Source organism: Thalassophryne amazonica, unplaced genomic scaffold, assembly GCF_902500255.1.
Source record: "Thalassophryne amazonica unplaced genomic scaffold, fThaAma1.1, whole genome shotgun sequence".
NCBI lineage: Eukaryota > Metazoa > Chordata > Actinopteri > Batrachoidiformes > Batrachoididae > Thalassophryne > Thalassophryne amazonica.
Genome location: NW_022986236.1, coordinates 258,216 through 402,394, shown reverse-complemented (window position 1 = coordinate 402,394; position 144,179 = coordinate 258,216). Strand labels below are relative to the sequence as shown.

General features: G+C 42.2%; 1 protein-coding gene, 3 long non-coding RNA genes and 1 pseudogene across 4 annotated transcripts; 3 read left to right on the top strand and 2 right to left on the bottom strand.

Annotated features, from left to right (window-relative positions):
• Positions 1 to 17,729: 17,729 nt before the first annotated feature.
• On the top strand, positions 17,730 to 22,514 carry LOC117505664. The gene is made up of 3 exons (XR_004559202.1): positions 17,730 to 17,921; positions 22,046 to 22,056; positions 22,153 to 22,514. It is a non-coding gene; the product is annotated as an uncharacterized LOC117505664 (long non-coding RNA).
• Positions 22,515 to 57,791: 35,277 nt separating this feature from the next.
• On the bottom strand, positions 57,792 to 72,788 carry LOC117505686. The gene is made up of 3 exons (XR_004559226.1): positions 72,712 to 72,788; positions 60,535 to 60,545; positions 57,792 to 57,802 (listed from the first exon to the last, which is right to left on the bottom strand). It is a non-coding gene; the product is annotated as an uncharacterized LOC117505686 (long non-coding RNA).
• Positions 72,789 to 73,222: 434 nt separating this feature from the next.
• On the top strand, positions 73,223 to 76,168 carry LOC117505653 (annotated as a pseudogene).
• Positions 76,169 to 89,853: 13,685 nt separating this feature from the next.
• On the bottom strand, positions 89,854 to 104,824 carry LOC117505685. The gene is made up of 3 exons (XR_004559225.1): positions 104,748 to 104,824; positions 92,600 to 92,610; positions 89,854 to 89,864 (listed from the first exon to the last, which is right to left on the bottom strand). It is a non-coding gene; the product is annotated as an uncharacterized LOC117505685 (long non-coding RNA).
• A 442-nt stretch (positions 104,825 to 105,266) lies between these two features.
• On the top strand, positions 105,267 to 108,255 carry LOC117505652 (E3 ubiquitin-protein ligase RBBP6-like). The gene is made up of 5 exons (XM_034165226.1): positions 105,267 to 105,286; positions 106,229 to 106,322; positions 106,572 to 106,711; positions 107,320 to 107,492; positions 108,015 to 108,255. Exons 1-5 carry the CDS (start codon positions 105,267 to 105,269, stop codon positions 108,170 to 108,172), a joined length of 585 nt encoding a protein of 194 aa, XP_034021117.1. The 3' UTR covers positions 108,173 to 108,255.
• Positions 108,256 to 144,179: the final 35,924 nt, after the last annotated feature.

The window sequence follows — 144,179 nt, the reverse complement described above, 5'->3', positions numbered from 1 at the left end:
GGTTCAGTGGAGCGAGACCTGCCATCAGGTATGTTTAGGTTCCTCGGTTCCTCCCGGTTCCCAGGCTAAGGAGGAGGTCAGAGTCCCGCCCAATCTTGGGACGGTGCCGGTGGAGTACCATGACCTTGTGGATGTGTTCAGTAAGGATCTGGCGCTAACCCTTCCCCCCCACCGTCCGTACGATTGTGCCATTGATTTGGTTCCAGGCGTTGAGTTCCCGTCCAGCAGGCTGTACAACCTCTCACGACCTGAGCGCGAATCAATGGAGACCTACATCTGGGACTCTTTAGCCGCCGGGTTGATCCGGAATTCCACATCCCCGATGGGTGCAGGTTTCTTTTTTGTGGGTAAAAAAGACGGCGGACTTCGTCCATGCATTGATTATAGGGGGCTGAACGAAATCACGGTTCGTAATCGATACCCGTTGCCCTTGTTGGATTCAGTGTTCACGCCCCTGCATGGAGCCCAGATATTCACTAAGCTGGATCTTAGAAATGCGTATCACCCGGTTCGGATCCGGAAGGGAGACGAGTGGAAGACGGCATTTAACACCCCCTTAGGTCACTTTGAGTACCTGGTCATGCCGTTCGGCCTCACAAACGCCCCCGCGACGTTCCAAGCATTAGTTAATGATGTCTTGCGGGATTTCCTGCACCGATTCGTCTTCGTATATCTAGACGATATACTCATCATTTCTCCGGATCCTGAGACTCATGTCCGGCATGTACGTCAGGTCCTGCAGCGGTTGTTGGAGAACCGGCTGTTTGTGAAGGGCGAGAAGTGTGAGTTTCACCGCACCTCTTTGTCCTTCCTGGGGTTTATCATCTCCCCCAACTCCGTCGCTCCTGATCCGGCCAAGGTTGCGGCGGTGAGAGACTGGCCCCAACCCACCAGCCGTAGGAAGCTGCAACAGTTCCTCGGCTTTGCAAATTTCTACAGGAGGTTTATTAAGGGCTACAGTCAGGTAGTTAGCCCCCTGACAGCCCTGACCTCTCCAAAAGTCCCCTTCACCTGGTCGGATCGGTGCGAAGCCGCGTTCAAGGAGTTGAAACGGCGCTTCTCGTCTGCACCTGTTCTGGTGCAGCCCGATCCTAGTTGCCAGTTTGTGGTTGAAGTGGACGCCCCGGACTCAGGGATAGGAGCCGTGCTATCCCAGAGCGGAAAGGCCAATAAGGTCCTTCACCCGTGTGCCTATTTTCTCGCAGGTTGACCCCGGCCGAACGGAACTATGACGTCGGCAATCGAGAACTCCTTGCGGTGAAAGAGGCTCTTGAAGAGTGGAGACATCTGTTGGAGGGAACGTCCGTGCCATTCACGGTTTTCACTGACCACCGGAACCTGGAGTATATCAGGACCGCCAAGCGGCTGAACCCCAGGCAAGCCCGCTGGTCACTGTTCTTCGGCCGTTTTGACTTCCGGATCACCTACCGTCCCGGGACCAAAAACCAGAGATCGGATGCCTTGTCCCGGGTGCATGAAGACGAAGTCAAAACGGAGTTGTCGGATCCACCGGAACCTATCATCCCGGAGTCCGCTATCGTGGCCACCCTCACCTGGGACGTAGAGAAAACCGTCTGGGAGGCCCTGGCACGGAGCCCAGATCCCGGAACTGGGCCGAAGAACAAACTTTACGTCCCACCAGAGGCCAGGGCTGCAGTCCTGGACTTCTGTCACGGCTCCAAGTTCTCCTGTCATCCAGGGGTGCATAGGACCGTGGCAGTTGTCCGGCAGCGCTTCTGGTGGGCGTCCCTGGAGGCCGACGTCGGGGATTATATCCAGGCCTGCACCACCTGCGCCAGGGGCAAGGCTGACCACCGCAGGGCATCGGGCCTGCTCCAGCCGCTGCCTGTGCCTCATCGCCCCTGGTCCCACATCAGCCTGGATTTTGTCACGGGCCTCCCGCCGTCCCAGGGCAACACCATCATCCTCACGATAGTGGACCGATTCTCCAAGGCGGCCCACTTCGTGGCCCTCCCGAAGCTCCCGACTGCCCAGGAGACAGCGGACCTCCTGGTCCACCACGTCGTCCGGCTGCATGGGATTCCAACAGACATCGTCTCCGATCACGGTCCCCAGTTCTCCTCGCAAGTCTGGAGGAGCTTCTGCCGGGAACTGGGGGCCACGGTGAGTCTCTCGTCCGGGTATCATCCTCAGACCAACGGGCAAGCAGAACGGGTCAATCAGGAGGTGGAACAGGCCCTGCGCTGCGTGACGGCCGCGCACCCGGCGGCCTGGAGTACCCATTTGGCCTGGATCGAGTATGCCCATAACAGCCAGGTGTCTTCAGCCACCGGCCTCTCCCCTTTGAGGTGTGTCTGGGGTATCAGCCCCCGTTGTTTCCGGTGGTTGAGGGAGAGGTCGGTGTGCCCTCGGTCCAGGCCCACCTGCGGAAGTGCCGTCGGGTGTGGCGTGCCGCCCATTCTGCTTTGCTAAAGGCCCGGACGAGGGCAAAAGCCCATGCAGACCGTCGGCGGACCCCGGCCCCTGCGTATCGGCCAGGGCAGGAGGTGTGGTTGTCCACAAAGGACATTCCCCTGAAAGTGGGCTCCCCTAAACTACAGGACCGTTACATCGGTCCCTTCAGAATCCTTAAGGTCATCAGTCCAGCCGCAGTGAGGCTTCAGCTTCCGGCCTCACTGCGGATCCATTCTGTTTTCCATGTGTCCCGGATAAAGCCGCATCACACCTCACCCCTCTGTGCTCCGGGTCCGGTGCCGCCTCCTGCCCGGATCATCGATGGCGAGCCGGCTTGGACTGTGCGCCGGCTCTTGGATATCTGTAGGATGGGCCGGGGCTACCAGTATTTGGTGGACTGGGAGGGGTACGGACCCGAAGAACGCTCCTGGGTGAAGAGGAGCTTCATCCTGGACCCGGCCCTCCTGGCCGATTTCTACCGCCGCCACCCGGACAAGCCTGGTCGGGCGCCAGGAGGCGCCCGTTGAGGGGGGGGTCCTGTTGTGTGGGCCGCTGAAGAGGGGGTACTGCTGGCCCACCACCACCAGAGGGCGCCCTGTCTGGAGTGCGGGCTCCAGGCACCAGAGGGCGCTGCCGCCTCACAGGAGCAGCCGGGGTGACAGCTGTCACTTATCGCCTACGACAGCTGTCACCAATCATCTGATCAGCAGTGGTATATCAGCAAGACGACATCTCCACCTCTTTGCCGAGATATCGCTCTACCTAGGAGGTACCGTACTCAGCCGACTGTGTTGTCTTTTTTGACATTAACACTTTGTTACTTTTGTGCGTTAAATAGCAGACATTCTTCCGACGAGAGGTGGAGGTGGTTTTCCCGTTATACGGGTTGCTGGGTGCAAATGCACCCACATTTAACTGTTTTTGTTCCTCGCCAGCAGTACCAGATCCGACACGCGGAGGCAGTGGCCACCTGGGAGTTCGGGACTTGGCGGCTCCAGTATTCCCGGGGTTCGGTGGCGGAGGAAATCGTGTGGTTCCGGTTCTGCTTTGGACAGACGTCTCTTATCTTCGAGCCTGCCCACGTGACACATTTTGTGAATTGACTTCTTTGTCTATTGTTGTAATCTGTTGTGTTTGTTGTGCTTATTCACAACAGTAAAGTGTTGTTATTTGACTTCCTCCATTGTCAGTTCATTTGCGCCCCCTGTTGTGGGTCCGTGTTCCTACACTTTCACAACATATATTCCAGTTTGCTTTCTGTCTCGACGGTTTCTCGTTGTTTGTGAAGTTCCCGTACTGTCAGCAGCACTCCGTTTGATTCTCATCCAACCTACAGCCTCTATTGTACGTATTCTCAGAGCAAACAATAATACAATAACATGCTTTTGGAGGGTGGTATGTATTTTCAGTGGCCCGACGTCTATGCCCAGTTGCCCAAAATGACAGATATTCGCTCGAATTAGACAAGGGCGAATATCTGTCATTGTGGGCGACAGCATGGACAGAGGGACTCAGAAAATGCATACTGCACGACAACAGCATGTTATTTGCATTATTACCACTTACTGAGATACACAACACGTGGAATCACATTAACAATATTTATTTAAAGTAATTTCAAAATGCACAACACCCAGCAAACGTGTACATAAAAAGTTGGCTCACTTTAACTTTTGCTGTGTTTTCTGGCGCGTGCTGCTCTCCAAATTCGCCAGTGCGTCCTTTATCAAGGTGGCTGCTTTGGCTGCTGTTCATTGTCGTACTATCCATGATAAAAATCATCCAGAACATCCATATTGGGACTAACACACACTTCTCGCCTTTTCATCTTTTCCTCTGCGGACAGTTCTTGAGCTGCGCGCTATGACGTCATCAGTTTATGCACATTGGTATACCCGCCCGCAGTATAGACAGGTAGCGTAAATGTAAATCTATGCTACTGGCCCAGCAACGCCTCAGTAAGTGATAATAATAAACAATATCAGTAGTGGCAGGGCTCTCCCTAAGCAATGGCACAATGTGGCTGTGCCATCATGCAGATTTTTAAGTTTTTAGGATGTTCCCTCTTTCTAATTATTTAATTATTTATTTTTTCACATTATTAAGAGTTTTGGAGCTTTGTCAAACCATAAACCCAGGCAGTCTGTGAAATCTTTAGTCTGCGGACAGGACATTTTTTCTCTCTCTGTCATTGCACATTTCAATTGCACTTTTTGTTACTGCGATTTACTCAGTGTTTAGTGTATATTTCAGTGCTGAAAGTTTTCCAAAAATGGCCTGAAATCAGGCTTTTTTCTCATGTGGTGAACGTTTCCGGGTTATTTTTGATAACATACATCAGAATCCATTCATTCTGTCCCATTCAGCTCCACTCCCAAACAGATGGTGGCGGTAATGCTTCATGTTGGTTTGCAAGCGGCCATTAAACTCAGAAGAAGAATGATTATTTCATGTGGTCTGTTTTCACAAAGTTTGTGTTCGTAAAATCATTTTGAAACGTCTCTGAGACGCCAGAGTGGATATTCACTTTAACAATCTCACGTCATAATCTGAGACTGAAAGATTATTTTTACATGCCGCTCCATGCCCGCAAAGCAGCGAATGAGAGACGATGTTCTGATTTTACTGCGCGCCGTGCTGAAACTCCAAAACTGTGTGAGATGATTTTAAAGTTCTAACTGGAGCTGGTTTGAGCCAAACGAGTGACCCACTTTTTTTTAAATCATTGTTAACACTTCAGTACGTCTTTGATCTTATGTTTCATCCATCCATCCATTTTCTTCCGTTTATCCGAGGTTGGGTCGTGGGTCAGCAGCTCAAGCAAAGCCGCCCAGACCCCCCAATCTGCACACACCTCCCCCAGCTCCTCTGGGGGAACCCCGAGGCATTACCAAGCCAGCTGAGAGACGTAGTCCCTCCAGCGTGTCCTGGGTCTTCCCCGGGGTCTCCTCCTGATGGGACGTACTCGCGATCTTGTTCTTCTGGTCATGAGCCAAATCTCATGACCATAGGTGAGGGTCGGAACGTAGATCGATCGGTAAATCGAGAGCTTTGCCCCCCTGTTCAGCTCTCTCTTCACCACGACGATCCGATACAGCGACCACATCACTGCAGACGCTGCACCGATCCGTCTGTCGATCTCACGCTCCATCTGTCCCTCACTCGTGAACAAGACCCCGAGATACTTAAACTCCTCCACTTGAGGCAAGGACACCCCACTGACCTGAAGGCACCTTTTTCTGGTTGAGCATGGCCTCGGATTTGGAGGTGCTGATCCACATCCCGGATGCCTCACACTCGGCTGCAAACCGTCCCACTGCACGCTGAAGGTCCTGGTCTGATGACGCCAACAGGACCACATCATCTGCAAACAGCAGAAATGAGATTCTGTGGTTCTCACACCGGACCCCCTCTACACCCTGGCTGCGCCTAGAAATTCTTTCCATAAAGGTGAGGAACAGAACTGGTGACAAAGGGCAGCCCTGGCGGAGGCCAACATGCACTGGAAACAGGTTTGACTTACTCTTGGCAATGTGAACCAAGCTCCTGCTGCGGTCGTACAGGGACTGGATAGCCCTTAGAAAAGGACCCCGTACTCCCGGAACACCCCCACAGGGCGCATCGAGGGACACGGTCAAACGCCTTCTCCAGATCCACAAAGCACATGTGGACTGGTTGGGCGAACTCCCATGAACCCTCGAGCACCCGATGGAGGTTGTAGAGCTGGTCCAGTGTGCCGCGACCAGGACGAAAACCACACTGCTTCTCCTGAATCCGAGGTTCAACTTTCGTTTGAATTCTCCTCTCCAGTACTCTGAAATAGACCTTACCGGGGAGGCTGAGGAGTGTGATCTCCCTATAGCTGGAACACACCCTCCGGTCCCCCTTCTTAAATAGAGGGACCACCACCCCGGTCTGCCAGTCCAGACTCACTGTCCCCGACCGCCATGCGATGTTGCAGAGACGTGTCAACCAGGACAGTCCCACAACATCCAGAGACTTAAGGTACTCAAGACGGATTTCGTCCACCCCAGGAGCCTTGCCACCAAGGAGCTTTCTGACCACCTCGGTGACTTCGGCCTGGGTGATGGACGAGTCCACCTCTGAGTCCGCAGTCTCTGCTTCCTCTTTGGAAGACATGACGATGGGGTTGAGGAGATCCTCGAAGTATTCCTTCCACCACCCGACAACATCCCCAGTCAGGGTCAACAGCTCCCCACCCGCACTATAGACAGTGTTGGCGGAGAACTGCTTCCGTGTCCTGAGGCGTCGGATGGTTTGCCAGAATTTCTTCGAAGCTGACCAATAGTCCTTCTCCATGGCCTCCCCGAACTCCGCCCAGACCCGAGTTTTTGCTTCTGCAACTGCACAGGCTGCAGCACGCTTGGTCTGCTGGTACCAGCTGCCTCCGGGGTCCCACTTACCAACAAAGACAAATAGGACTCCTTCAGCTAAAGAAGGAGTCTTATGTTTCAAAAAACTTTAAATTGTCTCCATGCAAACTCGAGCCTGCTAAATCTATGTTTTACGGTACTTCTGGACACAGGCTTTCTGAAGTTTTTTTGGGTGAAAAAAAATCAGAAATATAATGTCAGATTTCCCACTTTTGGAAAGAGGGGACGTCCTGTCTTGTGATGACAGCGTTGTTGTGTGGGCCGCTGAAGAGGAGGTACTGCTGGCCCACCACCACCAGAGGGCACCCTGCCTGGAGTGCGGGCTCCAGGCACCAGAGGGCGCTGCCACCTCACAGGAGCAGCCGGGGTGACAGCTGTCACCTACGACAGCTGTCACCAATCATCTGATCCGCATCGGTATATCAGCAAGACGTCATCTCCACCTCTTTGCCGAGATATCGCTCTACCGAGGAGGTAACGTACTCAGCCAATTGTGTTGTCTTCTTGACAGTAATACTTTGTTGCTTGTGTGCAGATAGTGAGTAGTACAGCTGGAGACTGTATTGGACTTTTTGGATAAGTACTCACATTCCTGCACTTACCAGTATTTTCCTGACGAGAGGTGGAGGTGGTTTTTCCACCATACGTGTTGCTGGGTGCAGGCGCACCCACATCTGACTGTTTTTGTTCCTCGCCAGCAGTACCAGATCCGACAAGCGAAGGCAGTGGCCACCTGGGAGTTCGGGACTTGGCGGCTCCAGTATTCCCGGGGTTCGGTGGCGGAGGAAATCGTGTGGTTCCGGTTCTGCTTTGGACAGACGTCTTCTATCTTCGAGCCTGCCCACATGACACCTTTGTGATTTGACTTCATTGTCTACTATTGTAATCTGTCGTGTTTGTTGTGCTTATTTCACAACAGTAAAAGTGCTATTTGACTTCCTCCATTGTCCGTTCATTTGCGCCCCCTGTTGTGGGTCCGTGTTCCTACACTTTCACAACAAGCGTGAAGAACAAGTTTAGATGGTAGTAGTTAGAGAAAAAGGACAAGAATGGTGATTTTGTCTTTCTATGTCAGGAAAACAAACCAGGGAGGTAAGATATTTTTATCTGATGATTACTTGCATTACGCACAAGACAACAAATGTTGGTGTTAATGTACTTTTTATTATATTTAACCCTCGTATTATGTTGAAAAAAATTACATTGATTATGTTGTAGGTTATTTTGACCTGTACTGTGTAAATTCACTCAAAACAGTCAAAAAACAGGTTAAACCAATAACATCTTTATTTTAGATGATATAAACATTTAGAAAAGAGATATACATTTTTAATTCCAGCACTACATGTAAGAACAATTTAAAGTTACACTTTTTTCCCCGTTTAACTTGCCCCATTCTCTCAGATTTTCAATGTTCAATATTATAAGTGTTCTCCAGGCAGAATGTAACCAGACCAGAATGTATTTTGTGGCTTTTCCTCATCTAAGGGCATGAACTGGTGTGTAAAATCTAGACACTTTGATGTGCACAGTTTATATACAAAGATGATGATGTGGGACATTTTGACCCAGACACTTTAATCTGAGCAATTCAGATCCAAAACAAACATGTCTGTTTGATGTGCTGCTCAGAGATGCATCTGTGTGCATTATAAGTTGCACAATACAAATTGTGTGAAAAGACAGTCCCCCCCCCCCCCCCCCCCCCCCAATGGCCTACTTTCATCACTGATATTATCAGTTATCAAGTTGTTCACCAATGAATATGGCTTTGTACACCCTGAAGAAAACCAGAGTGTATGGTTCATTGGTAAAACAAATTGATAATGATTTTATCATATACCTAGAAATGATAAATGTTGAATGGTTTTCTGAAGGGTATAAAAAGCCATAGTCATTGGTGAACAACTTGATAACGATTTTATCATATACAGTGGTCCCTCGTTTATCGCGGAGTTACATTCTAAAAATAACCCGCAATAGGCGAAATCCACAAAGTAGTCAGCGTTATTTTTTGCAATTATTATAGATGTTTTAAGGCTGTAAAACCTCTCACTACACACTTTATACACTTTTCTCAAACAGGCATTAACATTTTCTCACTTTTCTCTCCTGTGTAAACACTCAAAGTTCAAACCTTAGTAGAAAAAAATAGAAACTTTTATGTTTTAAGTTTTAAGTTTTTTAATTATGATGGCTTTTACAACTAACGAATTCAATTTTAACGATCAACCTACGAGGTTGGACACGTAAGAAATTATTAATAGTGACTCACGAGTATTTCACAGTTCCTCTGACTGCGCCTCTTCGTGGTGGCGCCGCTCCGCTGTCCGGATTGGCTGGTTACTCGGGTGGTATGAAAAATATTACCAGTCCGCAAAAAAGGTGTATTGCTATTTATTCTTTAGTGTTTTATCTAATCATATTGGCATATCATTTATAGGTATATGATATTTATTCATGCCGTACAGACTGCAGCTCAGACCGAAGTCATATTCCCTGTTTTCTGCGGATACTTGCCAAATAACACAGCCTTTGAAAAAATGGCTGTGGAGTTCAGCGTTTCCACAAAAGCTGCACTGATAAATTAACTCTACAGCCTGTTAATAAAAACTCTTATCAAATCTTAAGCTTTTCTTTTGTCTTTCTTTTTTTTTTTTGTTTTTTTTTTTTTGTTTTGTTTTTTTGGAGTCGTTAAACATGATTCATTTAAAGTGCACGTCCTTTCATTTCATCTGCAGAAGTGGAGCCAGTGGAGCAAACCATGTTTTGTAAAAAATATGCAAAAACACTGCTTCACTTTAAATGCATAATAAGACTGTTTCAGGCGATCAGCATGGACCCTTTTTCTTAAAAGGCTTTATTTTACTCAGCGTCACCTGCTACATTGATTAGCACTTACATTAGTTATGGGCATGCTCTACAGTCTTCTTCTCTTTTTTGTGGTAGAGTCACAGCGCCACCTACATTACTGGCGTATGTACTACAGCTTTAAACAAAGCCTTTTTTGTAATCTAATTATTCGAATTACTCGATTCATTGTTTCAGCCCTATTCTGCACATCACCCTTGTTCTTAAAAATAGGAACCAGCACACTTCCTCTCCACTCCTCAGGTGTCAGGCACGGCAGGTGCCAGGCCCCCAAAGTGTTAGGACCCATAATGCAAACTCCCGGACTAGGCTTGGATGTAGAAGAAATCATTGTCTTTAATCCAGGCTCAGGTTCGGTACACAGGTGATCAGTCAGCGAGACAGAAGCACAAACAGGGTCAGGCAATAACGCAGTCATGGATAAGCAGGGTTCAAAGGCACGAGCAGACACAGACATCATGGGCGAGGCAAAAGGCAAAGTCAAAATACAAAGCAGGATCAGGATTCATGGCAAAGCAAAAACAGGACTGGAAACAGAGCTGGTAAGTGTACAAAGACAACAAACAAGCAAGGGTGTGGTGGCTGGGTGGAGATTAAATAAGACAGGAGTTAACAAGGTGTACCTGAGGAACAATCAAGAAGGGGGCGTGGCTAGTGAACAAAGATACTACATTGTGCAAGACAGTGAGGGAGGACAACACAAGGTGGAGTGAAGAAAAGACAAAGATATGTGAACAGGTGCGCAGAGCATGAGTGAAAGGAAACACAAAGCAAACAGAGTTAAAGTGAGAGACGAAGACATGATGGGAGGTGCAGGGCAAGGGTGCGGTGATCAGAGGGAGACTGTGATAACAATGAAGCTTGGTGTGAGAACTGAAATGAGTGCAGACAGACAGGTTGAGACAGACAGGTGTAAATTAGCAATGACAAGAATTACTAACATGAACACTTATGATCAAATAAACATGAACTGGTAATACAGACTTTAACAGGACAGAAAAGCAAACCAGAGATAAACTCGATAAAAACTGCTCAGAGAATTATAAGAAATTTAACACAATGACAAAACTAAACTGGAACAGGCAGACATAAACTCTAAGTAGAACAGAAAGAAAACCTGACAAAGTGCAAACAGAAATGAGAACAGCAAAAACAGGCAAACGATAACTAAATGATAAACCATGAAAACACAGACTGATAGAACAAAACAAGAACGGAAGCAAAAATTAGGACGTAGAATAAACACATGATGAAAATAACTAATAAAACCAAGCTGGGGCAGATGAAGATGTACTAATAAAGCTGAGATCAGGGCGGGGCATGATATCAGGCATCCTTTGACTTTCCAAGATTTTATTACACAATCTGGTATGAAACTCTGCTGCAATCTCTTCACAACATTTCCATGCCTCCACCGGAATGTCATCTGGACCAGCTGCCTTTCAACTGTTGAGGCAAAAACCTTCAACTTTGGACCAAGCGGTCTCTTGGTCATCTGTGGAAGGAAGAGTCAGGAGATTGATTACTTGTCAATATTAACAGATTTATTTATATAAAGCGCTTTGGACACACCAAACGAACAGCATACAGCAAGTGTGTGTGTGTGTGTGTGTGTCAGCACTTTGAGTGCACCCTTATGTACATATGTCAGGGCGGTGTTCGTGCGCAAGTTCTCATGAGCTCATCTACCTAAACTGATACTGGTAGCTATCTGAAAATGACTTCATCGTGAAACCTTGCTGTCGAGAGACGAATGTTTTGTCTCAAGGCTGGAGTTAGGCGTGATCAGAACAGACTCTGTGTCACTCTGGGCCAGACAGAAACATGTGGCTGTCAGTCGTTCTGCACAAAAATGCATGAACAGTCTCTGGATTAAGCAAGGACATTTCATAGTGCATTCCCACAGTGATGAACACAATATCAAATAAACATGGCGTCGCATGAAGACAGTTATTTTGTTTTAACACTACTCTTCATCCTCTTCATAGTTGCCCTCACTTCATCCTCACTAATTCCTTGCACTTCCTGATTTACTATGTCCGAATCATCCAGCCTTTTCTCTCTCATTTTCTTCATTCATCAGCTCCTCAAAATATTCCAGCCACCTTCTCAACACACTCTCCTCACTTGTCAGCACATTAACATTTGCATCTTTTACCACCCTAACCTACTGCAAATCCTAATCAGTACAGTCCTTTCTCCGTCCTTATGATTCAACTTCTTGTACAGCTCGTGACATGCCTTTCAGCGAGTGAGCTTTCCCACTTCTCTTTTCACCTTACACCACATTTCCTTGTACTTTCTTCATTTCTCTGACTATCCCAATTCTTTTTTGCCAACCTGTTTCTCCTTATGCTTTCCTGACCTCTTCATTCTACCACCAGTCTCCTTGTCTTCTTCTGCTGTCCAGATGTCACACCCAGTACCTTCCTAGCTGTCTCCCTCAGCACAGTACTCTTTGTTGGTCTAAAATTGCTTCCCCTCCATCCAGTGCCTCTCTCACCGAGACATTCTTTCCCAGCCTCACATGCTGACTCCGGTCCGTCAGGAAGTCTGTGATCCACCTGCAGGTGGAGTCAGGCACGTGGAGCAGAGAAAGTTTGTCCTGGAGCAAAGCCGGAAGGGATGGTGTTGAATGCAGAGCTGAAGTCCACAAACAGGATCCTAGCGTAGGTTCCTGGGGATCCAGGTGCTGCAGGATGGAGTGCAGGGTCAGGTTTATGGCGTCGTCTACAGACCTGTGGCTCTGTAGGCAAACTGCAGGGGGTCCAGGAGGGGGTCGGTGATGGACTTCAGGTGGGATAAAACCAGGCGTTCGAAGGTCTTCATGACTACAGAGGTGAGAGCCACAGGACGGTAGTCATTAAGTCCAGTGACGCGTGGTTTCTTGGGGACGGAACTATGACTGAGGACTTGAAACAGACTGGAACATGGCATGACTCCAGGGAGGTGTTGAAGATCCCTGTGAAGACTGGGGCCAGCTAATCAGCGCAGTGTCTCAGGGTGGCAGGAGAGACACAGTCTGGGCCCGGGGCCTTACGTGGATTCAGCCTTTTGAAATGTCTCCTCACGTCCTCCTCTTGGACCGAGAGGGCAACAGGGGGAGTGGGGAGGGCAGCAGTGAGAGGGGGGAGGTCCAGAGTGTTTGAATATCCAGTTGTGTGGGGGGTGGGGAGGTGTGAGTCCTTGTCTTCAAAGCGTGAATAGAAGACGTTCAGGTCGTTGGCCAGCTTCAGGTCGTCAATAGAACGAGGTGCTTTGGGCTTGTAGTTGGTGATCTCTTTCAACCCCCTCCACACAGAGGCCGAGTCGTTGGCAGAGAACCTTTGCTGCAGACGTGAACTGTACATGGATTTAGCCTTTGCCACCTCCTTGCTAAATCTGTACTTTGCACCTCTATAGCTGTCTCTGTCTCCTTCTCTGAAAGCCACCTCTTTCTGCTGACGGAGCTGCTGGAGTTTAGGTGTGAACCAGGGCTTGTCAATGTTATATCTCACCCTGGTACGCTGTGGGATGATGCTGTCTTCACAGAAATGAATATATGACGTCACAGTGTCCGTGTAGTCATCTAGACTGTCTGTTGAAGCCTCAAACATATCCCAATCCGTGGTGGCCAAGCACGCGCGTAGCTCCTCTACAGCTTCATTGCACCACACTTTAGACGTCCTCACAACAGGTTTAGAGAGTTTAAGTCTCTGTCTGTACATGGGGATCAAGTGGACCATCACGTGATCTAAGAGTCCCAAAGCTGCACGGGCCACCGCGCGGTAGGCACCGCTCACTGTCGTGTAACAATGATCTAACGTGCTCCCTTCTCTGGTCGGGCATTTAACAAACTGTTTGTATTTTGGAAATTCCTGAGTGAGATTCCCTTTGTTAAAATCACTGAGAATTATAACAAGAGAGTCCGGAAAGTCTCTCTCCACACTCATAATCTGATCCGCGAGCGCGCGCTCGGCCTCGTGCACATCCGCGCTCGGTTGAATATACACAGAGCAAAGTATGAAAGAGAGAAGAAACAAGCGAAATTACACCACAGTTAATTGGACCATTGAAGAGAAAAAAAGATCTTTCACTGCTTCACTTACTCAAGGCATGAGAAGTGGGGCAGAAAGAAAAAGGCAGTATTTGAGGAACGCATAAAAGAAGCGGATTTACCTACACAAAAGAAAGAAGCCACCACAACCGCAAAACTGGAATCGATCGCCTCACAGATCGCAAAATATCTGACGACTGAGGAAATAAAAAAAATAAAGGAAGAAGCCCAAAAGGAAGCGATAAAAGACTATCAGTTCCTGGATAAAGGGAAGCAACTCCAGTTTAAAAGGAGTCAGTGGAAGAGGGAGGAAGAATGGATACTGTTGTGGGCAAAAGAATATGCCAAAATAAAATACCCCAAAAATCAGACAAAGACATCCAAAGAATGGCAAAAAATATTCCACCACCACTGCCCAAGTAAGAAAGACATCACATGTAAGAATCTCACAACCCAAAAATCAAACTTTATCAAACAAAAACATTTCTCAGATAATGAAATAAAAAGGATGCAACAGGAGGTTGAGAAAATGATAAGAGAAGGCATCTGCCCTCTGATGCAACCCATTACACCACCAAAAAATTATTGCCCTCAAAAAAAGTACATCCCCGAAAAAACAAACCATCCACTGCCCCCGAAAAAACAAACCATTCACTGCCTCCCGAAAAACCGAACCATTTACTGCCTCCCGAAAAAAAGAACTCACTGCCCCCCGAAAAAACGAGCAAGTTACTACCCCCCGAAAAAACGAGCAACTCACTGCCCTCCGAAAAAATGAACAACTCACTGCCCCCTGAAAAAACGAGCAACTCATTGCCCCCCGAAAAAACGAGCAACTCACCAGCTCATCTACAAAATAATATACAGGTGCACACAGACCCAGAACAGCAGGAACTAGAAGAGGAATTGGCAAATAAGATTGAAGAAACAAGAAAAATGGACATGAAAGAGCGACCAAAGCTGACTAAACTAAAGGAGAATAAAAAATTCAAAAATATCCTTCAAAAAGTTAACATAGGACTGACCAAATTGGTCCCAAAAGGAGCCACATTGACAGAGTTAAACTCTGTAAATTATGGAGCGGCATGGTACATACAAAGTAAATTAGCCCCACAAGATTTGGAGAGAAACAGAACCACAAATAAGAAAAAGAATACCATGCCACGATGGAAAAAGAAATTGCAACAAAAAATCAGCTGCCTAAGAGCAGAGATCTCCCAAATGGCCACATTTTTGGAAACAAGAACCATAAAAGAATCTTCTTAAAAAAATAAATCGCATTAAAAGAAAATACAATGTTGAAGACAAACTGCTAGGTGGAAGGCTGGCTAAACATCAAGCCTTAGTAAAAGCTTTCGCAGCACAAATTAGGAACAAAGACAAGAAAATACAAGCAAAACAGATAAACAAACTATTTGCAACAAACCCCAGACTAGTGTACAGAAAGCTGGCAAATGACATAATAGAAGTACAACAGCCACCTGAGAGAGAGGAAATTGAAAAAATCTGGAGACCACTCTTTGAAGACCCAAAACAACACCAAGAGGCTGAGTGGATTGAAAAAATACAACAGAAAAACAAAGACAAACAACAAATGCCAGCAATTGTAATCAATGAAGAAGAGATCAGAAAGAAAATGAGTGAATACAGTAACTTCAAGGCACCTGGCATTGACAAAATTCCAAATTTTTGGCTGAAAAGACTGACAGCATTACACCAACATTATGCTGTGGCTTTCACAAAAATATTGAACGGAGAAGAGGACACACCAGACTGGCTAACGACAGGGAACACAAGCCTAATTCCAAAGACCAAGGATACACAGCTTCCCAACAAGTACAGACCCATCTGCTGCCTAACAACAACATACAAATGGCTGACAGGAATCATAACTGATGCCATTTATGAACATCTTGACACTGGTGGCTACCTGGAAAATGAACAGAAAGGATGTTCCAAAAGAAGATTAGGAGCTAAAGACCAGTTACTGACAGACAAAGTTATCCTGGAGGACTGCAAAACAAGGCAGAGGAACCTCAGCATGGCTTGGATTGATTACAAAAAGGCATTTGACAGTGTACCACACTCCTGGATCATGAGGTGCTTAGAACTCTACAACATCAATGAGGAAATAAGATCTTTCCTGAGAGCACAAATGAATAAGTGGAACACCACCATCACCCTCAATCACACAGAGGGACAATAACAATCCCAGACGTACGAGTTCAGAGAGGGATACTTCAGGGAGACAGCCTTTCGCCTCTCTTATTCTGCTTAATCATGGACCCGCTCAGCAAGATCCTGAAGGAGCAAGACATTGGATATGACTTAAGTAAAGACAAAGGAAAGGAAAACCAAAAACTTATGAACCATCTGTTGTTCATGGACGATTTGAAAATCTACGCCAACACAAAAAACGGACTCACTCAGCTCGTGGAAACTGCCCATAAGTTCTCAAAAGACATTGCATGGAATTGGACTGGATAAATGCTCAAAATGCACAATGACAAAAGGAAAAAAGACAAAAACCGAAAACATACAATTGGATGAAGGGAGCTACATTGAAGATCTGGCTGCAGACTCCACATACAAATACTTGGGAATTGAACAAAGTAATTCAATTGAGCACAAGAAAATGAGAACAAGAACAACAAAAGAATACCTAAACCGCTTAAAAAAGATCTGCAAAACACAGCTGACACCAAAAAATAAGATCACAGCCATAAACCAGTTTGCAATACCAGTGGTGACCTATGGGTTTGGAATAGTGAACTGGCCACAATGTGAGCTTAATAAATTGGACACAAAAACCAGGAAAATGCTCACCCTCCACAAAATCACATACAGAAATCAGTGCATGGACAGAATATATCTTCCTCGCAGAGAAGGCGGTATGGGTCTCACTGAAATCAACCAGGCCTACAGAGCATCGATAATAAGTATTGGACAGTACTTAAAGAGCTCTGAAGAAGAAATCGTAAAAACGGTCACACAACACCATGAGGCCATAACTGAACGGACCTCAATCACTAAACTGGCAAAAAACTTTGACAGAGAACTTCTACAAGAGAGAAAAAAGCAACAGTCTCATGCCTGCAACAAAACTTGCAAGACAAACCAGAAAACAATACAGCAAAAGAGAAGGAAAACATCGAGTGGAAAGATGGAAACAGCACAAAAGAGCCAAGAAGAACTCGAAAAGGAATACATCGACAAAGTTGGATCAATGCAGTGGCTAAAAAATGGAAAACGTGGTTTTGATGGAGAAAGAATTCTGATTGGAGCACAAGATCAGGGACTTCTAACAAATGGCTTCAAAAAATGGCAGGGATCTCACAGAATGATAAATGCCGATTCTGTCATACAGCTGTTGAGAGTGTAAACCATCTAACTTCAGCATGCCAGATCCTCATGGCAGATGGGCATTATACATCCAGACAAAAAAAGATCTGTCAATATCTCCACTGGAAGATCTGCAAGGAACTGGAGATGGAAGTCAAAGAACATGTCTGGGAGCACGAGCCAACACCAGTCTCATCCAACGGAAAAGTAACGATCTTCTACGACAAAGAGATCCCAGCAGGAAGACACATTGAAGGAGGTGCAATCAAACCTGATATTGTCATCTGGAACAAGCAAGAGAAAACAGCCAAAATCATTGATGTGACAGTCCCCAATGATTACGGCCTGAATCGAGCTGAAAGGGGAAAGATCTCGAAATACCAAGACCTGAAAAATGACCTAAGAACAACATGGTCATTGAAAGACATCGATATCATCCCAGTTGTGGTGGGAGCAACAGGCCTGATGAAGAAGAACCTGAAGAAATACCTTGAGGCAATCCCTGGTCACCCAAGTGCACATGAGGTGCAGTTGTCTGCGATTAAGGGAATGATCACCATCTTGAAGAGAGCCCTCGGATACAATGCCAGATCTGGTTAAGATAACTATAGAGCCTAGGGTGCAACTTTAGACCCCAGGTTGGGGCCCATTGCATTCTACTAAAAGACATCAAAGATAAATGAAAAACCAAAAGGCAAAAAGTATTTGTCTGTTCTGAGTGTGGTCAAAGATTTGGACAAAAGAGCACTCTCAAAAGACACATGATCATTCATACAGGACAGAAAGCATTTGTCTGTTCTGTTTGTGATCAAAGATTTCGACGAAAGAGCCACCTGAACAGACACATGGTAATTCATACAGGGGTTGGAGTTCCTACTGGACACAAGCCTCGAGTGTCCTCGGTCCCACTGTGAAGGGGTTTGCCAGGAGAGATCTTGGTATGAGGATGTTTCAAAAGAAACAAACCCCAGCTAAAACCTCCACAAAGCGCCTAGGCACCAGGGCGTATGAAGAAAATGGTGCAGCTTCTCCCAGTGCTGTGGGGAGACATCTCCTCTGTAGCAGTACTCAGCTGGGTCATCCACCAGATCAGCAGTGTCATCCACCAGATAGTTCTGATCCTGGACCCCAGCAACAACACCATCAAAGGGCTAAAAGAATCCAGTGAAACTGCATCATTGTAAATTGGTCCATTGGGGAGAAGAAAAAGATCTCTCACTGCTTCCCCTACTCAAACTTAAGAAGTGGGGCAGGAGATCAAAGGCAGTATTTGAGGAGATTGGTCACCATCTTGAAGAGAGCCCTCGGATACAAAGCCAGTAATGTTAAGGGTGCAGCTTTAGACCCCGGGTCTGGGGCCCACTGCAGTCTTGTAGAAAGAAATTCAAGGCAAATGAAAAAAAAAGGCAAAAAGCATTTGTCTGTTCTGAGTGTGGCCAAAGATTTGGCCAGAAGAGCTACCTGAAAAAACACATGACAATTCATACAGGGAACGATCACCATCTTGAAGAGAGCCTTCGGATACAATGCCAGATCTGGTTAGGATAACTATAGCGCCTAGGGTGCAACTTTAGACCCCAGGTTTGGGGCCAATTGCATTCTACTAAAAAGACATCAAAGATAAATGAAAAACCAAAAGGCAAAAAGTATTTGTCTGTTCTCAGTGCGGTCAAAGATTTGGACAAAAGTCCACTCTCAAAAGACACATGATCATTCATACAGGACAGAAAGCATTTGTCTGTTCTGTTTGTGATCAAAGATTTTGACGAAAGAGCCACCTGAACAGACACATGGTAATTCATACAGGGGTTGGAGTTCCTACTGGACACAAGCCTCGAGTGTCCTCGGTCCCACTGTGAAGGGGTTTGCCAGGAGAGATCTTGGTATGAGGATGTTTCAAAAGAAACAAACCCCAGCTAAAACCTCCACAAAGCGCCTAGGCACCAGGGCGTATGAAGAAAATTGTGCAGCTTCTCCCAGTGCTGTGGGGAGACATCTCCTCTGTAGCAGTACTCAGCTGGGTCATCCACCAGATCATCAGTGTCATCCACCAGATAGTTTTGATCCTGGACCCCAGCAACAACACCATCAAAGGGCTAAAAGAATCCAGTGAAACTGCATCATTGTAAATTGGTCCATTGGGGAGAAGAAAAAGATCTCTCACTGCTTCCCCTACTCAAACTTGAGAAGCGGGGCAGGAGATCAAAGGCAGTATTTGAGGAGATTGGTCACCATCTTGAAGAGAGCCCTCGGATACAAAGCCAGTAATGTTAAGGGTGCAGATTTAGACCCCGGGTCTGGGGCCCACTGCACTCTTGTAGAAAGAAATTCAAGGCAAATGAAAAAAAAAGGCAAAAAGCATTTGTCTGTTCTGAGTGTGGCCAAAGATTTGGCCAGAAGAGCTACCTGAAAAAACACATGACAATTCATACAGGGAACGATCACCATCTTGAAGAGAGCCCTCGGATACAATGCCAGATCTGGTTAGGATAACTATAGCGCCCAGGGTGCAACTTTAGACCCCAGGTTTGGGGCCCATTGCATTGTACTAAAAAGACATCAAAGATAAATGAAAAACCAAAAGGCAAAAAGTATTTGTCTGTTCTCAGTGCGGTCAAAGATTTGGACAAAAGAGCACTCTGAACAGACACATGATAATTCATACATGACAGAAAGCATTTGTCTGTTCTGTTTGTGGTCAAAGATTTCAACGAAAGAGCTACCTGAACACACACATGATAATGAACAGTTCACCAGCTCATCTACAAAATAATATACAGGTGCACACAGACCCAGAACAGCAGGAACTAGAAGAGGAATTGGCAAATAAGATTGAAGAAACAAGAAAAATGGACATGAAAGAGCGCCCAAAGCTGACTAAACTAAAGGAGAATAAAAAATTAAAAAAATATCCTTCAAAAAGTTAACATAGGACTGACCAAACTGGTCGCAAAATGAGCCACATTGACAGAGTTAAACGCTGTAAATTATGGAGCGGCATGGCACATACAAAGTAAATTAGCCCCACAGGATTTGGAGAGTAACGGCACCACAAATAAGAAAAAGAATACCATGCCACGATGGAAAAAGACATTACAACAAAAAATCAGCCACCTAAGAGCAGAGATCTCCCAAATGGCCACATTTTTGGGAAACAAGAACCACAAAAAGAATCTTCTTAAAAAAGTAAATCGCATTAAAAGAAAATACAATGTTGAAGACAAACAGCTAGGTGGAAGGTTGGCTGAACATCGCGCCTTAGTAAAAGCTTTCGCAGCACAAATTAGGAACAAAGACAAGAAAATACAAGCAAAACAGATAAACTATTTGCAAAAAATCCCAGACTAGTGTACAGAAAGCTGGCAAACGACACAATAGAAGTACAACAGCCACCTGAGAGAGAGGAAATTGAAAAATTCTGGAGACCACTCTTTGAAGACCCAAAACAACACCAAGCGGCTGAGTGGATTGAAAAAATACAACAGAAAAACAAAGACAAATAACAAATGCCAGCAACTGTAATCAATGAAGAGGAAATCAGAAAGAAAATGAGTGAATACAGTAACTTCAAGGCACCTGGCATCGACAAAATCCCAAATTTTTGGCTGAAAAGACTGACAGCATTACACCAACATTATGCTGTGGCATTCACAAAAATATTGAACGGAGAAGAGAACACACCAGACTGGCTAACGACAGGGAACACAAGCCTAATTCCAAAGATCAAGGAAACACAGCTTCCCAACAAGTACAGACCCATCTGCTGCCTAACAACAACGTACAAATGGCTGACAGGAATCATAGCTGATGCTATTTATGAACATCTGGACACTGGTAGCTACCTGGAAAATGAACAGAAAGGCTGTTCCAGAAGAAGATTAGGAACTAAAGACCAGTTACTGGCAGACAAAGTTATCCTGGAGGACTGCAAAACAAGGCAGAGGAACCTCAGCATGGCTTGGATTGACGACAAAAAGGCATTTGACAGTGTATCACACTCCTGGATCTTGAGGTGCTTAGAACTCTACAACATCAATGAGGAAATAAGATCTTTCCTGAGAGCACAAATGAACAAGTGGAACACCACCATCACCCTCAATAACACAGAGGGACAAATAACAATCCCAGATGTACGAGTTCAGAGAGGGATACTTCAGGGAGACAGCCTTTCGCCTCTCTTATTCTGCTTAATCATGGACCCACTCAGCAAAACCCTGAAGGAGCATGACATCGGATATGACTTAAGTAAAGACAAAGGAAAGGAAAACCAAAAACTTGTGAACCATCTGCTGTTCATGGACGATTTGAAAATCTATGCCAACACAAAAAAGAGACTCACTCAGCTCGTGAAAACTGTCCATAAGTTCTCAAAAGACATTAGCATGGAATTTGGACTGGATAAATGCTCAAAATGCACAATGACAAAAGGACAAAAGACAAAAACCGAAAACATACAATTGGATGAAGGGAGCTACATTGAAGATCTGGCTGCAGACTCCACATACAAATACTTGGGAATTGAACAAAGTAATACAGTTGAACACAAGAAAATGAGAACAAAAACAACAAAAGAATACCTAAACCGCTTAAAAAAGATCTGCAAAACACAGCTGACACCAAAAAACAAGATCACAGCCATAAACCAGTTTGCAATACCAGTGGTGACCTATGGGTTTGGCATAGTGAACTGGCCACAATGTGAGCTTAACAAGTTGGACACAAAAACCAGGAAGATGCTCACCCTCCACAAAGTCACATACAGAAATCAGTGCACGGACAGAATATATCTTCCTCACAGAGAAGGCGGTATGGGTCTCACTGAAATCAACCAGGCCTACAGAGCATCGATAATAAGTATTGGACAGTACTTAAAGAGCTCTGAAGAAGAAATCGTAAAAACGGTCACACAACACCATGAGGCCATAACTGAACGGACCTCAATCACTAAACTGGCAAAAAACGTTGGCGGAGAACTTCTACAGGAGAGAAAAAGCAACAGTCTCATGCCTGCAATAAAACTTGCAAGACAGACCAGAGAACAATACAGCAAAAGAGAAGGAAAACATCGAGTGGAAAGATGGAAAAGGCAAAAAGTATTTGTTCTCAGTGCGGTCGAAGATTTGCACAAAAGAGCAACCTGCACACACACATGGTAATTCATACAGGCCAAAAAGCATTTGTCTGTTCTGAGTGTGGTAAAAGATTTGGAGTACAGAGCAACCTGAACACACACATGATAATTCATGCAGGAGAAAAAGCATTTGTCTGTTCTGACTGTGGCCAAGGTTTTGGACTAAAGAGCACGCTGAACACACACATGACTCATACAGGGAAAAAACCATTTGGGTGTTCTGAGTGTGGTCAAAGATTTGGACAAAAGAGCAACCTGAAAAAACACATAATTCATACAGGGGAAAAACCATTTGGCTGTTCTGAATGTGGTAAAAGATTTGGACTAAAGAGCACTCTGAACACACATATGATGATTCATACAGGGAAAGGTGGGTTGGAGTTCCTACTGGACATTTGCCTCAAATGTCCTCGGTCCCACTGTGAAGAGGGTTTGCGGGGAGAGATCTCTGTATGAGGACGTTCAGTGAAAACGAACCCTAGCTAAAAACTCCACAAAGCAAATATGGAAAAGTCGAAAAATGGCAAATTGTACTGGCCGGATGTCTCCCAGGATAAAAAGGTCCCCAAATCACGCCTAGGCACCAGGGTGTGTGAGGAAAGTAATGGTGCAACTTCTCTTAGTGCTGCAGGGAATGATCTCCCCTGCGAGAGCACTCAACTGGATAACCCATCAGATCAGCATAGCTCTGATCCTGGACTCCAGCAGTAACAGCCTCAAAGGCCAAAAAGAAATCTACGAAAATACACCACTGTTACTTGGACCATTGAAGAGAAGAAAACAATCTTCTACTGCTTCGCTTACTCAAGACATGAGAAGTGGGGCAGGAGAAAAAAGGCAGTATTTGAGGAGAAGATAAAAGAAGCGGATTTACCAATGGAAAAAGAGAACAAAAACATCAACTGGACAGATGGAAACAGTAAAAAAAGGGCTGGACGATTCCAAGAAGAACTCGAAAAGTAATACATTGACAAAGTTGGTTCAGTGCAGTGGCTGAAAAAATGGAGAACTTGGTTTTGATGGAGAAAGAATTCTGATTGGAGCACAAGATCAGGGACTTCTAACAAATGGCTTAAAAAAATGGCAGTGATCTCACAAAATGACAAATGCCAATTCTGTCATACAGCTGTTGAAAGTGTAAACCATCTAACATTAGCAAGCTAAATTCTTATGGCAAATGGACATTATACATCCCGACACAACAAGATCCGTCAATATCTTCACTGGAAAGTATGCAAGGAACTGGAGATGGAAGCAAAGAAAATCGTTTGGGAGCATGAGCCAGCACCAGTCTCGTCCAACAGAAAAGTAACTGTCTTCTACGACAGAGATCCCAGCAGGAAGACATATTGAAGGAGGTGCAATCAAACCCGATATTGTCATCTGGAACAAGCAAGAGAAAACAGCCAAAATCATCGATGTGACAGTCCCCAGTGACTATGGCCTGAATCGAGTTGAAAAGGGAAAGATCACGAAATACCAAGACCTGTAAAATGACCTACTAACAACATAGTCATTGAATGATATTGATATCATCCCAGGTGTGGTGGGACAACAGGACTGATGAAGAAGAACCTGAAGAAATACCTTGAGGCTGTCCCCAGTCACCCAAGTGCACATGAGGTGCAGTTGTCTGCAATTAAGGGAAGGATCACCATCTTGAAGAGAGCCCTCGCATGCAATACCAGCTCTGGTTAGGGTAACTATAGAGCCTAGGGTGCAACTTTAGACCCCTGGTCTGAGGCCCACTGCATTCTAGTAAAAAGAAATCAAAGATAAATGAAAAAACAAAGGCAAAAACCATTTGTATGTTTTGAATGTGATTACAGATGTGGACAAAATAATTATTCATTGGACTTCCTACTGGACACAAGCCTCGAGTGTCCTCGGTCCCACTGTGAAGGGGTTTGCCAGGACAGATCTTGGTATGAGGATGTTTCAAAAGAAACAAACCCCAGCTAAAACCTCCACAAAGCGCCTAGGCACCAGGGCGTATGAAGAAAATGGTGCAACTTCTCCCAGTGCTGCGGGGAGACATCTCTTCTGTAGCAGCACTCAGCTGGGTCATCCACCAGATCAGCGGTGTCATCCACCAGATAGTTCTGATCCTGGACCCCAGCAACAACACCATCAAAGGGCTAAAAGAATCCAGTGAAACTGCATCATTGTAAATTGGTCCATTGGGGAGAAGAAAAAGATCTCTCACTGCTTCCCCTACTCAAACTTGAGAAGTGGGGCAGGAGATCAAAGGCAATATTTGAGGAGAGGAAAGGTCACCATCTTGAAGAGAGCCCTCGGATACAAAGTCAGTAATGTTAAGGGTGCAGCTTTAGACCCCGTGTCTGGGGCCCACTGCAGTCTAGTAGAAGGAAATTCAAGGCAAATGAAAAAAAAAAAGACAAAAATAGAAATACAGAAATATTTTGTGATTTGAGAGGCAATCGATGGGTAGTTTTGCAGTTGTGGTAGGTTTTTTCGTTTCCGTTGGTAACTCTGCTTCTTTTATCTGCTGCCTTTTTCTTTCTTCCTGCCCCACTTCTCATGCCTTGAGTAAGTGAAGCAAGATCTTTTTCTTCTCCTCATTGATCCAATTTACATTGACGTAGTTTTGTTGATTTCATTTGGCCCTTTGATGCTGTTGTTGCTGGAGTCCAGGATCAGACCTATGCTGATCTGGTAGATTGTGCAGCTGAGTGCTGCCACAGGAGAGATTATTCCCCACAGCACTGGGAGAAGTTGAACCATTGCTCCTTTTTTTTTCATAATTAAAGACAGGGGACCGATCAGAGTGCAGCAGCAGCACTTCTAAGTCTGACATGCTGCTGTGTGTACGTCATTTTGTTTGACAATAATAATAATATTATTGTCATTATTACTAACTATTATGGTGGGAATTATTATTATTATTATAGATATTCATCACTAATATATGACATCAATTACATAATAATAAAAAAGGAATGTTGGTCACACTCGGTAGTGGTAATAATGTATGGGTGTTTGGGGGTGGGATTAAATAAGCTCGTCTTCTTCCCACCCCTTTTCGGGCTAAATGCGCGTGTATGTATGTTTGTACGTATGTATTTCCTGTTCCTTTCAACCCAATGTGGGTAAATGTAAATGTGAAAGAAATGCTTATTTTGTAAAGCTCGAAATATATAATCAATCAATCAATGTATGTGTATATATATGTATATATGTATATATATGTATGTGTGTATGTGTATATGTGTGTACGTATATGTATGTGTATATATGTACGTGTGTGTATATGTGGGTGTATGTATATATATGTGTACTATATATATATATATACACTCAACAAAAATATAAACGCAACACTTTTGGTTTTGCTCCCATTTTGTATGAGATGAACTCAAAGATCTAAAACGTTTTCCACATACACAATATCAACATTTCCCTCAAATATTGTTCACAAACCAGTCTAAATCTGTGATAGTGAGCACTTCTCCTTTGCTGAGATAATCCATCCCACCTCACAGGTGTGCCATATCAAGATGCTGATTAGACACCATGATTAGTGCACAGGTGTGCCTTAGACTGCCCACAATAAAAGGCCACTTTGAAAGGTGCAGTTTTGTTTTATTGGGGGGATACCAGTCAGTATCTGGTGTGACCACCATTTGCCTCATGCAGTGCAACACATCTCCTTCACATAGAGTTGATAAGGTTGTCAGTTGTGGAATGTTGGTCCACTCCTCTTCAATGGCTGTGCGAAGTTGCTGGATATTGACAGGAACTGGTACACGCTGTCATATACGCAGGTCCAGAGCATCCCAAACATGCTCAATGGGTGACATGTCCAGTGAGTATGCCGGCCATGCAAGAACTGGGACATTTTCAGCTTCCAAGAATTGTGTACAGATCCTTGCAACATGGGGCCGTGCATTATCCTGCTGCAACATGAGGTGATGTTATTGGATGTATGGCACAACAATGGGCCTCAGGATCTCGTCACGGTATCTCTGTGCATTAAAATGCCATCAATAAAATGCACCTGTGTTCTTCGTCCATAACAGACGCCTGCCCATACCATAACCCCACCGCCACCATGGGCCACTCGATCCACAACATTGACATCAGAAAACCGCTCACTCACACGACGCCACACACGCTGTCTGCCATCTGCCCTGGACAGTGTGAACCGGGATTCATCTGTGAAGCGAACACCTCTCCAACGTGCCAAACGCCAGCGAATGTGAGCATTTGCCCACTCAAGTCGGTTACGAAGACGAACTGGAGTCAGGTCGAGACCCCGATGAGGACGACGAGCATGCAGATGAGCTTCCCTGAGACGGTTTCTGACAGTTTGCGCAGAAATTCTTTGGTTATGCAAACAGATTGTTTCAGCAGCTGTCCGAGTGGCTGGTCTCAGACGATCTTGGAGGTGAACATGCTGGATGTGGAGGTCCTGGGCTGGTGTGGTTACACGTGGTCTGCGGTTGTGAGGCTGGTTGGATGTACTGCCAACTTCTCTGAAACGCCTTTGGAGACGGCTTATGGTAGAGAAATGAACATTCAATACACGAGCAACAGCTCTGGTTGACATTCCTGCTGTCAGCATGCCAATTGCACGCTCCCTCAAATCTTGCAACATCTGTGGCATTGTGCTGTGTGATAAAACTGCACCTTTCAGAGTGGCCTTTTATTGTGGACAGTCTAAGGCACACCTGTGCACTAATCATGGTGTCTAATCAGCATCTTGATATGGCACACCTGTGAGGTGGGATGGATTATCTCAGCAAAGGAGAAGTGCTCACTATCACAGATTTAGACTGGTTTGTGAACAATATTTGAGGGAAATGGTGATATTGTGTATGTGGAAAAAGTTTTAGATCTTTGAGTTCATCTCATACAAAATGGGAGCAAAACCAAAAGTGTTGCGTTTATATTTTTGTTGAGTGTATATATATATATATATATGTGTGTGTGTGTGTGTGTGTGTGTGTGTGTGTAGTTATATGTATATATTTATTTATGTGTTAGTAGGTATGTATATAGGTATATATGTGAGTGTGTATATGTGTGTGTATAAATGTGTGTGTATATATATATATATGTGTGTGTTAATGTATATATGTACGTATATAGGTATATATGGCACGGCCCAAGCAGAGGGTCACCCCCTAAGAGCCTGGTCTGCTTGAGGTTTCTTCCTAAGAGGGAGTTTTTCCTCACCACAGTTGCCTAGTCCTTGCTCTGGGGGTCAGCAAGGTTGGTCCTTATTTGAGTGGAGTGACTTGGGCCAAGTTTGTTGTGATTTGGCGCTTTATATATATACATAATATACTTATACGTGAATTGAAGTGTAATTGAATATTGAAGTGTATGTCTGTGTGTTGATATGTAGTGTGTTGTGAATTTGTTTATGATGTTATGACTGTTTATAATTGTTGGACTTGTGCTAGCAGGGGTGGGCGTTGATAAGCTTTGCTTCTGCCCACACCCTTTCGGACTCACAGGCTTTTATATAACATTCATGTTATTTGTATGTTTCTGTTCTTTCAGATTTGTGTGTGTGTGCCGAATAAATCCATTCATTCATTCATTCATAATGTAGCACTGAAGCTGATCCAAATCTAGTCCACCTTAACTGTCTACCTGTCTGCCTTATAACAACAGCACGGGGGTCCATCATGACGATGTGAAGCTCAGCTATGAATTATGACGTCAAGTGAAATGTCTGAGTAGGATTTCCCAGTCATGAGTCATTTTCAACCACTTATCCGGGATCAGGTTGCAGCAGCAACAGCTCCACTAGGGGACCCCAAATATCCCTTTTACCGAGCCACATTAACCACCTCTGACTGGGGAATCCCGAGGCGTCCCCAGGCCAGTGTGAAGATATAATCTCTCTACCTAATTCTGGGTCTTCCACTGGGTCTCCTCCCAGCTGGATGTGTCTGGAACACCTCCTTAGGGAGGCACCCAGGAGGCACTCTACTTAAGTTATTTACTTCTATTTATCTACTTAAAATCTATTTAAGCATAAAAATTCAAAAAGAAAAAATAATATAGCACCTTCAATTGCACCACAGACTAAAACAGTTAAATGTGGTCTATTAAACATTAGGTCTCTCTCTTCTAAGTCCCTGTTGGTAAATGATATAATAATTGATCAACGTATTGATTTATTCTGCCTAACAGAAACCTGGTTACAGCAGGATGAATATGTTAGTTTAAATGAGTCAACACCCCCGAGTCACACTAACTGCCAGAATGCTCGTAGCACGGGCCGGGGCGGAGGATTAGCAGCAATCTTCCATTCCAGCTTATTAATTAATCAAAAACCCAGACAGAGCTTTAATTCATTTGAAAGCTTGTCTCTTAGTCTTGTCCATCCAAATTGGAAGTCCCAAAAACCAGTTTTATTTGTTATTATCTATCGTCCACCTGGTCGTTACTGTGAGTTTCTCTGTGAATTTTCAGACCTTTTGTCTGACTTAGTGCTTAGCTCAGATAAGATAATTATAGTGGGCGATTTTAATATCCACACAGATGCTGAGAATGACAGCCTCAGCACTGCATTTGGTCTATTATTGGACTCTATCGGCTTTGCTCAAAAAGTAAATGAGTCCACCCACCACTTTAATCATATCTTAGATCTTGTTCTGACTTATGGTATGGAAATAGAAGATTTAACAGTATTCCCTGAAAACTCCCTTCTGTCTGATCATTTTTTAATAACATTTACATTTACCCTGATGTACTACCCTGCAGTGGGGAATAAGTTTCATTACACTAGAAGTCTTTCAGAAAGCGCTGTAACTAGGTTTAAGGATATGATTCCTTCGTTATGTTCTCTAATGTCATATACCAACACAGAGCAGAGTAGCTACCTAAACTCTGTAAGGGAGTTAGAGTATCTCGTCAATAGTTTTACATCCTCTTTGAAGACAACTTTGGATGCTGTAGCTCCTCTGAAAAAGAGAGCTTTAAATCAGAAGTGTCTGACTCCGTGGTATAACTCACAACTCGTAGCTTAAAGCAGATAACCCGTAAGTTGGAGAGGAAATGGCGTCTCACTAACTTAGAAGATCTTCACTTAGCCTGGAAAAAGAGTTTGTTGCTCTATAAAAAAAGCCCTCCGTAAAGCTAGGACATCTTTCTACTCATCACTAATTGAAGAAAATAAGAATAACCTCAGGTTTCTTTTCAGCACTGTAGCTAGGCTGACAAGAGTCAGAGCTCTATTGAGCTGAGTATTCCATTAACTTTAACTAGTAATGACTTCATGACTTTCTTTGCTAACAAAATTTTGACTATTAGAGAAAAAATTACTCATAACCATCCCAAAGAGTATCGTTATCTTTGGCTGCTTTCAGTGATGCCGGTATTTGGTTAGACTCTTTCTCTCCGGTTGTTCTGTCTGAGTTATTTTCATTGGTTGCTTCGTCCAAACCATCGGCATGTTTATTGGACCCCATTCCTGCCAGGCTGCTCAAGGAAGTCCTACCATTATTTAATGCTTCAATCTTAAATATGATCAATCTATCTTTGTTAGTTGGTTATGTACCACAGGCCTTTAAGGTGGCAGTAATTAAACCATTACTTAAAAAGCCATCACTTGATCCAGCTATCTTAGCTAATTATAGGCCAATTTCCAACCTTCCTTTTCTCTCAAAGATTCTTGAGAGGGTAGTTGTAAAACAGCTAACTGATCACCTGCAGAGGAATGGTCTATTTGAAGAGTTTCAGTCAGGTTTTAGAATTCATCATAGTACAGAAACAGCATTAGTGAAGGTTACAAATGATCTTCTTATGGCTTCGGACAGTGGACTCATCTCTGTGCTTGTTCTGTTGGACCTCAGTGCTGCTTTTGATACTGTTGACCATAAAATTTTATTACAGAGATTAGAGCATGTCATAGGTATTAAAGGCACTGCGCTGCGGTGGTTTGAATCATATTTGTCTAATAGATTACAGTTTGTTCATGTAAATGGGGAATCTTCTTCACAGACTAAAGTTAATTATGGAGTTCCACAAGGTTCTGTGCTAGGACCAATTTTATTCACTTTATACATGCTTCCCTTAGGCAGTATTATTAGACGGTATTGCTTAAATTTTCATTGTTACGCAGATGATACCCAGCTTTATCTATCCATGAAGCCAGAGGATACACACCAATTAGCTAAACTGCAGGATTGTCTTACAGACATAAAGACATGGATGACCTCTAATTTCCTGCTTTTAAACTCAGATAAAACTGAAGTTATTGTACTTGGCCCCACAAATCTTAGAAGCATGGTGTCTAACCAGATCGTTACTCTGGATGGCATTTCCCTGATCTCTAGTAATACTGTGAGAAATCTTGGAGTCATTTTTGATCAGGATATGTCATTCAAAGCACATATTAAACAAATATGTAGGACTGCCTTTTTGCATTTACGCAATATCTCTAAAATCAGAAAGGTCTTGTCTCAGAGTGATGCTGAAAAACTAATTCATGCATTTATTTCCTCTAGGCTGGACTATTGTAATTCATTATTATCAGGTTGTCCTAAAAGTTCCCTAAAAAGCCTTCAGTTGGTTCAGAATGCTGCAGCTAGAGTACTGACGGGGACTAGCAGGAGAGAGCATATCTCACCCGTGTTGGCCTCTCTTCATTGGCTTCCTGTTAATTCTAGAATAGAATTTAAAATTCTTCTTCTTACTTATAAGGTTTTGAATAATCAGGTCCCATCTTATCTTAGGGACCTCGTAGTACCATATTACCCCATTAGAGCGCTTCGCTCTCAGACTGTGGGCTTACTTGTAGTTCCTAGGGTTTGTAAGAGTAGAATGGGAGGCAGAGCCTTCAGCTTTCAGGCTCCTCTCCTGTGGAACCAGCTCCCAATTCAGATCAGGGAGACAGATACCCTCTCTACTTTTAAGATTAGGCTTAAAACTTTCCTTTTCGCTAAGGCTTATAGTTAGGGCTGGATCAGGTGACCCTGAACCATCCCTTAGTTATGCTGCTTTAGACGTAGATTGTGGGGGGTTCCCATGATGCACTGTTTCTTTCTCTTGTTGCTCCGTATGCATCACTCTGCATTTAATCATTAGTGATCGATCTCTGCTCCCCTCCACAGCATGTCTTTTTCCTGTTTTTTTCCCTCAGCCCCAACCAGTCTCAGCAGAAGACTGCCCCTCCCTGAGCCTGGTTCTGCTGGAGGTTTCTTCCTGTTAAAAGGGAGTTTTTCCTTCCCACTGTTGCCAAGTGCTTGCTCATAGGGGGTCTTTTTGACCGTTGGGGTTTTTGATAATTATTGTATGGCCTTGCCTTACAATATAAAGCGCCTTGGGGCAACTGTTTGTTGTGATTTGGCGCTATATAAGAAAAAAGTTGATTGATTGAGTTGAAGTTCAGTAACAAAGTATTTCTATTTCATTACGACACTGCATTTAACTTTTCTTAAAAACCATAAACCTTTAAAGTCAACACAAACTGAACCACGTTTGTGTTAAATGACTGCTTGTTTAAGAAGAAAACACTCTTATGAATTTACACGTTGCTCGAGTAGTCAATAAATAATAAACGTGCTGCAGAGTAAATTCATCTGATATGAATGACAAACTGTTAATGAAAAGAGTTTGCATTTACACTCTGGGTCACGGTGTTAAAGTGTCTGATGCAGCTCTGCTGTGAAGATTAAAGCTACTGTGTGTAGAGTTGTGAAAACTGCAGCAAATAGTCTTGTAAAAAGTTTATTTTATTGAGCCTAATAGATTTTAATTGGTGTGAATGAAGTAAAAGTTGTAGAAAATCTGTCCCCTTAAAATGTGTTTATCCTGAAGTATTTAAATAATGTGGAGGTTAAAATCTTTCTATAATATGATGCTGCATTAGAAAAGAGCAACAATGGTTAGTGAGTGAAATATAATCTTGTTCAGCAGTAACCATCTCTCAGAGAGCCCTCGGCCCGTTGCATTCTATTAAAAAGAAATTCAAGAGAAATTTAACAACAAAAAGTGTCCGTCAGTGTGTCAGAAGATTTGGACTAAAATGTGATGTGAAGGTGTGATGTGTTTGGATGTTCATGGTGTTTAACCTGTCAACAAGTTGTTGTAGTAGTCGAGGTGTGAGATGGCATCTGTGTTAGGAGTCCTGCTGCATGCTGGGATACTTTCTGATTCTTTGAATGTTGTAATGTCTTCATGTTGAAATTGTAAATTTTGGATATCAAATTTTTTTTTTTTTTTTGGTGTTGGGGGGGTGAAAACCGAAATACATCCAAAACGTTTTGTTTTTTCCTTATTCACTTATTCATGGATTTTTTTTTCTTTTGCTCTGTTCACAATTCTTCCTCACAGAATTTTGAAACTTTAAATTGTTAAAATGATGAAATTCATTGGAACACATTTTCTCCTTCAGTTTCTGATTTTAATTCTAATGCTTTTGTTTGATTCATTTAAACTGTTCACAATTCTTTTGTGATTGTTGTGGTGAACACACTAGTTTGAAAAATAATAAAATTTACCCACAATGCTTCTTTTCCTCCAGTTTCTTATTAATTTTCGTTCTGATGTTTATTTGATTCATCAAAGCTCTGTTCTTAAATGCAGAATTTTGAAATTTGAATTTGGTGAAAAATATCAACTCTTGGTCTTGAAAACTATGAAATTCACCCAAAATTAAGCATGTTCCTGAATTTCATGTTTTGCGATAAGACAAAAAAAAAAAAGACAGCATTCAAGAAAATGTACAGATTGTTATTAATTTTTTGGAAAAGAACCTCAACTTCTTGCAAATATATTTCCAGCAAATTTCTGTCCTCTGATACAGTTGACACACTGCTGTCAACATTTCAGCTGCTACTTCAGGTTTCATTCAAAAGTCGACTTACACAATAGTATAAACACTAAAATGACTCTTACAAAATTTACAGCCGTTGGTAAAGAATTTTATTTTGGGGTATGTCATCATTTGACTGAAACTCTGGAGATGTAAACTCTGTACTGTTATCTGATCTGATGGACTTGATTTTCCATAAGTTGCTCCATCAGCAATGAACTTCTGTTGCTTTAATTGTGTCACTCTGAGCTTTCAAAAAATACACAAAAGTAGCTCCTGAATAGTGATCAGTTAATGTGGACCTGAAACCATCCTTTGCTGTTGGCTCGGTAGGTCCTGACAAATCTGTATGTCCAAATGAGACATTTGCTCTTTCATCTGGTTCTCTGTTCCTGCTCTGGACTCACACTTCACACTGAAGATCAGCCTCATCAGTTTGACCTTTAATTTTCATCCCCTCTGTGACACTTTCCAACTTTAACACGTCCTCATAGTTACAGTGACCTAATATTTGGTGCCATGTTTGAAGATGGTAACATCCATGACATTGATCAGCATCACTTTCATCTGGAGGCTGAACGGTGTTTAAATAGTTCAGTCAATCAGACACCTGAATGTCAAATGTCAGACCGTCCTTATGGACGAGCTCCTTCTGTCCCTCCTTGAAAATGACAACTTCGCTGCCTTGATGGAGAAGATGTCTTGGTGGAACGATGGGACGTACAACACCTCCATCAGTGTCGTGTCCACCACACGACCTCTGCTGTCAATCAAGTGAACTTTGGCTGCACCCCTCTTCAACACAAACTCGCTGGTCCTCTGTCCATCAGCAGCTCCAATATGTGCTTTTGCAGCTTGAAACTTGAGTCAAAACTCTTAAATAAACATCACTCAGTCTCTTCTTCCTTCCTCAGTGTGGTGATAACAGTCTCTGCATGAATAATATAATCTGTGACGCTCTCTCATGAACAGCTTTTTGAAAGGATGTCAGCTCCGTATACAGGCTGATCACACGTGGCTTCACCTTACCACCATCATGGTCTCTGAGGATCTGAAGCACCTTCCTGCCGTCGTCCGCTGCATCTCTCATCACAAGTGACAGACTTTTATCATCCAACACTTGAATCAGTTCAACAAACACCTCTTCATTTCTTTCAGTGACTTCATCTGCAGCCTCATCACTTCTTTTGACCGAGCAGATGCAGGTGAACAAGAAACTTAAGTTGCCCATAACTCTTGTTTTTTCTCATCTCCATTGAAACACAATTAGTTCCATCAGCTTCCAAACTCCTTCTTGGGTCTATAACCTGTTGTGTTGCATCATAAAAACACTGGAATACTGTGTCTTAACATAATGGAGGAACAAACTCACACACAGCCTTCAGTTTGTTTGACTGGCAGGAAAACTGCTAACAGGAGCAAAGTCACAGTCATTTATTGATTATCTGCTGCACTCTGACAATGACAGCAGTGTGAAGAGCACATTCAAGAACCCAACAGTTCAACATATTTAAACTGCAGCAATGATGGAGAGAAGACAGCTTTCCCCCCCCCCCCTTCTTTTTCTCGTCGCTGCTGGTCACTGTCCATACTCCAGTCCAGTAGGTGGCGATAATGCAACAATAGTTTGTCACTGTCATTACAATCCAACGAAGAAGACTTGTTTCCTGTCGTCCGAGGCTAAAGCTTGTTAGCTGGAGACGCTGGAAACTTATCTGAACAAATCAAACTTCACTCTGTGATAACTTGAATATGTTTTTGAAGAGCTCCAGAAGCACAAAAGTCGACAGTAAACCGGAGGAAGAAGAAGAAATGGTGAAATTAGCGCGAAAAGGTGGAACAGCGGCTAACTGCTGCTAATGTCGAGTCTGGACACAGGTGGTAAAGTTTTATCTTTTGGGCGGTCGTCTGCGTCTTTTTTTTGTCTCTGCTGTTGGCCGCCGGTGATCAGGTAAATGTTTTTTTTTAAAAAAAGCTGTGGATGTTGTTAATGTGTTAAAATGGTTTGTTTGTTTCCTCGGGGTGTTAAGTATTTGAACACCCTGCGGTTTTGCAAGTTCTCCCACTTAGAAATCATGGAGGGGTCTGAAATTTTCATCTTAGGTGTATGTCCACTGTGAGAGACATAATGTAAAAAAAAACCCCGGAAATCACAATGTATGATTTTTTTTTTTTTTATAATTTATTTGTATGTTACTGCTGCAAATAAGGATTTGAACCCCTACCAACCAGCAAGAATTCTGGCTCACACAGACCTGTTAATTTTTCTTTAAGAAGCCCTCTTATTCTGCACTCTTTGCCTGTATTAATTGCACCTATTTGAACGTGTTACCTGTATAAAAGACACCTGTTCACACACTCAATTAATCACACTCCAACCTGTCCACCATAGCCAAGACCAAAGAGCTGTTAAGGACACCAGGGACAAAACTGTAGACCTGCACAAGGCTGTGATGGACTACAGGACAACAGGCAAGCAGCTTGGTAGAAGACAACTGTTGTTTATTTATTAGAAAGTGGAAGAAACACAAGATAACTGTCAATCTCCCTCGGTCTGGGATTCCATGCAGGATCTCACTTTGTGGGGTAAGGATGATTCTGAGAAAGTTCAGAACTACACAGGAGGACCTGGTCAATGACCTGAAGAGAGCTGGGACCACAGTCACAAAGATTACATTAGTAACACATGATGCTGTCATGGTTTAAAATCCTGTAGGGCAGCAAGGTCCCCCTGCTCAAGCCAGCATTTATCCAGGCCCGTTTGAAGTTCACCAGTGACGATCTGGATGATCCAGAGGAGGCATGGGAGAACGTCATGTGGTCAGATGAGACCAGAATAGAGCTTTTTGGAATCAACTCCACTTACCATGTTTTAGAGGATGAGAACAACCCCAAGAAAACCATCTCAATCGTGAAGCATGGGGGTGGAAACATCATACTCTTCATACTCATCATACAAAGAGGACAGGACGACTGCACCATATAGAGGGGAGGATGGATGGGGTCATATATTGCGAGATTTTGGCAAACAACCTCCTTCCCTCAGTAAGAGCATTGAAGATGGGTCATGGCTGGGTCTTCCAGCATGACAATGACACCAAACACACAGCCAGGGCAACTAAGGAGGGGCTCCGTAAGAAGCATTTCAAGGCCCTGCAGTGGCCTGGCCAGTCTCCAGACCTGAACTCAATAGAAAATCTTTGGAGGGAGCTGAAACTCCAAACCTGAAAGATCTGGAGAAGATCTGTATGGAGGAGTGGACCAGAATTCCTGCTGCAGTGTGTGCAAACCTGGTGAAAAACTACAGGAAATGTTTGACCTCTGTAATTGCAAACAAAGGCTACTGTACCAGATATTAACATTGATTTTCACAGGTGTTCAAATACTTATTTGCAGCAGTAACATACAAATAAATTATTTTTAAAAATCATACATTGTGATTTCTGGATTTTTTTTTTTTTTTTTTTTTTTTAAGATTGTCTCTCACAGTGGACATGCACCTAAGATGAAAATTTCAGACCCCTCTATGATTTCTAAGTGGGAGAACTTGCAAAATCGCAGGGTGTTCAAACACTTATTTTCCTCACTGTATATCTCTTCAACCACTTAGTCCAATTAAGGGTTCTGGGGGGCTGGAGCCTATCCCAACAGTCATAGAGCATGAGGCGGGGTACACCCAGGACAGGATGCCAGTCTCTCTGTTCAAGCAGGATTTCAGAAAGGTTTGACTTTTTTCTTAATTAATCTAGACTTTCTTTCATTGGAAAAGAAACGTTGTGGCTTTGAATTGAGTTACAGAAATTTACACAAGAATATGTGACTTTTTCAAAATATTCTACAAGCTTTAGCTGTGGGTTTTGAAATGGTTTAATTGTCTTTTCAGTCTTCATGAATTTCATGTAGTTAAATTGTTCTGAGTTTATGCATAATTTGGATTACAATTAAAAGGAAAATCATTCTGGGTCCTACTTCTATGTCATAGTCTGTTATTTTAGCATCGTTGTTGACAGTTGAAATGAAAGACTGAATATCGGATCATTTAAATATGCAATTCTTTTGAGATTTCTTTCTTCCAGGAGATGCTGAAAATGTATCATTAGATACAAAATTAATTTGGTTTCTGGGGCCCTAGACCTGCGCCCCCCAGAACCCCTACAAATTTTCCTCGGATTTCACAATGTTCATTTTGCATCCCTGTGCTTTAGGTCGTCTGTCCCAGCGCAGGGACAGTTCGGTGTTGTCTCACACTTGTGATTGGTCATTCTGGTCCGCAGAGCAGCAGCAAATGATTATATCAGCCTGTTTTTAGTCTTTCCTCCACTTGGTCATTGACTCTTTCTTTTTTGTGTGTGTTTTAAAGTCTTTTTACAAACATGTCTGAGGTCCAGCAGCTGAGGGACATGTTGAAACTACAGCTAACACCTGCTGATGAAGGAATGATCACAGACCAGGAAGAAGAAATGTATCATTTAAAAGAAAAGAACAAAAGAGGTAAAGGGCTGGATGCTGTTTTTAATCCTCCACAATTCTACAGAACAGGTTTGTTCACTCAGCTTTGTTTGTGTTACTCATGCTGTATAAAATGTTGTAACGTCAAATAGTTTCCTCATCTGGTATTCCTCCATTGATTCTGTCAATACTTACACAACAGGATGAGGAGGATTTTGATGAAAGATGCACATAAAACGTCTCCTTATTTTTGTAAAATCTCTCTAATTTCTTACCGAAGGAAAGTGACGTCACCAAACTCAATGTTTCAACTCCTTTTGTTCAAGATCAGCTGGGACTTTGAATTTAGAAATGAACAAAGGTAACTGAAAGGATTCTGGTGGCAGTGATTAGTGTATTCTGGCACGTAGAGGTTTGGTTTATTTTGATCCAACACTTGGCACTAAAAGGTCAACATCAGTAACCTGTTGTACATGGGTAAGATCAGTTCTGGTTATGAGCAGATGAAGAATAATTATATTTGATCCCAGAATTTATTAATCATTGCAATAGTAATTCAAATCAGCATGACTAGAATGAATAAAATCCATTATTTTCTACAGCTCCCATCAACAACCCAAACTAGTGAACGTTTCCTTGGTAACTTGGTAGCATTAATATCCGGCTTTGCTACCAGGTGTGACATGTCGACCCGGTTAGTGCAAATGTGGAAGTGTGCAGAAATGCGGGTTTGCAAAAAAGAGAGAGACTTTGATGGAAGTCTGGTCCCAGAATAGTGCAGCAGAGAGGCAAAATTATTGTGCATTTTGTGACTAAAGCATGAAATTTGGCACACACATTCTAAATTAACTAATACTTATTGTAAAATGTGGACTTGTCCTGGAGCTGACCTCTCATGATCTATGGGGGTCACACAGAGGTCAAAATTTAAAACTGTTCCAATCATATTGAAAAGTGTATATTTGTCTGATCATAACGATTCCAAAAAGGTATAGTTTAGACTATCCTTGACAAAACTTTACAATCAGACAAATAATGTCGTATGATTTTCAATATGACTGGAGCATTTTTATATTTTGACCCCTATGTAATTCTTCAATTAACCCCTACGTGGCCGCCTATTGAAAATTCAAGGCACCTGGCATTGATAAAGTCCCAAATTTTTGGTTAAAAAGACTGACAGCATTGCACCACCACTATGCCGCGGCTTTCACAAAAATATTGAACGGAAAAGAGGATACACCAGACTGGCTATCGACTGGGAACACAACCCTACTCCCAAAGACCAAGGAAACACAGCTTCCCAACAAGTATAGACCCATCTGCTGCTTAACAACAACTTACAAATGGCTGACAGGAATTATAGCCGATGCCGTTTATGAAGATCTGGACACTGGTGGCTACCTGGAGAAGGAACAGAAAGGTTGTTTCAGAAAAAGATTAGGAGCTAAAGACCAGTTATTGATAGACAAAGCTATCCTGGAGGACTGCAAAAGAAGGAGGAGAAACCTCAGCATGGCTTGGATTGACTACAAAAAGGCGTTTGATAATGTCCCACATTCATGGATTTTGAGATGCCTAGAACTTTATAACATCAATAAGGAAGTAAGATCTCTCTTGAAAACTCAAATGAATAAGTGGAACACCACCATCATTCTAAGCCATACAGAGGGTCAGATAATAATCCCACACATAAAAGTGAAGCGAGGGATATTCCAGAGAGATAGTCTCTCCCCACTCCTTTTTTGTCTTAGTATTGATCCATTAAGCAAGATTCTCAAGGAATTTGACATCAGGTATGATTTAGATGGAGGTAGGGGAAGAAAACATAAACAGGTGGTGAGCCACCTTCTATTCTTGGATGACTTAAAGATATTTGCAGATTCATAGAGGGGACTCCAGAGATTAGTGGAGGCAGTCCATATGTTTTCTAAAGAAATCGGTGTGGAATTTTGGCTGGATAAATGCTCTAAATGTACAATCAGAGGTGGTAAGAAGCAGGTCACAGAAAATATACAGTTGGATGAGGGGAACACTATTGAAGATTTGGCTGAGGATTCCACGTACAAATATTTGGGAATTGAAGAAAATACTACAATAGAGCATAAAAAAAATGAGAGAGAAAGTAACACAAGAATACTTAAACCGCTTAAAGAAGATCTGTAAATCAGAATTGACACCAAAGAACAAGATCCCAGCCATAAACCAGTTTGCATTGCCTGTGGTGAGCTATGGCTTTGGCATAGTAGACTGGCCACAGGGTGAGCTTAACAAGTTAGATACTAAAACTAGGAAGATGCTCACCCTACATAAAATTACATACAGAAACCAATGCATGGATAGAATATATCTCCCCCGTCGAGAAGGCGGCTTAGGTCTTACGGAGATCAACCAGGCTTATAGAGCATCTGTAATAAGTATTGGGCAGTACTTAAAGAGTTCTCAAGAAGTTTGAAAAAGGTTACACAACACCATATTAAGACCATGCCACAACAGACCTCTATTATAAAATTGGCAGAAAACATTAGCGGAGATCTTTTGCAAGAGAGAGAAAGCAATGAGCTGACACCTGCAACGACACTAGCAAGACAGGCCAGGGAAAAATACAGCAACAGAACAAAAACATTGAATGAACAGATGGAAACAGCACAAAAGGGCTGGCCGATTCCAAGAAGAACTCGAAAAGGAATACATAGACAAAGAAGGATCTATGCGGTGGCTTACAAATGGAGAACTTGGTTTTGATGGAGAAAGAATTATAGTTGGAGCGCAAGATCAAGGACTACTAACAGATGGCTTCAAAAAAATGGCAGGAATTTCACAGAATGATCAATGTCGATTCTGTCATGCAGCTGTTGAGAGTGTAAACCACTTAGTATCAGCATGTCAGATCCTCATGGCAGACGGACATTACACAAGCCGGCATAACAAGATCTGTAAATATCTACATTGGAAAGTATGCAAGGAACTGGAGGTGGAAGTAGAGGGACACATTTGGGAGTATGAGCCAGCACCAGTGTCGGGTTTAGAATACTGTACCTTTGATAAGAGGAAGAGACAACCAGGCAATAAAACAAGTGAGAGATAGAATTCAATTTAAGCTCGCGAGGAGTGCAGTCAGGCTGTACACCAAAGCTACACTAAAGTCTGGCCTGCGCTCCCGCTCTTTTTATTTAGGACTTCCCTACATACATGGGCGGTACAGCTCCTGAGGGGAAGAGTGATAGCGCGTGAGCTGTTGCCGCAGAACTGCTGATTGCACAATACATTCAGGATGTTCAGAACCTTTTTAATCTTGGGCTCGGTTAAGATGTGTTTAAGACATCTAACGATTAATCACACTTCTTCTGACAAAAGGACTGATGTATCACAATCACACTGTGGTTGGAACATTCAATTCTCTATTCTTTATCTTACTGCTCAGCTTCGGCTGCGTCCTGCATGAGTCATCTTCACATGTCCTAAAAAGAGCTTAGCGTGCACACAGAGATACCACAACTTGCAGAAACACGTCATGTCACATATCTTAAGTAACCTTCACCCATCACATCAGTACAATACACTTTATCAGAGCAGAGAGAACTACATTCTACCAGAGCAGAGAACACAAAACATGCATGATAAAATAAAACAGTGTATCTACAGAATAACTCCAACATTTCCCCCCTGTTTATCATGCATTCCAACGGTATTACATCTTCACCTAAAAGTAAACAGTTGTTACTAAGCAACCACTTCTTATTCAGATTTTCAGCTGCAGGGTCATTAAACAATGGTAAGAATACATTTACACTCGGGAGGTCTTATCATTGGTGTTGAGGTCATCGTCAGGTTCACCATAATCACCTGGATCAGGGAACAGATCTGGAAGATAGTGGTCGTAGTCGTCTTCTTCATCAGTTTCATCATCGTCATCGCCTGGATGGTTACCCAGAAGGGGGTATGCCTGAGCTGAATCCTGTCTGGCTGGTGAGATAGCAGTGGTTATCATTCTATTGACTAGACCACGTAGACAAGGAATACAACAGCATCCACACAAGGTCAGAATTGCAGCAAAAACTGCTATAGATATAAGCGCAGAGGAGACCAAAGTGCGATACTTCCCAAACACGTCCAGCCACGAGTCCCAGAATTCGGCATTAACGCCGTTGTGATCCTTCATCTTCTTGTTCAGTGTCCGCAGGCCCTCAGGGGCCTGGGTAAGGCTTCCATCGGCTGCTGTGTTGTTCGGTATGAATGTGCAACACTGTTCTCCAAACATTGCACAGACTCCTCCTTTCTCAGTGAGTAGCATGTCCAGGGCTATGCGGTTCTGGAAGGCCATCAGTGAGGTGGCTGCCAGTTGGGAATGTACCGCTTTAAAACCTTCCTCTGTCCAATTTCCCAATTTCTGCACGTTGTAGTGGATGTAGTTTATTCTGTCTATGTTCTTATTAATTGAGCACCACCAACAGATGGAGGATTCAAATCCAGCTGCTATCTGATCAGCCAGTTTGTACTCATCAGGCACTCCTCTGGGGACTCCTATTGCGTCAATATATGTTGGATCTCCCACTCCTTTCCAATCTCTTTTTACTCTATGCCAATTTTCAGGCACCACAGACTTTAGGTGCGTCAGCAAGTCCTTGGCTAAAATGGGAATGGCTTTTACTGGGAGGAGTAGGGACACTAAAGCACAGTAGCCTGACACATTCCTAGGCAATCTGTCAAAAATTCTATTATCTCCACACCACCACCACACGTCACTTTGGCTGACTGGTACAAATGAACCGTTTATCTGTATTATTCGACTACACCACTTAGTCTCGTTCAGATTTCCCAGTGGTTTCCCTGTTCCGGGCAGTTTGATACAGGAGAAATTTCCCAAAGCTACCTTTTCTGAGAATATTGGTTTGTTTTTTACCGCAGCCGCAACGGGGTAAATGTGGTCCCATACTGAACAATTGTGGTTTCGGTGTATTGTTGTATTTTTCATTACCACCAATAGGCAGTCGTCCGATATCGCTGCTGGAATCACCTGTAAAATTGGTCGGGGCCCCATACATACTACGCAATCCTGTTTTGTGGATTTTACTGCTTGCTCCGCCATCAGGAGCCAATTGTTATTTTGTCCGCTAATTCCCGTAGTTACCAAAAACCAATCATCTGCTGACAGAGGCCCTTTATGCAAGCGGGCCTGCTTGGCTCTTACAGACCCCGGTCCGGGGAGAAGGTCACCCAGTATTGTTTGATTCGTGGTGTCTCTTGAGGCATTTGTATTTGGTGTCTTTGGGCATAGCACAATCTTCCAGCAAGGATCATACCCGCTTTGTATGCACACAGTGCAAACGTGTGACATATCCGTTCGATTGGTCTGCTTATCGGGAATTTTAACGAGTTTATTGTGAATGTCACTGTTTTGGTTCGGCCGCTGACTGTTAGGTTTGATATGATATTTTTCCAACTATACGCTTCGTCTGTCCACCCATAGGAATTTTGTGGCCAGGCGGACGGGTAGCCATTCGTCAGAAAGGTATTTCCCCACCAATGACTGGCACGGGGAAAACCCGTAGTCATGTAGAAATCATAAGCCAGCCATTGTCCAGGATCACCAATCCAGCTATCTTGTCTGAGGGCCAAAAAGGGTATCTGTACAACATAATAGATCCTGGGCGTGGTGTAACAGGCATAAAACCATTGGTAGGATGTTTCCTGGTCTTCACAAGGATTTAGTCCGCATAGTATCTGCCTCCCATGATTGTAGCAGGTTACTCCCTTTGAGGTAACCACATATCGTTTAACGCGGCGGATTGAATTTCCACTTGTAGTTTCGTCTGTTCTGGTTGTGATGTTCTCTACTTCCCCAAAGTCAATTCCCTTTTTCATTAATGGTGTCCACACGTGCATTCCCCATATAGTGACTGTTATGGCTCCTAACACTAATGCCCAGCAGCACAATGCTGTTTTCATCCATAATGGTGTATGGCGCGACATAGTCAGGATCTCCCTAAAGTCAGTGTCCTACGTTTCTGGTCAGTGGCTTGTAATTTCTTCTGCTGATTTTCGTGTCTGCCCTTGATCTTAACACCAGAGCCACACACTATTATCAGACTTGCTCACTTTCCGTACTTACACTGGGTTTACAGAGATCACTTTCTTACAATGTGTTAAATGTATCCACGTTTGTCTTTCTCCTATTTTTAAGGCTGTGGGTGTAGTGAGCAGTACTTGGAATGGACCTTCCCACTTAGGTGAGTGCCAGTGTTTCCTCTTGATGCTTCTTATCAGTACCCAGTCTCCAGGTACCACTTTAAGGTCGTCCTGTGGAGAGATGGGATCATCAATGTTTGAGGTCCTGTCCTTTTGCTTTTCCAGCATCTTTCTCGTATAATCAGCTAGGTTTGCTTCTTTTGGTATTTCCCATGGATTTCTGAACTGAGGTAATCTATACGGTCGGCCAAAAAGGGTCTCATATGGTGTTAATCCTGCTGTACTTGTGATGTTTATATACATTTTTACTAAGTCCACGCACTGTGTCCATGGTCTGTTTGTTTCTTCCATCGCCTTCTTTAGCCTATTTTTAATTGTCCCATTCATTCTTTCCACTAGTCCTGCGCTTTGCGGGTGATATGCACAGTGGTTTTTTAGGTTTATGCAAAACAGTTGTCCAATGTTTCTCACAACTTGGTTTACAAAATGCGGTCCATTGTCACTATATATTTTTTCTGGTATACCATACCTAGGTACTATGTCTTTGCACAGTGCTTTTGCCACTGTTAATGCATCTGCATGTTTTGTGGGGAAGATCTCGACCCATTTTGAAAATGCATCAATAATGACCAAACAAAATTCTTTCCCTTCACTTTTGTTCAATTGAATATAATCCATGTGTATGGTCTGAAATGGATATTGTGGTTCAGGGAACTTTTCTCGTAGAGGTCTCAAATTCCCTTGCACGTTGTGTTTTGCACATATCATGCATGCTTTACAAAATTGTTTTGAAAAAATTATTAAATCCAAATGTTGTATACACTGTTTCGATTTGTTTAATCATCCCCCCTGTCGAGACATGGGAAACACCATGGCTTGAAATAGCTGCCCATTTATACAAATTTTTGGGCAACACAGGTTTGTTAAGGGGTCACATGTAGAGACCGTCCTTGTTTTTGACGGCTCCATGTTTTTCCCATAATTTCCTCTCACTGTCCGGGCTTTGATTTTGCATTTCTACCAAGAGATCAGGTGTTACTTCAGTTGCTTTATCAATTGTAAGTGTGTTAGGATCAGCAACCACATGAAGATGGCCTTCAGCAGCAGCTTTTGCAGATTCATCAGCGAACGCATTACCTTGGGAAATAAGATCAATCCCTTTTGTATGCGCTGCACATTTACAAATAGCCAATTGACTGGGTAGCTGGACTGCTTCTAATAATTTGGTGAGCAGAGTGGCATGTGTGACAGGCTTCCCTGTTGAAGTGACCATTCCACGATTTTTCCACTGTTGAGCGAACACATGCACCGTGGAAAATGCGTATTGGCTATCAGTATAGATTGTGACAGATTGATCTCTGAAAATTTGGCAGGCTACGGTGAGAGCTACCAGTTCGGCCGCTTGTGCCGACATGTTAGCAGGTAGCTTGACAGCTTGTAGGACACTATCATGTGTCACTACCGCGTACCCAGTCATCGTTTCTCCTAGATGATTTTTCTTTGAGGAGCCGTCCACAAATACCACTGTGCCCTCTGAAAGAGATGTATCTTTTAAATCGGGTCTACATTTAGATACTCGTTGGGCTTCCTCCACACAGTCATGTGGTTCTCCATCCACTGGGATGGGCAAGAGTGTGGCAGGATTTAATGTTGTGCAGCGTTCAATAGTCAAATGGTGTTGAGATAGGAGCGTAGCCATACAAGAAAGATGACGTGCTGGAGACAGAAATGTCATATTTGTTTGTAGCAGCAATGCTGACACTGCATGGGGTACTTTAGTATTAATGAATGGAAAAGCACAACTCCGGCAGAACTCTCTATAGCCATAGAGGCTGCTATTACTGCACGTACGCACGGAGGAAGTGCACAAGCAACAGTGTCTAATTTGGAAGAATAGTAGGCAACCGGGCGAAGCCTTTCTCCATATTGCTGCGTCAATACAGAAGTCATAAAATGACCTTTGCAATCGACAGTTTGAACAAATGGTTTGTCATAATTTGGTAGGGCTAGAGCCGAGCTAGACACCAGACTTTGTTTGATTTGCACAAATGCCGCTTCCGCCTCTGGGGTCCACTTCAATGCTGTTGACATGGATATACTTTCGTCATACATTAATTTCAAGAGAGGAGACGTAATTTGCGCATAATCTGGAATCCAGCTACGGCAGTAGCCAGTGATGCCTAAAAAGGACATCATCTGCTTTTTTGTTAATGGCTTGGGTGCCTGGAGAATAGCCGTCTTCCTGTCTTGAACAATAGTGCGTCCTTGTGCACTCAGTTCATGTCCCAAATACTTTACTGTCGGGGACTACAACTGTAATTTGTTCTTGCTGACCTTATGTCCTTCCCTGGCTAGGTGATGTAAGGTGGCCAAAGTGTCTGTGATGCAGGTATCTTTGTCATGAGAGGCTATCAGAATGTCGTCTACGTACAAGAAAATCTGGCTACCACCTGGTGGTACAAATTTGGCCATACTAGCTGACATTACTTGCGAATAAATGGTTGGGCTTTCAGCATATCCTTGTGGCAATCGTGTGTATGTATACCTTTGTCCTGCGTATGTGAAAGCGAACCAGAACTGGCTGTCTGGATCAACCGGGACAGAAAAGAAAGCATTACTAATATCAACGACAGTAAATACTTTAGCATCTGGTCGCAACGAATTTAACAACGTGTACGGATCCGGGACACAAGGAGCTCTTTGAACAACAGCATTGTTGACAGCTTTTAGGTCTTGCACCATTCTCCAACCTACGGAGGGAGGAGCCTTTTTTACCGGAAAGATAGGTGTGTTACATGGTGAATCGGGGCAGGGGATCAAGACTCCTGCCTTCAATAGATCTTGTATTACCGGTCGGATCCCTTCCGTCGCATCGGGTCTCAAAGGGTACTGCTGGACACATGGGCGATATTCCGTTTTTGGTCTAATTTGCACTGGTAGGGCTCCTTTTACTAGCCCTACATCAGAGGGTCCTTGGGACCAGAGGGTAGGTGGAACTTCCACCAACCTCTGCTCATCCTCTGGATTCAATAAATATGATCATGCTGTCTGTTGAGGATTATCGCAATGGGCAATACACCTCCCTGCTTCCGAATCCGTTCTATGGAGAAGGAGTACACAGAATAGACGGATGGAAGGACTGAAAAATTCTCCACTCCCTGGATGGGATTCAACCCAATCGGTTGCATTTATGCCCTCTTTGACCATAAACCCTAGGCTTTGCCAAGTCACGAGATATGGTTTGAAGAGGGACACATGGAAGGGAGTCCCAGTCCTATGTAATCTCTGAATTTCTGGAGGAACATGAGAGACCGCAATTGCAGCTCTATTTTTCCCATCATGGTAAATACAGTCTGCTACTGCAGATGTTGGGGTTACTTCCTCCAAGAGGCTCTCATAGTTACCGTCCGGTCCTGGAGTACCCTTGAACCACAATGTGACATGGAGATCTTCCGGTTCATGTGTTTGTTCAGGATGAGACAACAATGTTTTAGCAAACGACAGAACAGATGCACCAAAAGAGGTGGGGCTAGCATCTCGTAGTTTCAGAAAATAATAATAGTAGCAGTTTAGGGCGTAATTTGAGCCTAAAGTAAAGACCTGCAGCTGATGTTGTCGTTTTACTCGCAACAGTCCATTGTCCGACACTAGAGACAGTCCCAATGCAGTTAGACCATCTCGTCCGAGAAGATTAACCGGACATTGGGGCATCATCAGTACAGAGATGCAACATGACTTCCCTTCTGGGTCCCGACTCCACACGGGTTGGGACACAGGGACAGCACATGTCTTCCCATTGGCTGCTCTTACCCAAAATGTTTCATCACTGGGCTGTAACCCTACCGGCCATGAGCAACATGTTGTTTTACATGCGCCCGAATCGCATAGGAAAACAACATGCTTCCCATTCATCATTAAAGTCACTTCCGGTTTAGGTACATCACTCATCAGCAGATCTTGAAGGTTTAGATCTGCCTCAGGGACTAAAGGTCCCGTTGATGTTGCTTGTCGGGCGGTTAGTCATTGCGGATTCTGTGTTCTTTGTGGGCAGTCCTTGGCGAAATGTCCTAATTTGCCGCAAACCCAACACTCATTTGACCTTCCAGCCCAGGGCTTTGGGGGAGCTGACTGGCCTTGGCCCTGCCAATTTCCTTGCCTGTCCTGCTTCCATTGCCTCTGTGGGTTTGATTGAAAACGTCCTCGGGGTGGGCCTCTAAAACGGCCCCGCCCACGAGGTGGTCCGAATTTTCTGCCTTGAAAAAAGACTTGGCCTTCCTGCCATTCAGACTCATCAGAATAGAAGGTAGTCACCTGTTTCCTTTTTGGGGCTGACTTTTTTGTTTTTAGATTTCTTTCTGCGTGTATGGCGTGGTCTACATACTCTTGTAACCCAGCTGTTGGGAGCGTTATCATGTGTTTGTCTACCCATGCTCGGATATCTGATCTGGAGTTGGCATGGAGTGCATTTTTCAATTGTTGTTCATACACGCTATCATTTTTCAGTGGTAGAAGACCACTGTGCACTTTAAAAACTTTTTCCATTCGATGTCGATAGTCTTCGAATGGTTCATCATCTTTCTGTTTTGTGCGATTTATTTCTGTGTAATTTGACTTCTGCTGGTATTTCTGCTTAATTCTCAGCAGTAGTGCGGCCAATCGATCTTCCAATTCCTGACTATCATGGTCTAATGGAGTGTGGTCTGCCTCTGCAGGATCCCAATCTGCTTTACCAGGGACTGCCTCAAGATATTTCTTCAGGTTCTTCTTCATAAGCCCTGTTGCTCCCACCACAACTGGTATGATATCAATTTCTTTCAATGACCACATTATTCGTAGATCATTTTTAAGGTCTTGGTATTTTGTGATTTTCTCCCTTTCAGCTCTATTCAGGCCATAGTCATTGGGGACTGTCACATCAATAATTTTTGCTGTCTTCTCTTGCTTGTTCCAAATGACAATATCAGGTTTTACTGCACCTCCTTCGATATGTCTTCCTGCTAGGATCTCTTTGTCATAAAAGACAGTCACTTTTCCATTGGATGAGACTGGTTGTTGGAGTTATTCTGTAGATACACTGTTTTATTTTATCATGCATGTTTTGTGTTCTCTGCTCTGGTAGAATGTAGTTCTCTCTGCTCTGATAAAGTGTATTGTACTGATGTGATGGGTGAAGGTTACTTAAGATATGTGACATGACATGTTTCTGCAAGTTGTGGTATCTCTGTGTGCACGCTAAGCTCTTTTTAGGACATGTGAAGATGACTCATGCAGGACGCAGCCGAAGCTGAGCAGTAAGATAAAGAATAGAGAATTGAATGTTCCAACCACAGTGTGATTGTGATACATCAGTCCTTTTGTCAGAAGAAGTGTGATTAATCGTTAGATGTCTTAAACACATCTTAACCGAGCCCAAGATTAAAAAGGTTCTGAACATCCTGAATGTATTGTGCAATCAGCAGTTCTGCGGCAACAGCTCACGCGCTATCACTCTTCCCCTCAGGAGCTGTACCGCCCATGTATGTAGGGAAGTCCTAAATAAAAAGAGCGGGAGCGCAGGCCAGACTTTAGTGTAGCTTTGGTGTACAGCCTGACTGCACTCCTCGCGAGCTTAAATTGAATTCTATCTCTCACTTGTTTTATTGCCTGGTTGTCTCTTCCTCTTATCAAAGATACAGTATTCTAAACCCGACAAAGACTGGGGGCTCGTCCGGGATCCCAACAGACCTGACGGATCCAGCGAGCGTGATCGACACCAGAGAAATCCTTGGCCAAGGTAACTCAGACCCTTTGACGGGACTGGCTCAATCCGTTGGCTGGGATCTGAAAGGTTGACGGGATCACCGAGAGGGAAAGAGACCGACGGAGTGTGAGTATAGAATTTGATTCTGATAAAATTGTTGTTGTGAATGGTGGCAGTAGGCTGCGTAAAATAGAAATGTTGAAATAGTGACAGAAAGTCACGGTTAAACAGGGAAATAAGTGCACAGTGAAAAGGCAGTTAAACCTCGCAGGAATGGTGGAGTCCCCTAATGCAGGACATTAGTTAAATTCCACGGGAGGGCGAGCTCCCCTGACCTAAGAATACGCGTACGGTTATTAAAAGTGTTTCTATGTATTTGTGTAAATAAAATAACTGTGTGTGAGTGTAATAAAAGTGACTGAGTGAGAGTGTGGAGTCACTTCGACTCCCCTCTATGAAAATCTCACAGGAAAGTAAGTAGTAAGTTTTGAGAAGAAGCAAAGGCAAGGCCTTCCCGTGCCCTCCGGGGTGGCAAAAGGGAACGCACTTCTCAGAATAGTTGATTACTACCCTGTGATTGTAACAACACCAGTGGATTAGGACCCTGTAGGGGCAAAACCATCACTGGTCTAAAACGTTCTGAAAACACAAAGTGGGAAAATCTAACAGTAAAAATGAGAGACCTAAGTCCCGGGACGATCTAAAAACAAAAGATTGGATATACATGAATAAAATTGATCCAAATTCAACAAAACACTTAGATAAGTGGATAAAAGATCATGGATTTGATGGACGCCTGCAGAAAGAGTCATTAACTAAACTAATGAACAGTATTGAGAAAAAGTGTGGAACAAGTGAGAAAAAGAAGGTCAAGGTGAAATTGTAGCATGGGAAAGAGAAGTTGAGAAACGAAAGAAGGGCCTTAGAGAAGCAAAGGAAAGACAGAAAGAAACAGTAAATGATAAGGAGCAGGGGAACGTGATGTTTCACAGACAAGAAGATAATGAGACAGGGCCTGCGGCTCCAAAAGTAGAAATGGTAGTAAAATTGGATACTACAAAACACAGTCAGCCAGAAGCTGAAATAAAGGAGAATAAACTCTATCCAGATTTACCGCAGGGACAACCCCCATCATATGTAGACCCTACACAACACGTCATGAGAACACGATCCAAAACACTAAAAGATGAAGAAAATCAACCTGGACCATCAGCCCCACCGGCTGATCAGGAACCAGGTGGATCAGGAGTCTATCCAATGATTCATGTGGCAAATCCACATACGTCAGGACCAAGAACTATTCTTGTGTACCGAACTTGGACACAAGCAGACGTTAAGGCAGCTGTGGAAGGTGTAACTCCCCCACGAGAAGATGTAGCCCAGTACATTATTGACATAACCGCTTTGGTTAAATCCTACAATCTTAGAGGGGATGAAGTTCAACAAGTCATAATCAATCAATCAATCAATTTTATTTATATAGCGCCAAATCACAACAAACGGTTGCCCCAAGGCGCTTTATATTGTAAGGCAAGGCCATACAATAATTACGTAAAAACCCCAACGGTCAAAACGACCCCCTGTGAGCAAGCACTTGGTGACAGTGGGAAGGAAGAAACCTCCAGCAGAACCAGGCTCAGGGAGGGGCAGTCTTCTGCTGGGACTGGTTGGGGCTGAGGGAGAGAACCAGGAAAAAGACATGCTGTGGAGGGGAGCAGAGATCAATCACTAATGATTAAATGCAGAGTGGTGCATACAGAGCAAAAAGAGAAAGAAACATTCAGTGCATCATGGGAACCCCCCAGCAGTCTAAGTCTATAGCAGCATAACTAAGGGATGGTTCAGGGTCACCTGATCCAGCCCTAACTATAGCAAAAAGGAAAGGTTTAAGCCTAATCTTAAAAGTAGAGAGGGTGTCTGTCTCCCTGATCTGAATTGGGAGCTGGTTCCAGAGGAGAGGAGCCTGAAAGCTGAAGGCTCTGCCTCCCATTCTACTCTTATAAACCCTAGGAACTACAAGTAAGCCTGCAGTCTGAGAGCGAAGCACTCTATTGGGGTGATATGGTACTATGAGGTCCCTAAGATAAGATGGGACCTAATTATTCAAAACCTTATAAGTAAGAAGAAGAATTTTAAATTCTATTCTAGAATTAACAGGAAGCCAATGAAGAGAGGCCAATATGGGTGAGATATGCTCTCTCCTTCTAGTCCCCGTTAGTACTCTAGCTGCAGCATTTTGAATTAACTGAAGGCTTTTCAGGGAACTTTTAGGACAACTTGATAATAATAATGAATTACAGTAGTCCAGCCTAGAGGAAATAAATGCATGAATTAGTTTTTCAGCATCACTCTGAGACAAGACCTTTCTAATTTTAGAGATATTGCGTAAATGCAAAAAAGCAAAAAAGCAGTCCTACATATTTGTTTAATATGCGCATTGAATGACATATCCTGATCAAAAATGACTCCAAGATTTCTCACAGTATTACTAGAGGTCAGGGTAATGCCATCCAGAGTAAGGATCTGGTTAGACACCATGTTTCTAAGATTTGTGGGGCCAAGTACAATAACTTCAGTTTTATCTGAGTTTAAAAGCAGGAAATTAGAGGTCATCCATGTCTTTATGTCTGTAAGACAATCCTGCAGTTTAGCTAATTGGTGTGTGTCCTCTGGCTTCATGGATAGATAAAGCTGGGTATCATCTGCGTAACAATGAAAATTTAAGCAATGCCGTCTAATAATACTGCCTAAGGGAAGCATGTATAAAGTGAATAAAATTGGTCCTAGCACAGAACCTTGTGGAACTCCATAATTAACCTTAGTCTGTGAAGAAGATTCCCCATTTACATGAACAAATTGTAATCTATTAGATAAATATGATTCAAACCACCGCAGCGCAGTGCCTTTAGTACCTATGGCATGCTCTAATCTCTGTAATAAAATGTTATGGTCAACAGTATCAAAAGCAGCACTGAGGTCTAACAGAACAAGCACAGAGATGAGTCCACTGTCTGAGGCCATAAGAAGATCATTTGTAACCTTCACTAATGCTGTTTCTGTACTATGATGAATTCTAAAACCTGACTGAAACCCTTCAAATAGACCATTCCTCTGCAGATGATCAGTTAGCTGTTTTACAACTACCCTTTCAAGAATTTTTGAGAGAAAAGGAAGGTTGGAGATTGGCCTATAATTAGCTAAGATAGCTGGGTCAAGTGATGGCTTTTTAAGTAATGGTTTAATTACTGCCACCTTAAAAGCCTGTGGTACATAGCCAACTAATAAAGATAGATTGATCATATTTAAGATCGAAGCATTAAATAATGGTAGGGCTTCCTTGAGCAGCCTGGTAGGAATGGGGTCTAATAGACATGTTGATGGCTTGGATGAAGTAACTAATGAAAATAACTCAGAACAATTGGAGAGAAAGAGTCTAACCAAATACCGGCATCACTGAAAGCAGCCAAAGATAACGATACGTCTTTGGGATGGTTATGAGTAATTTTTTCTCTAATAGTTAAAATTTTATTAGCAAAGAAAGTCATGAAGTCATTACTAGTTAAAGTTAAAGGAATACTCGGCTCAGTAGAGCTCTGACTTTGTCAGCCTGGCTACAGTGCTGAAAAGAAACCTGGGGTTGTTCTTATTTTCTTCAATTAGTGATGAGTAGTAAGATGTCCTAGCTTTACGGAGGGCTTTTTTATCGAGCAACAGACTCTTTTTCCAGGCTAAGTGAAGATCTTCTAAATTAGTGAGACGCCATTTCCTCTCCAACTTACAGGTTATCTGCTTTAAGCTGCGAGTTTGTGAGTTATACCACGGAGTCAGGCACTTCTGATTTAAAGGTCTCTTTTTCAGAGGAGCTACAGCATCCAAAGTTGTCTTCAATGAGGATGTAAAACTATTGACGAGATACTCTAGCTCACTTACAGAGTTTAGGTAGCTACTCTGTACTGTGTTGGTATATGGCTTTAGAGAACATAAAGATGGAATCATATCCTTAAACCTAGTTACAGCGCTTTCTGAAAGACTTCTAGTGTAATGAAACTTATTCCCCACTGCTGGGTAGTCCATCAGAGTAAATGTAAATGTTATTAAGAAATGATCAGACAGAAGGGAGTTTTCAGGGAATACTGTTAAGTCTTCAATTTCCATACCATAAGTCAGAACAAGATCTAAGATATGATTAAAGTGGTGGGTGGACTAAACTGAAGTATACTTGATACATTTTGCATGTACTATTTTTGGTCAGGGACGGAACAAGCTTCGAGAAAAACAGGTCATATAAAGTTGGAGGTGAAGCGTGTGGATGAAGGAGCTTGTTTACGTTTTCCTACAAGTACTTTGCTTTAATTTCAGAGTTTAATGTCACAAATAAACATGTGTGTGTCTGGGCCTTCTTTCTTTCTTTTTTGGCTGAGTTGAAGACGATTGTTAATTTTAATGGGTCTATTTAAGGACACAGTGAGAGCAATGTGTGAAAACAGCTTTATTTTGGGGATGTTCATGTTGGCTACTCGTATTACAAGCGAAGCGTCGCGAAGCTTGCTCATGATACAGAGCGTCCTAAACAGGAAGTGCCACATTTCAAATCCACAGTAAAACAGGAAATTCAAATGTCAAACACTTCCTGGATCGACAGACGAGATCTCACGGGAACTCAGTGGCAAGCTCACACTCACACAGGAGGTGCCAAATTTTCAGTCAGTGAAACAGGAAATGTCAAATGTTGAACACTTCCTGGCATGGGTGGAGCTAGAGCGGAGGCCAGGGTTTCACTGGACTTCCCTGAGATCTGATTGGACACAGATGATTGACATGTCACGGCACCACACATCTGGTTGAAAGACCTGCATTTTCAAATCAGTGAGTCACATTGACTGCTAGGTTTCTCCTGTCCAGTAGTTAGTGCTGTGTACCACAAAAGTTCTAATCCACTTTAGTAGAAGAAGAAAAATATTTGCTTCAGATTTAAAGCGGGGGTCTTTCAGAAGCTAAAAGATTTTAGACATGCTCATGCTCCCAAGAACCATTTTACTGAATGAAGTCTGAAGCACCTAAAGGACATGGTTATATGGTGAGGAGCTTTTCCATGCATATGTGAGAGGCAAATAAAGAAAAATGCTTAAGAAGTTTTCCCCTCTCCAATCAAATTTTTAATCAAACTATGCTGTTCTTCTGAGCAATGTCTTGAATGTCCCATTTTCAAAATTGACAAACTCACTGACTGAATGCCACACTACTATTATTGTGAACACCCCCTTTTCTACTTTTTTTTTTTTTCTAATAGACCAATTTCATAGCCTTAACAGTGTGCATATCATGAATGCTTGGTCTTGTTGGATTTGTGAGAATCTACTGAATCTACTGGTACATTGTTTCCCATGTAACAATAAGAAATATACTCGAAACCTGGATTAATCTTTTTAGTCACATAGCACTACTATTATTCTGAACACTACTGTATTAGGGAGATCATGTAGCAGGTAGCATTGGAGAAAGGAAGAAGATGGCTGTTACCACCACAGCAACTGAGGGTGTTGGACTTCCACAGGCACATGGCAGAAGCTGAGGAGAGGCACAAAGCCTTTTCGGCTGTGCTAATACATGTACACTGACGTCAGAATGCCGTTTGATGATCTTCAAAATGTCTTCTGTCAGTACTGTGCTGCGATATGCTGCACACACGCAGTGGGAACTCCTTTTATACTCCTGGTTTGTGTCACACATAGAGCCCCAGTCACTCTGCACTAACGAAGGACAGCTAAGCCCAAACGAAACAAGAATTCTGGACTTTCAGAGGCATCATTTAACCATCGTCCAGCTTTGTTCCTGCAGCTGGTACTTCATCAGAATTTTCAAACTTGAAAAATGTGTAAGAATCCCAACGACAATATCAGTTTGTCAGTATTCTGATTTGCTTTCTGTCTTGACGGTTCCTTATAGTTTGCATCGTTTTCGTGATATCAGCATTGCGTTTGACTGTCATCCAACCTCCCAAGTCCGACATCTTGCACAAATGTTGACGATATCTGAACGGATCAATAACTTAAGCTGAATGTAACATCCTTGTATCGCTGATGACTCGTCCATGTGCGGGACGAAAAGCAACAGTGTCAAACAGAAACAATTAATACTGTACTCATAAGTGGAGGACTTGGTGTTACAATCTGAAGCTTCAGCACTCTTCTTGCCAGAACAAAATTATTTTTGCTTTGACCACCAGATTAGATCCAACAGTTTGACACATCATCAGTTGTGAACCTCAACATCATCAGTTGGACATGTTAACATGGAGTGTTATGGGAAAGTGCTCTGTTTTTTAGCCAACCTCAAGTGGCCAGTCAAGGAACTGCACTTCTGGGTTTGGGTCAAAATATGAGATTGAGGTTTATAGCTTCACCCACGTGGCTCCGCGGGTGACGAAAGACACCTGAAACCACATCTCTGTTTGAGCCCGAAGCACCACATCAGTTCAGGTGTTTATTAAATCATATTTTTGGGGACTGCACAGTGGTTCTCCTCACAATTTACTTTGGTGTGGACATTAAAAGTATGAGCTGCTTATTTCTCAGTAATTATACATTAAGTGGACCAGTGTTGCCACAGTTACTTTGAAAAAGTAATCCAATTACTGATTACTCCTTGAAAAACTAACGTAGTTACTTTACTGATTACTCAGTTGTAAAAGTAACTAAGTTAGATTACTAGTTACTTTTTTTTAGTTACTTTCCCCAGCTGCCGACAACAGCCCTCTGCCACCTCAACATGACAGTGATACTTGTTTTGCTAAAACTCACTTTATAGTCACCCTTTCTTGACTTGAATGAAAATGCTTTAACTTTTTATAAAACAAATACTTGTTTTATAAAAAGTAAAATAAAAACATCTTTCTTGACCTCATATTTAACTGTTGACAGCACGGTAACAGTAAAACTTGCAATTTCTAACCTGCAGTGTTTATAAATCTATTAAATTCTTTCTAACATTTTTCTACCATTTAAATTCTCTAAACATTACTTGTTGTAGTAAAAAAAAAAAGGCTTCAAAACTGGACCTTTAATCTAGACATGTTGTGGGGGGGGGGGGGGGGGGCACATCCTTGCCCCACGACCCCATTCAGTCTGGATTCACCCCTACTTTGACATTTGAGCACAAAGAATGGATAACATTTATTTAGGCAGAAAACATGACCAGATTTACAGGTAAGAAAGTTTTGTGTTTTCACATTATGTGGTCCTCAGAAAGAGTTTAGGTGCATTTGAGTGGAAAATAGTGTTAGTTGTTGACACGTCGCGGAGGATCAGCTGTTTTTAGCTGTTTTAGATGGAGCAGCTCAGGATTCTAAATAAAGGAGGAAAAAAAAAAGCATAAAAATGTCTTTGTAAAGCTCAGTGCAGGTGTGCTGTTGTCACCGCGCTTTAAGAGGTGAAGACGAGTCGTAGCTGCTGCAGAAAACCGCGGATGAAAAGCTCACAGCTCGCTGAAAGTGGGAAAAGTCCACAGTTCAGCTGAACCCCGACCTCCTGCCCACGGACCAAATTTAATGCTGCTATTGACTCACAATGCAAAAATAATAGTAACGCACAGTGACTTGGAGAAGTAACTTTAATCTGATTACTGATTTGGAAAGATTAACGCGTTAGATTACTCGTTACTAAAAACGTGGTTAGATTAGAGTAACGCGTTACCGGCATCACTGAAGTGGACTGAATGGATGAAACTACCAACAGCTGCTAAGAGTTAGCGCCGTGTGCATGCACCATTAATTTCAATGAGAATTTCTCCCAGTGCAAATATTGCAGCAGAGGTCTCAGATTATCCTTTCAGACATTTCACCACACAACAAGCCATTTTATTCTATCTGTGTGTTGTAAAATACGCCAAACAAACAGACACGGCCCTCCACTACCAGCCACATGGAGTGGACTCTGAGCTAAAGATGCTACGAGAGACGGATCAGCCGCTGTCACTCAAAGCAACCACGCCCCGAGATTTACAGAACTTTGTCTTAAATTAAGAAGTTAGGAAAAAAAATCCACCCACCCGCCACCATACAGTTCTCATGGAGGAGGAAACTATCTATCGAGACAAAAATCTTTTTTGTTCCAGGCTGTAAACAAGTTTATTTTTGCTCTGAGGTTTTATACTTTAACATGGGAAAGTGCTCTGTTTTGGAGCCTCGAGTGGCCAGTCAAGGAACTGCATTTCCAGGAAGGCTTCATCTGACACCATTAAAGTTTAACGCTTGGCTGTGACCTGCGTAATCACATGTGACATGTGTTCAATGTGTATTTTTGTTGTATCAGAAAAAGACATCCAACACAACATCAACAGAAAATGAACAACCTACGGACCCAAGTCAGGAACAGCCACTGTGACCTGGGTCTGAGTGGACGGGGAGGTAGACCCCAAAAAGCTACTGGGCAGGAGGAAGCGGCTGTGGGACAATCTCTGCTTCATATTGCCATACAGATGGAGAGCCCCAGCACAGGTAATGCAGAACATGTTACTGCCAACGCAGTCTGACGGCATGTCGTGATTCAGCAGCACAAAATATACATCAATCTGTTGGTTCATCATATTGTCACGAAAAGTGCAAAATGTTCATCGTGGGAGCACAAATTTATTCTAATTCATTCCGTGACAGCTGCACATAATTAAAAGTGCACTGGTGGGGGGGGTATGGTTAGGGGTAGGAGTAGAGTTAGTAATAGTGACTTAAGAAAAAAAACCCTGTCACGAAAATTTGAATCATTTTGTGATGGGAGGATGAAAAAAAACGTGAGACCGGGCTGGTTAATGTTGTCACATGACGCATGTGCGTGGCAAATCAGGGTTGATGACATGAACATCACACAAATGTCAGGTCCACGTTCATATATACATGGTATTTTGTTGCATGCGCTGCTAATTAATTATCCCCTAATACAATGTTGCAGGTCTTTATTTCACATCATGTGACCTGGAAACAAATCTTGGGACACATGGAGTTGGTCCTGCAGCTGGTGATGAAGAGTTGCAACATGTCAGTGAACTACATGTGTGCTGTGCGATCAACTCTTCCAGGGGGATGACACAGAGGATGCGGGGGGGGGGGTTAAAGAGCTGTCTCCCTGTAGTGAGGGACAATCCACACAAGTAGAGGACAGGACCACCTTCTCTGCCCTTTCGTGGGTCACCAAACTGGTGCTGAGGAACACACACCATCTGGGGCACGTGCAGCGACATGGAGGATGTGTAGTGTTAGCATGGCGTGTTGACAACTGCAGTGTTCATGTGTACATTTTGGATGACACAGTGACATGTACATATGTTTGGTTCTGGGACATTCAGGGCTCACATGGATCTTTAAAAGTGAATTTGTTATGTAAAAAGAAGGCTTTAGGTGGTATTAAAATGTCTTAAATCAGTCTTTCGAAATTGTAATAATGGTCAAGACATAGCAGTTAAAATGATCAAAATAAATCATTTAGTTTTAAATATAGTTCAATGAAAGCCTCTTGTAACACAACACAAAGCAAAATAGTGGAAACAACAAATCTGGATTGTTTGGTGCCGGAACGCTGAGAGCAGAGACTCTTGAGGAAGAGTTAATTTAATGAAAACTGGCTTTCTGGGAAGATTTTGCAGTGTGATTTGATCCACTAACCACAGTCTGTTTCAATAAATATTTGACCAAATTTTTCCCAAACCCTCAACCATTTGCATTGCCCCCCCCCCCCCCCATATTATGATGATTGTTACTTTTGTCTGTAATTTCTTTCTGGCTGATGTTTTAAAAAAAGGACCCTGACGACATTCTCCAAAAAGAAATGTGCCACATGACTTAAATGTTGTCGCTGACCTTCCCTCACAATGCAAGTCTTATTCCTCATCTTAGTCTCTCTGAGTCGCCACTTATTTGATTCAGTGTCATTCCAGTGGTACTCGAGGATCATTCGAGGAGACAGAGAACTAAAAAACATCAAGTTGTCACCTGGTTAGCATCCAGGTCTCACCACCATACAGCAAGACAAGTCGCACCACGGCCCTAAATACTTGGACCTTTGTTCTCTAAAAATATCAGCACTGCCAACCACCAGTGTCCACTGACCTAATGAATCCAGAAGCTCTTCCCAGGTGTCTCTCAATCCCAGAAGCTAAAGACCAAGAAACATGACTGTCTCTGCTGAAATAAGTAAATATAAGGTGCATGCAAAAGTATGCAGCTGTATTTTATCTCACGGAAACAAATGAAGCATTCGAGTTGTCATTTACTGGGGAGGTGAAGGAGACCTTGTTGAACATTTGGGAGTTTTTTTTCCTCATCCGCAGAGCACGTCAGACATGAGCACTGAGTCAGAGAGTAAACACATGTGCTGCACCTCCATTGGATTTTAAGATGATGGAACGACTTGAGGCAGAGAGTTTTGATGGAGCATTTGTGCATGTGGAGAGTTCATTCGGGCTTTTCTGGCAAAACACAACTTTGCTATAATTTTTCAGGCCTCCTCCTCTGCTCATATGGGTCTCTGAGTTTTGGCTGTTAAAAATGACACAAGATTTAAGTCGCGAGAAGACATCATGTGAAACGTGATGGCCCAGCTGGACACCATTCTAAAACAGTACGCCAAGAAAGGCTTCTAATAATGGCAGAACTGCTGGGAGAAGTGTGTGTGAGAGAGTCAGGATCCTGAGGAATCAGGAGTGTTGTTTGGCCACGAAAGCCTGAATCAGTTGAGCAGAATGAACAGCTGCAGGACTTCGATGCGGAGTTGCTTCTGCTCCGTCATCAGCTGCTTTGGCACAGATTTTACTGACTCTTTCCACACGCCCAAATCCTCTGTCAAAATGGAATGTGCTAAACCTTTGGTCACCCCCACGTCCTCCTTAAGTTCTTCTGTGGTGACACAACGGTCGTCCGAATTCTCTCAATCACTGTCATTTCAGCTTGTGGATGGCTCAAGTCGTTCGGTCAAGAAAATCTGAAGAACGTCCGGTACCTGTCTGCACTCTTTGGCTTCATGTTCAAGCTGACGTGCTCTGTTGAAGAGAAGAAATTCACACATGCACAGGAAGGTTCCCTGCTCCTCCCCACCAAATGACACCTCCCATGCTTCATTTGTTTCTGTGGGATAAAAGAAGCTCACGTACATTTGCGTGCATCTCATATCTCTGCAAGTTCACCACTTGCAGATGTGCTTCTGATAGCTGAGCCCAGGAAATTGTTCAAAGCCCTGATCTTAGTCCTTTAAAGCCTGGGCCCATCTCCACGAAGCATTTCAAGGCTAAAAGTAACAATTAGTGATGTTATTCTAAGAAAAATCCTAGAATTCCTCAAATTCAAAGGCATTTCTTAGAATTTTCCCTTGGTAACAGACCTCATAAGGTGAAAAACTGTTAAGAGGAGGACTTTTAAGAAGCCTAAGAGTGTCTTAAACAGAAAAGACAGCAGAAAGACACAGAGGAAGGAGAGAGATCTGTGTATGTTGAATGACAGTGATTCAGGAACACGCTACCGGCTTGATGGTGCAGAGATGATGTTTGTGGTTGACATCAGGAATGAGCTTAGTTTTCCCACCCAGCGTAGTAACGTTATGACGCCTGAGAGGAAGGTCATCACAACATCGTGATACCTGGCTACATGAAAAATGTCAATTCTGTAACATTCATACAATTATTAATCTGAGTGAGCAATGTCAGCAGCCATAAACTAGACTCACCAGTTTGAGAAGAACTTTGCTTGTGTGGTGCAATCTCCACTCTCACTTTGAATTACAGCACGTACCAGTGCTTCTCACATTCATTGGTTGTGCGCAGAAGAAGAGTGACGGACACATGGATTTGTTGGGTGACGTGCTCCCAAGTCTGCCTCTTCCCCTGTGTCGTCATCCCAGGACCCAATTTACCTCTTAAAACTCTTTTATTCTCCTCCACGAGCTGTGCCAGCAGGAGGCGCTGCTCTTCTGTCCAGTTTGGCTTTCTAGTTTTTTTTTTTTCTTTATCAAATTTGTTGTTTTGGTCATTCTGCCAAATCAAACCACTTTTTATAAGGACAATCAACAGGAATCACAGGAATTGCTGCCAGCTGAGTCTGCAGCCACCGTTCATATCAAACACATTAAGAAGTAAAATACCAGCATGGAGAGTAAATATAACAAGATAATCAGTGTAATAATTGACATGTGAATGAGGTACGTTCAAACATTTTGTAGCTGTGTAACAATTCATTTAATTTTGCTGAGTTTCATCATCATGATATTAAATGGACTGCATTTATGTAGCGCTTTTCCATCTGCATCAAAGCGCTTTACACACTAATACCTCACATTCACCCTGATGTGAGGGTGCTACTATACAAGGCACTCACTACACACCGGGAGCAACTAGGGGATTAAGGACCTTGCCCAAGGACCCTTAGTGATTTTCCAGTCAGGCTGGGATTTGAACTGAGGATCCTCTGGTCTCAAGCCCAATGTGTAACCACTAGACCATCACCTCACCATTAAATTATTTTCATGATTACATATTTTTTAATGCAGTTCAGGTTATATGATTGGTTCATTTTACTGTCCATTCATTACTTGGAGCGAGGAGAGCATTTGATTTTTCTGATTTTTTTGCTTTTTGTGACAACCAATCACAGCTCTTACAAGATTGCATCATACCTAGCAATGGGGTCAACCCAAAATTCAAACTGCAGCTACATGCAGGTGTTGCCTGCAACATACAGCTTATCGTCAAATATTACAGTTGGATGGTTGTGTGTTGATCTTGGTGTGCTGTGCAGGTAACATCCTGAGCCGGTATGCTCGGTGCATCTCAAAGAGCTCCTAACTTAGCCTAACATATCCTGGCAAGGTAGGCTGGGAGATCTTGCCAAGAGGTGTCTGAGAGCAGCTCTGGTCAAGGAGTTGACAGAAACTCCTATCTTAGTGAGGATGCGGGGTTGACCCCATTACTAGGTATGACGTGGTCCTGTAAGAGCTGTGATTGGTTGTCACAGAAAGGGAAGAGGAAATTTAAAAAATGTGCTCTGCGCTCCTACAAATGAAAGAACAGTAAACCTGTAAATTCTTGTGCTGCAATGCATTATTGGAGTTCTGGGGTTTGGGGTTTTAAATGTTATTGTGGTTCATGTTACTTTAACAGTGTTGCTAGTGTTATTGATTTATTGTGTTTTTGTAGTTCAATTGGTTTCGTGAGTTGTGTCACCATAAGTGAAAGTGTATCATGTTTGATGCCGGCCCCTCCACCATTTGTGTTTTTATCGGAAAAATAAGAGCGCCTCCTAGTGGTAGATTGCCAAAAGGACAAAAGCTCTCACTTATCTTTCATTATTTCATGCAGTTCACCACAAAATGAGTTGTTACACACCTTGAAGATGTTTGAACATGTCTCATTCACATGCCAATTATCTATTTATTAAAAGGGTGCGTGAGTTTATTCACAAGTTCAGCGTAAGTACATAATATAGTTAAAATTGCATGCATGACACAAGAAAGTGAAAACACTTATATCCATTGTTGTCTATTTAAAAATCAAATGACAAAATAGAAGTAATAATAAAATATCAATAATACTGATAATAATAATAAAAATGATGATATTATTGTGTGAATATAACAGCAACCTAAACAATTTATAAATACATGAAGACAGTAAATTAACATAAAATAATTACAGAGATCAAGCTGGTAGCATGTTTCTGACTCACTGTCATCCTACATACAGAGAATATTTTCCAGTTTCAATTTAATTTCAATTTATTTTCATTTATATAGCGCCAAATCACAACAGAGTTGCCTCAAAGCGCTAATATATATCTCTGCTTCCTCTCTGTCTTTTCCACCAGCTTGTCTGCTTAAGACACTCTTAGGCTTCTTAAAAGTCCTCCTCACTACTCTTACCAGTTTGGCACCTTAGGAGCTCTCTTAAGGCCTAAGGTGCTTTGTGGACAACTTTCATCTTAGCAAGGGAAAATTCTAAGAAATGTCTAAGAATTTGAGGAATTCTAAGATTTTTCTTAGAATAACGTCACTAGGAGCTATTTTTAGCCTTAGGCTGCTTCTTGCATACGGGCCCAGGTTTGCAGAATGGATTGACTCACCAGTTGTGAAGTACCACAGTGTAACGGCCATTTGGGCCCCTGAAGAAATGGCCTACGTAGAAATTTGAGGGCAGTGACCTGATGATGGGACTGACCTTAGCCAGAGACAGTGTGTGTGTGTGTGGTCAGACTGGGTTGATGGACAGTGTGGTGTGTGCACCGGTGCCGATCGTGGCCCTGCCATTGTTCACCTTCTGGTGTGAGCGGCGGCGGTCTGTTCCATTTGGATGACACAGGATTGCTGCCAGCAGCTGAGGGTGATCAGGCATGATTGCTTCATATTTGGACCGGTGTCACCATTCAGGGTTAAGAATCGTCAGTGAGAGATCTGCTGACAAAGGAAATGAAGTGACCACACAACATGAAATATGTTGGGTTCATCCTGAGTGCAGTGAAACAGAAGTCAAAGTAAATGTCAGGATCACTGTGTTTGTTTTCTTGTTTCCATATCATCCCAACTTTTAATTATTTGAAGTTTATGAGCTAATATTCTTTTTTCTGAATAAAATGGCTTGTTTTATATTTAGAAAGTGACGTGTTGCCTGTAGGTAATATGTGATGATGTGATCTGAACATTTCATCTTAACATCATCTTATTTTTGTCTTTCTCTCTCTGTCCGTCTGTGATACCACACTGGGACACACTGAGGGACGCTTCTCCTTCACAGACCACCTCTTCAGCTCCATCTTGCTGCAGGGTGAATGGTTTTGTCGAGAACAACCTGGTGTTCCATGAGAATGCACTGAGCAGCATCTGGAAAGTGAATCCGAAGCTCAGTGTTTAGTTCTATCGACACCGAGGAAGACTTCAGATCCTGTGGTGGTGCTGTGGATCTGTTTCAGCTGTTCATGGACAACAGACTGTCAGACTCCTAAAGGTCCTCATCACCACACTGATGAGGAGCTTTAGGAGTGTGACAGTCTTTTGTCCAGACTCTGCAGTATCTCACAGGAGCTTCTCAACATTAAAAAAGAATCCAAACATTTTGGAGAAACACTGTGATGCAGGAGAGGTTGAATGGACAAAAAGCTGCTGACAGACAACTGACTTCAATCAGAAAGTCAGTGAAAAGTTTTCCCAGACAAAAAGAAAGGAGAGCAAAGTTCCTGTATTTGTAGTTCAACCTTCCAGCAGCCAGTAAAGAAATGTCCCAGTTGTTGTTTAAGCTTTGTGTTGCCAATGATGATTTTACATTTCTGTGTGTGGGGGTGGGGGGCTTCTGTCCTGTGAAGTTCAGATAGTTTGATTTGGTGCTCAAGCTGGAGAAAAAAGTGTCTGTACTACTTTGTGCTCTGGCTGAAAGTGCTGAAGATGATAAAGCGGCTGCCCCTGTTGTCAGTCCCTGATGACTGTCTGTATTGTAATATGGATTATTGATGACAGAAGCATCATGGATCATCTCTTTTGAATGGGTATTTTAATGCCTTATTTATCTCAGGTATCTTTATATCAAAGCTTTTCTGCTTATTTGTCTCAAAAAATGAGTTGGTGGACCAGTGGGAGGGGCTTAGCTCCTCCAACGGTTCCTCTCAAAGCTGGATCCAGGTTCCTGCTGTGAAGGCTTCATGCTGTGAGATTCAGAGGCTGGAAATGTAAAGTCACACTGTTTTCTGTTTGTTTTTGTTTTTTTACACTCATGGATCTGAACTGGCTTGTCGTCTTTGGACAGTTGAGTTTTACCCAACACACGGTCCAGTGTTTTTTCAGCTTTATTCCTCTGACTTGAGGACAGTGTGTGACACTGACCTTCACATAACCAGACAATAATCAATTTTTTTATATAGCGCCAAATCACAACAAACAGTTGCCCCAAGGCGCTTTATATTGTAAGGCAAGGCCATACAATAATTATGTAAAACCCCAACGGTCAAAACGACCCCCTGTGAGCAAGCACTTGGCTACAGTGGGAAGGAAAAACTCCCTTTTAACAGGAAGAAACCTCCAGCAGAACCAGGCTCAGGGAGGGGCAGTCTTCTGCTGGGACTGGTTGGGGCTGAGGGAGAGAACCAGGAAAAAGACATGCTGTGGAGGGGAGCAGAGATCGATCACTAATGATTAAATGCAGAGTGGTGCATACAGAGCAAAAAGAGAAAGAAACAGTGCATCATGGGAACCCCCCAGCAGTCTACATCTATAGCAGCATAACTAAGGGATGGTTCAGGGTCACCTGATCCAGCCCTAACTATAAGCTTTAGCAAAAAGGAAAGTTTTAAGCCTAATCTTAAAAGTAGAGAGGGTGTCTGTCTCCCTGATCTGAATTGGGAGCTGGTTCCACAGGAGAGGAGCCTGAAAGCTGAAGGCTCTGCCTCCCATTCTACTCTTACAAACCCTAGGAACTTCAAGTAAGCCTGCAGTCTTTGAGAGCGAAGCGCTCTATTGGGGTGATATGGTACCACGAGGTCCCTAAGATAAGATGGGACCTGATTATTCAAAACCTTATAAGTAAGAAGAAGAATTTTAAATTCTATTCTAGAATTAACAGGAAGCCAATGAAGAGAGGCCAATATGGGTGAGATATGCTCTCTCCTTCTAGTCCCTGTCAGTACTCTAGCTGCAGCATTTTGAATTAACTGAAGGCTTTTTAGGGAACTTTTAGGACAACCTGATAATAATGAATTACAATAGTCCAGCCTAGAGGAAATAAATGCATGAATTAGTTTTTCAGCATCACTCTGAGACAAGACCTTTCTGATTTTAGAGATATTGCGTAAATGCAAAAAAGCAGTCCTACATATTTGTTTAATATGCGCTTTGAATGACATATCCTGATCAAAAATGACTCCAAGATTTCTCACAGTATTACTAGAGGTCAGGGTAATGCCATCCACAGTAAGGATCTGGTTAGACACCATGTTTCTAAGATTTGTGGGGCCAAGTACAATAACTTCAGTTTTATCTGAGTTTAAAAGCAGGAAATTAGAGGACATCCATGTCTTTATGTCTGTAAGACAATCCTGCAGTTTAGCTAATTGGTGTGTGTCCTCTGGCTTCATGGATAGATAAAGCTGGGTATCATCTGCGTAACAAGGAAAATTTAAGCAATACCGTCTAATAATACTGCCTAAGGGAAGCATGTATAAAGTGAATAAAATTGGTCCTAGCACAGAACCTTGTGGAATAACTCCACATGTTCCATGTAGATCGTGTTCCTTGATGATCTTGACTTTCTGGTTCATATCAGCTGTTTATCTTGTCTGTTCAAGAGTTTTAACTTGACAGGAGACTATCTGTATCAGGGAGATGAGGCCATGAGCCAGTCTCATAGCCCGGTGTTGCTTTGATCTGTGACTGAAGATTTCAGTCCTTGAGATTGGGTGACCAGAAAATCAAAGCCTAATGTGGAAATCTTGATCCAGAGCCAGAAGTGTGCTTAATGGCTCCTACTCTGATATTGGCCTCACTAACCTGAAGCTTTATGCAAGCTTAATGAACCCTCTGATCCAGCAGGTGGCAGTATACATCTTGAATCCTTCATTAATTCAAAGATACAGCGCCGTCTCTGGGGAAAAAAGTACACAATGAATGAGCAAACCATTGACTCACAATGAACAAAACCATGCTGAGTGATTGTTTTTTAGGTTTCTGTAAAAATAAGAAGACGTCATATTTTACTGAAAAAATTCATTTTCTCACAACAGAGTACTTCAACTTTATATGACCTTTGAATTAAAATCAAACTTTTCACTTGTGTCTTTGTTAATTATGATGTGAATTAACAAACTTATCCAAGTCACTGGTTTCCACAGCCCAACACCCAGTGTACGCATTGAACAGATGTATGCAGTGCAAAGAAGTTCTTATTGAATGTCTTCACAGACAAGATGATTAACAAGCAGCACAGCATCACAATAAGGTCAATAAAATTCTGTCTACTGGCATCAAAGTGACCATAAACGTGAAAATGTGGAGTGCAAAGAGTTTGTGCAGACTAGTGAGTTTGGTGTGCGCGTGTGTGTGTGGGGGGGGGGGGGGGTATATACATATACAACCCCTGGCAATAATTATGGAATCCACCGGCCTCGGAGGATGTTCATTCAGTTGTTTAATTTGTAGAAAAAAAGCAGATCACAGACATGACACAAAACTAAAGTCATTTCAAATGGCAACTTTCTGGCTTTTAGAACACTATAAGAAATCAGGAAAAATAATTGTGGCAGTCAGTAACGGTACTTTTTTAGACCAAGCAGAGGGAAAAAAAAATACGGACTCACTCAATTCTGAGGAATAAATATGGAATCACCCTGTAAATTTTCATCCCAAAACACCTGCATCAAATCACATCTGCTGTTAGTCTGCATCTAAAAAGGAGTGATCACACCTTGAAGAGCTGTTGCACCAAGTGGACTGACATGAATCATGGCTCCAACACGAGAGATGTCAATTGAAACAAAGGAGAGGATTATCAAACTCTTTAAAGGGTAAATCATCACGCAATGTTGCAAAAGACGTTGGTTGTTCACAGTCAGCTGTGTCTAAACTCTTGACCAAATACAAACAACATGGGAAGGTTGTTAAAGGCAAACATACTGGTAGACCAAGGAAGACATCAACGCGTCAAGACAGAAAACGTAAAGCAATATGTCTCAAAAATTGAAAATGCACAACAAAACAAATGGGAGGAAACTGGAGTCAACGTCTGAACGAACAGTAAGAAACCACCTAAAGGAAATGGGATTTACATACAGAAAAGCTAAACGAAAACCATCATTAACACCTAAACAGAAAAAAACAAGGTTACAATGGGCTAAGGAAAAGCAGTCGTGGAATGTGGATGACTGGATGAAAGTCATATTCAGTGATGAATCTCAAATCTGCATTGGGCCAGGTGATGATGCTGGAACTTTTGTTTGGTGCCGTTCCAATGAGATAATGTAAAGATGACTGCCTGAAGAGAACATGTAAATTTCCACAGTCATTGATGATATGGGGCTGCATGTCAGGTAAAGGCACTGGGGAGATGGCTATCATTACATCATCATTACAAGTTTACGTTGATATTTTGGACACTTTTCTTATCCCATCAATTGAAAGGATGTTGGGGATGATGAAAATCATTTTTCAAGATGATAATGCATCTTGCCATAGAGCGAAAACTGTGAAAACATTCCTTGCAAAAAAGACACATAGGGTCAATGTCATGGCCTGCAAATAGTCCGGATCTTAATCCAATTGAAAATCTTTGGTGGAAGTTGAAGAAAATGGTCGATGACAAGGCTCCAACTTGCAAAGCTGATCTGGCAACAGCAATCACAGAAAGTTGGAGCCAGATTGATGAAGAGTACTGTTTGTCACTCATTAAGTCCATGTCTCAGAGACTGCAAGCTGTTATAAAAGCCAGAGGTGCTGCAACAAAATACTAGTGATGTGTTGGAGCGTTCTTTTGTTTTTCACGATTCCATAATTTTTTCCTCAGAATTGAGTGATTCCATATTTTTCCCTCTGCTTGGTCTAAAAAAGTAACCGTTACTGACTGCCACAATTATTTTTCCTGATTTCTTATAGTGTTTCTTAAAGCCAAAAAGTTGCCATTTGAAATGACTTTAGTTTTGTGTCATGTCTGTGATCTGCTTTTTTTCTACAAAATTAAACAACTGAATGAACATCCTCCGAGGTCGGTGATTCCATAATTTTTCCAGGGGTTGTAATTGTGTGAAATACATTGTATACTGTTCTGGCTTTACTTCATTATCAAGTATTTAATTTCTCAAAGTGATTCACAGACATGAACTTTCTGCAACTTTGTCATGAAAAATCAATGATAGTTATTTCACCACTTTTGACAATGTAAATTAAAATTTTGAGCAGTAACTTAATGTCCTAGCATAAATGGAGAGTTCATATTATAAGGGATATATCTGAGGTCTGTTTGACTTTATTTTGCAAAGTATGCTTATAAAGGCATCAGTCTTTAGTAAAGAACTCAGTTACATTTGTAAATATGAATGAATATGACTTTAGATTTGTTTTTATAATATATATATATATATATATAATGTGTGTGTGTGTGTGTGTGTGTGTGTGTGTGTGTGTGTGTGTGTGTGTGTGTGTGTGTGTGTGTGTGTGTGTGTGTGTGTGTGTGTGTGTTTCACCCTGAACAGTATGCCGTCCCAGCACGGCTCATTTCCCTTACCAATATGGCCGCCAATCCTGCGCTGGCTCGCTTGCAGTCCTCTTAACAACAAAAAACGTTTGGCGCTCTTACGTCATCACGTCGTATCATAGCAACGCCACATCGTGTTTGGATCAACGAGCTGCAGTTGTCAGTTGAGGGAAAGCTGGTCTGAAAGTCAGACTGAAATTGTTTTTCTCTGAGAAGTAGACCGCTTCAGACAGCTTTATTTCTGTGAACCAATTTGGTAAGAACCATTTTTTGTATGTTTTTATTTATGTATTTTTAGCTAACCGCTTTTTAAGCTAACATCACTTGTCAGTTAATCTGTAGTGTTCAGAAAATGCAAAATATATTGACTTCACTTTGTGCAAATCATGGCTTTGCTGAACTAATAAATGTTTTTGACCATCTTTTTTAACAACAGTTAGCAGAAGTGTTTGTTTTAATATAGTTGTTTTCAAATATTAATATATTGGAACATCTAAGGGTTTTTAAGCTTGTTCACTGTTAAAGAATAAAAATCTTAAAAAAAAAACTCCTGGCTTGATTTTAATCAGTCTTTAGTCCTGAAGATGTGCAGTGGGTTTTTATGCCCAAAATATTCAATTTTTCCACATGGAAAAAAAACCATTTCATTTGGACAATGTTGCCAGGCAGCTGTTGTAAAAAAAAAAAAAAAAAAAAAAAAAAAAAAACACATTTGAGCCAGAGCTTCTGAAAATACATTCATTTTGTGATTAAAGAGATTCCCAGAAAGCAATTTGTTTCTTTGATGATGGAAACCAAATCTCTGTCTCTGATTCTGTAAAATAAATAATCTGGCAAGATTTTACTGTGACAGATGTCGAGGATAATTCTACCACTGTAGAAATTCACTCAGTCATAATAAATGGGACAAATTCTGAAGCTCTGGAAATCAATAAGCACAAACAAACGTGTTTATAGATAATTTGTATATTTATATGTAAAGATACTTTCTCAAGGATTAAGATTACAGCTATATTTAAAAGACAAAAAAAAACTCTTAAGCAGTGTGAAAATGTCTTCAACACAGACACAACACCACTTTAATTAAATTGATAAACATTTTTGAAAACTCTCTTTGTATTTATACAATAAGTCACGCTCAGTGTGTTCCTGAAGTAGCATTTTTGCAATGTTCAGAGATTGCAACACTTCATTTTTATACATTAAATCATTTTTGTAATTGCTTTTAATAATAAATAAAGAAATACTACAACATTTTTGTTCACTGTTTTTTAATTCCTGAGATCTGCACCACTGTTTGCACTTGCAATTTTGAGTAGTGTAATTTACCAATATATCTTATATATATATATATAGATATATATATATATAATATATATATATATATCATACATGCGATTAGTTTAGATTAATTAATCACAATGCTTGTAATCGATTACAGTAATTTTAAAATTATATAAATATAATAAATACCTGTGTATCTAATGAAGCTGCTGTTAAGTCAGTGTTTGTGGAAATCATTTCACACTTAACTTTTATGTGATGATAGCTGGGGGAGCTTATTATTATATTACAATAATGTTCATTTTTACATCGAACTGATCCACTGACTAATATCATCCTTAAATGTATTGAAACACTTTGTATCTTTGTCTTTTTCAGTTTCCACAAACGACAGTCTGATCATCACAAGTTCCACGATGACTTCCAGAAACTCTGTCAAGGGACACGCCTCCTCAGGGAGGAAGCGCCGCAACATGTAACTAATGTTTTTCATTTATTTGCTGTTGTTTCCTTTTTAACCATTAAACTTTGTTGGATATACATACAAGTATGCAGCCTGTAGTTAAGCTGACTGGGTTTGTTGGTCATTGTATTGACTGGATGATGCATTTTAATTGTTAGCTGACTCAGTAACTAAGTAAAACTATTGTGTAAAGGGAATAAAGTTGAGCTATATCAGATTTACCTAGAACTAACTGCAGTGCCCCCACCTCAAAAAAAAAAAAAAGTGAAATGTGAACGTGAGGCGTTCAGAACTGAACAGCTAAAGACAACTGATGTGCTCATTACTTATGCAGTCTCGCTGTATTTCTGCAACATATTTATGGTCAGATTGACCTCAGTCACTGGTAGGTCTTTATTCTTCAAAGTTTAACTCCAGATACCGTGAAACCGTGTCCACACAAAAGGAGGTGGGGCTAAACGTGGTCCAGCGGAGGACTTGTGACTGGACATTGAAGCATATTCATGTCAGTTCTCAGAAATTTGTTCAATAGCTCCCCATCAGAATCTAAATATGATGAGGATATTGAACAGTTTGGTGAACTCTGAGCAGACTTTAGTGTTTCTCTACGACCATTCTGTGACTGTTTTAATGTTTGGATTTTTCTGAGTTTGTTTCTTTTATTGATGTTCAGTGTCGACTCTTTAAAACATTTAAAGATTTCCTGATTTGTGTGTTTCACTGCTAAATAACCATGAAGCCTCTCGGTCATAAATAATTTCTTTTTTTGTGTGTTTCAGTGAGAACAGAGAAGCAGAGAAGAAAATCCTGGAACCTCTCGGACCCTTTGAACCAGTACGGAACCAAACCCAGTCCCACACACATTTTTTCCTGCACCACTGCTTATTTGTTAGAATTAGAAGTGAATATTTGTTTGTTATGAAGTGAACTTTCATGTGTTCTCTTTCAGAAACTGACTGACGACATGACGAGGAGGAGAAAATCAAAGCCGTTGTGTCATATTCTTGTTACGGTTCCACACAGTGAGTCACTTCTGTCAAGATTTCACGTCTCCTCCTTCATCCACAGCTGTGTGTCAGAACTCTGTCCCTGCTTTTTCACTTTCACACATCCTGTATATTCATTCTTTCATCTCAGCACCACCCTGGTGGACTAAACTTGTCACCTTTAATCTTAATTTTGCCACCTGTTTTTAATTTAGTCTTTTGGTCTTGTGTCAAATATTCTTCTTAGTTTTCGTCATATTTGGTGATTCACATATGTTTTTATTCTATTTGAGAACTGAAAGTATTTTTGTCTCGTTTCAGTCACTTTAGTCTTTTTGATCAAAAACAAAGATTATTTCTGATTACTATTTCAGTCAACAGTGTTTCACACATGTGAAATACTGAACGTCATCATGACCTGACAAAATACACTTGTTGAATTATTGAAGGTTTGTGGTATTTTTCCCTGATATTTTAAATCCACAAGGCTTCCCGTCAGATCCAATTAGACCAGCGTTCATCCTTGACCCAAAATACATCAGCATACCAAACGGCAAATGTCAGCTCTCCACGGTTTCACCGTGATCAAAGCCGTACACACATGCGCACACACACACACACACACACACACATGCCACGTGGCCATTTTAATATAGATATGATGTAGACTTCATATTTCATCATTATCTTTTCATATTTAATGTCATTTGTTATATACCAACATATATATTGTTATCTCATTTGGGAGGTGATGGTCTTGCGGTTAAACGTTGGGCTTCAGACCAGAGGATCCTTGGTTCAAAACCCAGCCAGACCGGAAAATCACTAAGGGTAAGGTTGGGTAAGGTTCTTAATCCCTCGTTGCTCCTAGTGCATCGCAACTGCTTTGCATGACAGCAACCTGACATTTGTGTGTGTTTGTGTTAATGGGTGAATGCGAGGCAGCACTGCAAAGTACTTTCAGCTTCTGATGCACATGGAAAAGCGCTATAGAAATGCAGTCCATTATAGAAATCCATTTACCATATCAGTCACAAATAATGTTAAAAACAAATTAATATTGAATGATAGGGATGTGAATCGTACAACAACTCACGATTCAATTCAATTCCGATTCTTGGGGTGACGATTCGATTCAAAGAGCTCTGAGAAATAGTTATATTAAGTAAAAAATGTTTATGTTTAAGAAAATGCAGCTTTACAAGGTTAATCAAGTGATTCTAGATGTAAATTTACTTATCTGTTTTGCTCGTTCGGAGTTGGCTGGCAGTTTAGCAAAGCGCTGGTCAGTAGTCGGCAGAGACGGCTGCTCCCCTCTTTTAGCTCCGGGTGATGGCATAGCATGTGGGCTTGTGGATTTGAAGTGTTTCCGAAGTACTTGTATCGGACACTTTAACACCCTGAGACAGAGCGTAAATGTAAACTGACACACAGTAACTTTAATCTGAGCCTCAGAGAGCCAATCGGACACTTTAACACCATGAGACAGTGTGTAAATGTAAACTAACAGACATTAACTTTATCGGACACTTTAACACCACAAGACAGAGCGTAAATGTAAACTAACACACAGTAACTTTAATCTGAGCCCCAGACAGCTGATCGGACACTTTAACACCGTGAGACAGAGTGTAAATGTAAACTAACACACAGTAACTTTAATCTGAGCCTCAGAGAGCTGATCGGATGCTTTAACACCGTGAGACAGAGTGTAAATATAAAACCCTTTTTTCATTGTTTGTCATTGGCGTTGGATGGATTTACTCTGCAGCATGTTTATATTTATTTTAACAAGTCACATGGTTTTTATTTCATTTAAAACATTTTAGTCTCATCTGATGAAATTAACAGAATTCACCTTTGACCTTTGCTCTTTTCTTCACCTCCATAGTTACCAGTTGGTTGATCATCATCTGCCAGAGAGCTACGTGTGTTTTCGCTGTGGACACGGCGGTCACCATCAGGGACTGTCCCACCCATCAGGTAAGAACAGAGTCAGCGACTTCACACAAATTCATCCTCAACTCCACCAAATGTGCAAGTCATTTATCAGAGAAAAATCAGAAATTTCCAACAATCCACAGTAATTCTCATCCTGTGGTCATTCTGATAAGTAGCTCCAAAGTGCTGCTGTGCAGTGACTCATCCAGTAAACACACCGTGGATCGATGTTTCACACGTTCACGCTAAGCACTGAAGCCACGCCCTCTTTGTGTTCTCTTGGAGCAGGATGAAAGTTTTCAGCCACTGAAGAGGATGAAGAGGAGCTCAGGCATCCCTCGTTCCTTCATGGTGGAGGTGGATGATCCCAGCGTGGAAGGAGCCATGGTGACCACCACGGGGGAACTCATGGTTTCCACCATACATGCGTGAGTGACAACAAAAGAGTCAGGATGTGTGTTGTGTGTGCAAATCACTGTTTCTTCTGTTTGATGGAAAACTTCCTGGAGCTGAGAGAATTTGTCAAAAAACAACAAACCTTCACTGACTGTTTTGTTTGTGAATGAATTATTTATTAGAAATGATTCCAAACAGTTAAATCTTCCTTCATGTGAGTATTTGTTGGTTTGTGTTTGATTTGAACTGCTTGGAGCAGATTGAATCTGTTCACACTGAGGACACACAGATTTAAACTCTAAAGCCAGCAGAATGTCTTTAATCTGCTCCTTTATCTGCTTTCTGGAGACCAGAGACGATCTTTGGCCCAAATGTTGTCAGCAGTCAGTAGTTCTGCTCTGATTCTGCACAAACACACAGACAGAAACTGTCAACTTCGTCACATCAAATGTCACGTGTTCGCTCGCCGTCACCTTCAATCAAACCATCATCTGATGCTGTCAGAATGGCTCTGTGACGAGTTGTGTGTGTGTTGTGTTGTGTGTGTGTGTGTGTGTGGTGTGTGTGTGTGTGTGGTGTGTGTGTGTGTGTGTGTGTGTGTGTGTGTGGGTTTGGTGTGTGTGTGCAGTGAGGCGTACAGCTGTAAGAAGAAGGAGAGGCCCCCATTCCTTCCACAGGATCCGCCCACCCTCAAAAAAGGAGGAGCCGATACCTGAGTTCATGTGTTGTCCCGTCTGTCAGGAGCTGCTCCGAGAGGCTGTGATCGCTCCGTGCTGTGGAAACAGCTTCTGTCACGAATGTGAGTTTGTGTAGCACAACACACACACACACGTTCACAGTGAACCACAAACAAGCACCTTGATCTCTCTCTCTCATAAAAGTTGATTTCCTTTGCTCTCTTTGCTGTTATTTCAGTGAACAACACAAAGGTTTCTTTCTTTAAGTTACTTTCATAATGTACCATGTTCACGTTGCCTGTTTTTTTTATGAACCTCCGTCTCTGTGTGATCTTTTTTGTTGTTTTTACCTCTTTATTGGTGTCTTGGTTGTGAGGTTTTGTGTCTTGATTCCAACACTGGAGCTCAAACACACACAACTTATGACGTCATCGTCATTTTCTGCTGAGTCATTGTTAACTTCACCAAACCAAAAACAGTTTGCATGAAAATAACAGAGCAGTAAAAGCTGCTGACGTCATGTGTGGTGTGAAAATCAGCACTTTGATGTGTGTTTCACTGCAGACACTCTTTGATCCTCAGTGTACTTTTGAGTCGTCACACTTCAGACTTCAGCTGGAACTTTTTCTTTTTTCTCCTTCGCAGGTATCACTGACGTTCTCCTGGATTCGGAGCAGAACGAGTGTCCAGCCTGTCAGACGTCGGTTGCTCCCGTTGCCGTGGTGACCAACGTGTGCATGCAAAAGGTGAGTGCTCGATGTATCCACAGGCGCTTTCTGGCTGCGTTTACACGATGCTTTTAATGTGACTCTGAAATCAGACTTTGGATTTCCCATGACCACATCTGTTCTCTGTGTGCACACGTGACAACACGTGTTTTAGTGTGATCGATCTGTTTGGGATGTTTATATTACACACGATATGAAAAAAAAAGAAGTGAACATTCTCAAGGTTTAAAAACCCCGTTTAGTAAAAATGTCCTTTGAATTTGTGTGAATTCGTCTGAAAATACGTCCACACTTTTGAGTCAAACATCAACATCTGATGTTTGCAGTTTGACAAACGTAATGATCTTAATTTCTCTTGAATAAATGATCATGAATAAGATGCATGAGTTTGCTGAAGCGAGCTGCTCAGTCACACTGACAATGATTCCAGTTTGTCAGCGTGCACACTGAGTCACTTCATGCAGCCTGAGCAGATGTGACAGATGTGGTGGAACCAGCGCCTGTCAGCGCTTTTTACTGCACCTGATTGATCATGTGAAGCTTCATGTGTCTGATCAGTGTTTCAGCTTCGTTATAGAAATGCACTGACTTTGTTCCTTCTGTCTCCTTACAGCTCGTGGACAGTTACGTCAGCGGCACGGGATATTTCAAACGCCACACCTCCTTGCCTTGATGAACCATCAAAAAAATATTTTTTATGATTGTTTTATATCAATAATATGAATAAAATGTACATAAATAAAAGCACTTTTATAACTTTATTATGATGTTTGTTTCACTGTTGTCAAATAAATTTTAAGAAATAACTAAAATGTGTTGTTTTTGTTTTTTTCATCTGATTCAAATACATTCTGCAGCTAAGAGGATTTTTTTTTAAATAAAATGCCACAGTGACCTTTGACCAGGGCCTAAAAAGAACATATATTTAGGCTTCAACAGACGCTGACCAGTAAAGTGTCACAAACACAGTGTGTGGAGTTTGGTCAGCTTTGTGCCAGGTGCCTGACACACACAGACGGCTACAATCTAACAGAATTCCAGGTTACATGTCTGGAATGTTAGAATGACAATTTAAAAAAAAAATCTTGAAGAATGACCTTTAAACTAAGTGAAAACTCATCTCTACAACATGACATAAATGAAATAAAAATATCAAAGCTAAAATGATGGATTGTGTAAGTAATCAGACCCTTTATTGTAAAAAGTAAATCTTCACTCTGACAGCCAGTTTTCTTCAGGCAAGTGGGGATGGATACAAGAACCTTTCCAAGTCACTGAGTGTGTCTTGAACTTCATTTCCCTCAGTCCTTATGAAATACAGTGTGGTACTGTGTGGTAACTCTGTTAAGTAGGTAGTTCTCAAAAACTGAGTGACTGTGCAGGAAGGAGACGAGTGAGGAAAGCCACCAAACACTCAGACAACCCTGAAGAGGTTCTGGGCTTCTGTTGCTGCAACTGGAAAAAATTGTGCACCGTGCAGTTTTGCATTTTGCATCAGCAGTGTAAGTGTCCCTCAGTCACATAACAGATGTCTGGTTTGCACACGGAATGATGTCAGCTGGTGGCCTCAGGGTTTGTCACCAGACACCAACATTCAGTCACAACACACTGATCCTTTCTTTGGACCAGACGGATCTCTTCAGGAGGGACAGGCTGATGTTCTGATTGAGTCACTGCATACTGGGTCAACAGAAACGTGGACCAGGAGAAATTGGAGTTCTGCACCTCCGCAGACTGCACTGTAGCTTGCACTGATCCAGATGATAAAGTTCTTCTCTACACGGCTTCATTATTGTCTCAATATCAGCAGGTGTTCGGGAAAGACTTCGCGTCCACATTCTCTCTGCCTGTGATGTGAAAATCTGACAGTTTGATTTTAACAGCACACAAGTGAGCTGATTATTGTCCGTGTTCACGCTACAAGAGGAGCCAATCAGATAATCAAAATTTTTCACATATAACCTGCTGAAGAGTGAGGAACTTTTATTTCCCAGAATGAAAGTGGGAGTTCTACCAAGAAGACACAGTGACACTTTCTTATTTTTTGAGTGAAGGGCTGAAAAAAGTTATGATCTATGTTCCAGGAGTGAAATGTAAACTTCTGTTTAAAAAAAGTTAATGTTGCTTCAAATGTACTAGAAAGTTGGCTTATTGGGTGAATATTTTACTACAACTTTTCAGTGTCATTTGTTAAAGTACCTTGTGGATCCAGGACTGTACTATGTTTGCTGACCTTCTTCAACCCCTCAAACTTAGAAACTGGTCATAAACACAATTGTGTTTATGCGTGTCAAGTGTGTGTAATGTTCATCTGAAGTGGGTCACAATCTTTAGTGAAAATTCATTACAATCTAGTGCTGAATCCTGGTTTAAGCATCCAGATGAGCATACAGTTGTGCTCAAACGTTTACATACCCTGACAGAATTTGTTTTGGGTTTTTTTGCTGTTGTTGTTGTTGTTGTTTTTTGGCCATTTTTCAGAGAATATGAATGATAAATACAAAAACGTTCTTTTCATGGTTAGTGGGTGAATTTAGTTTAAAACAATAAATGCCATTTATTGTGAAACAACTGTGTTTACACTTTTTAAATCATACTGACAGAAACTACCCAAATGACCCCCATCAAAAGTTTACACACCCTGTTCTTTATGGTGTGTTTACACATAGGCAAGATGCGTTACAAATGTCATATTTGCACCATTCTTGGTACATTTCTGACATTCTTAACGTGACTTAACGCATCTGACTAGGTTTCTTAATTATGTGTATTGGTGCGTGATATTCGTGATTTTCGTGGCCCATGTTTTTGACTGTCAAAAAAAATCTTCCACGAATGTCACGCACCACCCTCATTTCATCTCATGTTGTGGAGGTCGCAACTGAGCATGTTGATCTGTCTTGATTAGTGGTGATCTTTAATACAGCGTGACAGCGTTCTTCTCTGACGTGCGCACAATTAAACCCTGATGCACCACATTCAGTTTCATTGCTGCAGTATGCTGAAGGACAGTGATGCCACGTCGGCTAAAAGTCTCATTCCAATGCTCATCAGTGCGCTCTGCAGGTGTTCCACCTGCTACATGTGCCTGATGTTTAGGAAAATAAGCGAGACAAGACACCCGTGAAACCACACATCTGGCTCTCTCAGTCTCCTCCTCCTCTCTGCGCCACTCCACAGCACAGAGCCCAACTAAGCATGCAGCCACAAAGTTCTTCTGCTGTGGATTTTGAGGAGTAAACTGGAGCGATTAGAATTGTTCCAGCAACTGACGGTTGGATGAATATGGTGAGTGTGGAGACAATTCGCCTCATTCATAACGTGACAGAATGTAACGATGCACTGTTACATGCCATAGCGTGCAACATTATTCTTGACCTTGCATAATGGTTCCTGATAATTCTTCAGCAACACGTGCCATTAATCGTAACAGGTTACAACAGTTCCTGAGGACACCTGATGCCTCAAATCATCACATTTGTGATCAGCGGACAAGAATGTAAACTTCGTGGCATTCGTGACTTGCTGTCATTATGTGTAAAGGCAGCATAATACGGTTTATTGCCGCCTTTAACATAAATGACAGCTTGGAGTCTTTTGTGGTAGTTTGTGGATGAGGCTCTCTGATGGTAAAACTGCCACTGAATATGTGTTTGACTTTATTTACAACAATTATGAAAAATGCAAATAGTATGGCACTCTGTGGTTAATCTGTGTGGAGTAGAAAGTTCTAAAAAAAAACTGAGTGACTGTGCAAGAAGGAGGAGTGAGAAAAGCCACCAAGACAACCCAGAAGAAGTTACAGGCTTCTGTGACTGTGATTGGAGAAATTGTGCACAATGGAAATTTTGCATTTTGCATCACCAGTTATCCAGCTTCATGATGAAGTGTTATAAAGGAGGATTTTCTTAAAAAGAAGAACTGAAAGTTTAGCTACAAAGTGTCAGAAGGTATATCTGAGATGCAAACCGATATTAGAACTATTTTGGTAAAAGAAAATCCTTTTCTGCTTGACTCCACCGTGAAGCTAAGATATAAGTGCTCTTGCAATAGGAAACCTGACCACTAGATGTCATCAGAATCACCTTCAACACTGTAACACTAAATGTCCCTTTATTCAGAAGCCCACCAACAAACTGGAACTACACCTGGACCCGAGTCAGGTCTCTCTGCTTTTATGGATCTTGTTGTCTGCTTCACCGGGAACGCTGCCTCTGGTGGACGGGGCACAAGTGTCTTTGTCTTCACTCCTGGGGAGACAGAAGCCAAAGGAAAGACATCATAAGTATTTGAAATATAACTGAAATTAACATTATTTGATGACATGAAAAGGATGCCTGCAGTTCAACAAACGTACCAGGAGGGGGCGTGGACAGAACGAATGCAGACAAAATAAATCTGTCTTTTCAGTTCACAATGTCTAAGTGTTGGAGCTCACTGCTCAGCGTGGTGCTGTCGTTGGAGCGACATCACTGCTATTTTGGCATTGTGGGATAGTTTCCCGTACTCTCATGCGCGCCACTAGCCTACCTATGGGCAACATGCAGAATGTGTCTCTTCCTAGATCGATCTCTTTTAGTGCAGCTTCTTATTCTGACTATAACACAAAGTTAACTCCCAAGTCTTTCATCGCCAACTGTAAATGGTAATCCAACCATTCCAATCGTATATTTCTGAACTCTTCCGCATCAAACTTCATCGTGTCGATGTTTACAAAGTGCTTGAGCCTTAACAGGTGAAGTTGCTCCAATATGGAGTTAAATACTTGCAAATGCACAGAGGGTGATATACAAATATCCCTTGATTTGTACACGTACTTTGTGATCCACAAACACAAATTTCTGATTTGTAACTTGTGTGGGGTTTTTTACAAATAAATGTTTATTTGCAAAACTGAAAATCTATTTGTGAAGTGTGAAATCTGCATCTCCATAAAGTTGCTCAGCAGCAGGAAGCATGACGTGCTCTACAACTTCCTGGTAGACGTTGCGTTGACCTTTGACCTCGGAAACACAGTGGACCAACACCAGCAGATGACATGTCGCCCCAAACCATCACTGACTGTGGAAACTTTACAATGGACCTCAAGCAAAGTTGATTCTGTGCCTCTCCTCTCTTCATCCAGGCTCTGGGACCTCGATTTCCAAAGGAAATGCAAAATTTACTTTCATCAGAGAACATAACTTTGGACCACTCAGCAGCAGTCCAGTCCTTTTTGTCTTTAGCCCAGGCAAGACGTCAAGTCAGCAGTCTTCCCCATGACTGTGTAGTCTACAAAACTAGACTGAGAGACCAGTTAAAGGCCTCTGCATGTGTTTTGAGTTAATTAGCTGATTAGAGTGTGACACCAGGTGTCTTCAATATTGAACCTTTTCACAATATTCTAATTTTCATAGATACTGAATTTGGGGTTTTCATTAGTTGTCAGTTATAATCATCAAAATGAAAAGAAATAAACACTTGAAATATATCAGAATATATATAATGTATTGAACAACCAATGTACTGTTATTTTGTCTGGGAGCAAGGGGAAATCGTTTGTAAATCCTGCTCCCGCGTCGGCTCCTACACTCTGAATTCGGCTTCTTATCGGCTCCTGTCAGTTTCCTGTTGGTTTCCACCGGCTCCTGTGGGATTCTATCAGCTCCAATCGGTGTTGAGTCGCACCGGAAGAGCTTCGCTCGTTCATGTCCATGAAATATACATGTAGTAATATCAGAGAAACACCAATAACTGCAGTGCTATGTAAGTATAATACACATAACAGTAGTTAGCTGAACTTAGCAGACCACAAAGCGGTTAGTTAGCTTAGCCCTTAGCCAATTACCCAAATAACTTAAAACATCCCCACTCGGCAGGAATCACTATCAACCTCACACAACATCCATTCTTGATAAAACAGAAAACCCTCTGCAAATAGGTAACTCACCCTCTTCACGAAGGAAGCCTACTTTAAAAGCAGCGTTGTCGGTGTCAAAAATAACTCTGGTCATCCACTAACACGACCGAAGCTAACAGCGCATATTGAAAACTGGCCCATACAGCCCTCCAAAATAATGAAGTCGTCATGCTGAAACTACATACGATCGTTATGAAACATGATAAAATAGATGATTTCCTTTATTGAACGTAGTTACTACCAATAACATAGTTTAATCCCCCCACTCTCCATGTGAGACATGGTTGCGTCCATCCCTGCCCCCCGAACGGCAGACCAGAGGACTAGATTTATGTTTGGGAGAGCAAGCAAGATGGCGCTCTGAGTTCTGTGTTTCTGTGAGCTCCGCAAACGTAACTGTTTTGTTCGGCTAACATATCGTGAACAAAGTCGTGTCCTACCTTACGATTGTTGCTATTAGCTGACATCTATCTATCTATGGCATATCTATAGCAATATGGGTGAGAGCATATCTCACCCATATTGGCCTCTCTTCATTGGCTTCCTGTTAACTCTAGAATAGAATTTAAAATTCTTCTTCTTACTTATAAGGTTTTGAATAATCAGGTCCCATCTTATCTTAGGGACCTCGTAGTACCATATCACCCCAATAGAGCGCTTCGCTCTCAGACTGCAGGCTTACTTGTAGTTCCTAGGGTTTGTAAGAGTAGAATGGGAGGCAGAGCCTTCAGCTTTCAGGCTCCTCTCCTGTGGAACCAGCTCCCAATTCAGATCAGGGAGACAGACACCCTCTACTTTTAAGATTAGGCTTAAAACTTTCCTTTTTGCTAAAGCTTATAGTTAGGGCTGGATCAGGTGACCCTGAACCATCCCTTACTTATGCTGCTATAGACGTAGACTGCTGGGGGGTTCCCACGATGCACTGTTTCTTTCTCTTTTGCTCTGTATGCACCACTCTGCATTTAATCATTAGTGATTGATCTCTGCTCCCCTCCACAGCATGTCTTTTTCGTGGTTCTCTCCCTCAGCCCCAACCAGTCCCAGCAGAAGACTTCCCCTCCCTGAGCCTGGTTCTGCTGGAGGTTTCTTCCTGTTAAAAGGGAGTTTTTCCTTCCCACTGTAGCCACGTGCTTGCTCACAGGGGGTCGTTTTGACCGTTGGGGTTTTACATAATTATTGCATGGCCTTGCCTTACAATATAAGGCGCCTTGGGGCAACTGTTTGTTGTGATTTGGCACTATATAAAAAAAAAATTGATTGATTGATTGATCTATAGGTGAGAATGAGTAAGCCTGAGAAACGGAAGACTGACGCCAGAAAGTCGCCAACTAACTATGGCTCTGCTAGTGAGCCAGCTAACCAAGCTGCTAAAGCCTGGTTCACACGGCAAGATAATTAGGCCGATATCAAACCCAATCTTCCCCTTCCGAAAATCTTAAGGACGCCCTGACAATCATGATGACACTAAAGATAATCTTATCAAATATTCCTGCCATGTGTGGTGTGTTCAGAGCGCTCTGATCTGCTCGGAAGGACATCAGGGTCGATCTGATCACAAATCGGGGATATTCAACATGTTGGATTGTCTTGGTCTGATATCGCAGCATGTGTTGTGTTCTCCAACCACAAACGAGCACGCAGCCTGCTGAATGCGATGTGAAGCTAATCAGAAAGTGAGATGACAGACGTACAGAGCGGAAAATAAAATCAAAACAGCTGTTCTGACGTACCAGAAAGTCCAGTGGTCAGGCTGTCCACTCCTTTAAAGAACGCCTTTTTTTTCTTTTTGTATCGTTTTTTTCCCTCCGTTTTAAATAGTCCACAAAGTATCTCTGTCTGTTTACTCTGAAGTCACGTTTAATCTTGAGAGATTTTGCGAGATTTCCTGTCAGACCTGGGAATGTTTGTGTGTGAAATCTGTTCGTGTGTGTGTTGACTTCACCGTGTGGCAGAACACCACACACTGTAGGACCAAACTTGTTAGATCTATGATTTTTTATATCCACGTGTGTGGTCTCTCAGGTTTTGGAAAACTACAGATAATTTTAAAACCCTGCCGTGTGAACCAGGCTTAAGTCTCCTGGTAGGCTCCCTGAAGCTAAGAACGCTCTTATTGACAACATGCATGATTATACTGAGTCAGTCTCTGACTCACCACTGTGCACCATGATGGAGGAAGATTTTCCACCTCCCCCTTTCAGACCAAGTGCATTCCTGCTGGCGAGCAAAGAAAAGTTGTTGACACGGAGATGACAACCGTTCTTTCTCAGCTATCGTTGCTTACCAACCTGATAAACACGAGGTCGGACACTCTGGAAACAATGGTGAGCGACAACTCCAGCGTGATTTCTGAAGTAAAAACGCAGTTTGATAATGCAAAACAAATAACTGAAGTTAAAGAGTCCTATAATGTCATTCATGCCGAAATGAGTAACATAATGGACCATGTTGTCCGAGCCGAATCACAACTTGAATTACACAAAGTGAGCATTGATGCACATGAGAGACAACCTGAAACTCTATGGCTTGGCTGAGAAAGAAAAACAAGACGTACAATTTGAAGTTATCCAGATTTGCCAGAAGATTTTGCCAGAGGCCAGGGATAAATTACCAGATGTCATTGATGTGGTACACCGCCTCGGCCCCAAGAAACCCAATAATCCATGTGTTAGCCTTGAAGCTTTTACAACATTTTAAAGTAAGTAACAATCTTGTGGGCTGGATTTTGAATTTTTTAACTGGCAGGACACAGAGAGTGAGAGTGAACGGAACTGTTTCAGATCAGGTTATATCCTCCACTGGTTCCCCACAAGGATGTGTGCTCTCTCCACTTTTGTTCATCCTCTATACAAATGTGCCGTAGCAGCAGAGATAGGAACGATTTTAAAGTATGCAGATGACAGTTATTGTCAGCCTGCTGAAAGACAGTGTTAGGAGTCAGTTGTTACTGATTTTCTTGACTGGTGCAGTAAGTCTTTTCTTGAGATGAACATCTCTAAAACAAAAGACATGATTATTGACTTTCGTAAAAATAGTGCCCCAGTCAAGAGGCAATATAAAAGGATAGACAGTGAGTGTGTCAGCACATATAAATATCTTGGAACTGTCAGTGATGACAAACTGAACTTTGAGGCAAACTGTGACACTGTGTATAGTAAGATGTCCTAGCTTTACGGAGGGCTTTTTTATCGAGCAACAGACTCTTTTTCCAGGCTAAGTGAAGATCTTCTAAATTAGTGAGACGCCATTTCCTCTCCAACTTACAGTTATCTGCTTTAAGCTGCGAGTTTGTGAGTTATACCACGGAGTCAGGCACTTCTGATTTAAAGGTCTCTTTTTCAGAGGAGCTACAGCATCCAAAGTTGTCTTCAATGAGGATGTAAAACTATTGACGAGATACTCTAGCTCACTTACAGAGTTTAGGTAGCTACTCTGTACTGTGTTGGTATATGGCTTTAGAGAACATAAAGATGGAATCATATCCTTAAACCTAGTTACAGCGCTTTCTGAAAGACTTCTAGTGTAATGAAACTTATTCCCCACTGCTGGGTAGTCCATCAGAGTAAATGTAAATGTTATTAAGAAATGATCAGACAGAAGGGAGTTTTCAGGGAATACTGTTAAGTCTTCAATTTCCATACCATAAGTCAGAACAAGATCTAAGATATGATTAAAGTGGTGGGGGACTAAACTGAAGTATACTTGATACATTTTGCATGTACTATTTTTTGGTCAGGGACGGAACAAGCTTCGAGAAAAACAGGTCATATAAAGTTGGAGGTGAAGCGTGTGGATGAAGGAGCTTGTTTACGTTTTCCTACAAGTACTTTGCTTTAATTTCAGAGTTTAATGTCACAAATAAACATGTGTGTGTCTGGGCCTTCTTTCTTTCTTTTTTGGCTGAGTTGAAGACGATTGTTAATTTTAATGGGTCTATTTAAGGACACAGTGAGAGCAATGTGTGAAAACAGCTTTATTTTGGGGATGTTCATGTTGGCTACTCGTATTACAAGCGAAGCGTCGCGAAGCTTGCTCATGATACAGAGCGTCCTAAACAGGAAGTGCCACATTTCAAATCCACAGTAAAACAGGAAATTCAAATGTCAAACACTTCCTGGATCGACAGACGAGATCTCACGGGAACTCAGTGGCAAGCTCACACTCACACAGGAGGTGCCAAATTTTCAGTCAGTGAAACAGGAAATGTCAAATGTTGAACACTTCCTGGCATGGGTGGAGCTAGAGCGGAGGCCAGGGTTTCACTGGACTTCCCTGAGATCTGATTGGACACAGATGATTGACATGTCACGGCACCACACATCTGGTTGAAAGACCTGCATTTTCAAATCAGTGAGTCACATTGACTGCTAGGTTTCTCCTGTCCAGTAGTTAGTGCTGTGTACCACAAAAGTTCTAATCCACTTTAGTAGAAGAAGAAAAATATTTGCTTCAGATTTAAAGCGGGGGTCTTTCAGAAGCTAAAAGATTTTAGACATGCTCATGCTCCAAGAACCATTTTACTGAATGAAGTCTGAAGCACCTAAAGGACATGGTTATATGGTGAGGAGCTTTTCCATGCATATGTGAGAGGCAAATAAAGAAAAATGCTTAAGAAGTTTTCCCCTCTCCAATCAAATTTTTAATCAAACTATGCTGTTCTTCTGAGCAATGTCTTGAATGTCCCATTTTCAAAATTGACAAACTCACTGACTGAATGCCACACTACTATTATTGTGAACACCCCCTTTTCTACTTTTTTTTTTTTCTAATAGACCAATTTCATAGCCTTAACAGTGTGCATATCATGAATGCTTGGTCTTGTTGGATTTGTGAGAATCTACTGAATCTACTGGTACATTGTTTCCCATGTAACAATAAGAAATATACTCGAAACCTGGATTAATCTTTTAGTCACATAGCACTACTATTATCTGAACACTACTGTATTAGGGAGATCATGTAGCAGGTAGCATTGGAGAAAGGAAGAAGATGGCTGTTACCACCACAGCAACTGAGGGTGTTGGACTTCCACAGGCACATGGCAGAAGCTGAGGAGAGGCACAAAGCCTTTTCGGCTGTGCTAATACATGTACACTGACGTCAGAATGCCGTTTGATGATCTTCAAAATGTCTTCTGTCAGTACTGTGCTGCGATATGCTGCACACACGCAGTGGGAACTCCTTTTATACTCCTGGTTTGTGTCACACATAGAGCCCCAGTCACTCTGCACTAACGAAGGACAGCTAAGCCCAAACGAAACAAGAATTCTGGACTTTCGAGGCATCATTTAACCATCGTCCAGCTTTGTTCCTGCAGCTGGTACTTCATCAGAATTTTCAAACTTGAAAAATGTGTAAGAATCCCAACGACAATATCAGTTTGTCAGTATTCTGATTTGCTTTCTGTCTTGACGGTCCCTTATAGTGTTGCATCGGTTTCGTGATATCAGCATTGCGTTTGAACTGTCATCCAACCTCCCAAGTCCGACATCTTTGCACAAATGTTGACGATATCTGAACGAGATCAATAACTTAAGCTGAATGTAACATCCTGTATCGCTGATGACTCAGTCCATGGGCGGGACGAAAAGCACAGTGTCAAACAGAAACAATTAATACTGTACTCATAAGTGGAGGATCCTTGGTGTTTACAATCTGAAGCTTCAGCACTCTTCTTGCCAGAAACAAAATTATTTTTGCTTGACCACCAGATTAGATCCAACAGTTTGACACAGAAAGTCACAGTTGTGAACCTCAACATCATCAGTTTGGACGGTTAACATGGAGTGTTTATGGGAAAGTGCCTTCTGTTTTTTAGCCAACCGTCAAGTGGCCAGTCAAGGAACTGCACTTCTGGGTTTGGGTCAAAATATGAGATTGAGGGTTTATAGCTTCACCCACGTGGCTCCGCGGGTGACGAAAGACACCTGAAACCACATCTCTGTTTGAGCCCGAAGCACCACATCAGTTCAGGTGTTTATTAAATCATATTTTTGGGGACTGCAACAGTGGTTCTCCTCACAATTTACTTTGGTGTGGACATTAAAAGTATGAGCTGGCTTATTTCTCAGTAATTATACATTAAGTGGACCAGTGTTGCCACAGTTACTTTGAAAAAGTAATCCAATTACGGATTACTCCTTGAAAAAACTAACGTAGTTACTTTACTGATTACTCAGTTGTAAAAGTAACTAAGTTAGATTACTAGTTACTTTTTTTAGTTACTTTCCCCAGCTGCCGACAACAGCCCTCTGCCACCCTCAACATGACAGTGATACTTGTTTGCTAAAACTCACTTTATAGTCACCCTTTCTTGACTTGAATGAAAATGCTTTAACTTTTTATAAACAAATACTTGTTTTATAAAAAGTAAAATAAAACATCTTTCTTGACCTCATATTTAACTGTTGACAGCACGGTAACAGTAAAACTTGCAATTTCTAACCTGCAGTGTTTATAAATCTATTAAATTCTTTCTAACATTTTTCTACCATTTAAATTCTCTAAACATTACTTGTTGTAGTAAAAAAAAAAAAGGCTTCAAAACTGGACCTTTAATCTAGACATGTTGTGGGGGGGGGGGGGGGGGCACATCCTTGCCCCACGACCCCATTCAGTCTGGATTCACCCCTACTTTGACATTTGAGGCACAAAGAATGGATAACATTTATTTAGGCAGAAAACATGACCAGATTTACAGGTAAGAAAGTTTTGTGTTTTCACATTATGTGGTCCTCAGAAAGAGTTTAGGTGCATTTGAGTGGAAAATAGTGTTAGTTGTTGAACACGTCGCGGAGGATCAGCTGTTTTTAGCTGTTTTAGGATGGAGCAGCTCAGGATTCTAAATAAAGGAGGAAAAAAAAAAAGCATAAAAATGTCTTTGTAAAGCTCAGTGCAGGTGTGCTGTTGTCACCGCGCTTTAAGAGGTGAAGACGAGTCGTAGCTGCTGCAGAAAACCGCGGATGAAAAGCTCACAGCTCGCTGAAAGTGGGAAAAGTCCACAGTTCAGCTGAACCCCGACCTCCTGCCCACGGACCAAATTTAATGCTGCTATTGACTCACAATGCAAAATAATAGTAACGCACAGTGACTTGGAGAAGTAACTTTAATCTGATTACTGATTTGGAAAGATTAACGCTTAGATTACTCGTTACTAAAAACGTGGTTAGATTAGAGTAACGCGTTACCGGCATCACTGAAGTGGACTGAATGGATGAAACTACCAACAGCTGCTAAGAGTTAGCGCCGTGTGCATGCACCATTAATTTCAATGAGAATTTCTCCCAGTGCAAATATTGCAGCAGAGGTCTCAGATTATCCTTTCAGACATTTCACCACACAACAAGCCATTTTATTCTATCTGTGTGTTGTAAAATACGCCAAACAAACAGACACGGCCCTCCACTACCAGCCACATGGAGTGGACTCTGAGCTAAAGATGCTACGAGAGACGGATCAGCCGCTGTCACTCAAAGCAACCACGCCCCGAGATTTACAGAACTTTGTCTTAAATTAAGAAGTTAGGAAAAAAAATCCACCCACCCGCCACCATACAGTTCTCATGGAGGAGGAAACTATCTATCGAGACAAAAATCTTTTTTGTTCCAGGCTGTAAACAAGTTTATTTTTGCTCTGAGGTTTTATACTTTAACATGGGAAAGTGCTCTGTTTTGGAGCCTCGAGTGGCCAGTCAAGGAACTGCATTTCCAGGAAGGCTTCATCTGACACCATTAAAGTTTAACGCTTGGCTGTGACCTGCGTAATCACATGTGACATGTGTTCAATGTGTATTTTTGTTGTATCAGAAAAAGACATCCAACACAACATCAACAGAAAATGAACAACCTACGGACCCAAGTCAGGAACAGCCACTGTGACCTGGGTCTGAGTGGACGGGGAGGTAGACCCCAAAAGCTACTGGGCAGGAGGAAGCGGCTGTGGGACAATCTCTGCTTCATATTGCCATACAGATGGAGAGCCCCAGCACAGGTAATGCAGAACATGTTACTGCCAACGCAGTCTGACGGCATGTCGTGATTCAGCAGCACAAAATATACATCAATCTGTTGGTTCATCATATTGTCACGAAAAGTGCAAAATGTTCATCGTGGGAGCACAAATTTATTCTAATTCATTCCGTGACAGCTGCACATAATTAAAAGTGCACTGGTGGGGGGGGTATGGTTAGGGGTAGGAGTAGAGTTAGTAATAGTGACTTAAGAAAAAAAAACCCTGTCACGAAAATTTGAATCATTTTGTGATGGGAGGATGAAAAAAAAACGTGAGACCGGGCTGGTTAATGTTGTCACATGACGCATGTGCGTGGCAAATCAGGGTGATGACATGAACATCACACAAATGTCAGGTCCACGTTCATATATACATGGTATTTTGTTGCATGCGCTGCTAATTAATTATCCCCTAATACAATGTTGCAGGTCTTTATTTCACATCATGTGACCTGGAAACAAATCTTGGGACACATGGAGTTGGTCCTGCAGCTGGTGATGAAGAGTTGCAACATGTCAGTGAACTACATGTGTGCTGTGCGATCAACTCTTCCAGGGGGATGACACAGAGGATGCGGGGGGGGGGGTTAAAGAGCTGTCTCCCTGTAGTGAGGGACAATCCACACAAGTAGAGGACAGGACCACCTTCTCTGCCCTTTCGTGGGTCACCAAACTGGTGCTGAGGAACACACACCATCTGGGGCACGTGCAGCGACATGGAGGATGTGTAGTGTTAGCATGGCGTGTTGACAACTGCAGTGTTCATGTGTACATTTTGGATGACACAGTGACATGTACATATGTTTTGGTTCTGGGACATTCAGGGCTCACATGGATCTTTAAAAAGTGAATTTGTTTATGTAAAAAGAAGGCTTTAGGTGGTATTAAAATGTCTTAAATCAGTCTTTCGAAATTGTAATAATGGTCAAGACATAGCAGTTAAAATGATCAAAATAAATCATTTAGTTTTAAATATAGTTCAATGAAAGCCTCTTGTAACACAACACAAAGCAAATAGTGGAAACAACAAATCTGGATTGTTTGGTGCCGGAACGCTGAGAGCAGAGACTCTTGAGGAAGAGTTAATTTAATGAAAACTGGCTTTCTGGGAAGATTTTGCAGTGTGATTTGATCCACTAACCACAGTCTGTTTCAATAAATATTTGACCAAATTTTTCCCAAACCCTCAACCATTTGCATTGCCCCCCCACCCCCCATATTATGATGATTGTTACTTTTGTCTGTAATTTCTTTCTGGCTGATGTTTTAAAAAAAAGGACCCTGACGACATTCTCCAAAAAGAAATGTGCCACATGACTTAAAATGTTGTCGCTGACCTTCCCTCACAATGCAAGTCTTATTCCTCATCTTAGTCTCTCTGAGTCGCCACTTATTTGATTCAGTGTCATTCCAGTGGTACTCGAGGATCATTCGAGGAGACAGAGAACTAAAAAACATCAAGTTGTCACCTGGTTAGCATCCAGGTCTCACCACCATACAGCAAGACAAGTCGCACCACGGCCCTAAATACTTGGACCTTTGTTCTCTAAAAATATCAGCACTGCCAACCACCAGTGTCCACTGACCTAATGACTCCAGAAGCTCTTCCCAGGTGTCTCTCAATCCCAGAAGCTAAAGACCAAGAAACATGACTGTCTCTGCTGAAATAAGTAAATATAAGGTGCATGCAAAAGTATGCAGCTGTATTTATCTCACGGAAACAAATGAAGCATTCGAGTTGTCATTTACTGGGGAGGTGAAGAGACCTTGTTGAACATTTGGGAGTTTTTTTTCCTCATCCGCAGAGCACGTCAGACATGAGCACTGAGTCAGAGAGTAAACACATGTGCTGCACCTCCATTGGATTTTAAGATGATGGAACGACTTGAGGCAGAGAGTTTTGATGGAGCATTTGTGCATGTGGAGAGTTCATTCGGGGCTTTTCTGGCAAACACAACTTTGCTATAATTTTTCAGGCCTCCTCCTCTGCTCATATGGGTCTCTGAGTTTTGGCTGTTAAAAATGACACAAGATTTAAGTCGCGAGAAGACATCATGTGAAACGTGATGGCCCAGCTGGACACCATTCTAAAACAGTACGCCAAGAAAGGCTTCTAATAATGGCAGAACTGCTGGGAGAAGTGTGTGTGAGAGAGTCAGGATCCTGAGGAATCAGGAGTGTTGTTTGGCCACGAAAGCCTGAATCAGTTGAGCAGAATGAACAGCTGCAGGACTTCGATGCGGAGTTGCTTCTGCTCCGTCATCAGCTGCTTTGGCACAGATTTTACTGACTCTTTCCACACGCCCAAATCCTCTGTCAAAATGGAATGTGCTAAACCTTTGGTCACCCCCACGTCCTCCTTAAGTTCTTCTGTGGTGACACAACGGTCGTCCGAATTCTCTCAATCACTGTCATTTCAGCTTGTGGATGGCTCAAGTCGTTCGGTCAAGAAAATCTGAAGAACGTCCGGTACCTGTCTGCACTCTTTGGCTTCATGTTCAAGCTGACGTGCTCTGTTGAAGAGAAGAAATTCACACATGCACAGGAAGGTTCCCTGCTCCTCCCCACCAAATGACACCTCCCATGCTTCATTTGTTTCTGTGGGATAAAAGAAGCTCACGTACATTTTGCGTGCATCTCATATCTCTGCAAGTTCACCACTTGCAGATGTGCTTCTGATAGCTGAGCCCAGGAAATTGTTCAAAGCCCTGATCTTAGTCCTTTAAAAGCCTGGGCCCATCTCCACGAAGCATTTCAAGGCTAAAAGTAACAATTAGTGAGGTTTATTCTAAGAAAAATCCTAGAATTCCTCAAATTCAAAGGCATTTCTTAGAATTTCCCTTGGTAACAGACCTCATAAGGTGAAAAACTGTTAAGAGGACTTTTAAGAAGCCTAAGAGTGTCTTAAACAGAAAAGCAGCAGAAAACACAGAGGAAGGAGAGAGATCTGTGTATGTTGAATGACAGTGATTCAGGAACACGCTACCGGCTTGATGGTGCAGAGATGATGTTTGTGGTTGACATCAGGAATGAGCTTAGTTTTCCCACCCAGCGTAGTAACGTTATGACGCCTGAGAGGAAGGTCATCACAACATCGTGATACCTGGCTACATGAAAATGTCAATTCTGTAACATTCATACAATTAATCTGAGTGAGCAATGTCAGCAGCCATAAACTAGACTCACCAGTTTGAGAAGAACTTTGCTTGTGTGGTGCAATCTCCACTCTCACTTTGAATTACAGCACGTACCAGTGCTTCTCACATTCATTGGTTGTGCGCAGAAGAAGAGTGACGGACACATGGATTTGTTGGGTGACGTGCTCCCAAGTCTGCCTCTTCCCCTGTGTCGTCATCCCAGGACCCAATTTACCTCTTAAAACTCTTTTATTCTCCTCCACGAGCTGTGCCAGCAGGAGGCGCTGCTCTTCTGTCCAGTTTGGCTTTCTAGTTTTTTTTTTTTCTTTATCAAATTTGTTGTTTTGGTCATTCTGCCAAATCAAACCACTTTTTATAAGGACAATCAACAGGAATCACAGGAATTGCTGCCAGCTGAGTCTGCAGCCACCGTTCATATCAAACACATTAAGAAGTAAAAATACCAGCATGGAGAGTAAATATAACAAGATAATCAGTGTAATAATTGACATGTGAATGAGGTACGTTCAAACATTTTGTAGCTGTGTAACAATTCATTTAATTTTGCTGAGTTTCATCATCATGATATTAAATGGACTGCATTTATGTAGCGCTTTTCCATCTGCATCAAAGCGCTTTACACACTAATACCTCACATTCACCCTGATGTGAGGGTGCTACTATACAAGGCACTCACTACACACCGGGCAACTAGGGGATTAAGGACCTTGCCCAAGGACCCTTAGTGATTTTCCAGTCAGGCTGGGATTTGAACTGAGGATCCTCTGGTCTCAAGCCCAATGTGTAACCACTAGACCATCACCTCACCATTAAATTATTTTCATGATTACATATTTTTAATGCAGTTCAGGTTATATGATTGGTTCATTTTACTGTCCATTCATTACTTGGAGCGAGGAGAGCATTTGATTTTTCTGATTTTTTTGCTTTTGTGACAACCAATCACAGCTCTTACAAGATTGCATCATACCTAGCAATGGGGTCAACCCAAAATTCAAACTGCAGCTACATGCAGGTGTTGCCTGCAACATACAGCTTATCGTCAAATATTACAGTTGGATGGTTGTGTGTTGATCTTGGTGCTGTGCAGGTAACATCCTGAGCCGTATGCTCGGTGCATCTCAAAGAGCTCCTAACTTAGCCTAACATATCCTGGCAAGGTAGGCTGGGAGATCTTGCCAAGAGGTGTCTGAGAGCAGCTCTGGTCAAGGAGTTGACAGAAACTCCTATCTTAGTGAGGATGCGGGGTTGACCCCATTACTAGGTATGACGTGGTCCTGTAAGAGCTGTGATTGGTTGTCACAGAAAGGGAAGAGGAAATTTAAAAAATGTGCTCTGCGCTCCTACAAATGAAAGAACAGTAAACCTGTAAATTCTTGTGCTGCAATGCATTATTGGAGTTCTGGGGTTTGGGGTTTTAAATGTTATTGTGGTTCATGTTACTTTAACAGTGTTGCTAGTGTTATTGATTTATTGTGTTTTTGTAGTTCAATTGGTTTCGTGAGTTGTGTCACCATAAGTGAAAGTGTATCATGTTTGATGCCGGCCCCTCCACCATTTGTGTTTTTATCGAAAAATAAGAGCGCCTCCTAGTGGTAGATTGCCAAAAGGACAAAAGCTCTCACTTATCTTTCATTATTTCATGCAGTTCACCACAAAATGAGTTGTTACACACCTTGAAGATGTTTGAACATGTCTCATTCACATGCCAATTATCTATTATTAAAAGGGTGCGTGAGTTTATTCACAAGTTCAGCGTAAGTACATAATATAGTTAAAATTGCATGCATGACACAAGAAGTGAAAACACTTATATCCATTGTTGTCTATTTAAAAATCAAATGACAAAATAGAAGTAATAATAAAATATCAAATACTGATAATAATAATAAAATGATGATATTGTGTGAATATAACAGCAACCTAAACAATTTATAAATACATGAAGACAGTAAATTAACATAAAATAATTACAGAGATCAAGCTGGTAGCATGTTTCTGACTCACTGTCATCCTACATACAGAGAATATTTTCCAGTTTCAATTTAATTTCAATTTATTTTCATTTATATAGCGCCAAATCACAACAGAGTTGCCTCAAAGCGCTAATATATATCTCTGCTTCCTCTCTGTCTTTTCCACCAGCTTGTCTGCTTAAGACACTCTTAGGCTTCTTAAAAGTCCTCCTCACTACTCTTACCAGTTTGGCACCTTAGGAGCTCTCTTAAGGCCTAAGGTGCTTTGTGGACAACTTTCATCTTAGCAAGGGAAAATTCTAAGAAATGTCTAAGAATTTGAGGAATTCTAAGATTTTTCTTAGAATAACGTCACTAGGAGCTATTTTTAGCCTTAGGCTGCTTCTTGCATACGGGCCCAGGTTTGCAGAATGGATTGACTCACCAGTTGTGAAGTACCACAGTGTAACGGCCATTTGGGCCCCTGAAGAAATGCCTACGTAGAAATTTGAGGGCAGTGACCTGATGATGGGACTGACCTTAGCCAGAGACAGTGTGTGTGTGTGTGGTCAGACTGGGTTGATGGACAGTGTGGTGTGTGCACCGGTGCCGATCGTGGCCCTGCCATTGTTCACCTTCTGGTGTGAGCGGCGGCGGTCTGTTCCATTTGGATGACACAGGATTGCTGCCAGCAGCTGAGGGTGATCAGGCATGATTGCTTCATATTTGGACCGGTGTCACCATTCAGGGTTAAGAATCGTCAGTGAGAGATCTGCTGACAAAGGAAATGAAGTGACCACACAACATGAAATATGTTGGGTTCATCCTGAGTGCAGTGAAACAGAAGTCAAAGTAAATGTCAGGATCACTGTGTTTTTTTCTTGTTTCCATATCATCCCAACTTTTAATTATTTGAAGTTTATGAGCTAATATTCTTTTTTCTGAATAAAATGGCTTGTTTTATATTTAGAAAGTGACGTGTTGCCTGTAGGTAATATGTGATGATGATCTGAACATTTCATCTTAACATCATCTTATTTTTGTCTTTCTCTCTCTGTCCGTCTGTGATACCACACTGGGGACACACTGAGGGACGCTTCTCCTTCACAGACAACCTCTTCAGCTCCATCTTGCTGCAGGGTGAATGGTTTTGTCGAGAACAACCTGTGTGTCCATGAGAATGCACTGAGCAGCATCTGGAAAGTGAATCCGAAGCTCAGTGTTTAGTTCTATCGACCACCGAGGAAGACTTCAGATCCTGTGGTGGTGCTGTGGATCTGTTTTCAGCTGTTCAGGGACAACAGACTGTCAGACTCCTAAAGGTCCTCATCACCACACTGATGGGAGCTTTAGGAGTGTACAGTCTTTTGTCCAGACTCTGCAGTATCTCACAGGAGCTTCTGCAACATTAAAAAAGAATCCAAACATTTTGGAGAACACTGTGATGCAGGAGAGGTTGAATGGACAAAAAGCTGCTGACAGACAACTGACTTCAATCAGAAAGCTCAGTGAAAAGTTTTCCCAGACAAAAAGAAAGGAGAGCAAAGTTCCTGTATTTGTAGTTCAACTTCCAGCAGCCAGTAAAGAAATGTCCCAGTTGTTGTTTAAGCTTTGTGTTGCCAATGATGATTTTACATTTCTGTGTGTGGGGGTGGGGGGCTTCTGTCCTGTGAAGTTCAGATAGTTTGATTTGGTGCTCAAGCTGGAGAAAAAAGTGTCTGTACTACTTTGTGCTCTGGCTGAAGTGCTGAAGATGATAAAGCGGCTGCCCCTGTTGTCAGTCCCTGATGACTGTCTGTATTGGAATATGGATTATTGATGACAGAAGCATCATGGATCATCTCTTTTGAATGGGTATTTTAATGCCTTATTTATCTCAGGTATCTTTATATCAAAGCTTTCTGCTTATTGTCTCAAAAAATGAGTTGGTGGACCAGTGGGAGGGGCTTAGCTCCTCCAACGGTTCCTCTCAAAGCTGGATCCAGGTTCCTGCTGTGAAGGCTTCATGCTGTGAGATTCAGAGGCTGGAAATGTAAAGTCACACTGTTTTCTGTTTGTTTTTGTTTTTTTACAACTCATGATCTGAAACTGGCTTGTCGTCTTGGACAGTTGAGTTTTACCCAACACACGGTCCAGTGTTTTTTCAGCTTTATTCCTCTGACTTGAGGACAGTGTGTGCCACTGACCTTCACATAACCAGACAATAATCAATTTTTTTATATAGCGCCAAATCACAACAACAGTTGCCCCAAGGCGCTTTATATTGTAAGCAAGGCCATACAATAATTATGTAAAACCCAACGGTCAAAACGACCCCCTGTGAGCAAGCACTTGGCTACAGTGGGAAAGGAAAAACTCCCTTTTAACAGGAAGAAACCTCCAGCAGAACCAGGCTCAGGGAGGGGCAGTCTTCTGCTGGGAACTGGTTGGGGCTGATGGGAGAGAACCAGGAAAAAGACATGCTGTGGAGGGGAGGCAGAGATCGATCACTAATGATTAATGCAGAGTGGTGCATACAGAGCAAAAAGAGAAAGAAACAGTGCATCATGGGAACCCCCCAGCAGTCTACATCTATAGCAGCATAACTAAGGGATGGGTTCAGGGTCACCTGATCCAGCCTAACTATAAGCTTTAGCAAAAAGGAAAGTTTTAAGCCTAATCTTAAAAGTAGAGAGGGTGTCTGTCTCCCTGATCTGAATTGGGAGCTGGTTCCACAGGAGAGGAGCCCTGAAAGCTGAAGGCTCTGCCTCCCATTCTACTCTTACAAACCCTAGGAACTTCAAGTAAGCCTGCAGTCTTTGAGAGCGAAGCGCTCTATTGGGGTGATATGGTACCACGAGGTCCCTAAGATAAGATGGGACCTGATTATTCAAAACCTTATAAGTAAGAAGAAGAATTTTAAATTCTATTCTAGAATTAACAGGAAGCCAATGAAGAGAGGCCATATGGGTGAGATATGCTCTCTCCTTCTAGTCCCTGTCAGTACTCTAGCTGCAGCATTTGAATTAACTGAAGGCTTTTTAGGGAACTTTAGGACAACCTGATAATAATGAATTACAATAGTCCAGCCTAGAGGAAATAAATGCATGAATTAGTTTTTCAGCATCACTCTGAGACAAGACCTTTCTGATTTTAGAGATATTGCGTAAATGCAAAAAAGCAGTCCTACATATTTGTTTAATATGCGCTTTGAATGACATATCCTGATCAAAAATGACTCCAAGATTTCTCACAGTATTACTAGAGGTCAGGGTAATGCCATCCACAGTAAGGAGCTGGTTAGACACCATGTTTCTAAGATATTGTGGGCCAAGTACAATACTGTTCAGTTTTATTCTGAGTTTAAAACAGGAAATTAGAGGACATCATGTCTTTATGTCTGTAGACAATCCTGCAGTTTAGCTAATTGTTGTGTCCTCTGGCTTCATGGATGATAAAGCTGGGTATCATCTGCGTAACAAGGAAAATTTAAGCAATACCGTCTAATAATACTGCCTAAGGGAAGCATGTATAAATGGAATAAAATTGGTCCTAGCACAGAACCTTGTGAATAACTCCACATGTTCCATGTAGATCGTGTTTCCTTGATGATCTTGACTTTCTGGTTCATATCAGCTGTTTATCTTGTCTGTTCAAGAGTTTTAACTTGACAGAGACTATCTGTATCAGGGAGATGAGGCAATGAGCCAGTCTCATAGCCCGGTGTTGCTTTGATCTGTGACTGAAGATTTCAGTCCTTGAGATTGGGTGACCAGAAAATCAAAGCCTAATGTGGAAATCTTGATCCAGAGCCAGAAGTGTGCTTAATGGCTCCTACTCTGATATTGGCCTCACTAACCTGAAGCTTTAGCAAGCTTAATGAACCCTCTGATCCAGCAGGTGGCAGTATACCTTGAATCCTTCATTAATTCAAAGATACAGCGCCGTCTCTGGGGAAAAAAGTACACAATGAATGAGCAAACCATTGACTCACAATGAACAAAACCATGCTGAGTGATTGTTTTTAGGTTTCTGTAAAAATAAGAAGACGTCATATTTTACTGAAAAAATTCATTTTCTCACAACAGAGTACTTCAACTTTATATGACCTTTGAATTAAAATCAAACTTTTCACTTGTGTCTTTGTTAATTATGATGTGAATTAACAAACTTATCCAAGTCACTGGTTTCCACAGCCCAACACCCAGTGTACGCATTGAACAGATGTATGCAGTGCAAAGAAGTTCTTATTGAATGTCTTCACAGACAAGATGATTAACAAGCAGCACAGCATCACAATAAGGTCAATAAAATTCTGTCTACTGGCATCAAAGTGACCATAAACGTGAAAATGTGGAGTGCAAAGAGTTTGTGCAGACTAGTGAGTTTGGTGTGCGCGTGTGTGTGGGGGGGGGGGGGGGGGGTATATACATATACAACCCCTGGCAATAATTATGGAATCACCGGCCTCGGAGGATGTTCATTCAGTTGTTTAATTTTGTAGAAAAAAAGCAGATCACAGACATGACACAAAACTAAAGTCATTTCAAATGGCAACTTTCTGGCTTTTAGAAACACTATAAGAAATCAGGAAAAATAATTGTGGCAGTCAGTAACGGTTACTTTTTTAGACCAAGCAGAGGGAAAAAAAAAATACGGACTCACTCAATTCTGAGGAATAAATTATGGAATCACCCTGTAAATTTTCATCCCAAAAACACCTGCATCAAATCACATCTGCTGTTAGTCTGCATCTAAAAAGGAGTGATCACACCTTGAAGAGCTGTTGCACCAAGTGGACTGACATGAATCATGGCTCCAACACGAGAGATGTCAATTGAAACAAAGGAGAGGATTATCAAACTCTTTAAAGGGTAAATCATCACGCAATGTTGCAAAAGACGTTGGTTGTTCACAGTCAGCTGTGTCTAAACTCTTGACCAAATACAAACAACATGGGAAGGTTGTTAAAGGCAAACATACTGGTAGACCAAGGAAGACATCAACGCGTCAAGACAGAAAACGTAAAGCAATATGTCTCAAAAATTGAAAATGCACAACAAAACAAATGGGAGGAAACTGGAGTCAACGTCTGAACGAACAGTAAGAAACCACCTAAAGGAAATGGGATTTACATACAGAAAAGCTAAACGAAAACCATCATTAACACCTAAACAGAAAAAAACAAGGTTACAATGGGCTAAGGAAAAGCAGTCGTGGAATGTGGATGACTGGATGAAAGTCATATTCAGTGATGAATCTCAAATCTGCATTGGGCCAGGTGATGATGCTGGAACTTTTGTTTGGTGCCGTTCCAATGAGATAATGTAAAGATGACTGCCTGAAGAGAACATGTAAATTTCCACAGTCATTGATGATATGGGGCTGCATGTCAGGTAAAGGCACTGGGGAGATGGCTATCATTACATCATCATTACAAGTTTACGTTGATATTTTGGACACTTTTCTTATCCCATCAATTGAAAGGATGTTTGGGGATGATGAAATCATTTTTCAAGATGATAATGCATCTTGCCATAGAGCGAAAACTGTGAAAACATTCCTTGCAAAAAAGACACATAGGGTCAATGTCATGGCCTGCAAATAGTCCGGATCTTAATCCAATTGAAAATCTTTGGTGGAAGTTGAAGAAAATGGTCGATGACATGGCTCCAACTTGCAAAGCTGATCTGGCAACAGCAATCAGAAATTGGAGCCAGATTGATGAAGAGTACTGTTTGTCACTCATTAAGTCCATGTCTCAGAGACTGCAAGCTGTTTAAAAGCCAGAGGTGCTGCAACAAATACTAGTGATGTGTTGGAGCGTTCTTTTGTTTTTCACGATTCCATAATTTTTTCCTCAGAATTGAGTGATTCCATATTTTTCCCTCTGCTTCTAAAAAAGTAACCGTTACTGACTGCCACAATTATTTTCCTGATTCTTATAGTGTTTCTTAAAGCCAAAAAGTTGCCATTTGAAATGACTTTAGTTTTGTGTCATGTCTGTGATCTGCTTTTTTTACAAAATTAAACAACTGATGAACATCCTCCGAGGTCGGTGATTCCATAATTTTTCCAGGGGTTGTAATTGTGTGAAATACATTGTATACTGTTCTGGCTTTACTTCATTATCAAGTATTTAATTTCTCAAAGTGATTCACAGACATGAACTTTCTGCAACTTTGTCATGAAAAATCAATGATAGTTATTTCACCACTTTTGACAATGTAAATTAAAATTTTGAGCAGTAACTTAATGTCCTAGCATAAATGGAGAGTTCATATTATAAGGGATATATCTGAGGTCTGTTTGACTTTATTTTGCAAAGTATGCTTATAAAGGCATCAGTCTTTAGTAAAGAACTCAGTTACATTTGTAAATATGAATGAATATGACTTTAGATTTGTTTTTATAATATATATATATATATAGTGTGTTGTGTGTGTGTGTGTGTGTGTGTGTTTGTGTGTGTGTGTGTGTGTGGGTGTGGTGTGTGTGTGTGTGTGTGGTGTGTGTGGGTGTTGTGTGTTTCACCTGAACAGTATGCGTCCCCAGCACGGCTCATTTCCCTTACCAATATGGCCGCCAATCCTGCGCTGGCTCGCTTGCAGTCCTCTTAACAACAAAAAACGTTTGGCGCTCTTACGTCATCACGTCGTATCATAGCAACGCCACATCGTGTTTGGATCAACGAGCTGCAGTTGTCAGTTGAGGGAAAGCTGGTCTGAAAGTCAGACTGAAATTGTTTTTCTCTGAGAAGTAGACCGCTTCAGACAGCTTTATTTCTGTGAACCAATTTGGTAAGAACCATTTTTGTATGTTTTTATTTATGTATTTTTAGCTAACCGCTTTTTAAGCTAACATCACTTGTCAGTTAATCTGTAGTGTTCAGAAAATGCAAAATATATTGACTTCACTTTGTGCAAATCATGGCTTTGCTGAACTAATAAATGTTTTTTGACCATCTTTTTTAACAACAGTTAGCAGAAGTGTTTGTTTTAATATAGTTGTTTTCAAATATTAATATATTGGAACATCTAAGGGTTTTTAAGCTTGTTCACTGTTAAAGAATAAAAATCTTAAAAAAAAAACTCCTGGCTTGATTTAATCAGTCTTTAGTCCTAAGATGTGCGTGGGTTTTATGCCCAAAATATTCAATTTTTCCACATGGAAAAAAAACCATTTCATTTGGACAATGTTGCCAGGCAGCTGTTGTAAAAAAAAAAAAAAAAAAAAAAAAAAAAAACACATTTGAGCCAGAGCTTCTGAAAATACATTCATTTTGTGATTAAAGAGATTCCCAGAAAGCAATTTGTTTATTTGATGATGGAAACCAAATCTCTGTCTCTGATTCTGTAAAATAAAATAATCTGGCAAAGATTTTACTGTGACAGATGTCGAGGATAAATTCTACCACTGTAGAAATTCACTCAGTCATAATAAATGGGACAAATTCTGGAAGCTCTGGAAATCAATAAGCACAACAAACGTGTTATAGATAATTTGTATATTTATATGTAAAGATACTTTCTCCAAAGGATTAAGATTACAGCTATATTTAAAAGACAAAAAAACTCTTAGCAGTGTGAAAATGTCTTCAACACAGACAACAACACCACTTTAATTAAATGATAAACATTTTTGAAACTTCTTTGTATTTATACAATAAGTCACGCTCAGTGTGTTCCTGAAGTAGCATTTTTGCAATGTTCAGAGATTGCAACACTTCATTTTTATACATTAAATCATTTTTGTAATTGCTTTTAATAATAAATAGAAATACTAACATTTTTTGTTCACTGTTTTTTAATTCCTGATATCTGACACACGGTTTGCACCTTGCAATTTGAGTAGTGACATTTACCAATATATATATATACTATATATATATATATAGATATATATATATATATATATATATATATAATATAATATATCATATATACTACATGCGATTAGTTTAGATTAATTAATCAACATGCTTTAATCGATTACAGTAATTTTAAAATTATATAAATATAATAATACCTGTGTATCTAATGAAGCTGCGTTAAGTCAGTGTTTGTGGAAATCATTTCACACTTAACTTTTATGTTGATGATAGCTGGGGGAGCTTATTATGTTATAATTACAATAATGTTCATTTTTTACATCGAACTGATCCACTGACTAATATCATCCTTAAATGTATTGAAACACTTTGTATCTTTGTCTTTTTCAGTTTCCACAAACGACAGTCTGATCATCACAAGTTCCACGATGACTTCCAGAAACTCTGTCAAGGGACACGCCTCCTCAGGGAGGAAGCGCCGCAACATGTAACTAATGTTTTCAGTTATTTGCTGTTGTTTCCTTTTTAACCATTAAACTTTGTTGGATATACATACAAGTATGCAGCCTGTAGTTAAGCTGACTGGGTTTGTTGGTCATTGTATTGACTGGATGATGCATTTTAATTGTTAGCTGACTCAGTAACTAAGTAAAACTATTGTGTAAAGGGAATAAAGTTGAGCTATATCAGATTTACCTAGAACTAACTGCAGTGCCCCCACCTCAAAAAAAAAAAAAAAGTGAAATGTGAACGTGAGGCGTTCAGAACTGAACAGCTAAAGACAACTGATGTGCTCATTACTTATGCAGTCTCGCTGTATTTCTGCAACATATTTATGGTCAGATTGACCTCAGTCACTGGTAGTCTTTATTCTTCAAAGTTAACTCCAGATACCGTGAACCGTGTCCACACAAAAGGAGGTGGGCTAAACGTGGTCCAGCGGAGGACTTGTGACTGGACATTGAAGCATATTCATGTCAGTTCTCAGAAATTTGTTCAATAGCTCCCCATCAGAATCTAAATATGATGAGGATATTGAACAGTTTGGTGAACTCTGAGCAGACTTTAGTGTTTCTCTACGACCATTCTGTGACTGTTTTAATGTTTGGATTTTTCTGAGTTTGTTTCTTTTATTGATGTTCAGTGTCGACTCTTTAAAACATTTAAAGATTTCCTGATTTGTGTGTTTCACTGCTAAATAACCATGAAGCCTCTCGGTCATAAATAATTTCTTTGTTTTTGTGTGTTTCAGTGAGAACAGAGAAGCAGAGAAGAAAATCCTGGAACCTCTCGGACCCTTTGAACCAGTACGGAACCAAACCCAGTCCCACCACACATTTTTTCCTGCACCACTGCTTATTTGTTAGAATTAGAAGTTGAATATTTGTTTGTTATGAAGTGAACTTTCATGTGTTCTCTTTCAGAAACTGACTGACGACATGACGGAGGAGGAGAAAATCAAAGCCGTTGTGTCATATTCTTGTTACGGTTCCACACAGTGAGTCACTTCTGTCAAGATTTCACGTCTCCTCCTTCATCCACAGCTGTGTGTCAGAACTCTGTCCCTGCTTTTTCACTTTCACACATCCTGTATATTCATTCTTTCATCTCAGCACCACCCTGGTGGACTAAACTTTGTCACCTTTAATCTTAATTTTGCCACCTGTTTTTAATTTAGTCTTTTGGTCTTGTGTCAAATATTCTTCTTAGTTTTCGTCATATTTGGTGATTCACATATGTTTTTATTCTATTTGAGAACTGAAAGTATTTTTGTCTCGTTTCAGTCACTTTAGTCTTTTTGATCAAAAACAAAGATTATTTCTGATTACTATTTCAGTCAACAGTGTTTCACACATGTGAAATACTGAACGTCATCATGACCTGACAAAATACACTTGTTGAATTATTGAAGGTTTGTGGTATTTTTCCCTGATATTTTAAATCCACAAGGCTTCCCGTCAGATCCAATTAGACCAGCGTTCATCCTTGACCCAAAATACATCAGCATACCAAACGGCAAATGTCAGCTCTCCACGGTTTCACCGTGATCAAAGCCGTACACACATGCGCACACACACACACACACACACACACACACACATGCCACGTGGCCATTTTAATATAGATATGATGTAGACTTCATATTTCATCATTATCTTTTCATATTTAATGTCATTTGTTATATACCAACATATATATTGTTATATCTCATTTGGGAGGTGATGGTCTTGCGGTTAAACGTTGGGCTTCAGACCAGAGGATCCTTGGTTCAAAACCCAGCCAGACCGGAAAATCACTAAGGGTAAGGTTGGGTAAGGTTCTTAATCCCTCGTTGCTCCTAGTGCATCGCAACTGCTTTGCATGACAGCAACCTGACATTTGTGTGTGTTTGTGTTAATGGGTGAATGCGAGGCAGCACTGCAAAGTACTTTCAGCTTCTGATGCACATGGAAAAGCGCTATAGAAATGCAGTCCATTATAGAAATCCATTTACCATATCAGTCACAAATAATGTTAAAAACAAATTAATATTGAATGATAGGGATGTGAATCGTACAACAACTCACGATTCAATTCAATTCCGATTCTTGGGGTGACGATTCGATTCAAAGAAGCTCTGAGAAATAGTTATATTAAGTAAAAAATGTTTATGTTTAAGAAAATGCAGCTTTACAAGGTTAATCAAGTGATTCTAGATGTAAATTTACTTATCTGTTTTGCTCGTTCGGAGTTGGCTGGCAGTTTAGCAAAGCGCTGGTCAGTAGTCGGCAGAGACGGCTGCTCCCCTCTTTTAGCTCCGGGTGATGGCATAGCATGTGGGCTTGTGGATTTGAAGTGTTTCCGAAGTACTTGTATCGGACACTTTAACACCCTGAGACAGAGCGTAAATGTAAACTGACACACAGTAACTTTAATCTGAGCCTCAGAGAGCCAATCGGACACTTTAACACCATGAGACAGTGTGTAAATGTAAACTAACAGACATTAACTTTAGATCGGACACTTTAACACCACAAGACAGAGCGTAAATGTAAACTAACACACAGTAACTTTAATCTGAGCCCCAGACAGCTGATCGGACACTTTAACACCGTGAGACAGAGTGTAAATGTAAACTAACACACAGTAACTTTAATCTGAGCCTCAGAGAGCTGATCGGATGCTTTAACACCGTGAGACAGAGTGTAAATATAAAACCCTTTTTTCATTGTTTGTCATTGGCGTTGGATGGATTTACTCTGCAGCATGTTTATTATTTATTTTTAACAAGTCACATGGTTTTTATTTCATTTAAAACATTTTAGTCTCATCTGATGAAATTAACAGAATTCACCTTTGACCTTTGCTCTTTTCTTCACCTCCATAGTTACCAGTTGGTTGATCATCATCTGCCAGAGAGCTACGTGTGTTTTCGCTGTGGACACGGCGGTCACCACATCAGGGACTGTCCCACCCATCAGGTAAGAACAGAGTCAGCGACTTCACACAAATTCATCCTCAACTCCACCAAATGTGCAAGTCATTTATCAGAGAAAAATCAGAAATTTCCAACAATATTCCACAGTAATTCTCATCCTGTGGTCATTCTGATAAGTAGCTCCAAAGTGCTGCTGTGCAGTGACTCATCCAGTAAACACACCGTGGATCGATGTTTCACACGTTCACGCTAAGCACTGAAGCCACGCCCTCTTTGTGTTCTCTTGGAGCAGGATGAAAGTTTTCAGCCACTGAAGAGGATGAAGAGGAGCTCAGGCATCCCTCGTTCCTTCATGGTGGAGGTGGATGATCCCAGCGTGGAAGGAGCCATGGTGACCACCACGGGGGAACTCATGGTTTCCACCATACATGCGTGAGTGACAACAAAAGAGTCAGGATGTGTGTTTGTGTGTGCAAATCACTGTTTCTTCTGTTTGATGGAAAACTTCCTGGAGCTGAGAGAATTTGTCAAAAAACAACAAAACCTTCACTGACTGTTTTGTTTGTGAATGAATTATTTATTTAGAAATGATTCCAAACAGTTAAATCTTCCTTCATGTGAGTATTTGTTGGTTTGTGTTTGATTTGAACTGCTTGGAGCAGATTGAATCTGTTCACACTGAGGACACACAGATTTAAACTCTAAAGCAGCAGCAGAATGTCTTTAATCTGCTCCTTTATCTGCTTTCTGGAGACCAGAGACGATCTTTGGCCCAAATGTTTGTCAGCAGTCAGTAGTTCTGCTCTGATTCTGCACAAACACACAGACAGAAACTGTCAACTTCGTCACATCAAATGTCACGTGTTCGCTCGCCGTCACCTTCAATCAAACCATCATCTGATGCTGTCAGAATGGCTCTGTGACGAGTGTGTGTGTGTGTGTGTGTGTGTGTGTGTGTGTGTGTGTGTGTGTGTGTGTGTGTGTGTGTGTGTGTGTGTGTGTGTGTGTGTGTGTGTGTGTGTGTGTGTGTGTGTGTGCAGTGAGGCGTACAGCTGTAAGAAGAAGGAGAGGCCCCCATTCCTTCCACAGGATCCGCCCACCCTCAAAAAGAAGGAGGAGCCGATACCTGAGTTCATGTGTTGTCCCGTCTGTCAGGAGCTGCTCCGAGAGGCTGTGATCGCTCCGTGCTGTGGAAACAGCTTCTGTCACGAATGTGAGTTTGTGTAGCACAACACACACACACACGTTCACAGTGAACCACAAACAAGCACCTTGATCTCTCTCTCTCATAAAAGTTGATTTCCTTTGCTCTCTTTGCTGTTATTTCAGTGAACAACACAAAGGTTTCTTTCTTTAAGTTACTTTCATAATGTACCATGTTCACGTTGCCTGTTTTTTTTATGAACCTCCGTCTCTGTGTGATCTTTTTTTTGTTTTTACCTCTTTATTGGTGTCTTGGTTGTGAGGTTTTGTGTCTTGATTCCAACACTGGAGCTCAAACACACACAACTTATGACGTCATCGTCATTTTCTGCTGAGTCATTGTTATCTTCACCAAACCAAAAACAGTTTGCATGAAAATAACAGAGCAGTAAAAGCTGCTGACGTCATGTGTGGTGTGAAAATCAGCACTTTGATGTGTGTTTCACTGCAGACACTCTTTGATCCTCAGTGTACTTTTGAGTCGTCACACTTCAGACTTCAGCTGGAACTTTTTCTTTTTTCTCCTTTGCAGGTATCACTGACGTTCTCCTGGATTCGGAGCAGAACGAGTGTCCAGCCTGTCAGACGTCGGTTGCTCCCGTTGCCGTGGTGACCAACGTGTGCATGCAAAAGGTGAGTGCTCGATGTATCCACAGGCGCTTTCTGGCTGCGTTTACACGATGCTTTTAATGTGACTCTGAAATCAGACTTTGGATTTCCCATGACCACATCTGTTCTCTGTGTGCACACGTGACAACACGTGTTATTAGTGTGATCGATCTTGTTTGGGATGTTTATATTACACACGATATGAAAACAAAAAGAAGTGAACATTCTCAAGGTTTAAAAACCCCGTTTAGTAAAAATGTCCTTTGAATTTGTGTGAATTCGTCTGAAAATACGTCCACACTTTTGAGTCAAACATCAACATCTGATGTTTGCAGTTTGACAAACGTAATGATCTTAATTTCTCTTGAATAAATGATCATGAATAAGATGCATGAGTTTGCTGAAGCGAGCTGCTCAGTCACACTGACAATGATTCCAGTTTGTCAGCGTGCACACTGAGTCACTTCATGCAGCCTGAGCAGATGTGACAGATGTGGTGTAACCAGCGCCTGTCAGCGCTTTTTACTGCACCTGATTGATCATGTGAAGCTTCATGTGTCTGATCAGTGTTTCAGCTTCGTTATAGAAATGCACTGACACTTTGTTGTCCTTCTGTCTCCTTACAGCTCGTGGACAGTTACGTCAGCGGCACGGGATATTTCAAACGCCACACCTCCTTGCCTTGATGAACCATCAAAAAAATATATTTTTATGATTGTTTTTATATCAATAATATATGAATAAAATGTACATAAAATAAAAGCACTTTTATAACTTTATTATGATGTTTGTTTCACTGTTGTCAAATAAATTTTAAGAAATAACTAAAATGTGTTTGTTTTTTGTTTTTTTCATCTGATTCAAATACATTCTGCAGCTAAGAGGATTTTTTTTTAAATAAAATGCCACAGTGACCTTTGACCAGGGCCTAAAAAGAACATATATTTAGGCTTCAACAGACGCTGACCAGTAAAGTGTCACAAACACAGTGTGTGGAGTTTGGTCAGCTTTGTGCCAGGTGCCATCCTGACACACACAGACGGCTACAATCTAACAGAATTCCAGGTTACATGTCTGGAATGTTAGAATGACAATTTAAAAAAAAAAATCTTGAAGAATGACCTTTAAACTAAGTGAAAACTCATCTCTACAACATGACATAAATGAAATAAAAATATCAAAGCTAAAATGATGGATTGTGTAAGTAATCAGACCCTTTATTGTAAAAAGTAAATCTTCACTCTGACAGCCAGTTTTCTTCAGGCAAGTGGGGATGGATACAAGAACCTTTCCAAGTCACTGAGTGTGTCTTGAACTTCATTTCCCTCAGTCCTTATGAAATACAGTGTGGTACTGTGTGGTAACTCTGTTAAGTAGGTAGTTCTCAAAAACTGAGTGACTGTGCAGGAAGGAGACGAGTGAGGAAAGCCACCAAACACTCAGACAACCCTGAAGAGGTTCTGGGCTTCTGTTGCTGCAACTGGAAAAAATTGTGCACCGTGCAGTTTTGCATTTTGCATCAGCAGTGTAAGTGTCCCTCAGTCACATAACAGATGTCTGGTTTGCACACGGAATGATGTCAGCTGGTGGCCTCAGGGTTTGTCACCAGACACCAAACATTCAGTCACAACACACTGATCCTTTCTTTGGACCAGACGGATCTCTTCAGGAGGGACAGGCTGATGTTCTGATTGAGTCACTGCATACTGGGTCAACAGAAACGTGGACCAGGAGAAATTGGAGTTCTGCACCTCCGCAGACTGCACTGTAGCTTGCACTGATCCAGATGATAAAGTTCTTCTCTACACGGCTTCATTATTGTCTCAATATCAGCAGGTGTTCGGGAAAAGACTTCGCGTCCACATTCTCTCTGCCTGTGATGTGAAAATCTGACAGTTTGATTTTAACAGCACACAAGTGAGCTGATTATTGTCCGTGTTCACGCTACAAGAGGAGCCAATCAGATAATCAAAATTTTTCACATATAACCTGCTGAAGAGTGAGGAACTTTTATTTCCCAGAATGAAAGTGGGAGTTCTACCAAGAAGACACAGTGACACTTTCTTATTTTTTGAGTGAAGGGCTGAAAAAAGTTATGATCTATGTTCCAGGAGTGAAATGTAAACTTCTGTTTAAAAAAAGTTAATGTTGCTTCAAATGTACTAGAAAGTTGGCTTATTGGGTGAATATTTTACTACAACTTTTCAGTGTCATTTGTTAAAGTACCTTGTGGATCCAGGACTGTACTATGTTTGCTGACCTTCTTCAACCCCTCAAACTTAGAAACTGGTCATAAACACAATTGTGTTTATGCGTGTCAAGTGTGTGTAATGTTCATCTGAAGTGGGTCACAATCTTTAGTGAAAATTCATTACAATCTAGTGCTGAATCCTGGTTTAAGCATCCAGATGAGCATACAGTTGTGCTCAAACGTTTACATACCCTGACAGAATTTGTTTTGGGTTTTTTTGCTGTTGTTGTTGTTGTTGTTTTTTGGCCATTTTTCAGAGAATATGAATGATAAATACAAAAACGTTCTTTTCATGGTTAGTGGGTGAATTTAGTTTAAAACAATAAATGCCATTTATTGTGAAACAACTGTGTTTACACTTTTTAAATCATACTGACAGAAACTACCCAAATGACCCCCATCAAAAGTTTACACACCCTGTTCTTTATGGTGTGTTTACACATAGGCAAGATGCGTTACAAATGTCATATTTGCACCATTCTTGGTACATTTCTGACATTCTTAACGTGACTTAACGCATCTGACTAGGTTTCTTAATTATGTGTATTGGTGCGTGATATTCGTGATTTTCGTGGCCCATGTTTTTGACTGTCAAAAAAAATCTTCCACGAATGTCACGCACCACCCTCATTTCATCTCATGTTGTGGAGGTCGCAACTGAGCATGTTGATCTGTCTTGATTAGTGGTGATCTTTAATACAGCGTGACAGCGTTCTTCTCTGACGTGCGCACAATTAAACCCTGATGCACCACATTCAGTTTCATTGCTGCAGTATGCTGAAGGACAGTGATGCCACGTCGGCTAAAAGTCTCATTCCAATGCTCATCAGTGCGCTCCTGCAGGTGTTCCACCTGCTACATGTGCCTGATGTTTAGGAAAATAAGCGAGACAAGACACCCGTGAAACCACACATCTGGCTCTCTCAGTCTCCTCCTCCTCTCTGCGCCACTCCACAGCACAGAGCCCAACTAAGCATGCAGCCACAAAGTTCTTCTGCTGTGGATTTTGAGGAGTAAACTGGAGCGATTAGAATTGTTCCAGCAACTGACGGTTGGATGAATATGGGGTGAGTGTGGAGACAATTCGCCTCATTCATAACGTGACAGAATGTAACGATGCACTGTTACATGCCATAGCGTGCAACATTATTCTTGACCTTGCATAATGGTTCCTGATAATTCTTCAGCAACACGTGCCATTAATCGTAACAGGTTACAACAGTTCCTGAGGACACCTGATGCCTCAAATCATCACATTTGTGATCAGCGGACAAGAATGTAAACTTCGTGGCATTCGTGACTTGCTGTCATTATGTGTAAAGGCAGCATAATACGGTTTATTGCCGCCTTTAACATAAATGACAGCTTGGAGTCTTTTGTGGTAGTTTGTGGATGAGGCTCTCTGATGGTAAAACTGCCACTGAATATGTGTTTGACTTTATTTACAACAATTATGAAAAATGCAAATAGTATGGCACTCTGTGGTTAATCTGTGTGGAGTAGAAAGTTCTAAAAAAAAACTGAGTGACTGTGCAAGAAGGAGGAGAGTGAGAAAAGCCACCAAGACAACCCAGAAGAAGTTACAGGCTTCTGTGACTGTGATTGGAGAAATTGTGCACAATGGAAATTTTGCATTTTGCATCACCAGTTATCCAGCTTCATGATGAAGTGTTATAAAGGAGGATTTTCTTAAAAAGAAGAACTGAAAGTTTAGCTACAAAGTGTCAGAAGGTATATCTGAGATGCAAACCGATATTAGAACTATTTTGGTAAAAGAAAATCCTTTTCTGCTTGACTCCACCGTGAAGCTAAGATATAAGTGCTCTTGCAATAGGAAACCTGACCACTAGATGTCATCAGAATCACCTTCAACACTGTAACACTAAATGTCCCTTTATTCAGAAGCCCACCAACAAACTGGAACTACACCTGGACCCGAGTCAGGTCTCTCTGCTTTTATGGATCTTGTTGTCTGCTTCACCGGGAACGCTGCCTCTGGTGGACGGGGCACAAGTGTCTTTGTCTTCACTCCTGGGGAGACAGAAGCCAAAGGAAAGACATCATAAGTATTTTGAAATATAACTGAAATTAACATTATTTGATGACATGAAAAGGATGCCTGCAGTTCAACAAACGTACCAGGAGGGGGCGTGGACAGAACGAATGCAGACAAAATAAATCTGTCTTTTCAGTTCACAATGTCTAAGTGTTGGAGCTCACTGCTCAGCGTGGTGCTGTCGTTGGAGCGACATCACTGCTATTTTGGCATTGTGGGATAGTTTCCCGTACTCTCATGCGCGCCACTAGCCTACCTGTGGGCAACATGCAGAATGTGTCTCTTCCTAGATCGATCTCTTTTAGTGCAGCTTCTTATTCTGACTATAACACAAAGTTAACTCCCAAGTCTTTCATCGCCAACTGTAAATGGTAATCCAACCATTCCAATCGTATATTTCTGAACTCTTCCGCATCAAACTTCATCGTGTCGATGTTTACAAAGTGCTTGAGCCTTAACAGGTGAAGTTGCTCCAATATGGAGTTAAATACTTGCAAATGCACAGAGGGTGATATACAAATATCCCTTGATTTGTACACGTACTTTGTGATCCACAAACACAAATTTCTGATTTGTAACTTGTGTGGGGTTTTTTACAAATAAATGTTTATTTGCAAAACTGAAAATCTATTTGTGAAGTGTGAAATCTGCATCTCCATAAAGTTGCTCAGCAGCAGGAAGCATGACGTGCTCTACAACTTCCTGGTAGACGTTGCGTTGACCTTTGACCTCGGAAACACAGTGGACCAACACCAGCAGATGACATGTCGCCCCAAACCATCACTGACTGTGGAAACTTTACAATGGACCTCAAGCAAAGTTGATTCTGTGCCTCTCCTCTCTTCATCCAGGCTCTGGGACCTCGATTTCCAAAGGAAATGCAAAATTTACTTTCATCAGAGAACATAACTTTGGACCACTCAGCAGCAGTCCAGTCCTTTTTGTCTTTAGCCCAGGCAAGACGTCAAGTCAGCAGTCTTCCCCATGACTGTGTAGTCTACAAAACTAGACTGAGAGACCAGTTAAAGGCCTCTGCATGTGTTTTGAGTTAATTAGCTGATTAGAGTGTGACACCAGGTGTCTTCAATATTGAACCTTTTCACAATATTCTAATTTTCATAGATACTGAATTTGGGGTTTTCATTAGTTGTCAGTTATAATCATCAAAATGAAAAGAAATAAACACTTGAAATATATCAGAATATATATAATGTATTGAACAACCAATGTACTGTTATTTTTGTCTGGGAGCAAGGGGAAATCGTTTGTAAATCCTGCTCCCGCGTCGGCTCCTACACTCTGAATTCGGCTTCTTATCGGCTCCTGTCAGTTTCCTGTTGGTTTCCACCGGCTCCTGTGGGATTCTATCAGCTCCAATCGGTGTTGAGTCGCACCGGAAGAGCTTCGCTCGTTCATGTCCATGAAATATACATGTAGTAATATCAGAGAAACACCAATAACTGCAGTGCTATGTAAGTATAATACACATAACAGTAGTTAGCTGAACTTAGCAGACCACAAAGCGGTTAGTTAGCTTAGCCCTTAGCCAATTACCCAAATAACTTAAAACATCCCCACTCGGCAGGAATCACTATCAACCTCACACAACATCCATTCTTGATAAAACAGAAAACCCTCTGCAAATAGGTAACTCACCCTCTTCACGAAGGAAGCCTACTTTAAAAGCAGCGTTGTCGGTGTCAAAAATAACTCTGGTCATCCACTAACACGACCGAAGCTAACAGCGCATATTGAAAACTGGCCCATACAGCCCTCCAAAATAATGAAGTCGTCATGCTGAAACTACATACGATCGTTATGAAACATGATAAAATAGATGATTTCCTTTATTGAACGTAGTTACTACCAATAACATAGTTTAATCCCCCCACTCTCCATGTGAGACATGGTTGCGTCCATCCCTGCCCCCCGAACGGCAGACCAGAGGACTAGATTTATGTTTGGGAGAGCAAGCAAGATGGCGCTCTGAGTTCTGTGTTTCTGTGAGCTCCGCAAACGTAACTGTTTTGTTCGGCTAACATATCGTGAACAAAGTCGTGTCCTACCTTACGATTGTTGCTATTAGCTGACATCTATAGCATATCTATGGCATATCTATAGCAATATGGGTGAGAGCATATCTCACCCATATTGGCCTCTCTTCATTGGCTTCCTGTTAACTCTAGAATAGAATTTAAAATTCTTCTTCTTACTTATAAGGTTTTGAATAATCAGGTCCCATCTTATCTTAGGGACCTCGTAGTACCATATCACCCCAATAGAGCGCTTCGCTCTCAGACTGCAGGCTTACTTGTAGTTCCTAGGGTTTGTAAGAGTAGAATGGGAGGCAGAGCCTTCAGCTTTCAGGCTCCTCTCCTGTGGAACCAGCTCCCAATTCAGATCAGGGAGACAGACACCCTCTCTACTTTTAAGATTAGGCTTAAAACTTTCCTTTTTGCTAAAGCTTATAGTTAGGGCTGGATCAGGTGACCCTGAACCATCCCTTACTTATGCTGCTATAGACGTAGACTGCTGGGGGGTTCCCACGATGCACTGTTTCTTTCTCTTTTGCTCTGTATGCACCACTCTGCATTTAATCATTAGTGATTGATCTCTGCTCCCCTCCACAGCATGTCTTTTTCCTGGTTCTCTCCCTCAGCCCCAACCAGTCCCAGCAGAAGACTGCCCCTCCCTGAGCCTGGTTCTGCTGGAGGTTTCTTCCTGTTAAAAGGGAGTTTTTCCTTCCCACTGTAGCCAAGTGCTTGCTCACAGGGGGTCATTTTGACCGTTGGGGTTTTACATAATTATTGCATGGCCTTGCCTTACAATATAAGGCGCCTTGGGGCAACTGTTTGTTGTGATTTGGCATTATATATAAAAAAAAATTGATTGATTGATTGATCTATAGGTGAGAATGAGTAAGCCTGAGAAACGGAAGACTGACGCCAGAAAGTCGCCAACTAACTATGGCTCTGCTAGTGAGCCAGCTAACCAAGCTGCTAAAGCCTGGTTCACACGGCAAGATAATTAGGCCGATATCAAACCCAATCTTCCCCTTCCGAAAATCTTAAGGACGCCCTGACAATCATGATGACACTAAAGATAATCTTATCAAATATTCCTGCCATGTGTGGTGTGTTCAGAGCGCTCTGATCTGCTCGGAAGGACATCAGGGTCGATCTGATCACAAATCGGGGATATTCAACATGTTGGATTGTCTTGGTCTGATATCGCAGCATGTGTTGTGTTCTCCAACCACAAACGAGCACGCAGCCTGCTGAATGCGATGTGAAGCTAATCAGAAAGTGAGATGACAGACGTACAGAGCGGAAAATAAAATCAAAACAGCTGTTCTGACGTACCAGAAAGTCCAGTGGTCAGGCTGTCCACTCCTTTAAAGAACGCCTTTTTTTTCTTTTTGTATCGTTTTTTTCCCTCCGTTTTAAATAGTCCACAAAGTATCTCTGTCTGTTTACTCTGAAGTCACGTTTAATCTTGAGAGATTTTGCGAGATTTCCTGTCAGACCTGGGAATGTTTGTGTGTGAAATCTGTTCGTGTGTGGTGTGTTGACTTCACCGTGTGGCAGAACACCACACACTGTAGGACCAAACTTGTTAGATCTATGATTTTTTATATCCACGTGTGTGGTCTCTCAGGTTTTGGAAAACTACAGATAATTTTAAAACCCTGCCGTGTGAACCAGGCTTAAGTCTCCTGGTAGGCTCCCTGAAGCTAAGAACGCTCTTATTGACAACATGCATGATTATACTGAGTCAGTCTCTGACTCACCACTGTGCACCATGATGGAGGAAGATTTTCCACCTCCCCCTTTCAGACCAAGTGCATTCCTGCTGGCGAGCAAAGAAAAGTTGTTGACACGGAGATGACAACCGTTCTTTCTCAGCTATCGTTGCTTACCAACCTGATAAACACGAGGTCGGACACTCTGGAAACAATGGTGAGCGACAACTCCAGCGTGATTTCTGAAGTAAAAACGCAGTTTATGATAATGCAAAACAAATAACTGAAGTTAAAGAGTCCTATAATGTCATTCATGCCGAAATGAGTAACATAATGGACCATGTTGTCCGAGCCGAATCACAACTTGAATTACACAAAGTGAGCATTGATGCACATGAGAGACAACCTGAAACTCTATGGCTTGGCTGAGAAAGAAAAACAAGACGTACAATTTGAAGTTATCCAGATTTGCCAGAAGATTTTGCCAGAGGCCAGGGATAAATTACCAGATGTCATTGATGTGGTACACCGCCTCGGCCCCAAGAAACCCAATAATCCATGTGTTAGCCTTGAAGCTTTTAGAACATTTTAAAGTAAGTAACAATCTTGTGGGCTGGATTTTGAATTTTTTAACTGGCAGGACACAGAGAGTGAGAGTGAACGGAACTGTTTCAGATCAGGTTATATCCTCCACTGGTTCCCCACAAGGATGTGTGCTCTCTCCACTTTTGTTCATCCTCTATACAAACATGTGCCGTAGCAGCAGAGAGGATAGAACGATTTTAAAGTATGCAGATGACAGTTATTGTCAGCCTGCTGAAAGACAGTGTTAGGAGTCAGTTGTTACTGATTTTCTTGACTGGTGCAGTAAGTCTTTTCTTGAGATGAACATCTCTAAAACAAAAGACATGATTATTGACTTTCGTAAAAATAGTGCTCCCAGTCAAGAGGCAATATAAAAGGATAGACAGTGGAGTGTGTCAGCACATATAAATATCTTGGAACTGTCAGTGATGACAAACTGAACTTTGAGGCAAACTGTGACACTGTGTACAAAAAGGGACGCCAGCGCCTCTTGTCTGAGAAAACTGTCCACTTTTAACATTAACAGAACCGTGCTGACCTTGTTTTATCGTGTCCCTCAAAAACAAAAATTGTCTAAACCAAATTGTGAAATGGTCGAGCAAGCTGATTGGAGAGTCTCAGCTTCAGCCAGAATCCCTGTATATCAAACAGGTACAGAGGATTGCTGGTTCCATTCTGAGAGACGTCTCCCACCCTCTTCATAGTGAGTTTCAGCTGCTCCCTTCAGGTCGGAGGTTCAGGGTACCAGCTTGTAAAACTAAACGCTACAAAAACAGTTTTGTACCAGCAGCCATCAGTGCTGTAAATGCTATGTATTTATTTTTTGTATAGTCTCTTTTACCTTGTTTTTATGAACAGCACATTTTTATTTTTATTTATTTAGTTAGTTTTTTATCCTTTTGGCTTGGTATGATATGTTTTTAGACTTTTTATCTACTGATGTTTTAACTCATCTTGCTTTTATTCTACTTTGGGGCCGTCCTTGTGGTTCTTTTAGCTTTTTAGCACTGTTGTTGCTTTGTCTTGTTCTGTGTTTTGCTGTGTGTTTACCAAACGAGATGACTCACTCACTGTAAACTAATTTTACCCAAGGGTATATAATAATAAATTGAATCTGAATCTGAATCTAACAACCAGCCCAGAGGAATCATCATGCAAGTTCATGTCCTGGACCTACCGTGATGCTGTCTGGCATTCTGCAAAGAAATCGGCCTTTCTGAAAGACAGCCACCTAAAGCTTGCTGAGGATCTGTCAGCAGAAGACCGAGACAGAAGGAACAAACTGTGACCTGCTGAGGAGAAAGCCAAGAAGGAAAATGAGCTGGTATTCTTTGTTGGAGGACAGATGTTTGTGAATGGGAATGTAATTTTTCCACCTTAAGCACACCCTGACTCTAGTTTGGTGTTCAACACTCGGCACATCGCAGTAGGAATACGGTAGTTTTGCGTGGCCAGCCGCATGGCTTCCAACGTGCTGGAGTGGTCCGTGTCATATGGTAAGGTTCTGTACTCTCGTCTTGGCCCAACACACCAGCCACAGTAGCAATCAGATATTTAGCTGTGATCTGGGTCTCTGTGCGTGGATGGTTGTGTGTTTGTGGCCGTCACCACAATTCGGTTTTGGGTACTCTCAAGGGGATCAAGACTCTGGTGTCCTAGATTAGGGTATGGATACTCACTAATTGGACAACAGACTGTTGCTGTCACTGTTCATGTGTGGTTGTTTGTCCTGGTATGGTGTATGGTTGAGGCCCGTCTCCTCAGTGTCTCACATCACAGTTATTGTCTTCACCATGTGTCTCTCGTTCTTGTCTGTCTTTGTGTTGTTTTGGTGGTTGGCCCTTCCTGATAGAAGTTGTCGGTTGGCTTTGAGTAGGATGTTGTAGGCTGATCGGGAAGGGCAGATGGGGTCACACACACACCACATTCACTCATGCACTACATACCTTCTGTCTTGCAAGAATAAATTGCATATACAAGGGTAGGCTGAAATGTTCTAAGGCTGACTATGATGCAGTTGTCGAATTGAACAAATTCAGGGTTATTTTTCTACATAGTCTCCCTGTAACTCCACACACTTCTTCCAGCGGTGCTTGAGTGCTTTGATTCCCTTGGCATAGAAGCTTTCATCTTGAGAGTCAAAATAGTCCTCAACGGCAGCCATCACCTCATCATTGCTCCGATAGTGCTTCCCAGCCAAGTTTTTTTTCAGGTTTGGGAACAGATGAAAGTCCGAGGGTGCCAAGTCAGGGGAGTATGGAGGGTGATCTACCAGTTTGAATCCACACTCGTGGATAGTGGCCATGGCCACTGTTGACTTGTGAGCTGGGGCATTGTCTTGATGGAACAGCACCCCTTTCGTCAGCTTTCCTGGTCGCTTCTTTTTGATAGCCTCGTGTAACTGTCTCAGTAGGTTAGAATAGTACTGTCCATTTATGGTTTGTTCCTTTTCAAGATAGTCCACGAACACAATGCCCTTGGCATCCCAGAAAACTGAAACCATGACCTTCCCCGCAGACAAAACGACCTTGGCCTTCTTTGGAGGTGGTGACCTTGGGTGTTTCCACTGCACTGATTGTTTTTTTGTCTCTGGTTCAAAGTGGTGAACCCAACACTCATCCTGGGAAAGAAAACGTTCCATGTAACTGGCTGGATCCTCTTCAAATTGCGCCAAGTTTGCAAGGCCAAGTTTTCCTTCGACATGACTAGCCTGGTGCGTTTCTGATCAGGCGTCAGAAGACGTGGCACCCACCGAGCTGACACCTTTGACATTCCAAGTTCTTCATGCAGAATGTGTTCAATTCTCTCACGGGATATTCCCACAGCATCTGCTAGCTGATTAATCGTCGATCGTCTGTCGTCCATCACCATTTCATGAACAAGCTCAATGTTTTTCTGGGTTGTGGCTGTTGCAGGCCGCCCAGACCTTGGGTTGTCTTCAAGGCTCTCTCTGCCCCTCTAATGTAGCAACCATATCTGCATGAATGTCCTTGGGCTTTAACCCCTTCTTATGCAGGTACTTAATCACACCGCAATGCCAGATTTTGTCCATTTTTGCCGTTTCCCTCTACCACGAACTTTCAAACTTGGCTATGAACCACAAACTACCTCACAACCTGGAAGAAAAAAAACACAGTTAGTTATCAGAAGAGTTGAACTTAATGCATGCCAAGTTTTATTGAAATGGCATTTCTCCTTCTTGGTGAGCCTTAGAACTTCTCAGCCTACCCACGTATGGGTATTAATGTTCATAAATGGTTCTGCCAGTGTGGCATTTACCATTACTATATATGCAGACAGGGGGAAAAAAGGAATACGGTAGTTTCTCTACTCTAATTTAGTTTTCATAAGTCTTAAAGTCCTATTTTATTTGATACACAATTTACTTGCACTAACGCATCCACAAAAGGTTTGGAGTTTCTGTTAAATTGGATGTCTTTTTTTTTTTTATAAACCCATGAGGTACTGAAACTTGAATCCTGCTGCATACTGGTATCTTGGTTTTCATAATGAGAATAAGAGTAAGATCTTATTGGATTGTGTGCCCTCCTATGCACACTAAACTGTTTTATGTTGCTTAACATGCCTTTGCCATAGTTCTAGTTCATATTGGCCTTATTCAGTGTTTGTGGTCTTCAGTTCATCTGTGATTCTCTTCATGACCACAGTTTCTCAACTTACCTGCATTTCTAGTTGGTCTATGTTTTTGTATTTTTAGTGTTTTATTTCTGTTTTAAGTTTTCATTTATGTCCTTGTCATTTATTTCTTTAAATGCGAGAGGTTTAAGAAACCTTATTAAGCGTAAAGTTATATTCCTATACTGTAAACAATATAACACAGATTTTTGCTTTATACAAGAGTCCCAGTGGAACAAGATGTTGCTTTTTGGAAATCACAGTGGGTATCAGAGTTATGGATGTCCCACGGTTCAGAACACTCAACTGGTGTTTGTATTTTGAAAAATAGATTTAATGGTAGTGTCGTGGCTCGTCTTTAGTCTTCTCGGGATGTCTTCTTTTAGATAACACAAACTAATTGCAAGTGATATGCTAGAAAAGGACATAACACTTTAGAATAATTCAGCCTTAAGCAAGATAAAATGCACAGAGTTTTTAAGTTTATTTAAGCCTTCGACACAGAGCTTAGACAAACTGAGTCCTCTAGAGAGACTGAACATATGACAAGCGCGCTCATCTATTTATTGGAGACCCGCGGGCATCGCTCCTCCTTCGACTTTTTTATTTATTTCATTCCCAAGACATGGTTTTCTATTGGAAGCGTCCTCTAGTGAACCCTAAGCAGGTGTTAGGCCATTATTTCAATGTGACAAACGCTCCCATTAAAACGTGAAGGATTTACAACTGATTTTTTTTAAAAGACCTTCAGCCACAGGTGCAGCTGGCCTGAGGCCCCCCCCCGCACGTGGCCTCAGCCACAGGTGCAGCTGGTCTGAGGCCCCTGCACGTGGCCTGCGGGAAAGCACCTAAAAGGCCTTGGAAAGCCCCTGACAGACTGAATGACTAATAGAGCCCTTTTTTTTGGGTTGAACACCTGCTAGTTCAACCAGAGGACATACAGTTCGGATCAGGACACTTGATAGTTCATCATAGTTCAAATAAGGACCTAAAAATTCTTCTACAGTCCCTCCTCTGGGACTCGAAAGAGTCCCATTACATCAACTATACTCTTGGGTTGTTTACTGACAAGACATCCTCATTTGTGCATTGCAATAATAAAAGAAAAACACATCACTCGAATTACTGATAACTCTGGTGCGGATATGAATATCAGTGATACTTCACGCGGTAAATATATTGAAGTGCAGGTGAACCTACATACTAAGGCACAAGGTGATCAATTAGCTGGATTATATCATCACAAGGTGACATTCAAACATTGAGTTTTGGTGTAATTCAAGGCACTTAAAATGGCCACATAAAACAAGTTACAGCAACCTCTTAATCATGGCAAAGTAAAGGCTTTACATTGACATCAGTGCAACCCCAATCATCTTCTGGCATCTATTGTCTCACTCAACCAGAGGCTCCAACTCATTATACGTGGTTCTACATATTATTTTGTTAAAGCGTCACACATTTATTTTTTTAAATGCATCAAATAACCCCTACGTTACCACTATTTAGTCAACCAATCAAGAAACTATTCTAAGGTTGCGCAGCTATATCTAGTTAAATGATAAACACAATAAATGGTTTCCTTAAGTCATTTGCCTTAGTCAATCATATAATGGTTTTCATTATAGGCCATTTCTCAACATTCTCCACTTTGTTTTTCTTCTTTTTCAGCTTGTTTTCTAATGCCCTTTTTGGCCAGACGCCAAATTTAGGCAATGCATGTCTCTTGAGGCATGCTATAATTTAAGAAAAAGGGGTCCCTATGGTGCATCTTTACTACTAAATCTACAAACACGCCGTGTAAGGGTCCCCTTTTTATAACTTTGCAATGTGATATCTATGTGTATGCATTTAGCTTTATCTGTGTTACGCAGATGATGGTAAGGACAGACATTTACCCAACCTTCGTTACTAACATATATCCTTCTTTGTTTTTATTTACACTCAGATTTCTGAAACCAGTCCGTAATTCAAACTCAAGAACCAAGGTCATCATCCGTGTTCAGTGCCATTACGTCAGTCCGCGCTCCTCAGCATTTACTCAGCATCTGAAGTTTTGGGAGAAGTTGGGGAATATGGGGAGGTTGGCCTTTCAGGGGTAGTGGGGGAAGGATCAGGAATTCTGGCTTTCAGACAGTCGTGCAGTTCTCTGATGGATCTTTCCAGCTCCTTGTGCTGCTTGGCCAGGTTGTACAGGGCCCCCAGAGAATTCTTGCCCACATTCAGGGTGGTGGTGGCCAGTCCTAGCTGCTCCCTTTCCATATGCTCCATCATGCTGGCTAGCATGTCCATACTAGACTGAAGACCACACAGTTGAGTATGGAGGCCCTCCTGAGCACAAGAGATGTTGGCATTGTCACGGTGTATCCTTAACAGGTATGCAGCTGTCTGACTCAGTTGTGGCATGATTTCCTCAAATAGCTCATGGGGAATGTGATTTGTGAGGGGCAGGAGCTGCTCCAAGGTTTTTGGAACAGACTCTTGTGGAAGACGAAGCTCTCGAACCAAGATTGCCATGTCCTGTGGGGTGACCATGACCAGATTAAGGTTGTGCAGTCCAGGGGACAGGAAGTACAAGGGGGAAGGCATTTCGTGTGTGGGGGGAGTATTGTTGATGTCGCACAGGCAAGTGGTTGGGACACTCTGGGCATTTAGCAGCCTGTACAAAGCTCCCCTCTGTCCTGGTGGGTGAGTTCGACTAAGGTCCACCCCTGCTGATCCTCCTCCAGAGGTACTGGGCTGATCGGAATATCTCTCCTGCCTTGGGGGTGGAAAGCTGGGGACAGGTCCTAGCAGTGAATTGGGTCTAGGATGCACTCGGGCAGTTGCTGCATATGGCCGACCTTGGCTGCCTCCCCTGGAGGGTATTGTTGCCACTGGCACATGTGACTGTCTCCATGGCATCTGCGGAAGGGGTGTGTTCCTGAGTCCAAAGGGTCCTTCAGGTGATGGTGGAGTCCTCAGGCCGACTCTTGCTGCAGGCAGATTCTGTGAAGCCATCATCGCCAGGTGCTGGAACGATGAAGATCCTTCTGTTGCCAACTGGTTTAGCTGCTGGATGGAAGGCGGCTGTGGTGACCAATCATGGCTCGACCATCCCTCCTGTATATCCTCTTCTCCAAACAGTTCTGAGAGTCCAATCAGACTTGATAGAGGCAGATCAGGCATAGGTCCCTGATCAGGGGAGTCTGGTCTCTCAGCCATACTCCTGTGTCCTAGTAATATACATATACGTTCATTATTACAGCTCCATGTCATTCTTTCAGATATTGTCTATCCTATCCCTCATTTTTGTGGGTGCATGTGTGTGAATGTAAATGCGCGTGCATGTCTTCTTCCTCGTCTACAATATCACCAAGCACGGTCCATCCCAGTCCTCCCTATCTGGGGTATACGCCACAATATTAGGGAGCTGGGGGCTGTCGGGGAGGATAATTGGTATTTCATCCATTTCCATATATTCTGGTTCTCTGTCTGTTTCGTTTGTGCTTTCTTCTAGGGCTCGGATGGCTAACAGTGGGAGCTGTCCTACTGTGGATGAAATCAATTTATTGACCAGAAATTTTATCAAGGGAATACCACAACATATTACCAGCAAGACCGCCACCCCTGTTAGTGCCAAGACTACACCTATCTGGTATAACCAGTCTTTCCATGATATCCACCCTCTCCTTAGAGTCCCAAACAGTGAAAATAGTGGGCCAATATTCATTCCATTCCCTACAATGTATCCAGAATCGTCAGTTTCATTTCTCCCTCCTATGGAGTTACTTAACAGTTCCTGTTGCATCTCTTCAAGTGTGATTAAGAGCTCTGTCAAATTTCCGTCTTCCCCTGTACGCATGGGAATAGCTGTGCAACATTCGGTGGCTTTGATCATAATACAAACTCCTTGTTCATCAGCCATCATCATCTCGATAGCTAATCTATTTTGCATTGTCATTAGCGAGGTGGCGTGCAGCTGTTCGGTTAAGGCTCCTACTGCTGCCAATGTCCAGTTCAGGTATCTTTGCTGATTATACCACAAGTAATTAATCCACTGCACCTCCTGGAACCTAGAACGGATTTTTGGAGTAACCCCGAACAGAGCCAATGCCCATCCCCATTTATCCGCGTCTTCATCTGCTTTAACTCTGCTACTGTCTATGGCTTCTAACTGTCGGGGTATCCCTTCTGGTATCCCGTTTCTTACTGTGACGTTGTAGTCTGTTTTAAGTGTCATTATTCCTCTTTTCTTACGAAGTTTCTGTGGCATGGGTTGTATTGAATTTGGCATTTCAATTACTGTTATAGCTCCTGTGAGCATCACAGGAGCACAAAGGCCTTTCCAATTAGGGGACAGCGATGACAGGAGTTTCCTTTTTTGTCCGCATATCCAAAAGATGTCAGCTAAGGGTACCGTTCCCTTAGCTAAATTTGGAGTAGATACCCATGAAGCATGGGTGAGATTCAGTCCAATTACAGACCCCCCTGTGGCCGGTACTATTTGTTCACACTGTATGCCTGCTGCTGGCAGGGTGTGACAGACGGTAATGTTCCATGCTGTTTTGGCCGGTTTGTGTTCTTGCTGCTTTTGCATACACTGTATGTGGTGTTTTGGCTGGGTCGTCCCTACCTGCCAATCGCTTATGTATTGTGCTACTAAGCCTTTAGCTATACAGAATGGGTGTATCATCCCTTTCTCTATTTTAATCATAGGTGGAACGGTTCCTTCTGTACTTAGAGGCACTGGACAAAGTTTACTGTCGGCAGCATATTTTTCATCACCTACTGCCATTTTCATAACACGTGTATAGCATTCTGCTTGGTCTGAGTTATGTTGGGGGCTCCTATAACAGTTGTTGATATCAGGTAGGGGTTTAGCCTGAGGTATCACACCTTTCCGGTGATAGGCTATGCAAGGCTTTTCACTGATCTGCCTAGCCGAAAATTTCAACTATTGGTAAAATAAATTGGTCTTCAACCCTTGTGTGCGGGCTAGGTCTGTACTGGGATCCCATCTCCCTAAGTGACTGCTTCTTTCTAGGCTTCTAATTGTCCTCTTTTTCCTTGGTTTGATTTTTACCCATTTTGTGGCTTCATGTACTGTAACAGTTACGTCTTGCTTGGTTTCCCTGCGTCCTCCTTTATCACAAATTACCTCTATGTTGAGTGTTCCCTCCTCTTCACATTTGATGCTAATGGCTTCGCCTAATATGTAATCCCCCAGCTTTCCCTGTATTCCTATGTTCTTGTAGGCTTTTGATTTAATGTATACCAAATTATATGTTTTTCCTGTGTTTAGAATGCCTTGTTTAGCTGCTATTGCGGCCATGGCCACAGCACAGTCCGTTGTATGTTTTGGATGTCTATTTTCTCCCATACTGACCACCAGTAGTATTGTCAATCCCTTGAATAATTCCTTAATCATTGCTCTGATGACTGTTGAAATGTGCTACTAGATGTGCTACTGAGTGAGCCGTCACTAGATGAGCTGTCACTAGGGATGTGTGGTGTATCTGTGCTTTGTCTGGGTTGTACTTCCTGTGGTTCTTCTGTCGGTAAATCTACTAAGTTGCTGTCCGAGTCTGATGTCTCCTGTGGCCTGTCTATCTGTCGGTCTGTATTTCTGTCTGTCTGTTGGCCTGCGTCTCCAGTTGTTTCTGAGTCTGCATCTGAGTCTGTCGCTGCTCTATCTGGCAGGGATCCACTACTCTCTGAAGCTGTGCGTCGTCTTTGTTCAATCAGTCTCTGTGAGCGCCTTGGCCGGTGTTCGCCTGGCTGCAGGGAGGCGTGGCCTTCCCTCGGTGCTTCTTCTGGCTGCAGGGAGGCGTGGCCGTCCCTCTGTGCTGCTGTAGGGTCTCTGGCTTCTCTTGCTTCCCCCCTTGGCCCGGCGGCTCTGCCAAGACGAGCTTGCCGAGGCCGCAGGGGCGCTGGGCCACCAACCCTACAGCAGTGGTTTAAATGAAACCAAGTGTCCTTACCGTCTACTTTGACTGCTGTACGTGAGGCAAGAATAACTTTAAAAGGACCTTCTCGGCGGGGCCTGTCCCACTTCTTTTTGAACACTTTGACGTAAACCAGATCACCAGGCTGGATGCTCTGATTTTCGAGTGGAATCTCTGCTTCTCTGTCTTCTGTAGCACCTTTGACCTGCAAAAAGATAGTTTTGTGTATTTGGGTTAACTGTCTCAGATAATTATGCCATTCGTCTTGTAGCTGCTCCAGTGATGGTCCTTCGTAGGGTCCTCTCAGGTATGGAATAGGCATCGGCCGACCTGTAAGAGCTTCAAATGGTGTCAAATGGGTTAGTCGGTTAGTTTGTGAGCGCATTGACAATAAAGCAAGCGGCAACGCATCCAGCCAGGTTAGTTTGCCATTGCTGTCTGCTATGATTTTTGCTAGTTTGTTCTTTAAAATGCCATTAGCCCGTTCCACCGCCCCATTTGATTGGGGGTGATAAACACACCCAAATTTCTGTTTGATACCCAATTGTTTGAATGTTTCTTGTGTAAACTTGGCTACAAAAGCCCTACCATTGTCAGATGAGATAGTATCTGGAATGCCAAATCTTGGAAAGACATCTCGGCACAAGAATTTGGCTACCGTTTTATGGTCTTGATTTGCAGAGGCTACTGCCTCAATCCATCGGCTGAATCTGCATATCACTACCAAAACATATCTCATTCGTTTAACTCGATTTTCAGCTCCCATGTCTATGAAATCCATCATAAGATGTCTGAATGGCCCATCAGGGACCGGAATGTGGGCTAAAGGGGCTGTGAATGATTTCCGGACATTGTACTGTGCACATACCTCACACTCATTCAACAAACGGTCCACTGTAGCTGCCATATATGGTGACCACCAGACAGCTTTTAGTTTGTTCATAATTTGGACTCGCGAACAATGATCGGGTCCGTGGGCCCAAATGATTGCATGTCGTAATAAATTGGTGGGTAACACAAAATGTCCATGACTACTGCGCCACAGCTTGTCCGCTGGCCCCTGACTGCGTGTCTCAATAGCGCCTCGTTTAACCCACATTCGTTTTTCTTCTCCACTGGCCCTACTCTGAGCCACTATTAGTGTGTCAAGTGAAACCAGTGGGGCACAATCTTGGATGGTTAGCAGGGGAAACATATTTTCTCCTTGTGCTCCTTTGCGAGCTGCGTCATCTGCTAGGTTGTTACCTTGAGCTATGATGTTATTATTCTTTTGATGACCTGCACATTTAATGATGGCTACCTCAGATGGTAATTGGAGAGCTTGTAACAGTTGGGAAATCGCTTCTCCATGAGTGACAGGGGTGCCATCTGCTCTCAGGAATCCCCTTTGTTTCCAAATGTTTGCATGTACATGACATACGCCATAAGCGTAGGCTGAGTCTGTGTAGATATTAACACGTTGATCTTTAGCTATCTGGCAAGCCATAGTTAAGGCTTTGATTTCTGCCAGTTGGGCTGAACAAGGCTGATCAATTCCTTGGGACTCCAGTAATTCAAAGGTCTCGCCATCCGTGTTTAGTTTAACAATCCCCATACCCGCATGCAATCCCGCGGCATCCCGAAAGCATGAGCCATCCACGAACAGGGTTAGATCTGCATCTATGGCGTGATTATACAAATGTTCTCTGGCTCTCAAAAATTTCTCTGTCTCTGCCACACAGTTATGTGGAGTACCATCTAACGGTGTGGTCAATTTGGTGGCAGGATTCACCGTGTGACAACATTGTATTGTTATTTCTGGAGCGGATAACACAACTTCATATCCAGTGCGTCTAGCTTGTGTTAAGACAAAACGTTGACTGGTTAGCAGGGCATGTAACTGATGCGACGTGTACAACGTTACTGCATGTCCCATGATTATGGATGATGCTTTTTGAAATGCAAAGGCAGCTGCTGCTAGACCCTGATAGCATGGTGGCAATCCTGTTTCAATGTTGTCAAGCTTTGTACTATAATAGGCCAATGGTTGTTTTCCTTCATTTGTTTCCTGCATTAGTACAGCACAAGCATAACCAGCTTTTTCAGTAACATACAAATGGAAAGGTTTCCCATAATCTGGGTTACCTAACGCAGGAGCAGATTGCATGTCTGTTTTCAGGGCCTCAAAAGCTCCCGTTGCCTCATCTGTCCAGACGAGGAGAGCTGCATTGCTTGTTTGCCCCACTGCTCTAATCATGGCACGCAAAGGTGCAGTTTTTATAGCATAATCACAAATCCACGGCCGACTGTACCCTGCCATCCCAAGGAATGAAAGCATCTGTCCCACTGTTTGGGGTTTGGGAGCCTTGATTATAGCCTCCACTTGGCTTGGGGCTATACATCGCGTGGTCCCACACAACTGTCTTCCCAAGTATTCTACTTGTTGTTTGCAGAACTGCAATTTGTCCTTACTTACTTTATGACCTCCATCTGCCAATGCATGCAATACAATTAATGAATCTTTTTCACACTGTTCTTGAGTCTCTGATGCAATAAGGAGATCATCCATATATTGCACCAATGTACTGGGTATGTCAAGGTGTTGTAAATCTTCAGCCAGGACTTTGTTAAAGATGGCTGGGGACAGGTTCAGTCCCTGAGGTAGCCGTGTATACGTTAGCTGTTGTCCCAGAAATGTGAATGCAAACAAATGTTGTGAGTCTGGGTGCACAGGCACACTGAAATAGGCTGAACACAGATCGATTACTGTGTACCATTTTGCTCCAGCAGGGATGCTTGATAGTATAGTATGCGGATCAGGTACTATAGGTGCATCCATTTCTATTATTGCATTGATAGGACGCAGATCATGTACCAGCCGATACTCTTTGGTATTGTTTTTAGGGATAGGGTAGATAGGAGTATTGCATGGGCTTGTAGTTTTTATTAAAACTCCAGCTGCCATTAGTCCCTTAATTACTGGTTTTATGCCTTCAATAGCCTGAGGTTTTAATGGATACTGCCTTTGGTGAGGCAGTTTTGCTCCCGGTTTTACTTTTATTTTTACTGGTAAGGCTGTTTTTACTAGTCCTACATCTGTTTTGCTTTTGGACCACACCACTGGTGGTATTTGCTCTAACAATTTCTCTTGTTGGGCCGATAACACCATCTGTCCCTCTGGTCTAGGATTGAGCTCCACTTTTTGAGCTATAGCCTCATCATTTACTTTTAAGTTAATTCGTACAAACTGCTGGTCTTTTGACAGATGTACTTGTGGACTTTCCATGTTTTGCCATTCTTCAACTTCTGAGGCTGTCTTTACCATTGGACCTAGGTCATGGGATTCGTACTTTTCTGAGACTAAAAGGGTCACATGAGGCGTGGCATTTGGCACTTGATACCATTGTTGTTCAGCTGAAGTTAGCTTGACAGAAGCTGCGGCCCCTTGGGGGCCTAAATAAATTTCTGTGGTGGTTATGTGAAACAGCCGTTGATTCATCAATACATCCCAGCAGCATGCATAGTCAGTTTATTCTTGTTTGGCATCGAACATCAGGGTGACATGTAAAGGTAAACTAGGTGTATATACTGCTTCATAGTGTTGTTCTGCCCAGGGCTTCCATTTTTCCCATTCCAGTTGAAGATTTGAATTTTCTGGTTGTAACTTCAGCCAGTATACCATGGGTTGCACTGGTCGGACCTTGTTTTCCATGTCCATAAGCACCATAATGTTGGCGAGTGCTTCGTCAGGAAAGTGTATTTGCAGTCCTTGATGGGTACACACTATCTGGGTTTGTAGCTTACATAAAATGTCTCTTCCCAGCAAATTCACAGGTGTATTTTGTGAGTATAACAGGGGTGCTTCAATTGTTTTTCCTGCAATCGTTACAGGAAGTGGGCGTGTAAAAGGTATTATTTGAGTCTTCCCAGAGAAGCCGATGGTCTTAATTACAGACCCAGAGAGGGGGAGATGAGCGCCCATTTTCCCTATGCAAGAGTATGTTGCCCCTGTATCCACCATGAAAGGGAAATCTCTGTTTTGTATATTAACGGTGACGGTTGGCTCTTCCTTAGGTATCATCGAAATAGCCAAAGCCACCGTTTCCCCCTCTGTCTTCTCTAGGCCCCCCTATTGCCAATAGGCAGAGGGTCCAACCCAAGGTCGGGCCGGACAATTTCTCATTCGATGTCCAGGTTGTCCACAGCTCCAACACTCATTAGAGGGTTGATCCCCTATTGGGGGTGTTGATCCCATAGGCGGTCCCGCTTGACTGTTCCTGGGAGCTGAGTTCTGGAATCTGCTTCCAAATGAAGGTTGGCGAGATCCTCTTCGCCACCCTCCTCTTTGACCTTGAAAGTTCCGTGACTCTCCTCTCCATCCATGACTGTAGGTGGGTCCATTTCCGGGTGTGCTAGTGCTATGGTAGTGATAGTGATGCTCCACTGGTGCCGAGACTTCTCCTGCAGCAGTGCTCCCTGCTGCTCCCTGGGGGCTCTGTGTGGCTGTTACCACAGGTGCCTGTATGGTGGCAGCAGTGTTTGCCGTAGGGCCTGTGCTTGCCGACTCAGAAGGAACAGGGGTCATCATTGGTGCCTGGGTCTTTGTTTTTTCTTTCTTGCCTTTGGTTAGTTCTCCCAACTGCATCTGCACCAATTTTTTCGTCAGGGATTTTGCTGCATCTTCTTTTTGTTTTTCTTTCTTGTAGATTTCAAGATGGTGACAAATATGCTCAGAGTTGCCTGTCTTTGCCTGAGTCGGGCCTCTTTTGCACTCTCAATGACGATCTCACCAGAAATTTTTCGGGTGGGTGGCTGTATAATGTGATTCCCTTGATTGGGCGTCGATTGTTGTAATATTGTTCTTTCCTCGGCGTCCCTATGTCTTTGTATTCTTTCCTTCGCTAGCCGAAGCTGCTCAGCTAGTTCTTCATTATCTCTTCTGGCCAGATCCAGTGTGTCACAGAAGCTCTTGTGCCACTCTTCGGAGCCTCTATAGCCTGTGAAGGTCCAGTCGGCTGACTTATGGTGGGAGGGGACGGTTTTCAGTGGACCTCGATGTGCAGGCGGAGCCTTCAGGTCTCTCTCTTTATCCTCGTCTGCCTCCGTGTCACTGTTATTTGTGGCCCCCCCTGCTGGTCGTGGTGAGCGACCACTTACTTTCGGACTTGGAGACCTTGTATGATCCATTTGACAGACTGAGGACCTGTCTCCTTGTGGCTCTCGAGCTTTTAGTGTCAGTGTGAATTTGCCCTCCACATCCATGCCTTGGTCCTCTTCACGAGTTCCTAATACAAATTGTCCAGCTGTCTTTCCCATATCATGACGTTTATATGGGGGTGGCTCTGCTTCCCAGCTCGGTGCACTGGCTTTAGTGTCTTTGGATCTTTCCTCTGTCATTTTTTCTCTTTTCTGCTGTAGCCTCTGTGCTTCCTGCTTGAACAAGGCCAAAACTTCTTTTTCTTCAGTGCGTTTTTTGTTGTTATTTACGTTCTTCTGCTGATCTTTAATTTCTTTTTTCTGTATTTCTACCGCAACTGCTTCACACATCACCGGATCAAATGATCCCTCCAAAGGCCATTGCCTGCCCCCATGTGACCTTTTGTGCCACTTTCTCATACATTGGTTGGCCTTAGTGCGTTTTCCTGGATATTTTCTTAGTACTAAGTCTAGCGGGGTACTTTCCCGACCTTGACCTTGAGAGTTACCCATGTAACCCTGACAAACGCTATGTGAGGTGTTTCTATGGTGTTCTGGTAGTCCCTCAGGGGCTGTCCTGATCCAGACCAATAACTTGCCGGCTGTAACACCTGTTTTGTATTTTAAACCCTTAAAAGGATTAAATTTCCAACTGTTATGCCCGTCTTCTTTTTCTTTAACTAAATATGAAAATTTACCTGTTTCCCACCGAACCTTCCTTGGGACCACAGTCAGAGTCAACCTAGGAAACAGTTCTTCACCTGGATCGGTTGGTAGTGTTATTAAATGATTTAATGGTATGCTAATTTCTTTATTAGGATCAGCACAAAGCAGCTCCAGCCACGGGGTTAAACCCTGATGCCACAGACGTCTTATCAGCAGCTCCCAATTAATTAGAGGGAATTGTTCTTTCTTTTGCTTCAGATTGATTACCTTAGTAATCTGCCATAATTTCTGATTGATCTCTTGTTCGTCCTGCCAATGTTCTGCTCCTACACTGTCAAAATAGGTCCTTTCCAGCCAAAAATGTGTCCTGATTCCCTGGGTTTCGATGTCTCCGTCAGTCAAGTAATGTTCTGGGAGTATTATTTCATCATCACTTAAGTCTCCCATCAAAGACTGTCCCAAGCATTGATCAGTCTGTCAGCTTTTTCACTATAATCTAAGCTTTAACTCTTTTGATTTATAACCAATTTTATTTCTTTACTCCTCTTACAACCCTAACACTTCCTAATGTCTTTGCTCCCAACTTTCTATTTTCCTTCTAATTTTTTAACTTTCTGCTTCTCGTCTTTTTCTGCTATGTTTGTTTATTAGTTTTCTTTCTTTGAAATAATATCTACCTTCTCTGTATTTACATAGCAGTCTCTTATCCTGTCTTTTTCTTCACTGTCTCTGTTTCACACTTTCCTCTCTGCCTGTCATGCACCTCCCAAGTCCTTCTGTTGGGTCTAAACACCTCCTCCTCGTACTCTTTCACATTAATCTTGTATGTCAGCCAGCGTGCAAGCCCTCACAGCTTTGCCTGCAACTCCCCGCTTACTTTTACTCTCCCACACACCAATTTTCAAAAGCTTTATACACAAAAATTATTAAAAACAACTTTCTATATATCTCTATCTAGACTTCTGCCACTTTTCACTCCGCGGCTTTAAACAACCTTTTTATTCACTTAACACCAATGTGTTCTGTTTAAGCATGTATCTCTTCTTCACGTTAGACAGCTTCTCCGGCGCCGCCAGCAACTTCATATATTATTTTTTTTACAAGCCCTCTTTGAGCGTACAATATTTCATTTACTTCTACGCCTTACCGCGCCTCGCGTGTGTATCCTGTGCTTAATATATTATTTTTCACCAGCTCCTCTCTGAGCATACAATATTTCATTTATTTCTACGCCTTACCGCGCCTCGCGTGCGTATCCTGTGCCTTTTTGCACTTTCTTCTACTTTTTTCTTCACTTACTGAGCTCCTTGTGAGCTTAATGTGCCTTTGCACTGAAAATATTCTCTTTTTCTTTTCTTATAAAAAACTCATATTACTGTGTACTTAATTACTTATTCTTCTCCCACGCCCCACAAGCGTGTATTTGGTGCCTTACTGCACTATTTTCTGCTTCATTAATTCTCATGTATTCTGCACTAACTCTCTATTTATTTTATTTTTTTTTTATAGTTTTTCTCTTTTCTTAAAAAATGATGTCCTTTATTGAGCTCTTTTACTTACTGTCAGCTGTGCTACTTTGCACTTTTCTCTTTTTATCACGTACGGTATTTCTACTGCGCCCCCTCAGGCGCTTATCTTGTGCTTCCTCTGCACGTATTCTCTGTTAAACTCTTTTTCTCACTTATTTCACTTCAGTCTCTGTTAAACTCTTTAAATAACCTTGTATTACCTTGTATCTATTTGTCAGTATACTCCCCTAAATTAACCCCTACAGCGCATGCTATCAGCCGGCACGTTAGTAACAAATCTCAACACCAATTATTCCCCAAGCATCCAGGTTAATTCTCCATGCACTCTTTTCCGCACCAGAGTTCATGAACATTCCTGACCTTTCACTCACACAGACATTCTTTTTCCCGGGAACACACACACCTTCTGAGCATTTTATCTACAAGGCCTGATAATTTTCAATCTTATAATTTTTTTGTCTTTTATCAATTTTCTTAGTCCAGGTTCTTTTGGGTAAGAGGCAATTAAAAAAATATCACCTGTCAACAGTTTTTAAGTTTATTTAAGCCTTCGACACAGAGCTTAGACAAACTGAGTCCTCTAGAGAGACTGAACATATGACAACTGCGCTCATCTATTTATTGGAGACCCGCGGGCATCGCTCCTCCTTCGACTTTTTTATTTATTTCATTCCCAAGACATGGTTTTCTATTGGAAGCGTCCTCTAGTGAACCCTAAGCAGGTGTTAGGCCATTATTTCAATGTGACAAACGCTCCCATTAAAACGTGAAGGATTTACAACTGATTTTTTTAAAAGACCTTCAGCCACAGGTGCAGCTGGCCTGAGGCCCCCCCCCGCACGTGGCCTCAGCCACAGGTGCAGCTGGTCTGAGGCCCCTGCACGTGGCCTGCGGGAAAGCACCTAAAAGGCCTTGGAAAGCCCCTGACAGACTGAATGACTAATAGAGCCCTTTTTTTGGGGTTGAACACCTGCTAGTTCAACCAGAGGACATACAGTTCGGATCAGGACACTTGATAGTTCATCATAGTTCAAATAAGGACCTAAAAATTCTTCTACAGTAGCATTTTAGCCTCTGACTGTGATAAAGATGGCCACTATATATTACTTGTACTTGAAGTTGCACATTGTAATTATATTGTAGTCAATGTGTATGGTTTCAACTCTCAAACAGAAAACAAGCTTTTTATGGACAGGTTAGAAGAATGCTTACTGCACTGGCTTTCTACTTGGACAGCTGCTGAAACAATCGGTTTGCATAACCAAAGAATTTCTGCACAAACTGTCAGAAACCGTCTCAGGGAAGCTCATCTGCATGCTGGCCGTCCTCATCGGGGTCTCGACCTGACTCCAGTTCGTCGTCGTAACCGACTTGAGTGGGCAAATGCTCACATTCGCTGGCGTTTGGCACGTTGGAGAGGTGTTCTCTTCACGGATGAATCCCGGTTCACACTGTCCAGGGCAGATGGCAGACAGCGTGTGTGGCGTCATGTGGGTGAGCAGTTTTCTGATGTCAATGTTGTGGATCGAGTGGCCCATGGTGGCGGTGGGGTTATGGTATGGGCAGGCATCTGTTATGGACGAAGAACACAGGTGCATTTTATTGATGGCATTTTGAATGCACAGAGATACCGTGACGAGATCCTGAGGCCCATTGTTGTGCCATACATCCAAGAACATCACCTCATGTTGCAGCAGGATAATGCACGGCCCCATGTTGCAAGGATCTGTACACAATTCTTGGAAGCTGAGAATGTCCCAGTTCTTGCATGGCCGGCATACTCACCGGACATATCACCCATTGAGCATGTTTGGGATGCTCTGGACCGGCGTATACGACAGCGTGTACCAGTTCCTGCCAATATCCAGCAACTTCGCACAGCCATTGAAGAAGAGTGGACCAACATTCCACAGGCAACAATTGACAACCTGATCAACTCTATGCGAAGGACATGTGTTGCACTGCATGAGGCAAATGCTGGTCACACCAGATACTGACTGGTATCCCCCCCCCCCCCCCCCAATAAAACAAAACTGCACCTTTCAGAGTGGCCTTTTATTGTGGACAGTCTAAGGCACACCTGTGCACTAATCATGGTGTCTAATCAGCATCTTGATATGGCACACCTGTGAGGTGGGATGGATTATCTCAGCAAAGGAGAAGTGCTCACTATCACAGATTTAGACTGGTTTGTGAACAATATTTGAGGGAAATGGTGATATTGTGTATGTAGAAAAAGTTTTAGATCTTTGAGTTCATCTCATACAAAATGGGAGCAAAACCAAAAGTGTTGCGTTTATATTTTTGGTGAGTGTAAGTATTCAGACTTTCATAATTTTTGGCGGAGACTTCAATATACGAGGGCTGTCCGTAAAGTATAGGTCCTTTTAATTTTTTTCTAAAACTATATGGATTTCATTCATATGTTTTTACGTCAGACATGATTGAACCCTCGTGCGCATGCGTGAGTTTTTCCACGCCTGTCGGTGACGTCATTCGCCTGTGAGCACTCCTTGTGGGAAGAGTCGTCCAGCCCCTCGTCGGAATTCCTTTGTCTGAGAAGTTGCTGAGAGACTGGCGCTTTGTTTGATCAAAATTTTTTCTAAACCTGTGAGACACATCGAAGTGGACACGGTTCGAAAAATTAAGCTGGTCTTCAGTGAAAATTTTAACAGCTGATGAGAGATTTTGAGGTGATTCTGTCGCTTTAAGGACTTTTCACGGTGCGAGACGTCGCGCAGCGCTCTCAGGCAGCGTCATCAGCCTGTTTCAAGCTTAAAACCTCCACATTTCAGGCTTTATTGATCCAGGACGTCGTGAGAGAACAGAGAAGTTTCAGAAGAAGTCGGTTTCAGCATTTTATCCGGATATTCCACTGTTAAAGGAGATTTTTTTAATGAAAGACGTGCAGGCGGATTGCAGCGTCGGCTCGCAGCCGCCGCGACGCTCCGCCACAGGAAAAACACCTCTGTTGGAAGCCTTGAGGACAAGTTGGAACATCTCCAGCTGATAAACAATTTCTCATATACTCACTCCACTGAAAGCCATCAAAAGCCGCCTGGATTTTACAAATGGTTATCAACACGGAGGTGTTTTTCCTGTGGCGCCGCGCCGCGTCGGCTGCGTCCCGACGCGCGGACCCATCCGCACGTCTTTCATTAAAAAAATCTCCTTTAACAGTGGAATATCCGGATAAAATGCTGAAACCGACTTCTTCTGAAACTTCTCTGTTCTCTCACGACGTCCTGGATCAATAGAGCCTGAAATGTGGAGGTTTTAAGCTTGAAACAGGCTGATGACGCTGCCTGAGAGCGCTGCGCGACGTCTCGCACCGTGAAAAGTCCTTAAAGCGACAGAATCACCTCAAAATCTCTCATCAGCTGTTAAAATTTTCACTGAAAACCAGCTTAATTTTTCGAACCATGTCCACTTCGATGTGTCTCACAGGTTTAGAAAAAATTTTGATCAAACAAACCGCCAGTCTCTCAGCAACTTCTCAGACAAAGGAATTCCGACGAGGGGCTGGACGACTCCTCCCACAAGGAGTGCTCACAGGCGAATGACGTCACCGACAGGCATGGAAAAACTCACGCATGCGCACGAGGGTGCAAGCATGTCTGACGTAAAAACATATGAATGAAATCCATATAGTTTTTGAAAAAATAAAAAGGACCTATACTTTACGGACAGCCCTCGTAGTGTTTGACAACAACATGGATAGGTGGCCTTCAAGGAGTTCAGATTCTTCTAATGCTCACATCAGGTTGTTTGCACATAGATTTAATTCAGCTGATTCTTGGAGAGATATTCACGCTTTACAGAGGTCGTATACATGGCGCAACAAGACATTAACTAGTCACTCCCGTATAGACTAATGGCTTATTTCTAAAGAGTTTAAAAAGTGTTAAAACTGACATTTTCCCTTCACCACTCTCTGGCCATGAAGCTATTTTTGTGTCTCTACCTTTATCCTCTTTCTCTGGCAACAAATCTTCATACTGGAAGCTTAGCAGTACTTTAAGCACAAGGATGTAATTGCTGAAGTTCATAGATTGATAGCACACTACTGGAACAAAGCCTTAACTGAGAAAATATATTGCAATAACTGGGAACTACTGAAATATGAATTTGGAAAATATTTTCAACACTACACTAGTGATTTAGCTAAGAAGAGAAGAGCTAAACAAAATGAGACAATGTTTAAGATTACATCTTTGACTTCCATACCAATTGATGCTCTGGATGAGTCAGAAAAATCAGAACTGGTAGACTTGCAGAATAGGTTAGATGAAATTTATAAGCGCAAAGCTGAAGGAGCATTTATTAGATCACGCAGGAAGTGGCTTGAAGAAGGGGAACAGAACTCTGCCTACTTCTTTTGTTTAGAAAAACGTCAATATAACGCTAACTCTGTGCAGCAACTAAAAATTAATGGGTTAATTACTGATGACAAAAATGTGATTGCCAAACACTGTGCAGACTTTTATAGTAAATTTTACTCTTCAGAATACTGTCATCATTCAGCTTCTGAGTTCTTTAGCTCTGTTCATATTACAAACCAAGTGAGTGAGGCTGATAGCAAGTTTTGTGATACTTCTGTTTCCTTGATTGAGGTAACTGATGCTATAAAACATCTGAAAATGAATAAATCGCCAGGAACAGATGGCCTCACTGCTGAACTCTATAAGCAATTTTCTGACACTTTAGCACCATTTGTTAAAGAGGTTTTTGCAGAGAGCACTGAGAGGGGACCCCCCCCCCCCCAAAAAAAAAAATTATGTCAGGGGCTGATTACCCTGATTCCCAAACCTAAAAAGGACTCTCTTATTTTAGATAATTGGCACCATATGTCTTTATTGAATAACAATTACAATATTTTCGCATTGATACTAGCAAATAGATTGAAGGTGGTGCTTGATCCCATTATTGATGAGAGTGAATCTGGCTTTATGTAGAATCGACATATTTCTAACAATATAAGATTAATTTGAGATATGCAGAGTTCATCCAAAATGAGAGCTTTATCCTTTTCTTAGATTTCTATAAAGCGTTCGACTCTTGATTACTTACTGCCCTTAATAAATTTAGCTTTGGTGAATTTTTCTGTAACTCATTTACGACTTTATATACCAATGGTAACAGCTCTATAAAGCTTAGTAATGGCACATCTCAGAGGTTTCCTTTGAGGCGCGGAGTGAGACAGGTGTGTCCCTTATCAGTTTACCTCTTCCTGCTAGCAGTCCAACTCCTTAACTTGTATATCAAAAGCAGTCCTTTGAAAGGCCTGGTTATCACCAACAGACCAATACTCCTCAGTCAACTGACAGACGATACAGCGTTGTTTCTTAAGGATCGTTCACAAATATCAATAGCAATCAATATTATCCAACCCTTCTCAAAGCCTCTGGGCTCACTCTTAATATTACGAAATGTGAAATTCTGTCAGTAAAAAATTGTACAGTGACTTAAATTTGTAATATTCCAGTGAAAAACAATGTAACCTATCTTGGAGTTTATATAACCAAAGACAAACAATCCCGAGGCACTTTGAATTTTGCACCTATTATCAAGGTTGGGTAGGATTACTTTGAAAGAATACATGTGGATTACATGTATGTATGTATATACATTTGGATTACTTGTAATCTGATTACTTTTGGATTACATTTCAAAGTAATCCTACCCAACCCTGCCTATTATTGAAAAGACCCAAAAAATTCTAAACCACTGGTTACAAAGAGACTTCTCTCTGAAAGGCAGAGTTCTGCTCACAAAAGCAGAGGGAATCTCACATTCAACCTGTGCTGATGACAACACAACGTGTAAATCCATAGACAGAATATTAAGCAACTTTCTGTGGAAAAAATAAAACTCACTATATGCGCAAATCTGTTATCTTGAATACTACTGACAAAGGTGGTCTACATTTTATAGACTTCAGCTCTCTTAATAACATCTTCAAAATTAAATGGATTAAATAGTATCTGAAAAATGTGGCTTCAGTATGGAACTTCATCTCCCATCATGTTTTCTCACACTTAAGTGGCCTTAACTTTATCCTGCTCTGTAACTATATTTCCAAAATACCTCTGAAACTCTCCATCTTTCACTAACAGGTTCTTCTGGAATGGGCTCCAATCTATAAGCATAACTTCTCTCCTCAGAGATGTTTTATGTGGGAAAAACTAACATATTGTACAAGAACAAATCTTTGTTTTTAGAGAACTGTTTAATAATGGAATTGTTCTTGTGAGTCAGCTGTTTAAAGATGATGGGATACTGTATAACTACACAGAATTCCTCTTTAAGTATACCATCCCGGTAACACCAAAACATTTTTCCATAGTATTTGTTGCTATTCCTTCAGGCCTGTGCATGTTATTCAAGAGGTCTCACAGCACTTCTCCCTTATCTTTCGCTCCCCTGATGTAACTCAGTCTTCACTTGGTTCTCTCTGTTTCCTTTCTTCTAAATGTGCAAACTCCAGGATACGAGGCCTGTTTCAAGAATGCCTAATTTTCTGTTTAATTTGGATTGGAATTTTTTCCAATACAAACTCCAATATACAGCTGCAGGAGTGGTAGAAACCAAGCATTCTTGAAACAGGCCTCATATCTTCTTAACAAATAAGGTGAAAGAAATTTCTTAAATTGATCCACAGGTTCTACCCTATTAAACAATACTTGAGAAGATTCATTGCCGATATAGATGACAGATATACTCTTGTCAACAACACCCTGAAACTTGCGCTGATTTATTTTGGTCTTGCTGTTTTACTTTTGGCCTATGGAAAGACACTCATAACTTTATTGTTAAAATATTTTTTCAGACTTTCACCTTTATTATAGCAATGTTATTTTTGGTTGTCATAACTACAACTCTTATGACAGTGATGCCTTTTTTCTTAATAACCTTTCACATCCACAAATGTAGAGTTACCAGTACAAAGCCTAATTTTATTGTTTTAAAAAAAGAAATGGAGATGTACTGTATATAAATATGATCTGTCAGTCTTTGTCATGCCCAGCCCTGATCCAGGCTTTGATCCCTATTTTACTCTTTGCTTTTACTCACCATCGGCTTCTGCTTGGATTTATTAGTTGTTTATTTTCATTATCCTGGCTTCCATTTTACTTTGCTACTTTGTTTCTGTGTCACTTTCTATACTTCAGCCATAGTTCAGTTCTAGTCTAGGTTGTACTGCTGGTTTATTTTCATTGTTTGTCATTTAGTTATCATCTGTTTATTTCTGCTGTTCTCATTGGTTTTGCTACGTCACCTTGTTTCTTTGTCACATCATTCTAGTTTTCTCCAGCCAGTTTGTGTTTGCTTTATTGATCACTAGTTTATCACTTGTATATTTTCTGATTTGTGTTTATTTTCTTAGTATCATTCTCTGAGTAATATTTCTGTGTAGGCTCTCAGATGTCCAGGTGGTTTCCATAGTAGAGAAGCTTGAATCTTCGACTGGACTGGGTTGCTTGATACGAGGACGTTTCGCTTCAAATCGCAGAAGCTTCCTCAGCTAAAATTCTTGCTCTGGTGGTCTGACTTCTGTCTTGACTCTTGTAGAGAAGAATGATCAAGAACTCACAAAAGCTGGAGTTTTAAACCTAACCAGACCCCTCCTACTGAGAGACAGACTGCTATAGGCTAGTGACTAAACAACAGCTCTAATTAGCACCTACTGTGCTCTAGTTAGCACCCTCCTAATGACAGGGCAGCTGTCCCTCTCCTGATGGCTCCCTTGACGACTCTGCTGATGACGTGAATGACTCATTACCATGAACAAAAGACTGAAACTGCTTTGACCTGAGTACCCAATTGTAAACAGGGGATAAAGTGTGTCTCAGACCCCCTCCCCGGTTAAGGCTGGGTTTCAAACGTTTCACAAAGAATGCCTCCTTGACCCCTCTCTCAAACAATTTCTTCTCTCTGGCTAATATTTTAACTTCTTGTCCTCAAACGTGTGGTTAGTGTCTTTAAGGTGGAGATGAACTGCAGACTGAGGTCCACTGGTGCCCTCTCTGCGGTGCTGGTATAGCCTTTTGTGTAAAGGTTGCTTAGTCTCACCTATGTAGTGTTCGTTACAGTTTTCCTGACATCTGATAGAATACACTACATTGCTCTGTTTGTAACTAGGGATCCTGTCCTTAGGGTAAACCAATTTCTGTCTCAAGGTGTTAACTGGTTTAAAGTAAACTGGGATTATGTGCTGTCTGAAGATCCTCTGTAGTTTTTCCCCTACTCCTGCTAAATAAGGAAGAGACACTCCTCTTCTTCTTGTCCCCGTCTCCTGTCTATCTGGTCTCTTTATTCTCTGGGACCTCTGCACTTTGTCCAGGGACCATCGTGGGTACCCACATACTGTGAGGGCTTTCTGGACAAGTTGTTGTTCTTTAGCCCTTCCCTCTGCAGTTGTGGGCACCTGTAGGGCTCTGTGTTGAAGCGTCCTGATCACCCCGAGCTTGTGTTCAAGGGGGTGGTTTGAGCCAAAGAGCAGACATTGGTCAGTGTGAGTTGGTTTTCTGTAAACCCCTGTCTGGAGCTGCCTGTTCTCTCCAATTGTAACATCACAGTCCAAGAAGGCTAAATGGTTGTTTCTGGCATCCTCACGTGTGAACTTGATATTGGCGTCCACCAAGTTGATGTGTTCTGTAAAGTCCTCAACTTCCTGTTGCTTGATTTTAACCCATGTGTCATCAACATATCTGAACCAGTGACTGGGAGAGATGCCCGTGAATGACATCAAGGCTGTCTTCTCCACTTGCTCCATGTACAGATTGGTCACAATGGGGGATACCGGAGACCCCATCCCTTAACCATGAATCTGCCTGTAGTAATTCCCCCTAAACAGGAAATACGTGGCGTTAAGACAGATCTTCAAGAGTTGGCAGATGTGGTCTGGTGTGAGTTTGGTCCTTTCAAGTAGAGACACATCCTCCAGCAGTCTCTGCCTCACAGCTGAGATGGCCTCAGCGGTGGGGATGCAGGTGAACAATGAAGTCACATCAAATGACACAATTGTTTCATCTGTCTCCAGCTGCAGACCCTTGATCTTGTTCACAAAATCTTGTGTTCTCCACATGGTGTTCTGAGTTACCCACTAGAGGAGCCAAAATCCACTTGAGGTGGTTGGCCAAATTGTACATGATGGAATCTGTGCTACATACAATAGGCCTGAGTGGCACGTCCTGTTTGTGGATTTTGGGCAGTCCATAGATGCACGGAGTGGCGTCCCCAGGGTACAGTCTGTAGTATGTCTGCCTGTCGATGAGTCCCTCTTTCTCCAGGTTTTGGAGGTAGCTAATAATTTTCTTCTTATAGCCGCTCGTGGGGTCTCTGTTCAGATGTTTGTATGTATTGGAGTCACTGAGCAAGTTGTTGATCTTGGCCCCGTAGTCTGATGTGTTCAGGACCACCGTGCATCTGCCTTTATCCGCTGGCAGGATAAGGATGCTTTGGTCCTTTATCAGTGCTGACAACGCTTTCCGTTCTTCTCCTGTGATATTGGATGGAGGAGGCTTGGCACTGTTCAGCACTGCTGTGACTCTTAGTCGGAGGTCCCCAGCTTCTGACTCTGACAAACTGTTATATTTAATGGCTGAGTCTACTGCAGTGATGTAATCTACTGTCGGTATATGTTTAGGGGTCACTGAGAAATTTAGTCCTTTAGCGAGCACATCCTTTTCTGTCTGTGTAAGAACCCTGTTGGAGAGATTCTTTACCCAATTTTCCCTGTTGTCACTAATTTGTCTGGGTATATCTTTAAAAATACTCCCACTGAAAGTACGCCTTTTCTGCCCTAAAAGGTTGTGAAACTTCCTGATTTGCCACTCCTTACTTTTTAAATGCTCAGCCATTTGAATTTTAACTATGAACTTTGTGATCTTATTGTGGGCCTCTTGCTCCACTAAAGTTTCTAACATTTTGTGCAGACTATCAAGATTATTTTGGAGGTCTAATATTTTAAAATGAAGCCTTCTAATTCTAAGACCCAAAATCCTCCTAAGGTAACTTTGCTGGATCTTTTCTGCTGTGTGACCTGCTTCTAGTGCCTTTTGCTTCATGCATTTGGGAATAACATTGTTTTGTTTGCATCTCAGGTTAAATCTTAAGTGGTTTCTAAAGTTAGCTATCTTTTTAGCAGTCTTTTCCAGCTTACGTACCAGTGCCAGGGCCTCATGCACACAGTTGGTCGCAATGTTTCTGTGTAGGCTCTCAGTTGTCCAGGTGGTTTCCATAGTAGAGAAGCTTGAATCTTCGACTGGACTGGGTTGCTTGACGCGAGGACGTTTCGCTTTAAATTGCAGAAGCTTCCTCAGCTAAAATTCTTGCTCTGGTGGTCTGACTTCTGTCTTGACTCTTGTAGAGAAGAATAATCAAGAAGTCACAAAAGCTGGAGTTTTAAACCTAACCAGACCCCTCCTACTGAGAGGCAGACTGCTATAGGCTAGTGACTAAACAATAGCTCTAATTAGCACCTATTGTGCTCTAGTTAGCACCCTCCTAATGACAGGG

Coding starts and splice junctions, on each gene's coding strand:
- LOC117505652 (XM_034165226.1), top strand. CDS start 105,267: ATGCGAGGCAGCACTGCAAA. Junction 106,323..106,571: donor GGGACTGTCCCACCCATCAG/GTAAGAACAGAG, acceptor CTCTTGGAGCAG/GATGAAAGTTTTCAGCCACT. Junction 106,712..107,319: donor ATGGTTTCCACCATACATGC/GTGAGTGACAAC, acceptor GTGTGTGTGCAG/TGAGGCGTACAGCTGTAAGA.